We start from the raw sequence: 128,180 nt of genomic DNA on the forward strand, positions 1-128,180 counted from the left end.
CTCTCTTCGAGGCTCGGTCATACTTTATCAATTGGATCCAAGGTTGACGTTTTGGTGCACATCAAGGGTCAAGAAAGGTTGAGAACAAGACAAGCCGAAGTACTGACTGGTAGGCTGAAGTCTATTGATTCATTGGAGAATCAGAAGGGGGAAGCCATTCGTCTTTCAAGTTTAATGCAAACTGCTATTTCAATTTTAAAGCTGAGCAAAAGCCTTAAAATATTTTGAAGCATAAAAAACAGAACGAAATGCTTATGAGGCCTAACGGCTCACGGTTTATTCTAGGTTCAGCAACGTTTATTTTAAGCGGCTGCAGCAGCTTTGCAATTTCGCGCGCTAGTTTGAGGTTCACACGCACTCGTACAAAAGTGATGCGCGTTGGTCTCAAGCCTGCGCGCGCTTCTTCAATCCCTGTATCAGACAGCGGTAGGCAACCACCACGCCTAAAAGAGATTTTTAGACCCATGGGGGTACATTTCAAATTCAAAGCACCTCAAATCTTGTTCAAGGGGCTTTTGCCAAGTTTTGTCATGCTGTGCAGGTCATATGGTCCTAACGTGGCTGCACAGGGGTGTCGGTTTCAGTCTGGGCCTATATGAGTCATCATTTGCGTCTTTTGTCCATCTTTGCGACACGTTTCTAGTTCTTCAATCCATTGTCATGTCGGGATGCTTTTCCTAGTTTTACCAATTTGTACAGGTCAATGTACATTTATTGGACCTTATGCAAGTGTCAGTTTCACCTGTCTAAGGGACACTGTGAATTTTGGCACATTAATGCCCAAAATTTCATTGTTTTCCATATGTTTAGGAGTCCGTGACATATCCGGGGCTCTTCTTCCTTTCTCATTTGAGCTAGGCGAGTCTGTACATATGTGTATGTCGATTCAGTTCACTTGTCAATGCAAATTAGATATTAGCGGTTGGTTTCTGCATTCTTTTAGACATTCTCAAAAGAGAGTCAAATAAACTGAAAAATGCAATTTACATTGCTACTCTACCATTTGTAATCCGCAAGTAGTGGAATCTTGTGAGCAGCGGGGGCATGTCGGCTCAGGGCCAAGCAAAGCTTATCTATGGGGCTCATTCGCCCAAGCATCAAAGGAAAAGGGCACGTCGACCCAATGCCACTCCTAAATGTCAACTGGGGCAGGCCAGTCCGCTCAACGTCTATCTATCTAAGGACACATCTCAGAAGCAAAGGACAGTAAAGTAAAGAGGCTCAATGGTAGTCCTCAGTGGTAGAGCTCAGCCTCGTTCTCGTCGTTGTCGTCACTCTTGATCTCCTTGAGTACCTGGGGCTCCTATCCCATCCGCCTCTTCTGAGGAGGCTTTCGCTGATGGACTCTTTCTCTCTCACTCTCTCTTAATCTCTTAGACTACTCTCTCTGAACCTCTGAAAACTCTTTGGCGCGAGCCACCCTTTCTATGGGCCTTTCTTTCAACTGCACACCTCTAGCCGCTGGTTATCTTTTGCTCGCGTATCTCTGAGCTGTGGCTAAGGTGAAAATATCGCTTTGTGAAACTCTTGTTTATGTGGCCATCCTAGGCTATCATCCTCTAGAAGCCGCCCTAGTCTGCCATTGCATTTTCAATTTATGCATTCAATTTAGTACATATCATTGCATACTGTATATCAACTATTGAAAACAGGAAAAGCCAATCAAGTGCCAAAACATGCCCGTCCAATATCGAAAGCAGCAAGTAATCAGGATTTCGGGGGTTCATACCTGGGATCTAGTCACTACTGGAACTGGAGCCGGAGCAGCTGCTCTGGGAAAGTGCAATTGTAAGGGGGGTGCCACATGTTGTTCTCCCTATCCATTTCTCCATGACAAATGTCAAGCATACAGCCCACTCTGCTAGCACTTGGAGCACACTTTGGGAATCAGAATACAATTCAAAGCAGCAATGGCATGTGCAACTCAAATCCAAGTTCATCGATGGCACGTTCATCCTGAAGAATGATCCTCTGGTTCTGTCCAAATCAACGACGATCAGCCATGTCGTCCTTCTCAAATCAAATCAACGACGATCAGCCATGTCGTCCTTCAAATCAAGTCAAATCAACGACGATCAGCCATGTCGTCCTTCAAATCAAATCAAATCAACGACGATTAGCCATGTCGTCCTTCTCAAATCAAATCAACGACGATCAGCCATGTCGTCCTCCTCAAATCAAATCAACGACGATCAGCCATGTCGTCCCTTCTCAAATCAAATCAACGACGATCAGCCATGTCGTCCTTCTCAAATCAAATCAACGACGATCAGCCATGTCGTCCTTCTCAAATCAAATCAACGACGATCAGCCATGTCGTCCTCCTCAAATCAAATCAACGACGATCAGCCATGTCGTCCCTTCTCATATCAAATCAACGACGATCAGCCATGTCGTCCTACTCAAATCAAATTAACGACGATCAGCCATGTCGTCCTTCTCAATCAGATCAATGACGATCATAATGTTGTCCCACGGTCTATCCGTCTGCAACTAATTGTTCCCCACGAGAGTCCACCTCGGCTTGCCCCGAATGAATACCTCTCCTTCAATCTAGCTTCAAACATTTCTTCCAGCAGCCTTATTGCTCTGTCTCGGATGGTCTTTGATAAGGAGATTGGCTCTGATTCCCAACAGATGGAATTTAACCTACCTGACACGACCTACCCGTGTTTGTTGGAAATTATGTGTGCCAAGGATAGCTTGATCCCCTCAACGACGGTTCGCCCGTCCAATTTCAAATCAACGACGATCTATCCGTCCAATTTCAAATCAACGACGATCTATCCGTCCAATCTCAAATCAACGACGATCCACTCGTCCAAATTCAAATCAACGACGATCCACTCGTCCAAATTCAGATCAACGACGGTCCACCCGTCCAATTTCAAATCAACGACGATCTATCCGTCTAATTTCAAATCAACGATGGTTCAACGAGTCGTCCTTCAGTGATGACCCACCGTCTCAAATCAACGATGGTTCCCGAGTCATCCTCAACGATGACCCACTATCTCGAATCAACGATGGTTCAACGAGTCGTCCTTCAGTGATGACCCACCGTCTCAAATCAATGATGGTTCAACGAGTCGTCCTTCAACGACGACCCACCGTCTCAAATCAACGATGGTTCAACGAGTCGTCCTTCAGTGATGACCCACTGTCTCAAATCAACGATGGTTCAACGAGTCGTCCTTCAGCGATGACCCACCGTCTCCAATCAACGATGGTTCAACGAGTCATCCTTCAGTGACGACCTACCGTCTCAAATCAACGATGGTTCAACGAGTCGTCCTTCAGCGATGACCCACCGTCTCAAATCAACGATGGTTCAACGAGTCGTCCTTCAGCGATGACCCACCGTCTCAAATCAACGATGGTTCAACGAGTCGTCCTTCAGTGATGACCCACCGTCTCAAATCAACGATGGTTCAACGAGTCGTCCTTCAACGATGACCCACCGTCTCAAATCAACGATGGTTCAACGAGTCGTCCTTCAGTGATGACCCACCGTCTCAAATCAACGATGGTTCCCGAGTCATACTCAACGATGATCCATCATCCATGTTCAACGATGGTCCGTCCATTCTGAATGACTACCTCTACTTCAGTCCCGCTTAGAGCACATTTTCCAGCAGTCCTATTGCTCTGTCTCGGATGGTCCTTGATAAGGAGATTGGCTTTGATTCCCAACAGATGGAATTTAACCTCCCTAACGCGACCTACCCGTGATTGTTGGAGTTCTTTGTGTGCCGGATAAGGTTTGGTCCCCGACAACGTTCATCGTTCCGCGATTAAACCATTTCCCCAAGCAGAGTTAAATCAACGACGGTCTGCCCGTCCAACTCTCAACTCAACGACGGTTCGCCCGTCCACTTTCAAATCAAACGAGCGACGGTTTGCCCGTCCAACTTCAAATCAACGACGGTCCACCCGTCCAAATTCAAATCAACGACGATCCACTCGTCCAAATCCAAATCAACGACGGTCCATCTGTCCAAATTCAAATCAACGACGATCCACCCGTCCAAATTCAAATCAACGACGATCCACTCGTCCAAATTCAGATCAACGACGGTCCACCCGTCCAATTTCAAATCAACGACGATCTATCCGTCCCACAGTCTTTTTCCCCAACAGAGTTGATGCTGTTGCAAAAAAAGATTGTTCCCCAGGAGAGTCCACATTGTGTGATCTATCCGTCAAAGACAACAAAGCAGCGGTCTGTCCGCCCCAACTTCAAATCAAACAGGTCCTTTAAAGTTCACGTATTCTGAATAGCCTCGAAGAGGGTGTCTAGAAAACCTTTGACGTTACTTGTCTCCAGTCAATGGTGCTTCAAGTGCCGTCAAAGGGGGGCTTCTGTAGACACCCTATTCTGGACTGTCCAGATAACGTTATTTGTCGATCTTTTATTTCCCCGATGATGATTTTGGTCGAGAACAGTCTGAGGATAATGGTGTGTTTGAGCTTTGAGCGTCCCAAACCCCTTTTCAAACCCATTTCAAACCTTTCAAACCAGAGCCAAACAGCCCCAGCAAAACCCAACTGACACACGCCAGTGTATTGGACGCGTACGCCAGTTAGCTGCCACGTGTCAGTCATCGACCGTTGACCCAGTTATAATCGGCGCACGCAGGTTCATATGTGGCGCACGCCAGTCAATTCCAGTCAAATCAACTTTATTCAGCCACTTGGGCGGGACTTTTGTGCCACCCTGACGTCGGCCATAGTAGCCCTTGATGATTATATCGTCCAGGCCCGTTCCCTCTCTCTCCTACAACCCCCATCAAGGCAAGTCCCATGCATTTAATGCATGAGAGGCTCCCTTCCTCCTCCAACCAGCCAAACAAGGCCCTAGACCAAACTGATCTCAGTCACTCCCCCTCTATATATACTCCCCTCTCACACTCTTGCAAAGGGTTACCAAGTTCACAAAAGGGTTGGCCTCATTAAGAAGAAGAAGCTCTCTCCTTCCTCCTTTCTTGCTCTCCATCTCTTTGTCTTCCATTGAAAGAGAAAGAAAAACAGTCCACTTCCACACACCCTGCTGACATCCAGTCACCATCTAAGCTTCCATCTCCAAGCTTTAAAGTTCAATACCACCTTCAATCTTCAAACAAAAAGGTATACCACCTTTGTGTCCCTTTCTGTTCTTGGCCCCTGAGGGGAACCAGTGAGGCCCAGGCTAGTAAGTAATACTAGTCCTGGCCTCAAACTGGTAAAATTCGACGATCGTATCAGATTGAACATGGCGCACGCCAGTAACACTATGCCGTACGCCAACTTTGGCAGTACGAGCACAACTGGCGTGGGGATCATGGATCGTCATTCCTTTTGTTCTATCTTTATGTCGATCACCCTTGCATGCTAAATAACCAGTTTATTGCTTTCTGTATGTTTAGAACTGTTGAGATACAAAGGTTATTGCCTATTCTTTTTCTGTTTGGAAGGTCTCTGGGATCCTTCTGGTCATGTTCCAGAGCCCAGATGATGTAAAAGCCAAGCACTGGATTAGGGTCAAACGTGCGTACGGCAGTCAATGACTGGCGTACGGCAGTTAAAGCTAGGATCCAGTGGCTGGCCCTTGCATCTTAGTTTAGTCTTGGCCTCTTTTCTGTCCCCACTCTGTTTAGGGGGTTTCTTGTCTATGTTCATGGCTTCAAGCCATCCCAGCTGTCTGTAAATATATATATCCTGCTTATTTAACTGCATGGTTTGTCCTGGGTGTGCGCTGGTCCTTTTCCAGAGCCCAGAGGGTTGCAAACGAGGACTGTGAAACCAGATGAGTGGAGTACGCCGGTCTCCTTGTGGCGTGCACAAGTCATATCAACATGCAGTGGCTCGGCCAGTGCATGCTGGTAGAACTTGCTCACGCCCCTGCGGGGCAGCGTACTGCATTTTGTCCAGTTTGCTCAGTGCTTGTTCTCAATCTATATTGTAGCATTGCGATCAAGCCATTCATGAGCATTGTTGTCATAAATCACAACTTGTTACAGTGCTTTAATCCCCATTAACTGTTCCCCCGCCCTAACTGGCTAAAAAAATGATCAAATGAGAGAGAAATGCAAATGTTTTATAAAATGCCCGAGTAGAGACCGATCTCCGAATTGGGCGAGAGGGGTGCCATAAAACCCTTCCCCTCTCGTAACATGGCTCCCGAACCTCAGATATCGAAGGTGACGACGGACCGGTCCATGCCTTTTCAAAATCAAACAAACGTGGCAAACGTTTTTTCGAGTTCGGTTCCTTGGGTGCTCTCACCGCTAAAACCCGAGTGGCGACTCTGAATCGAAGCGTTTCGCCGCGCTCCTCCAAACAAAAAGGGCCGCACCCCATTTTCACAAGCAAAATTTCCGGGGGCGCGTGCCCACACATATTGAGACTTCCCTTCAAAGCCACGTCACCTTCCTTCAAAGCTATGTCACTTTTGGCATGATAGAAGACATCATGGTTGAATGGTGACTTAATGCCAAAACTAGCCGTTTGATTGTCCGCCGTAACTTTGACATCTCCCGTTGGAGATGCTCTAAGAAATCAAATAAAGTTCTTCAAAAAAAAAAGTATGCAAAAAATTCAGTAGAAAATAAATTTAAAAATAAAAAGTAACAAAATAAACAAGACAAGCCAAACTGGCCAATTAAATTTTGTTCTTGATTAAAGCAGAAATCCTATTGGTACCGACGGGTACCATAGGGAAAATGTACCGACGGCCGCCGGACGGCCGTCTCCGGCCACCGGACGGCCGATCCGAGCCGTCCAAAAATTTTAAAAAATAAAATCGAGTGGGCCTACGCGAGAATCAATGGCATCCGAGGTGTGTAGGGTACTTGATCCGAGCACCCATTTTTCGTGTATATTTGTATATACGTGTATATACACGAAAAAGGGGTGCTCGGATCAAGTACTCTACACACCTCGGATGCCATTGATTCCCGCGTGGGCCCACTCGGTTTTATTTTTTAAAATTTTTGGACGGCTCGGATCGGCCGTCCGGTGGCCGGAGACGGCCGTCCGGTGGCCGTCGGTACATTTTCCCTATGGTACCGTCGGTACCAATAGCACTACTCTGATTAAAGTGCAACTTTTTCTTATTTTACTCGTCTATTGAAGTTTTTTCCTTGGAATCGTATTAAATACATGCCCCCACAAATGTCGATTTCTGATTACAAGACTTGCTGAAAGCTTAATCTACTTATTAGCAATGTGTTTCTCATCTATCTGATTACAAGACTTGCTGAAATTTTTTCCTTCGCGTTTCGCGACCTCATCGTCGAGGGCAAATTGTTCATTCTGACTTCTTGTCAGCAACAATCAAGTGGTGGACAATGGAGAGAGACGCGTACGTAGGTGGACACTAGGCGGATAAACTAGTTCGCTTCTAAAACTCTCGAAATGGCTTGTTTGGTAAACTGAATGTTTACCCAGGCTTTCGTTTCGTTTCTGGGAGATCAAACGGAGCTTGATTAGTTTATGCTAGACAAGAAATAAAGAACACAACAAATACCTGACGAAACCAGATTGGATCCATGGCAAAGCGGAGCCTTCAGAGGTATAAAGGTTCGTTTTGGTTTTTGAGGAAGTGTTTTTTGGATAATGCATGAGTGGAGAGAGTTCGATAGAGAAATGATGGTAATAATTGAAAAAAATTTATTGGGACTGTACGCAGAGCGAAAAGTTTGGGTCTAGATTCCCAAAACGAACATTGCTGCTTGTGCAGTTGTGTTTGTGTGAAAGGCTGCATGCTGAAACAGCACAACTGCTGCACAAGCCGCCACACCTCCGAAGGAAAGGAGCCAAAGTATTGTTCAAGATGTAGCAAGTTGTTCCAATGGGAGGACCTTTTAATTGACGACGCAACGCATCGTCAGCAGGCAAGTGGTGGCCGACATCTTATCGATAGGCAAAGAGATGTATTGTTCAAGATGTAGCACGTTGTTCCAATGGGAGGACCTTTGAATTGAAGACGCAACACATCTTCAGCAAGCGATGGCCAACATCTTATCGATAGGCAAAGAGATCCAGTTTCACCGGGAAAGCGGAAAGTAGGAAGTGTGAAGGTGGGAGAGAAGAGAAGAGGAACATCCACGCCCACTTTATTGAGTGCTCGATAGCCAATTAATGACAATATCGCGCAGTGGCCGCCTTTGCTCAAGTTGGGTTGAACTACAAGCGTTCGCCTTCGAATTTGCTCCAGCAAAGTAACCATCGAGTGCAATGACTGCCGTTAAAACAAGAGCGAAAGTCATTACCCGCCAGTCCAACCCAATGTGTGGTTTTGGGTTGTTACAACACAAATAACCAAACTAACTCTCAGATTTCATTACCCTTGAGATTTCCAGAATTCCAAAAAACAAGGAGAACCGAACACACTAAATATGAGAATCCATAACAACCAAACGAAAAAAGAGATGCAATGAAAACTCCCGGAAGCGAGCTCAAGGAGGATGAAGGACTTCATCAACAGTCTGAATCCCAAGCTTCAGCAGCCAAAAAAGCCAAGGCATGAGCTCCGCTGAGATCTTTTCATGAACGTGGGGATAAGGCAGCACTGAAGATCCTCGCCTAAAAGAAACAAAAATAAAGCCAACTTCTGTTCAGTAACTGTCCTTCGCAATTCTCTCCTAGACAACTTGGACCTTGGCATACAACAAATGCCCCACAAAAGATCTCGTCCCTGAAACACGGATTATCTTCTATTTCATGGAGATACCTGTGCTCCATCTTCTACATTGTCTGCTTGGAGTCTTCGACCTAGAAGTTGTTCATTTTCCCCCCATGGTAATATGCGTGCATAGTTTCATACGACTAAATATATTCCATAAGAACGAATAGTTCATTTGTCTCAGCGAAACAGAGGAAATCGTATACCACAACAAGTACTACTTTCTCTCACAGCCTCTCAACTGCTTAGTCTTTGTAATGCGTACCTGAATATTATCCATAGATTTTTTGATCCGCAAACATTATTTACTTTTTTGAACGACAAAAGGAAATTTTATTAATCTTTAAAATTGTTACAGAGACTAAAGGGAACAAAGATTTTACGGCATCATATCCCTAAACTAAGAACAATCCTATGCCAATCTGAGACCCAATCCGAGATTGGCTAAGGACAATCCTGTGCCAATCCGAAGCCTAGACCTAATGGGTCAACCTTATTTATAAAGATAATGACATGCTACTATGTAAACAACTATGACATCTCCCTCACTCCCTCTCAACTATCTTTCACTATGTGCGCAAAAACCCTAATTATACTCTCTTTCTCAACATGGAATTAAAAATGACAAAAAAGAAAAAGAAAAAGAGAATTAGTTTTGAAGATGCGGATTAAACAGGTACTCCGAAAATGTTTATGTTCCCTAACAATTCGTGAAAGAAGATGTTAATTAAAAGCAACTCGTTGGGCCTCCGTCTCACAATTTTGGACCAAACAGATGAAAAACAGCAAAAAAGATCATAAGAAGAATTAGGCAACCATAACTGATCAGAAAGTACACAATGCATCTTTTAGACCTCAATCTTCATCTTGATGTACGAAGTTCATTTCTGCCTGAGGTGATGCACGACGAAGTCTTGTCAATTCTTTCACAATCCGCAATTCGTCAGCAACACTCTCTGAGTTCAGCTCGATAAGCATTGTGTCCAGCATCGGTGACTTGGCTAACAAAAGCTTAATGAACTCTAATTCAGGCTTTGTGCCAGAGATATTTTTCATATCCACTCTACGAAGTTGATTCACAGAGACATCTGAACAGCCATGCACTTCCGAAAAATCTAGAACAGTAGGACTAGCAGAAGTCGCACCGGTAAATGCCTGGAATAAGGAAAATAGAATAACAAACAGTCTTAGCCTACATATTCATAGTTTAAATAATAAATATAGAAAAGAATAAACTCTGCCACTTCTTACATGAATAGTAACTTCTTCTAAGTTCGGGGAGCTTCTGATTAAGCAAATAAGAACAGAGATGTCATCTCGTTCTCCGAAACAAATTTCATATAACTCGATATTTTTAAGGTTGTTCAAAGTAGTAGGAAGCGTTGTTGGTACACCATATGCAGCTATGCCCTAGAAGCAAAAGAAAAAACCAAAAAAATCAAAGAACATTGATAAAGAGACGAATAAGCATGGCTTGCTAAGCTAATCTTACCTTAACATAGCAAAAGTCCAATCCCAGAGACTCAATTACAGGTACACTCTCAAGAAGCATGACAGAGCTAGATATTTCTTCTTCGCTACGGAATGGATCCTCTCTCACTCCTTTCGAATATATTTCGACGTTTGCAAGACGAGAAGTATTTGTGAAACAAATAGATCTGAAATGGCCGTCACAGCGTACTTTTTTAAGATTAGGACCATTAACTTCGAGGGAATCTAAACTGGTGGAACTATAAAGTGCCAGCTCTTCAAGCAATGGGCAGCTGGAAATCAGACTTGAAAGTACGTCCTCAGCAATGACAACTTCTTTAAGAACAAGGGAAAGGAGCCTGGTAAATCCTTCAAATCCAGAAGGAGGTTTAAGCATACAAGAACGGAGATTCAAATGCTTCAGTTGCGAACATAAATATAGCGATGATGGCAACTTATAAAGTTCCCCCTTCCAAAAGCAAAGGGTGAAGTCCTGGATATCATTGTTTGAAACAAATAGTATCAACTGATCGATCTGAGGACAGCTTTCCAGTTCAGATAAAGAGAGTCTGAACTTGGTCAGTGGTCCATGGTGAAGTAACAGAACTTGATAAATAATCATCAACAGTTCAGCATGCGTTCTTCCATCCAAAACCCCGTAGAATGTCGTATCAAATACCAGTTGAGGAAGTTTCATCCACACATATCTCCATTTCCTTGATAAAAGACTTGTCCTCACTAAATCTTGTATAGGCAAACACATTAAGATTTTTTCTAGTATATTGCCTGGAACATGACTAATAATGTCTGAATTTGAGTCACATGTATTCCTTTTTTTTGGGGCCATCCTTGAACTACTTGTTTTCTTCATGTTGCTAACCACTCCGCACCAGCAAAAGTAAACGAATCAAAGAATAAAGCTACCCGGAGCGTTGTCTAACTTTCTCCATATATGTCCTGGCACAAAATAAAAAGCACAATAAGGAGTAGCCTTATCACATGTCTCCTGCTGTAACATCCTACTAACCCATAGTTGCAGCAGAAGGAAATAACAGCAAAGATCAAGAGAAACTATTTCCCTAACTCTAATAAACCTCCTGAAAAAAATTCTGATCAAAATCCCTCCGGAAATTTCAGTTCAAATAGCTATCTTTGTACTCTGGCATCACAATGTATGCAACACAAGCAGACACCTTTTAGACAGGAATCAACTATTCGGCCACCATAAGCACACATTTTGTGTCTTTGTTGGGACCCAGACATTTTCAACCAAAAAGAGTGAGAGGGTGAACAAAATTGGGCTCCCGTTCTAGGTTCAAAAGCTCGAGGTTCACAGAGGAAGTGTCAAGACAAAATCTTGCTTTGCTTTGAGAAAAAAACCTTCGTTTTTCTTCATCTCTCATATTTTCTCACCATTTCTCACATCCAGTAGTCATCCAAACAAAGGATAGGATTCTCCATTCTTTACTTTTCCCACCATTTGATGATGTCAGATTGATTAAATGTACTATAAATGTCTTATCATAGATAGAGGTTTTAAATCATACATCACAACCATTCGGAATAATAACATCTCCCATTACTCGTGCAAATAACAACTTCTTCCAAGTTTGGGGAGCTTCTAATAAAGCAAAGAACAGTGGAGACCTCATCTGGTTCCCCAGAACAGACATCATGCAACTGGAAATATATAAGGCTGTCCAAAGTAATCGGAAGCCTCTCCCAGATCGCAGCATCTTGTACCGTAAAACACACCATGATTTTTACTAGGATATTGCATGAAAGATTACTGATTATGTCTGAAGTTGAGCCACTCATTGTCCTTTTTTCCTGGGTACATTCTAAGCCAGCTGTTTCCATGTTACAAACTATTTCCACAAATCAAGAGGTAAGCTCCCCAAGCATATTTGTCGTTGTTAAATTGCTTGGCACAAAATAGAATAACAATAAGGAAAAAGCCCATTAACATCTCTCTTATTATAGCAAATGTACGTTTCACAAGCTGTACGAAGGAAATCACATAGTCAATATCGATCATTTGTTTATAACAAAATTACTCGAATTTAATCCCGTCCACAACTGAAAAGATCTTTGACATAATGCTGGTACATTAAATATGCACATGCATGATTAGTATGCATCTGTTCATTTATCGGCTGAGTCTTCTTGAGCCTACATCTGCTCGAACTAAGTTCAGAAGATAAACTCAGAATAAGTAGACTTTAGATGGTTTGGGTTGGAGTGAGTAAGGAGTCCAGCTTTTAAGATTGATAAACAAGATGGATCAGAGTAACGTACATGCAAATGTTACATAGAATAATACAATTATACGGTATTTAACTGAAGGATCTGACGAAAGAATGGCTCTACCTTAAGCCTGTCTTGGATGATGGATTTGTGGATAGACTTACTGAGCAAAAGGGGAAATATTAAGAATAAAACCCTCCTCAAAACCATGTCCCCATACGAAGCTAATACTACACCTTTTATTAACTAATCCAATGATGAGACAATTTCCAAGAATAAAACCCTCCTCAAATCCATGTCCCCATACGAAGCTACTACTACACGTATTAACTAATCCAATGATGAGACTATTTCCAACTCTAATTTGTGAAAAAGATGAATAAACCTTCCAGCACTCCAACAGGTGTCTGAAATCTAAGCATAAGTCTTGGTAAAAATCTTAGTCGACATTCTTGTTCATTTAGAAGATACAAAGCAAACTTTCAAAATTTTGAGTAAAGGTTTGACTTTTCTTGATTTAAGTAAAACTCAGTTTGATATAAGCTTGAAAGAAGTTGGAGTGAGTTTTGAGGGTTTTTATTTAAATCTTGAGTTTGACCGGGAAAAAGAAAAGGAAAAGAGAATAACATCCGGAGATACTCTGACTCAAATTATCCATTGCTACTCGCGGTTTGAAGAAGAAATGATATTGTGTGTATGTGCGCAACTACGGTTTAATTTTGTACATGCAAACGAAAAATGATTGATAACTTGAAGTGTTGAGAATTTTTATCTCAGGCATGTAGAAATTTTAAGAAATTTTTTTCGCTCTAAAGACTTCTTGCAGGGGCTAATCCCATAGAATTTTTCCTAATTAACCTAAACATTAGTATAATGCACAAGCGTATTTGGAGTTGTGCTAGGCCCGGGTAGCCCTTGGGACCGCCCCTGTTCCAAACCTAAACTGCATAGGAAAAACAGTCGCATCTCGGTGGCCCATCTCCGAAATCAACGGTCAATCTCCTTACCGGTCAGAGCCTATGAAACTGAACCATTAGAAACAGTGCTCTGTACAACTTAAACCCAGACAGTTTTAGAGTCCACCAAACCCGAGATTCAGTTTCTCTCTTCTCTCACGTCGTTTGGGAGAATTAGGGATTTGACTATTCACAGTTTACGTTATCAAATGCACGTCACAGGACACTAATAAGTATAATAAGTAATAACCAAAACCAAATAGCAGAATGAAATAATCCATAGAATAAATAATTTACTTCAAGACTCACATTACATGGGTGCCGTCTCTTGAAATTTAGCTCCTCTGCAGCTACTACTTCCCAGCTCTGTTTAAAATATTCTTCTGTAACTCATGAAGCGTTCAGCCATTAAAAAGGTCCCCTATTTGGACACAGGAGTTGTGGTTTTGATGGATTTAACAGACGTTGTTTTAAGCCCAAGGCCTTTTTTTTTTTTTTTAAATGTGAGAAGTTGCATTCAATTGTGAGGCGAAAACCCACACATTGAAGAGGAACCCGATGGGGGCAAAGCCCAAAGCTTGTTTTAGAACAACGAAAATTTAAGAACTGAAAAAAGAACGCCCTTTTGTTGAATTTTGGAAAGAAAAATAATGGGAAATAATTTCACGCACCCATTTTATCGATGAACACAAATTTTTTTGTCTTTTATTCATGTGAAATTATTAAATTACCTTCACTTCTTGAGCCACCTTTTCTATTTGAAGGGCAAATTGATAATTTCATGTGAATAAAAACACAAGAAATAGAGTGCCAATAGACAAAATAGGAGTATTAAAATCATTTTCCAAAATAATTAGGAAGAGAAGTTTGGTGGAAAATGTACTAACAGTATCTTATTTTGTGATTTTTTCTTCTCTTTTTTCAGAAATCAAACAAACAGAAGAGAACTCTGTTTAATTTTTCCTTCTTTTCTTTTCTCTTCTCTTCTCCCCCCTTTTTTTTTTTTTTTCTCTTTCTTTCTCAATTTTTATCGGGCTCGGTGTCATTTGTTAATCCTTCTTGAAATCCGTATTTTTTTGTAAGCTTTACCCCTTCTAGTCCGTTTACACAACCTGGGAAACTTAGCCTAATTAGTAGAAGGGAAATTGAGAAAAGAGAGAGCTGAAATAATTTTGAACTCTTTCCAAACCTCACAATAATAAAAGCTCCTAGAAGCAAATAAATTAAATAATAACATACTCCGCTAATATCTTGTGGGGAAATAACTCAGGAGTACAACCGAGGACTTGATTGCAAAAGTCACTGAATTGGAACGCCACTGGTAAAATGATCGCAACCAAGGAGACGACGGAAATGCCAAAAGTTGGATAATCGAAAAAAAAAAAAAAAAAACAGATTGGTATAAATGAAGAAAAAAAAAAAGAGCTGAGAAATACCTATGCAAATGTAACTTAGATAAATTGCAAAAGAAGCATCCAAAAACCGCCGAGTTCCAACAACGAGAGAAACAAACATTCAGCTAAAATTAAAAATCCATAAAAGCCAACCGAAACAAAACAACTCAAGAGGAGGCAAGCTGTTGGACTTTGTACGGACTGTTTAATCGGATCTTGTTCACTTTGATCGCTGCATGAGGTGACGAGCGTTGAAACCCCGTCAACTTTTTCACAATTCTCAACTCTTCAGCAATCTGCATCGGCTTCAGCTTGATATCCATGGTCTCCAGCACTGGAGATTTGGCTAACAGAAGCTTAATAAACTCCATTTCGGCCTCTATGCCAGACACTTCTTCCATCCACACACCCCAAAGCTTATGCAAGGAAACATCCGACCAGCATTGCAAGTCAAAAAGTTCAACAACAGGATCAATAGAGGCAGTTGCACTGTGGAATGCCTGGAGTTTGGAAAGATGAAAAGTGTACGCTGTCTTAGCCTATAGATTTCATCAAAATCATAATAGAATACCAAACATACGATAAAACATCTGCCATTACTCACGTGAATCTCAATTTCTTCCAAGTTTGGGGAGCAAATAGACCTGAAAGGGCCTTCACACCGAAAGTATTTAAGATTAGAAGCCACTATTTCAAGGTAACCGAAACTGGTGGAGCTACGAAGTGTCAACGACTCAAGTAGCGGGCAATTGGAGATCAAACTTGAAAATACTTCACTAGTGATGGAAACTTCGTAAAGCGCAAGTAAAAGGAGCCTGGTAAATCCTTTAAACCCAGGAGGTTGTTTAAACACGCAAGAATTGAGATTCAAACGCACGAGTCGTTGGCATGAAAATAGTGTAGATGTCAATCTGTAGGGTTCAGTACCCGTCTGAATGTGAAGGGTGAATTCCCGGATTCCATTGTTTGACAGGAACAGTATCAACTGGTCGATTTCGGGACAACTTGTCAGATTTGATAAAGAGAGGGTAAACTTCAGTATGGGTCCATGATGGAGTAGCAGAACTTTATAAATGGTCATCATAAGTCTGTCTGATCTTGTCCTCACAAAAGATTCTTTACAGAGCTTCTCCATGAACACAAGTTCGGGAAGTGTAGTCCAGATATACCTCCATTTCCTCGACAAAACACTCGTCCTCCCCGCATCCTGTATCGTCAAACGCATTAAGATTTCTTCTAGGACATTGCGCGGAAGATTACTGATTATGTCCAAAGTCGAGCTACTCATTGTCCTTCTTTTCTAGGGAAGTCGTAAGGCACCCGTTTCCATCATCTCACTAAACGATTCTCACAAATCAAAATGTAAGTTCCCAAAGTATATTTGCCGTTCGTACGTACATTGCCTGGCAGTTGGTACAGAAAACAAAGGCAATAAGGAACAGTCATTGTCATCTCCTATGATAATCTGTTATGCAAGTTTGCAGATGTAGGAAGAAGCATTGAAAACCGTAGCATAACGCTGTTTGATATCATGAATACATTGAAAACCGTAGCATAACGCTACTTGATATCATGAATACAAACACGCAAGGTAAATTGGTAAAATAATAACTTCCATAAATTAGGAATCATTCCAAAGTTATACAACTACGTACTCTTGTTGAATAAAAACTCTTAAAATCTCTCGACAATTGTGCCACTCCGAGGTAAGCATCATCGTCGCGCTAGCCGGATAAAATCTAGCCGCTCATGGAGTCAAAAACGTATAATCATGCGAGAATAAAACTCTATTGAAAAATGATTTATAAGCTTACAAAGGATAGAAGATTTTTTTTCCAAAGCCTTTTCCTTTTCTGTCCGTTTTCTTCTGCTTTTCCGCCGTGGCAACTTTTTCGCTTTAGCCGTGATCCCCTCTATTCTCTGATCTTCCGAGATGGTCATCTCCGTTGGTGGTATGTGATGCTTTATAAGAGTAGTAATTACCTCTCCTATTAAAATCCTTTATCCCAGCCCACTAAACTTTCCAAATATACCCTAGTTTTATTTACTTCGTGCTGTGCCGATCCAATTAATAATTGTGTTGTGCCGTGTCATGCTATTTCAGCATATCCTCGGCCTAGCTTGGACCACGGCCCAACACAATTTGTGTCGTGTCGTGCCCTGCTAATTCCCGTGTCCGAGCACATTCGGGCGAAGCTAAAAAATACTTCTACAAAAATTGCTATCAATTGTTAGAATGAAAAAAAAAATGCTAAATATTAACCCATTTAATTCAAAAAATGCAAAATATTTTATTGATAGTTAAAATTTGTAATACAATGACTGAAATTATAAATAAGAAATGCATCCTTATAGTTTAAATACATTCCAACTTGGTTGACACTTACTCAACTATCAATCGTTTGCATTTAAAAATAATAATAATCACATTTTGGTTGTGCCCCTAATACACTTGCTTGTGTTGTGCCACACATGTTGTGGGCTCCAAAATGAGGGCCCAAGCTGGCCCATCTTAATGTTCGTGTTGTGTTGTGGGCTCCAAAATGAGAGCTCAGCCCAGCCCACTTTAGTGTGCTGACTCAGCCCATTCAACACCTCTAGCTGGGTCAAAGACCAGTGCATTTAGCCCTCCAATCATACACGTGCACAAGGGAACGTTCCATGTCAAAGTAGTACTTTAATAGAAGCCAAACTCCTTTAATTTATAGTATTAGGGAATTGATATTCACACTTTTTTTTTTCTTTTTTGTCTTTTAACAAAAAAATAAATATACTTTCAACACAAAAAAAATAAAAAGAGAGTGTGAATAACAAAAAAAGGGAATGTGAATATCAATTCCCTTAAATTACAGCGGAACGTCTTACTCTTTCGTGATATCTGTTAACGTTTCATTTTTTCTTGAAAAGTACTACCATACTGCATACTATTCCCTCCGTCCTACTTTGTTGTGCCCTTATTCCTTTTTGGGATGTCCCAAAATAATGTGTTTGTTTCAAAACTTTCCAATTTTGGATGTCCATATTACCATTTTACCACTCATTTCTCCCTCCCAAATTCAAATTTTGAACTTGATTTGAAAGAAAAGTGGAGGAGTAAATTAATGACATGACAAGAAAGTTGACAAAATTATAAGTTACAAAGGGTAAAATGGTAAAATTGACACAAAGTCAATGTAATTATAATCTTTCTTTAAATTATGTGAAAGTCAAAATAGACGCAACAAATTGTAACGGAGGGAGTATAATAAAGGCAAAAGCACATCGCTATGCGAAAATTGCACATTTTTTAGTTTCCATCGTCCATTAAGAATTTACTGTGCAGGAAATGATGTGTTTCTTCTTCCTCGATCTGCTCATATCATCGTCCATTAAGAATTTCTTTTTTTTTTTTTTTTTTGGTCAAACGGAAATACATTAAGAATTTCCTTCGTCCATTCTCAAAGGATACTTCTTCAAGTTCCGGTGGGGATGAAACCCAGTGCCCCATCTGCTTAGCCACTCCAACCGTCCCATTTTTAGCTCTCCCCTGTCAGCACAGGCACACACAGTGGCGATTTTTGATTTTGAGACCATGGGGTCATTTATAAGTATATATTCTCTTATCAAATTATATATAAATAAACAAATTCAATAGTAATAACAACAAACAATCTACAGTAATTTTGATAAAGAACACATCAAAAGCTAAACAAGTATTTTAACTAAAACAATAAAAGATATCAAAAGGTATGTTCTAAATTAAACTTCGAATAATCTTATTTTTAGTTTCACCCAAAACAAAATAAACTCAAGAACTTCTACAGTTGAATTCAATGGGTTCCACATTTTGAAATGTTGCCTGATAGTTTCTTTGACAATAACATCAGGTACTTCTTTTACGCTTGCATTTTAGTCTATGTGGTGTTTTAACTTTTACTAAAGGTTATAAAGATGAGTAATTTTCAGTGGTCTCAGGCCTAACACTCATCAACACCACACATTTTCGCGGGATCCATACCCTTACCGGTGAATTCCATGGAAATGTGTGGTATTTAGGGGTGTTGGACCACCAAATAATGTTTCTCCATGGAGGGGGTGGGTTTCATGTGAAAAAATAATCTAGTGTGGTCATTAAATTGTGGGTGGTGCTTTAAGTTTTAACTTTGACGAGGAAAGGGTTGGTTTCAAGTGGAAAAATAATCTAGTATGGTGTCATGTTCATATTGTAATGGGGTCATTTATTAGTTTGGAAAAAAAATCAGTATAGTAATAGTAACCCGACCCCACTGCTCGCTATGTGGCGTCTCCACTGGGTACACACCATTATTTCCTTCTCTCCCTTGACCATGAAAAATTATTCAAATGCCCATGGGGCACGTCACGTGGTGCCCCAATCTCTCATCAACCATACCATTTTTTTTGATTTTAGTTATTTTGTTAGGAAGTCTTGCAATTTTAGAAATAAGTATTCTAGCATTATTAGTTCCGTAATCTAGTTTATTTAGTTTTCTTTTAGTAATATTTGCTTCGTGAAGAAGAATAGACAGTTTCTAATTGTATAGTTTCCTTTTTATTTATTTCCTAATTCGTAGGATTTCTTCTATTATAAATTGGATCATAAGCCTTAGACTAATTTAGTTGAGTTCGAATAAGAAGAAAACAGAGAGCTTTCTGCACATGGATATAACTGCGGGATTGTTTTGGTGGTGTTCTTGCTTTTTATAAACGACGGAGCCAGGAATTTTGGTTAATGGGGTCAAAAATTAGATTTATATGCAATGTATTTTTGGTTAGTGGGGTCAAAATAGTTAATTATATCTATTCCTAGGAAAATTTGGGATCAAATTAGTAAAATGGGGTAAAAATTATACCTATCCTAAGAGAAATTTGGCAGCCAGTGGAGTCGACTGCCCTTCCTTGTATCCATGTGTCTCCGCCTCCGTGAGTGTCGACTTGGTGTGGACAACAGTTGGTGGCATGGCAGATTTCTTTTTGTTTCTCTTCGTTTTGGTTCTTGTTGCTTGCCTACTTTATATGGTACGTAGTTGTCCTGGGGTCATGTCTTGGTTGATTTCTAGTGCTTGTTAGTATTTAGTTTGGCTGTCTTTTTTTTTTTTTTTTCCAGTTGTCTCCTTGCTAACTGTATTGGGTCCGCCTTTTTTTTCTAAGGTGGCATATGATTGTCCGAGGTTGGGATGTCAACTTAGTTTGGGTTGCCAACTGAGTTGGAATCCTAGTTCTCCTGTTGTGATTCTATCTGATTTGGGTTTGCTTAATGACGTAACCTTTGTTTAAAGGATTAACAAATTTCTTTTTTGCCGAGAAAAAAAATTTAAATACCGTTTATGGGGTGGAAGTGTGTTGTGCTTGATGAAACTGTATTACGAAAATAGTGCTACAAATTAATTATGAAAAGAAAATAATAACATTGTTATTAGGGGATTTTAACGTAGCTTACAGAAACTTTGGATAAGTTTTAAAAGAGTTAAAAAAAAGTTACTTTTTCAGAACAATTAAAATATAGGAGTAATATTTATCGAAGGAAGATTTTAATTTTTTGCTGGCGACATAAACAACTTATGCATTTTTATGTGCTTTAGACCAATAATGGTAAACTGAGGCTGGCTCATATGGTCATCTTGTACGCTAAAGTGGTTAATCCATTCTAAAAGCTAGATTGATTATCTCTTCCATTGAATGGAAAGTTATTTGTCTCGTCGTTTGTTCAGTTAGTGTGCTTTCAGTTTGGCTTAGTATGATTATGTGCTTATATTCTATTCGACGTAATTCTTCGCCGCAATTCGGATACATATATTCTTTCACCACTTGTATTGCATTTCGTAACTCTAGATTCGGCCAGGTGGGATTCAGTACGTTGGAAATGGTCTTCGGACAATCAATTCTCGGTAAAATTAGTGGGAGTTTGATGGGTTCTCAAGAAGTCCGGTATTGGAAAATCTCTGGAAAAACTTTTGTCCCCTAAAGGTGGAAATTTTCGCTTGGATGGCTATCCAATCCAAGGTGGACACTAGAGCTGAGCTATTGGGCAGAAATCTAATTCCAGAGGGACAAACTGTTCTCTGCCCGTTTTGCTCGTTGCACTTGGAAACATCTCAGCACCTATTCCTTCATTGCCAATATTCTTGGGAGGTTTGGTCGCGTATTATGGATTGGTGGCATGTGAGATGGGTATGCCCTGTCTCTTTGGAAGACCTTTTTATTTGGTGGGGTGACAACAGTGGAAATGGAAGAAACATGTGTGGGAAGCTTCGTTCTTCGCAACCTTGTGGTCTTTGTGGCTAGTAAGAAATGCTTACGTGGTCAACAATGCAACTACAAGTGGGGAAATAGGTGATTTGATTAAAACTAGAGTCGCAATGTGGGTAAAGGCTAAATTCAACATAAAGGTATATTCGGTGGAGGACTTTAGGATTTTTCTGGATGGAGTCAGGTTGTTAAAACTATAATTTGTTTGGGTGGTGAGTTGGTTGCCATCCAACTTTTTGTTGGAGGGTTTTGTTTTAGTTGTTCTTTTTTCTTGTTCGAACTAGTAAGTGTGTAATCTTACTGTGTTTGAGCCAGCTCGATGTATCCTTTCGAGTGATATAAAAGTTTCGTTTGTTGAGGAAAAAAAAAAGAATAATAATGGCCTTTCACTTTTTTGCATGGAATTAGTTTCAATGTAAGTACGATTTTTGAGAAAAAGTTGTTATGATGATTGTATCAAACAAATACTCATGAATTAATTAACTTCAGTAATTATTTTTTGAATATTTGCGAAATTTATAATTCAATTAGTTTTGAAAAGAGATAACTTAAGGATTTTTTGGTGATGAAAACTTTGCATGTGCCAAGTGGCAAAAATTGAATTAATCTATTTATTGACATAATTCAATTAATTTATTCTGAATTTATTTCAAAATAGTTCTATTGTCTAACCAATCTTATTCGCGGTAGATGTCTCCCCTGGGGGATAATAGATCCGAGAGGCGGATTTAAAACCCCAATTATTATTATTATTATTTTATTTTTTACTTGGCAAACGAACTAGAATTTTATAAATCTCGAAAGGCGTACATTGAGGAAGGTATAGGGATGAGCAAACTTACTCAATCCAAAAGAAAACAAAAAAGCACAAAAAGAAACTCAAACATCCAGCCGGAGGTTGGATGTGCATCTCCATAGAACTAAAGCTTCAGCTTACGAATACCCCCTAGAAAGCATTTAAAGTCCTCCACTGAGTACACCTTCATTTCAAATTTGGCTTTCATCCACATAGAGACCCTCGTCTTAATCTGGTCCCCTACCTCGCTAGCTAACCGAGACACACTATTGAAGACAAGGTCGTTCCTTGCAAGCCACTGAGACCATAACGTAGCAAAGAAAGTCACCTCCCAAATATGCCTTTCCAAGCTCCTAAACCTGTTGTCAAACCACCACTTTGCTAGGTCCACCAAAGAAGGTGGACAAACCCAGAGCATTTGCCACCACACCATAATAAGAGATCAAGTGTTCCACGAAAACTTACAGTGCAAGAATAGGTGTTCCGGGGTTTCCTCGAAGGAAACATAGAATGGACATTTGGACAACGGGCCCTCTTGTAGCATATTTTTGCTCACGAGTAAAGACCTAGTAGCCACTCTCCCTTGTATAGCCATCCAAGAAAAAATTTCCGCCTTAGGTGGACTAAGGTTCTTCCATAAAGACCCCAAAACCTCATTTTTAACTTGGATCAGCTGCTCCCAATGATCATAGACAGACTTCACCGAGAAAGACTTGTCTGTAGACCAAATCCATTGTAGTGCATCCTTTTTAGAAGAGTCAAAAGCTACACTTTGTAACCTTTGTTGTAACTCCACCTTTTGAAGTTCTTCCCATTCATATAACCGTCTTCCGAAACTTAAATTCCAACAACCATCACCAGCCCCTTCCTTAACCACACTGATCACTTGATCCTTCTGGGTAGAGATTCGGAATAACCTAGGGTAAACTTCCTTGAGAGCCACCTCCCCCAACCAAATATGATCCCAAAACAACGTTTCTTGGCCGGACCCCACTTGAACTTTGAACCCCACTTGAATTATAGCACTGACACCCGAAGACGCATTCCCTATGGAGTAAATATCCCTCCATATAGTCGTGACCTGACCAGAATTGGGAAGATGAGGAAGCCAGCATCTCTGATCGAGGTTGTACTTTCCTCTAATGACCTTGACCCAAAGAGAACCCTTGTCATTACTAAACCTCCACCACCATTTAGCAAGAAGAGTTAGGTTTTGAATCATCAGATTTTTTACCCCCAAACCTCCAAACTCTTTTTTCCTAGCAACCACACCCCAATTCACCAGATGAAGCTTCTTTTTGTCAACAGAATCCCCCCAAAAGAATTGTTTTTGCAATTTCTCAATGGATTGAGCAACAGCTGCTGGCATTTTAAAAAGGGACATAAAGTAAATAGGCAGATGACCGAAGTTGGAGTTTAGAAGAGTAAGCCTAACTCCTGTTGAGTTGAATCTACTTCTCCAAATGCTCAGCTTTTTTCCCATTCTGTGCAAGACTGGATCCCATGTCTTGACTCTTTTCGGATTTGCACCCAAGGGTAGCCCCAAGTATTTAATTGGCAAGACCTCAACTTTACACCCCATCACCCGAGCCAGATTAGAAACATCTTGATGAGAAATCTTAACATCACATAGTGAGCTCCAATTATTTCACTCCCTCTTGATCACGATTTGATATGTGCGAGGCTTTATAGTTATCAAGAAGATTTTTTCGAAAACAAAATCGTAGTAAAAATAATTTGCGAGTTGTTTACTTTGAAAACCAATAAAAATATCTTATATACTGGCCGGCCAACCCTTTCTACAATTTGATTCCTATACAATTTGAAACTACTAGTTAAGTAGTTATAAAATCCTATTGACTATCTATGCTGGAGCATATAACGCTAGTAGTATTGTATGGAGTTGAATTAGTCTGTAAATTTATATTGACAGAATTGAACTAATTAATTAATTGAAATATTCTAAGTTTACTTTAAAATGATTTTACTAATCAATCTAGGGGTGAGCAAAATAACCATGAAACCGTGAATCCAGTCCAAATCAATCCAAACCGAATAGTTTGGTTTGGTTTTTTAATGATGTGGTTAGGTCTCGGTTTAAAAAAAATAGAAACCGTGTTAAATGGTTTGGTTTATGGATTTACGTTAATGGTTTTGGTTCCAAACCGATCCGAACCGTGTGATATATATACATATATATATATATATATATATATAATTTGTTTAGATGTACTTAATAAACTTAAATTCTTTATTCTAATACTCTATTTCACCACCATATTCTTTTCTTTCACTTCCAATATTAATTTCCTAAACTTCCTATTCCTACAATTTCATTACACTAAATATACATGGTTTGGGCTTAGTAAAGTAATTTCCTACTCTTTTTCCTCGGTAACTTATTTTCTAATGTATTCTATTCTTATTTAGTTGGTTGATGTTAGTGAGTTTTGATGATTTTAATATATTAATTTCAATATAACTTTTAGTTTAAGTTATCTATGCAATTTTAAGTACTTAAAATAGTTTATAGTAATGATATCTCAATTTTAAGCTAACCATGGTTTCAAACCGAAGCCAAACCGCCTTTGAATGGTTTGGATTGGTTTGGTTTTATGAATTTTATGGGTTGGTTTGGTTCTCTAAATTCATAATCTGTAAGTAGTGGTTTGGTTATTGGATTACTATAAAACCAGACCAATCCGATCCATGCTCACCCCTAAATCAATCCATGGAAGAATTATTTCAATCGCACCTGATTAGCGATTACGATTGCCATGACATGTAGGGGAACTATGTAGTAGTATTTGTTTTAATAAAAAATTTCAGACTTTGAATTAATTAGAGATCATAACCAACTTGAGCTAGCTTAAGTGGCCAGAATTTTTACATTTCATCAGGAGGTTAGGAGTTCGAGTCTCTCCACCTGTATAAGGGTTTTCTTTCCTTGGAGGAATTTTCCTTTATTTCTTTGTTTCTACTCTATAATGGGCTTAATTCTTGTATTGGTTGAGTATGTTGTCGGGCTTGGTTATCTCGTGGACTCTCACAATTGATGTAGTGTCCCGAGTTTGTACTATGTACTTCATATCTGATGTAAAAAGATCTCTTCTATTGATTGAAAAAAAAAAAACAGTGATTATAAATTTTGGATGTGAATCACAAGCGAAAAAGTATTTCGTAGACATCTATAAACAAATTTACAATTTAGTAGTATTGGATTGCAATTAGAAATTACATTGGACCTGAATATTTGACCAACTTGTCATTACAAGGGAGAAGACATGTATATAATTGAAAACTAGCATCTTGTCCATTCAATGCACGGGGATGAAAACAAAACATCAATATGAGAAAAAAAAATTCCCTATATTAGTGGGTCGATATGTATGGCTCTTGGAATTTATTCCCTATTCTCGTAAGAAAAAGTTCACAACAGTAAAAAAAAAAAAAGGGAAAGAAAGAAGATAAGTTTGAGGCAAATAAACCTACTTTGTTTTTCAAGCAAATTAAAGTATACATTTTACATTTCGTAAACAGTGTGGAATAATGAACAAAAAGATGAAAAATGAGAAAATTCCATGTAGGAGAGTGAGGTTTTTTTTTTTTTCAAAAGTTAGAAGATTGGGTTTTGGCTGCATTTTCATTTCTTGGCATTTTAGGTCATTAAGGTTTTTGAGCTTATACGTTGGGAATTGGAGGCCTTGGGGTGTGGGCTTGTCCCTTTTAAGTGTTTTATGGACTTTGGCCATTGGATGTATGAACTTTTGCTCTTTTGATATATATCCTTTGTCGGGATTTAATAAATTTTTTGCCGATCAAACAAATTAAAAAAGTTGTGGTTCGATTTAGAATCGTAATTTAATTACCCCTTTTTCTAATTTGAAAAAACGAGCGTGGCAAGAGGAAGGATCGATCTAACCTTTCTTCCAGGAAGCAGCCTAAAGTACTGGTAGGAGGTGGAGTTCTACGTACGTGCACCCACCGTTTCGATTTAGGTTCATGATTTTTTATAATTTGAGAAAACGCGTGCGTAGCTAGCTCATTGACCGCAAACCCCAGCATTCGTGTAGTTTGGGTCGTTCGACCGTATGAGAATTTTATGCCGATGGTTCCTCCATCCTTCTCATTTCCAATTAATTTCTCTCTCTTCATCTGCTCTCTCTCTCTCTCTCTCAATTGCTCAAGACCAACCAGAGTAAGACGACTCTTGCGCTACTACGTACGCCACGAGGTAAGACACGCTCTTTCTACCTTTTTTTTGGGTTCAACAATTTTTTCACCTTTTTGTCACTGTAACTGAAGTTTTGTGAGAATTTGGAGAGCTTAATTTATATGATGCATGATTTCTTAATGAACAAAAACGGTTCAGTTTGCAGGATCGGTTATATAAGAGAAGAACATGGCTTCCTCTGTAAATTCTGAATTCGATGGTGGATACGACATTTTCTTAAGCTTTAGGGGGTTAGACACCCGCAAAACATTCACCCATCACCTTTACCTGAGTTTGAAGGAAGAGGGGTTTCGAATTTTCAGAGACGACGACGAGATCGAGCCCGGAGAGAATATCAAATCTGTGTTGCAGAAAGCGATTAGGAATTCAAGGATGTCAGTGATCATAGTGTCAAAAAATTACCACAATTCGACAGCGTGTCTGTTGAACTTCAAACGATTCTCGAACATCAGAAGACGTCGGACCATATCATTTTGCCTGTGTTCTACGACGTGGATCCGTCAGAAATTAAGGAGCAAGCAGAGAAACTCAATTTTGAAAAAAAGAGGATTGAGGAAGTGAAGGTATGGAGTGCGGCGCTCAAGGAGCTTGCGAGAATGAAAGGGAAGGTTTCCCTAAACGAATTTAACGGGTAAGTTGTAGTTTTTTTTTTTTTTTTTACGGAGTAATAGGCAACAAAATTTTTATTAAGAAACTTGAAAAAGGATGTATCAAGTTCATAGAGTAAGAGGGGAATCCAACAAAAAATTGAATGAAATACACATCTTAAAACAACAGTCTTGCTATTGACAGTCCACTGGACTAACGAGATAAAGTACACTAAAAAAACATAAAAACACGTAATTTCGTATACATACTTATTGATACACATTCACGTACCTATTATTATCGTTTAAGAATTTTCCTTGAAACAGAGCCTAAAACACCTTAAAAATGGCTAAGCGCAAAAAGGCCAAGCCCAGCTCAAGATCCAAAACCAAACCCTAAGCTGAGAAAATCTAAACATCACCACCACCACCACAGAAAGCATCCGCCATCAACGCCACCACAGGCAGCCAAAGAAAGCATACGGCGTTGCGAACCACCATTTGAAACGCAGCCACCCATCCCACCAACCAGGGGCGGACTCAGAAATTTATGGCACTGGGGTTAAATTTTACACTTCCTCCGTCCCACTTTGTTGTGCATGTTTCATTTTTGGCATCTCACAAAAATTGTCTATATTTCACAATCTATATTAATATTTTTTTATGATTTAAAATTTTTTGTTTAAAAGAATTAATTGAAATTTATCAAATAAGATCCATATTAAATATATAAAATATTATACATTAAAAGATATAGACAATTTTTTAAGATGTCCAAAAAAAGGAACATGCACAACAAAGTGAGACGGAGGAAGTAATAATTTGTTGCTGTTTCTTCTTCTTTTTTTTTTTTTGTTCTGTTAAAGTTATGGGGTGTTGTTTTGCGTTCATAAAAAAATAAAAAATACACAGAGGGAACAAGGGGGGTGGGGTAGGTTTGTACTTGAAAGTGGACAAGAGAGTCAAATTATTCAAAAACTTTTACAGAGAAAGAGAGACTGATTGGGTGATGTGGGGATTTAGTGAAGGCAAGAATTGAATTATTGTTGTAGTATTTGGGACAAATTTACTAAAATATCCCAAATATGTATAGCCAACGTGGGTAGTTTGGAAGGCTGGGGTCACATGACCCCCTTGCCATCACGTGCATCTGCCCCTGCCACCAACTGAGCAGCAGACCCAACCCCACGACCACCCAATCTGCAGAGCTCAGAAACACAGCCATACCGGACGCCTACCACGACGTCTCTGACTTGCCGTTTGGCCCGAACCGATTATACCCAAGGGCAATAACCGGCGGGAAACTTCGCACGCCTCCACCTGCCGCGGCTTCGCCTAGCCGTTAGGACAACCGAAAACAAACAAGAGAGTAATCGGCGGCAAAACGGCGGCAGAGAAGAGAACTACGCTGGCGAAGAAGAACGGCAACAGATTCGCCGGTGAGAAGGTATATCCAGGGTAGGGAGAGGGGAGATAAAAAAGGAGGGAGAGGATCGTGCTTTTGAGGATAGAAAAAGATAGGTTGGTGTTCCAATTTTAAAAAAGTATTTTTTTTTCTTCTAACAAAGTAATTTCAAATTTAAATATAATGAAAATGAAAAATATTTTTTTAATTTTCTTTTCACCGTTTAAAAGATCTTAATGAGATTTATCAAACAAGATCCACATTGGTAGAAAAATTATTTGCGTAAACACATGATTTTTTAACTTGAAAATTTTAAAAAAGCCCATGAACTTTTAAGAACTTTATAAAAAAACACTTGAATTTTAACTAATTACAAAAAGACACTTGAATTTACCATTCCGTTAACAAAAAAGCTCCCGCCGTCCAATTCCGTTAATTTATAAGGGATGAAGCTAACGGAAGGCGTTAACCTTCCTTCTTCCTTGTTTTACTTTTTACTTCAAAAAATTACTTTTAACTTTTTTTAAATAATAAATAAATATACAATAAAATTCTTTTCTTCCTTACTATTTATCAAAAATTATTTTAACTCTATTTTTTACTATTTAAAAAAATAACCTTTTTTTACTTTCAAATTCCCCCCGCACCCGCTTTTGTCTTAGAAATTCGGCTCCACACCACCAATCAACCCCACAATTAGCCCCCCAAAGCATTAGCCTCATTCAGAATTTTAAAATTACTTTTTTTTAAGATGATTTTTACACTCTCTTTTTTGATAAGTACTACACTATCTTTTTGTCTTTTAGCAAAAAAAAAATCATAAACTTTCCATAGTAAAAGACAAAACAAAAAAGAGTGTGGCTATCAAAAAGGAGAGAGTGAAAATCACTCCCCTTTTTTTAACCTTCATTTTATTTTTTACTTTTAAAAAGTAAAAAAAAAGGGGATCGCCTTCCGTTAACTCCATCTGTTACAAATTGACGGAATTGGATGGCAGGGGCTTTTTTGTTAATGGAATGGTAAGTTTAGGTGTCGTTTTTTCATTAGCTAAAGTCTAGGTGTTTTTTTGTAAAATTTCTGAAAGTTTAGGAGCTTTTTTGAAATTTTCCCTTATCCTAAAAAGAAACTTAAGATCAAAATTATTCCTTATTTTTTCTGGCATTGATGTGTTCCAAAAATGTGTTAAAGTACCACCAATCAACGAGTTCTAAAGAATGAACGATCCGACCATCAAAATGGATTCATAAATACCCCAAAAAAATCCTCAACAACATCGTCAAGTTCAAGATCCTCTTTCTCTTTTCCAAAAAAAAAAACCTGAATTTACACAGATCCTCTCTTTGAAATTTTCCTTGGATAGAAGGACTTCATCTGGTAGGGGAGGGCATCGTTAAGGTAGAATTTTGGGAAATTTAATGATAAGTTCACTATAGATATTTCATAAACCCACAATGAGAAACTTTTTAATGTACCAGGGATACCAACACCCTTCGTATCCCCTCCGGTCTGTTTTTAATTTTCTGGCCATTTTTCGATCACACTTGGATGATCGACTTCATTCATTTTGTAGAGTTCGACGAGAACCATAATCATACCAAGAATCATGTTCATCATACTTTAATAGATACATGATCGGCACACGTGAAAATTGCAAAAAAAAAAAAATTGGGTTCCGATTCGGTGTGGTTTTGGATCTAGTTTTGATTTTCTTTAATTTTCATGTGTGCCAATCATGTATCTACAAAAATTCGATGAACACGATTTTTGTTAATTAAAGGTTCTTGCCAAACTCTACAAAATGAACGGAGTCGATCATCCAAGTGTGATCAAAAAATGGCCGAAAAATTAAAAATAAACCGGAGGGGATACAAAGGGTGTTGGTATACCCGGTATACAAAAAAGTTTCTCGTCCACCTAATAGTTTTGTAAAGCCATAAGTCCACACAACCTAAACCCTAGGGTACCTTATGAAAGGGCCCAAAATCCTAAACCTTATAAAAGTGCTTAAACCACTAAAATCCTATAATAGAAAAGTGCACCATAAAATCCTATAAAAGTGTCTAAACCCTAGGATACCCTACGCAGGGTACATAATCTATCATACCCTATAATAGGAAAGTACGACCAAAATCTTATGAAAATGTCTAAACCCTAGAGTATCTTATCCACTCTAGGGTACTCTAAAATGAACTTAAGACTTTACAAAATTAATAAGTAGACTTGTGGGCTTATGAAGTTCACATAATGAACCCAAAACTATATTTTTTATAGAATTATGATCAGTTTATATTGAAGGGTAAATCATACTAATACTCCAGAGGATTTGAAAAATAGGCCTACCTCCCTTGTGATTTGAGAAAACTAGCAATTGCCCGGGCATAAAGGTATGCACTGTCAACAATATTAAAGAAAAAATCAAATTACACATAAAAGTATAAACTTTTAGTGCATTATTTTCAACTCAAAGGCTTCGCTTGAACCCTCTCAAAGCATGATAAGGCGAAGGGTGGCTGAGAGCATCCACAATGTAATAATCAAAATCAAAAAATTAATACAGTTAGCAATATGTGCTTCAAAAAGTACTCACATTGTAATAATCAAAGTTAGCAACCCTTAATCAATAATCAAATTTGAACATTTGAATAATTAAAAGTAACAATATGGGACTTCACATTACTAACTTTAGCAACCCTTTAAATGAATAATTAAAAGTTGACGTGGCAAGTTTTGATTATTCACTTTTGATTATTACATTGCGAATGCTCCGAGAGAGAGAGAGAGAGTAATTAAAAGTAACAATGTGGGACTTCACATTACTAACTTTAGTAACCCTTTAAATGAATAATTAAAAGTTGACGTGGCAAGTTTTGATTATTCACTTTTGATTATTACATTGCGAATGCTCCGAGAGAGAGAGAGAGAGAGAGAGAGAGAGAGAGAGAGAGAGAGAGAGAGAGAGAGAGAGAGCTTAGTTATTTAGTTGATTGCTAAGATTAAACATAATCTAGGGATGGAACATTTGATAGATAGTTTTGATTTTTAATGAAATTTCTTATGGGGACAATTTGAGCCTTACAATATTGAATATTCAAAATAGACTCCAAACTGCCATACTCCTAGTTGCTTAATCCCGAGATTACCACAAAACCTTCATAAACCAATTAAGCTCTATATAACTCTAAAAATAGAATTGATGTGACATATAGAAGAGAGATTTTGTAATTTACATTTTTTCTTTCTAATTTTTTGTATTTTAATTATATATGAAATTTTTTGCGGGAACCCATCATTCTTTCTAGAAATTTGCTCTCCAAAATGGAGGTGTAGTCTCCATTTCTTGAGATCCAAAAGCAAATTTAGAGACCAAATCTTTATTATATATATATATATATATATATATATATATATATATATATATATATATATATATATATATATATGATGGGTACCTCCAATATTCTCTCATGATGTACAACAAAGTATAAAATTTCATCTTAATATGTCACATTCATTAATTCTCCATTTTTTACTTATAGAGCTTGGTTGGAGTTGCTCTTGGCCCACCACTAAAATCACCCTTCATATTTCTATGCTCAAATATATCAAACTGAAGTCTCATTTTACTTTTCATTCTTTTTTAATTAAAAATTGAAATAGGTTTGCTTCGTTCGCTCCGATGTAAGAGATAACGCCCCAAGCATAGGGCCTAATACGTCAGTTGAAGCATGATAATCCGAAAATCCGGGATCGTATCCAAGGGAATAATTAATACGGCTTTGCTGGATTTGTAGATGCAAGTAAGGGCTTTCGGCTTTTAGACAGCCAACTTGGTTTTACGAGCGTAGTGGAAATTAAAAGGGGTTAAATTGAAAAGCTAATAAACTAAGATAAAAGACAGGTTAGGTTTAGGAATTACTAACACTTATGGCTCAAGTTAAAACTGCATTTCTTACCCAAATACGCAATTCAGGATACACAATTAAGGTTTCCGAATCGAAAAATAAAATGGTTCGTTCACCAAGTTAGCTCTAGAATTTATTTAGCAAATGCCTCGTGCATCAGAGCACCAAATATCATGTGTGGTAGGTAGGCGATGCTCCTACCTACACATGATCAAGGAGATTAACACCTTAGCGATTTGACAAATAAACCCGAACCCCACATCAATGATCGAAACCAAAGGTTTAAACTTTATGGTAAAAAAACGCAATTCTACTTGAGCCATGAGGTGCTAATCACCCCATGACCTAACCTTGGTAAACTACTCGCACATATCTAGAGAGATAAGAGCAAGTAAAAATCTACTTAACATAATGAAATAACAAAACTTGAAATAAACTAGAGATTAAGATAGATCGGGAGTAAAACGACAACTTTAATTAAGGCGACAATATCAAAAACTAACAACCAAAGGCAGAAATTAAAATATTCAAAGCTGAAAATGAAAAACACTCAAGAACAATGAAAAGAGATTCAAAATCTATTCTTGATCTAAAAGTTGTACTACTTAATCTATTCTTCTTCTTTTTTTACAAAAATGATGTCACAAGTTTTATACTCCGGGGATCCACGCACAGAATATACCGCGAGATGCTCTGAAGATTCGCCCCTAAGGCCCTCGGCATCGATGGCAATGGGCTTAGTCTGCTTCACTAACGGCCTTGGCATCGATGGACCATTTCACCTTACATCGATGCCGAGCAGCTTAGGACTGCTTCTTCTATTAACTTCGGCATCGATGGATCTTCAAACTTCCCATCGATGCCAAGCCCAATAGCTCCAGTGCTTGGTCTGCTTTATCCTTGCCTTGCCCGTTGCTTTGCCTTGCCTTGCCAATCCTAGCCGTCGAGTCACCTCCGCCTTGTGACTTGCCTTAGGCCTTAAAGCTCCTTTATTTGGAGGTTTCTCTGCAAAGCAAAACCAGCCCACTCTCTAAGCAAACAACATTAAAAACGACTAATTAACAATTAGATTGAACTAGAACTAGACACTAGCACGCCGTACATTACATTTCCGGGTGCTTATCAAGGTTTTATTTATTCCATTGGTTTTTATCTTGAATACAAATATAGAAAAAGCTGACTTTAGACTGAATAATGAAAATTTGTTGTGGTTAATTAAGGATTGAGGTTTATGACAACCACCTTCAAATATATGTTCCTGTTCTAAGAATTTGATGTTCCACAATCATTCTCTCTAGTGTTTTTTTAATTGCTCAAATTTTATTTTAATGTCAGTTCTTTTATTTGATAAGAAGTGAAAAAGTTAAAAAAAGAAAAAGGACCAAATATGAAAAATTGCATTAAAGATAACAAAACAAAAGAAGAGAAAAAACAATGGAGATGAATTGTACAAAAAACAATTTGGACCAAGTTCAAGAAACAAAACACACACGACTTGAATCTTTTATTTAGAAATTTAGACTTTCGGCCAACTTGTTACCTTTCTAGTTAGTTTCTTTATAGAGTGCTTGTTATTATTCTGGAGAAAAGTTTCGCAAATGTTACTATCGAATTAGATTCTCTTGTGGCTGTTGAGCTCATCAATGAAGGCAATCCAGGTAATCACACTAAAAGTATCATCGATCATAATTGAAGCTCATAGGTTGTTAAACCGCACGGGCACTGCTTGACCGATTCCTAGACCTAAAATAATGGGTTGCCCCAAGCGTAGGGCGGAGATCGACGCAGCATAATATCCGGTAAGTCCGGAGTCGAATCCACAAAGACGGTGATGTGTGCTGACTAAAAACTCGGGTTGTTATAATTTAAACTGGGCTCTTAGGTAGCCACCCCTTGACGATTGATTGAGATTAACTAAAACCTAGAAATTGATTGAACTTTTCAGATAATTAAAAGAAGGTATGGTCATAGGGTTCGTAGCACTCGTAACCAGTCCAGATCAACCTGCTCCAATTGGTGTTCTTAAAACGTTTGATTTTAGTAAGAAAAAGATACCCCGAAAGATGCGAACCCTTATGGTCGCCGTTTACCCATGCGCAGCAGAGAATGAGTTTTGGACCCCCATTCCCCCGTTTACATAGGCTCCGACAATGCCCGGGTTCGTCTAACGAATGTTCTTTAATAACCTAAAATTGCTTTTGCATTTTTATTCCAAAACAGAAGCAGAACGTATCCGACCTAGCCACGGTGTGCTAATCATCCCGCGACCCTACCTTTACAACTACTCACTCAACATCAAATAAAAAACGAAAGAAACCCTAGATTAAAACATGCTTCCGAATATGAAATAAACAGAATAAATAGATTATATAAGTTCCAACAAACAACTTTAATAAATGACGAAAATTAATACGAGTTATCGAAGTGCGAGTATTTAAACAAACGAAGAAAACTTCAAAAGAAAAATTCTGGAAAGAAAAACGAACATCTAAAGGCTGCCAAAATAAAATCCTAACCAAAGAAAATGGCACTCGGCAGTCCCGTTCTTCATTGTTTTCCGCCGCCTTGTTCTTTGATTTCGGCAGCCCCCAAATCTTCTCGTTTCATATGTGGGCATGTGTGTATATATATATTAAGCCAAAAACCCTTCTCTCCTTTTTTAATTCTAATTCCCAGTCAGGGCCACACTTCTACTGACCGACCTAATTCCCAATTGATCCAAAAGCCATTATTATCCTATGTAGTCATGCCCATGGACTACTTAAGTTCATAGCAAAATTCTTGACTCTGTATTGACCTTCAAACGGACAACCTTCAATCACCATATAATATTTTAATTTCGCACTTCTTGCACTAAATCCTCTAAATACCTACAATACACAAATTAAGCATTAAACTTTAAATAATAATATAAATGAGACGTAACAAAGATAAATTAGGAGGCGCTAATGTGAACATTTACGCGCCTATCAGGCACCAAGTTATCCCACACTTACCGCAATGCCAATCAATGTGTTGACCATCTTCTCGCTTGGGAGCCGAACAAAACAACGAGCTGATTATTGCAGTGACTATCCCCATCTCCCTACGGAAGTTCTTGATTAAAGATAGCCTTCTTCTTAGGCAGACTTTAGATTAGTGCTCTTTGAACTTATCTCAGGCTATTCTATCCTTTATCTTTGTTACAGCTCTGTTGTGGACCTTGCTTTTTTAGTTAATTGAATTTCCGACGTACCAAAAAAAAAAAAACTTTTCTAGTTAGTTTCAATATATGAGACTAACAAAAAAAAGTGACAAAATTTGAACCAAGTTTTAAAAATGCACTACACAAATTTTTGGGTCGTTTTATAGAAGTTTAAGTGTTCAACAACTTGCGTTGTAAGTTTATTCTTAATTTGGTTCACCTAGAGCAACCGAAAAAGGAAAGAAAATATACTCGTACATGAAAAGGATGCATCACAGACACAAAACGAGATAAATTTCTTGATGGAAAATGATTTTGGCACTCCAAATTTTTATAATGGTACTCCAAAATTTATTTTTAAGTGTACCTTGTTATGTATAATTTTTACACTAAAAGACAAAAATTGGAGTGCCAAAATCATTTACCCTGATGTTTCAACCGTAGAAACTTGTTTTATTTTGATTTTTAATTTCACTAGATGAGAGGGTCAAAAAAGCAAAAAATAGGACCAAATTTAAAGGAAAGCACTAAAGATTAAAATAAAAAAGCCAAATAAGGAAAAGAAAAGAAGAAAAACGTGGTAATTAGTAGTCACGTGTTAGGAGATTTGGATGGAAATTAGATTTCTCCTTTCTAATCTTGTTCCATGCTTCGTTTTCCATTTTGAATTGAACTTAATTTTAGGTATGAAGCCCTGTTGATTAAGGACATTGTTGAATTCGCTGACAGGAAGGTTGGCGACAATCAAGTAAGTACATGATTCTTGAAACTAAGCGCGTTTATTCATGGCGTAAAGATAGGTCAATGTCAATCGAAGTTTTCATTTTGCGCACGGTATAATGTGGAATGGGCGAAAGAGGGATGAACATGATCGATAATATGTTGTGTACCACTTAAATATGATGCTACGTACCTATTTTCTCCCAAATACTATTAGGACAAGTTGCCAAAGGACCCAATGGATTAGTTTCGTTGGTGAAGAAGACTTAGGTTGTTTTAAGAAAAGAACTACGCAAAGTAACAACAATATTGGAGATGCACGTAGGAGTTAGGATATACGTAATACTCCCTCCGCCCCGATTTGTTTGTCCAGTTTTTGACTTATAGATGTCCCAAATTGACTGTCCCATTTCAAAATCAATGGATTAGATTATATAAATTTCCTTAATAAGTTGAAAATCCGAGATTGAATAAACAAATCGGGACAGAGGGAGTATGTCTAAATCAACAAAAACTTCCTCTCTTGTACGTCATCGGTGACGGTGATGTGAATCAAACGTAGCACCCTTTTGCATTAGCTAGCCAACAATTAAGATTGGTTTTCTCAAGGAAGTAAAAATTATCTTTACTACTACTAGGTTCAGGAGTACATATATGTAGCGCTGTGGTTTTATTTTTTAATGCTAATTAACGCTTGAATATTCTGGGACTTGAGAAGGGAAACAATCAAATGTAAGGAAAATATATATATATATTTACATGCTAATTAATGCTTGCTAGTTCTTTGTTTGCAGGATCTTTTAACACAGATGCAACGTCTCATTACAAGCCATGAGTATTTATCGGCACAAGCAGAAGACATACGAGCAAAAGCTCACAGTAAAATGCTCCAGATATGGAAAAGACCAAAGAAAGAAGTTGTAGTTTGGTTCAGAGATTTGAAATCGTTGAAGCGTGATGTGCAAAGACTTGAGCAAGAAGTTTATTTTGTAGAAAGCAGAGTCCGCTCGCCTGTACAGCTACGAAAGATTATTGCCGAAAAGATTCAAGAGGTGGCAGAACTCCGAGACAAGGGCAGAGCTTTCAAGGATAATTTGCTGGTTGATGCATTTTCAATTGGTAGACTGTTGATGCCACCAACGAAAGATATTTTTGAATCCGCAGAGGCAAGGGACCCAGAAAGAATTCGGGAATACTTGATAAATACATTGTTAGAATTGGGGGATGGTGATGTGTGGGTGGCACGCACAGAAAGAATTCGGGAATACTTGTTGGATACATTGTCAGAATTGGGGGATGATGATGTGTGGGCAGCACACACACAAAGAATTCGGGAATACTTGACTGATACATTGTCAGAAGTGAGGGATGGTGATGTGTGGGTGGCACGCACAAAAAGAATTTGGGAATACTTGATAGATACATTATTAGAACCGGGGGATGGTGATGTGTGGGTGGCACACACAGAAAGAATTCGGGAATACTTGACGGATACATTGTTAGAAGTGGGGAATGGTGATGTCACAGAAAGATTTCGGGAATACTTGATGGATACATTGTCAAAACTGAGGGATGATGCTGCGACAGAAAGAATTTGGGAATCCTTGACAGATAAATTGTCAAAACTAAGGGATGGTGCTGTGATAGAATTACGAGAATACTCAAAATTGGGGGATGGTGCTATGTGGGTGGCGCATACAGAAAGAATTCGGGAAAACTTGACAAATACATTGTCAGAACTGAGGGATGGTGATGTGTGGGTGGCGCGCACAGAAAGAATTCGAGAAAACTTGACGGATACATTGTCAGAATTGAGGGATGATGCTGTAACAGAATTACGGGAATACTCAAAACTGGGGGATGGTGTTGTGCAAGGCACCTTTCAAGCCGTCCGTTCGGCTATCCAACCACTACTAGAGTAATAGATAAACACCACAATTTTGATAGAACTGTAATTGTAATTTCTTGTTTTAATCACATTTGGTTTTGAAGTGTGATGAAATATGCTCGCTTGTTTAACTACGTTTTGGTAAAAGCATGATTGAATAAGTTCGTTGTTCGTTTCAATCACATTTTGTGTTGAAACGTGATAAAATATACTCACTTATTTAACTACATTTTCGTAAAAGTGTGATAGAATAATTTTGCTATTCATTTCAATCACGTTTTGCTTTAAATGTAGTAATATACTTTTCGAAAAGCATGGTAGAATAGCTTTTCTATACTAACCACATTTTTTTTAAAGCGTGATAAAATCACTACAAAGAATTAGGTAATAAATATGCGAAAATAAATTAGGTTATATTTGGGCTTTTGGCTTTTTCTGGTCTTGGGCTTCGTCTCATTTGCTCTGTACTATTTTAACTTGGCTTTGTGACCTCATAGGTGTTGGACTTTCTCCCTTGGAGTTTTCTTCTTGGTTGACATCTTGTCAATCAAGGGTTTAAGTCTTAGATATGCTTTTTGTCGCCTTTTTCCTTGTCTTTGTAATCTATCTCAAAGATTAATTAAACTTTTTCGCCATTCCAAAAAAGAGAGTAGTCAATAATAGGTTTGAATTGGTTCCCAAAACCTTTTGCGACCAAATTGCCTAATCTCAAACTTAGTCGCAATAGGCCGATCGCCTTAGGTATATATTGGACGACCAAGGAAGATTGTGGTCACCAAAAAGGTCAACTCCTTTGTGACGAATAGTATTGTTAGTCGCAGATATGGTGAAATAGCGACCCCATTCTCATCTCATCGAACATATTTTGGTCACCTTGTATCATACTTGGTCGCCAAAAGTTAGTATTTTCAATTAAGTCTACCTTCTTCTAGTGACTAGATTGCTGGTTGCAAAAGGTTGTGTCTTTTTACCACATTGTTTTTTGGCCGCAGAATCACTTTTACTAATTACTATTTTTACATAGCAAAAAGATTTGCAACTCTCAAAGAGCAAAATCGAACAACATTCATCCATAAAATATGAAACTTTAAATAGTAGCTCTCAAAAACCATCAAAACTACAACATCTTTAGTTACTTGTACCAAGTTTATTCAAAACAACAAACATAACGAATGTAACAAGAATTCCAACATAAACAGAGGAAGTAAAATGGAAAACATGAAGAGTACTCCAACCACCTCGAACCAGCAGAAGCAAATCTCACCTGCAAAAAGAAAAGAGAAACAAATTTTTGAACTAATCACAAGATGGCCTAGAATCGAAGGGAAAGGTACATAATACAAGATGGTCGAAGAAGCATGGAAACGTCTACCGGCCTCTTAACATAATTGTATCTGACACGTGTCGGTCACAGATGCATAACACTCTCTGAACACGTGTTCGTGTCATGTCCTAATTACCCATATCTGTGTTCATGCTTCTTATGTAGTAACATAGCAGTAATAAGGTCATCCACAGTGGCATAATCAAAAGCAAATTCTTTTTAAAGTTAACAATATTGGGATAAAAAATGACTCACAATGGTATAATCAAACTTAACAATATTCTTAGAAATAATCTAATTTTGGGCTTTGGATAACCAAAACTAGCAACCTTTTTCAATAATCAAAATTTGTGGATCTCACACCACTTAAGTTAACTGGTTCTAAAATTTATGTACACACGTGTTTCAAATGATATTTTCTTCTTATTTTCTTTGCCTTTTCTATATCTCATTTTCTTTAGCCACAAACTCTTTCTTTTTCTTTCCCTCCAAAAGTGAAACTCATATCTTTCAATCATTTACAATTCAACTCATTGTCACCGGATTAAGGTATTTCACTTTTTTTTCAGTTTTTATTTTATTATTTTTCGTTCCTCTCCTTGTGGTTGAGTACATAAAGAACCTTGCATTCTTTTACAAATTCAAGAACACATCTGTTTTTTTTTTTTTTTTGAGTACATGATTTTTTTTCCAAATTCATAATATAAGAGAAGAAAGTCACCAATTTTTTCTCCAAAATTAAGGGAGAAAATCGATATATTTTTGCCAAAAAAAAACCGTAATGGAGGGAAGTGATCAATGGTGGAAAACATTTGTCGCCGCATTAAGGTATTTCACTTCTTCTTTTTTTCCGTTTTTATTTTATTCTTTTTTCGTTCCTCTCCCTATGGTTGAGTACATAAAAAACCTTACATTTTTTTACAAATTCAAGAACACATTTGTTTTTTTTTTTTTTTTGAGTACATGATTTTTTTTTCCAAATTCATCATATTAGGGAAGGAAGTCACCAATTTTTTTCCCAAAATTAAAGGAAAAAATCGATATATTTTTGCCAAAAAAAAAAGTGTAATGGAGGGAAGTAAGGGTGATACCGGTCCGGTTTCGACTGGTTTAGGTGTATTTTTCGGTCGAAACCGGTTATCCGGTTTGAGATTTTTAGAAACCGGAACCGGTTGAGATAAACTGGTCCGGTTTCGACTGGCTCAACCGGTTTCGGTCCGGTTTATCCGATTTAACCGGTTTTCATTCATGGGCCATATTTTTAGCTCAACACATCAAAAAATTCACAATTCAACCCATAAAATATCAACCAAAAATTTATAATTCAACCCTTTTTTTTGGGCCCAACAAAAAAGGATCAATTTTGAGCCAAATACATTAAAAAAAACCCATAAAAACATAATTAAGCCCATAAAAATAGTTTTTATATAATAAATATATTTATTAGACCAATATACACCACAAAATATCAACCAAAAATCCATAATTCAACCCCTCCCCTATGTTTATATATATATATATGTATATATTATACATATATATAACCGGTCCGGTTTCAACCGGTTTTTAAAACACATAAACCGGATCGAAATTATTTTTCCGGTTTATAAAATCGGAACCGGATCGAAATTATTCAACCGGTTTAAAAAATTCGGTCCGGTCCAGTTTTTCCGGTTTCGATTGATTTTTCGGTTTCGAGTAACAGCCCTAGAGGGAAGTGATCAATGGTGGAAAACACAAGGGGAGAGAGAGTGAAATTGTAGTGTATCCCTTATTTTAGTTATGGACTAGAAGTGACCATTGTGGACCTCAACATTGTTAAGCTTAGCAATCTCTTAAATGGATAATCAAAAGCTGATGTGTCAACTTTTGATTATCCATTTTTGATTATGCCACTGTGGATGGCCTAACAGGCATCAGCTTTTGGAAATGGTTATGGGAACCCCAAGCTTGGTAATTGATTGTACTTAGCACTTAAAACATTATTTCCACTTAAAAAATGAGAGGGCAAGTTTAAACTTATAAATGGCTCAAATAGCAACTCCATTTGCAAACTTTCTCAGTGGAGTTAGACCACCAAGCAGAGGAGGAACAAATTAAGGAAAACAAGTTGAAACAAAATCCATGCCTAAATAGAAATGAACAGGGTAAATTAGATAATTAAAACACAGGTTCAGCCCCTGCCAACAAATTTGACTATGAATTAGAATTTTTTCATTTTTAACCTTGAACTTATACGATGATATTAATCCAAACCCTCCGTCTAACTCCACTAGCAATGGTAAAAAAACTTACAGTTTTTTAAACTTAGCTACATACAGTTTTTTAAACTTAGCTACATTTTTCTTCCTCTTTTACTCTTCATTTTGACAACCAACACCACCTCCTTCTACCTTCTCATCACCAAAACCCAAACTGCTTTTGCAAAATTTGACACCAACAGTCCACCCTCACTCTAGTCGCAACCAGCCATCTCTTACTTATTGAAGTACGACTCTTATAAGCAAAAACGACTTTTCAATAAGAGTAAGGCATGTTACAGTAAAATTCAAGTTTCATATAAACATTGCTCTTGTTGCAAACCCAAACCTCCCAATGGACTTACTTACATCAATCATTACAATAGTTTCATTTCATAATGCACTATTAAAAAGCGCCAAAGACAATGGCTTTGTACGCTACATGGATAAAAATGCTAGAAAGATGCTAAGCAGCTTTCTATATGACAATTTTCACACTTAAACCAGTAAGAATCCAGGCACTAAGGGAATATGATAGGCAATTGCGGTATTCAGTCAACGATTACTTACATCATAAGCAATGCGTGAGAACGTTGATGCCTTTTGGACGTCCGTCATTAACAATGCTAAAGTTGGAACTGCAAAAAAGAAGAAGAAGAAGACCTTACTGACCATCATACATATCCAAATTATAACTCTAAACAAGAGATGAGGTATATTGAAATACGCATTCAGAGCTAAATGGTAACAAGTAGTGGGTGGGTTATGTGGGTACATTGGCAAATGGGAAACGATCCCAATACACTACAATCAACAAAATTACATTGGCAAATGGTAAATGAGCCTTGTTGCGAACAGACTCTTTTAGAGTGCGAAAAACCTATAAATGCATTTTAAAAAGGATGGATGAATAAACGTGAAAAAAATACAACACCAAAATTGTAAGTACATATTAGTCAATGGTAACTATGAATCACCTTTCAATTGGATACATCCAGCGATACCAAAATGACTGCTAAAAAACTTTATATGAATAAAAATTAAAGATTCAATTTGCGAACGAAATGGATTTAAGGAAATGTTCAGAAATAGGAACCCACCTGGATTGAGAAATTGAAATGTTAAAAATTCCTTACAGGAGGCATTAGGCCCGCTACTAAGGATACCAACAGCTTGTCATAACTTTTTCATTTGAAACTCCCACACATTGCAAGGGAAACCACTAGTGTGGAACATATTTGATAGGAGAGCTGGAGTGTTGGGACCTCAGTGATAAAAAAAGGGTAAGAGGTCCATGTCAAATTTTCAAGTGAGGCACGCTCCGCCCAATTCTAGGACTATATATAAACCTTGGGCCTAGGCATGTACATATGTGAAAGGGCCTAGGCATGTACACATGAGCCGAAGAGAAGCCTACAACTGACAACCATATTACCTATATTAGAGGCCGGGGCACACGCGATCAGTGTGCAAGTTGGATTTTAAATGTTTTGTCAAAATTCGATCAAGCAAACAATAACTGGAGAGCAAAATCCGACTAGTATTAACCTATTGTGATAGATAAACAACAATTAAACTCTCAAAAATTCAATCGAATTGCTTACATATTGTAATAACAATTGATATGTATATACATATTTATACATTACAATGCTAACGCCGTCGCCACCACCGTTCTTTTCACAATCTAATGCCTAAGTACTCTTCTATCAATTTTCCTAAATCAATCGTGTTAGTTCTCACGGAGAGCATCCATTTACACAGTTCAAAAATCACACTTAAAAGTTAGGCTTTAGGGTTGCATTGACATGTTTTTTATTTTGCCGTGCGACTAATATATTAGTCAGCATGTGCCAGACACTAAAAGGAAATCGTCCCCTAAATGGTAAATTTGATTGAGATAGTTAATCAAAACAACGTAAAAATATGAACAAAGAGAAAACCGTAAATGCACCGATATAGCATTTCCTCAACCCAATTCTGACAATACCTTTATGGAGGAAGCTATGGTACACAGGGTATACCGTATGTCTAAATTATGACAATTTGTGATTTTAATTATGCCGATTTTTGGTTTTTTAATGCATATTTATGATTCTAGTTACGACTTGTACATTAAAATTTACCTGTTGAACAGGTTATTAGTAGGTTATCCATAATTAAAAAATATTGTTATTATGTAACCATAATTATTCGTACCGAAATCCATAATACTTGTACCCTAACTAAATATATGCGTACAATATCAAAAATTAAATGATGTTACCCACAAATGTTGTAACAACACCATAAATTGGCATTATCTTACCACAATGAATCGTACCAAATTTTTTTTGACTCGTATGATATTCCGTAACAAAATCAAAATATGTCGTACCAGAATCAATAATTGTTATACTCAAGCCAAAAATATTTGTAAAATGCCACAAATTTTATAAAATAACCACAATTATTATGACAACACTTAAAATTATCATTTTCTTAACACAATGTGTCGTATCAAAAGAAAACATATTTAAATATCACAAATTATATAACAAACCATAATTATTATGACAATATCATAAATTGACGTTTTCTTATCACAATGTGTCGTACCAAAGGAAATTAATTAAAATATTCTGTAATAACACATGTCTAAAATACCGCAAATTCAGTAATATAACCAAATTTGTTATGACAACACCATAAATTGACGTTTTCATACCCAAATCGTGTCGTATAAAAAATTCAATCAGAATGTTCAATTAACGATAGTTATAATCAACAAAATATCATAACACAAATTCAGTAATATAACTAAATTTGTTATGGCAACACCATAAATTGGCATTTTCATACCAATAACGTGTCGTATAAAAAAAATTCAATCAGAATGTTCAGTAAACGATAGTTATAATTGGCAAAATACAATACCACTAATTATTTTCAATTCCCGCCACATTATTTTTTTAAAATTTTAAAATTTTAAAATTTCCTCCATATTATCTTAATTTTCGATTCCTTTCATACTATTTTTTCAAATTCTTATTTGTCCCTATACAATACCTCAATAATTTAAACTAAAAATGAAGTTTTTGCACAAAATTTTCATCCAAGAAATTCACCAAAAAGTAAGTACTATACCCAAATTTTTGAATACAACTATAATTTCCTCTCAAAATATTGTCTAAATCAAATTCTTTCTCTACAAAATTTAATTCAAAAAATCAAAATTCCTTCGTGGAAAAATGAGAGGTCACTAAAAAAATAATTATCCTACTGTCTCAAATGCATACACTTTCGACACTAAAATGAAGTACAAAAAAATAAGTGTGAATATCAAAAAATAGAGTGTGAAAATTACTCCCCTTTTTGTAATTGGTGAAATTAATTATATTAATACCCAACCTTATTAATATTCATGGTGGTGCATTTAACAATTGGCACTATATATTTGACACATGGATCGGTGTCAAATCTTCACCTTATGCATACCAATCAAAATTTAATGGTGGTTCTCGGAACTAGGTCGTGGAAGTAAAATCTAAATAATTTTGTAAATTTATTGTCATTGTATTTTCTTTCAAAAAAAATATTATAGTCGACATATTGATTTACACCAATAACATAGGCTATAATATGATCTACAAGTGTAGGCCCAGCACTAGGACGGAGGCATTTGAGGTCTCTGTCTTCTCAAATTTTTAGCCTGAAAATAAAGCCCCTATATACAAGAAAATATTATATAATTAATAGCCTTTAGAATTACAAATTCTCAATTGTGTACCATAGTGATAAAGTGTTGGAGCTTGGACATTTATCTAAAAGATCTGGGGTTCAAGTCTTACACCCTTCGTTCCTATTATTTTTTAGGATAAATTACATAGTTAGTCCTTAAAGTTTCATACTTCAACAAATCTCGTCGTTCAATTTCAATACAACATTAAAACATAATAATGCACCATCTGAGCCCCACATAAGGTATTTTTTTATTTTATTTTTTATTTTATCAAAATTGTCTATCTTTTACATAATATTAATTAGGTCATTTGTACTAAGAATAAAGTTGACGGCTTATAGCTAGACACTTAATTGGATGGAAAATATCATTCTATTATTCAATTTGCCTGCCGATGATGGAGCTTTCTAAACCTGATTGAGACAAAAATTTACGTAGGTGACTTAATCAACAAACATAAAAAATTCAACGGATTTGATTGTCATTATTGTATCACAGTCGCATGGCTACATTACATTCAACTACAACAGAGTACTAGGTTTCATACCAAATACTATAAATTGACTGTACAGTCTAAATGTCGTTAGTGAGTGTATTTTTAAAATGATCGATCAGAACTGTTAGGATGTTAACTTATACAATATTTTATTTGTGATATTTTAGACATGTATCTTGCTTGGGTATAATAATTATTGATTGTGCTACGATATATTTTGGTCTTGTATCTAGTATCTTTTGATCGATTTCTTTTCGTACGACACATTATGGTAAGAAAGTGTCAATTTTTTGTGTTGTCATAACAATTGTGGTTATGTTATATAATTTGTAGTATTTTACACATGAGGGAGAGGGAGAGAAAGTCAAGGAGGAGAGAACAACCTGTTACCTGCTAAGCCCTTTTTTATTTTATAAATTGATTTAATAAATGGGTGGTCCGGATTATTTACTTTGAAATCCAAGGGTTTAAAATCATGATGCGTACGGTACACCCCCTAATAAGGGGTGTGTACCATAGGACTACCCTACATTTATACCTCCAACACATCGATGCATTCTTATAGTAAACATGCATGTAGTGACCCATAATTTATTGTTTTAAAAAGAAAAGAAAAGAAAACTAGTGTCATTCTTGGAGGCAGACATGTGGCAATAAGGAAGCTAGGTGTACATGTAGGGTATGTGGCAAGTGTACCATAACGGGTCTTGTGATTAAATAAAAGAAATGGGATCGAGTCGGCAGCTTGTATTTTTATACATTCATGAATTTAATTTTACTTATACTTAGAGAGCACTAGTCACAATGGAATTTAAGAGAATCAAACCCCTTCTTCTTTAAGGTCAGGCCATTTGGCCGTGGAGTTCTTCTTGAGTTATTGAAGGCTTTTTATACACTTCAGACCTTGATGTCTCGGATCAGAGAGAGTATAATTTTTAGGATGGTTCTCATATCAGCAAGGTGATATTCAGGCATAACATAAGGTACCGGGTAGTGTGCAATACATTGTAAGCTAAATCTCTTTGCAAAGAGTATTATTTGATTCTCTCATATTTGTACTCATTTGATGTCTAAGTTTGTTGATTCAGTTATTGTCACTTCTTGTTTCGTGACACAAAAAGTATTTGGCTGAAAGCCATAGAACAGATTGATACATGTTTAAGCCCACCAGGTCATATAGTTATGAAAGATGTTTGATGACTGCCGCACGGTGCGTCCAGAATGTTTATGGGGCCCATGTGCCCAATACAGAGTTTGACCTGGGTGGTACTTGGTATGTTATTGAAATAAGCCGGGTATGAGGCTATAAATGAAAAGCATTCAGAATGATCCTACTTGATTTGTTATCCTCGTTTATTGAGCATATTCTTATTGCTAGCCATGTTATTGTCCTCGTATTGCATATACTACCCGGGCGTTTTATATTTTTCAGGTGTAGAGCAAGTAAGTGAGGACCCGAGTTGGAGTATTGAAAGACTCAATTTTAGAGATTGCTTAGAAAATCTGTAACATTTTGGAGGTTTTTTGGCCCACCATGTATATTTGTTCTTGAGGACTTGTAATTACTGGACATGTATTATTTTTGAGGCAGTGTAAAAATTTGGGTCGTCACAATGCACCACAAAAAATAATAAACTCAATTGAAGCAATTTTAAAAAGGTTAGGCTAATTCACCCGTGGTATGGTTTTAGTGTGTCCGGCCCTCCGAAAACCTCAATCGGCTCACTCCATTCACTCGTGGTACGGTTTTTATTTTGCCGTGCGACTAATAATATATTAGTCAGCGTGTGCCAGACACTAAAAGGAAATAGTCCCCAAATGTTAAATTTGATTGAGATAGTTAATCAAAACAGGGTAAAATATGAACAAAGAGAAAACCGTAAATGCACCGATATAGCATTTCCTCAACCCAATTCTGACAATACGTTTATACCTCCGACACATCGATGCATTCTTATAGTAAACATGCACCACAAAAACTAATAAACTCAACTGAAGCAATTTTAGAAAGGTTAAGCTAATTCACCCGTGGTACGGTTTTAGTGTGTCCGGCCCTCCAAAAACCTCGATCGGCTCACTCAAGAGGTGCATTATAAAACTTTAAAACCTCCAAACGCATTAAATGTCCTTTGACCACGTGGTTGCCGATATCCGATGATCTTCAATTTGGGTGACACTGATGGAATTGATAAGATATGAAATTCTAACCGTTTAGATCGCCTATTTTCATAATAGACTCAACAATTACTTTTACAATTTGTACGTTCAACTTACTTAATAGTAAACTAAGTCTTCTGCTGCAGTTGAATGTGTAGTAGCATCGATACCGTTTATTTCCATATAATCATTCACTTGAAATTTTGGGTTCAATCGAGTTTAGAAAGCCCCTTCAACGAGATGCAAATTCATTAACAAATTCTAAATTTTCTATCCGATCAAGTGTCTAACGACACACAATTAACTTTATTCTTGATACGAAGATAATTTAGTCAATATACGTAAAAAAATTAGATGGTTCCGATTGCAAAAAATGCCTAATGTGGTTGCCGATATCCGACCGATAAAGTTTGATCCATTATTATATCTGTTGTTTTGTTGATTATGCTATGCTTACAAACTGTGAAGTTGGTTAGTCATGAGATAACTGTATGTGATACAAGTGGTGTAACGCCCCGAATTTTGGAAACGTTAAATAAACAATTTTATTGAATATATAAATAGAGTCTGGCTCATTATTACATCATAACTCTCACAAGAGTACTTTTATTCAAACATAGAAGGGAAATTAGGGTTCCTATCTACTGCTCCGCCTGCTCCTCCATCCTAGGCAGCTCCTCGGCTCCAAAAGCTTCCAAGGTGTAGAGTTCACCCTGTTCATCTATAAGATCTGACACATTATACCAGCGTCGCCACCAATATAATATGTCAGGATCACCAAAGATAACACCGTGAGCTACAAAAGCTTAATAGAATAATCCATACCCACTAACCTTTAACTTACAAACAATAGATCATAAAATTAACGATTTCCACATAGTACATACAAATTTGACAAAGCAGCTAACAATGACACATCCACATTCACTTATCCAAACTAACGTTGGTGTTCTTGATTTTCTGAGTTTCTCCTATGCGACATTTCGTAGACCGTGTCACTGGTTTCATCTTTCACTTACCAAATCAACATTTCCAAAATCGTTTTTAACACACCCAACCTCGGTTCCGCCTCGCCGGTCTCCCGAGTATCCTCACAATGGTTTCATCGTGCCGGGTTCACATTGGCACACAAAAATTGCATTAGCTTCTCTTCGCGGATAACCAAGCCATATTACCAATGAGGCTACCACGTCCGGCCCCATTGGCAATCTTCACAATGGGCTACCAAGTCCAGCCACATTGTGAGTTTTCATTCACACAACGGGCTACCAAGTCCGGTCACATTGCGGGTTTTCTTACACACAATGGGCTACCACGTCTGGCCACATTGCGGTTTCAAAACATACCTTGCCATTAACACACCTTAGGTGTCATGTTTCTACTTTCTCAATATCTGTGTCTCGTTCTCATGCAAAGACTCCGTGGCAGAACTTTTCACATAAGTAAACATAAATCATTCATTATAATCTTTGAAACTAAACTAGCAAAATCATTCAACTCTATATTACTTTATCATGCTTAAATCACCACTTAAAGCATAACGCCACATGTACGGACGCCTTTGGAGTGAAAATCGCTTATGCTTTACCACACAACAAGACAAGTAATTCTAACAATTATGTATACATGCTCATAATCATCCTAAGATCAAAATACAAATATTTCTAATCAAGTTCATGTTTCCAAAATCAGTTCTCTCTTCCTTCTTGGGAGGTTCAAAACAACATATGTTTTTTTTCTGGAAAATAAAGTCGGTATATTCAACATACTCCCATTCCTTTTTAAAATTTTAATAAACACCTTTCAAGTTCTCATGCATTTCAATCACTCAAACGATATACACACTTTTATATATACTTAGAGAAAGCGGTTAGAAGTATTCTACATATACTTAGAGATAATGAGGATGGAAAAATCTACCATTCTTCTTGGCGGTAGGGCGGCTATGGAAGTAAGTCGGCTATCGGATGAAGTAACTTCTTACGGTAAGCTTTGGTAGCTTCAAAAAAGAAAATGTTTCTCTCTAGATCTTGACTAAGACTACTAACTTTTGGAATCGAAAGGGTGGTCGAGTGGTGGTTTAGTGGCGACCTAGGATGAGTTTCTTGAAGAACTCAAGAAGAAACTCAAGAACAACTAAAAAATAAGACGAACAAAGTAAGAACACAAGAATTCTAGAGAGAGAAGTTGAAGGATGAGAATGTTAGTTGAATGGCAAGGATGGGGTGCTATTTATAGCAAAAGTTTGGGCTCTCCCTCCTCCCTCATGGCCGGCCATCTCTCTCTCTCTCTCTACCTTTCATTGTGTTGTCCAATCATGCTTGAAAGCATGATAAGTCTATTCTCTCATAGGTCAATCCAAGTCTTTAGGCATAAGGCTATAAACTAAGTAGGATCTTAGGCTTTTTAGGTGAATCTAGGTGATTATAGCCTAGGTCTTACAAGTCTAGGGTAGGGTTTGATTAGACTAAGGCATAGCCTTCCATGTTTAGTCATTCATAGGTCTAGGTTGTAATCAAATCTTAGGGTAATCAAGGGCTAGTTTGGAAGCAATCTAAGATGACTAAGGTTAGGATCATATGCTTGAAATTGACTAAAAATGGATTGTCAAAGTAATAAATAGGCTTAAGGCTAAAATGGTAACTTGGAGTGCACAACACACAAGCACACACCACACTCTCTCTCCTCTTCCTCTTTCTCTCTCTCGGCCTCTCTCTCCCTCTCTCCTCTCTCTCTCTCTCTCTTAGGTGTACATACATACATACATATATATATATATATATGTATGTATATGTGCATGTGTGTGTTTAGGTCTAGGTAGCCTTATAAATCTAGGAGAAAGAGTAATGATTATGGGCTTTCAAGTGACAACTCAATGAAAAGAAAATGGTTAAGACTAGGTTTACTTCTTTTGGAAGCAAAATAATGGTTTCCTATGGTCCAAAGATTCTTATATGACTTGTCTTGTTAAATCTAGGCTTTCATTGGCAAGACTAACTTCTATTATCCAATGGATAAAATTTTTCATAGTAGTTATTGTCCAATGGATAAAGAGGAAATGATGATAGGTATGGTTTTGATGTGACTAGTCATGAAGTATAATGATTACAATTCTAGGTCTAAAAGGTTCAAGTAGGGTTGGAAAGATTCATAAGGTTTGCCTAAGGTTAGGGGAAAGTAACTAAGTGAAATGGTAGTTAGGTTTCTCTAACTAATTGATTGGAAACTAATCCTACTTGTCAAGTAGGATTTTTAGCCAAGAAATTTAATTTAAAGATTTTATTTAACTTGCTAGAAAAATATACAAGTGCTTCTATAAGCATACTTGCCTTTAGAAAAGGACTAAATCGTCCGATGCGAAAAGATATAATTTTATAAGTCTCAAATCTAATTATGACGGATTATTAGAAATTAAAAAGAAATTTTAAAAGAAATTCAAGTAATTAAAATAAAATTCAAATATTTAACGAAATTTTTATTTACCAAAAATCAGGGTTGTTACAAGTGGCGTAGCCAGAAATATACATTAGGTGGGGGCATTATAAAAACAAAATCTCCAATGATAGCCAACTCCCAACGACCTCTCACCGACCCATGACTTGATGGTCGTTGGTGATGCGACAATGATTTTCGTGTTGGTTGTTACATCATGTTACAAAGGAGTGTTTTCAAGTTTTGGAGTACTATTTTGTTAACCCATATATGCACCTAAACACTAGGTGAACATGTGTGTATTACTCGTTGTCTATACTGGATGAAAATTACTCACTCTTCAATAAATTCACCAAATCTTTACTTTGATATGATTGCAGACATTGATTTTATGGAGCTTATTTGTGTAACAATTCAAACAAGTCATTCGTATTTTAACAAGTATTTAATCTAATAACATGTACCTTGCTTTAAATATTTGGTAAACTCAAACTACCAATTTCAAAAAAAAAGGTGCAGTGGGGGTGTGTGCCCCAGTGGGAATAGAGTGGCTCCGCCACTGTATGATAGAATGGACTTAAGATCATGGGATGGTTTCAAGTAGTGATCACATAGTCGTTGATAAGTAAAGGATAAATGGAAAAGTGTTGAGGTGTTGGGTGCCGATTTAGGACCCAGAGTATGGTAAATTAATCAGAGTGTGGAGGACAATAAAGGACTCTTGATACATGATATAGGATACGGTAAAAGATCTTGAATACAATACAATACCCAGTGTGTGCTTGGAGGATGGTAAAGGACTCCGGGTATAGGATTTGGGAAACGGTAAGGATCCCGAATACGGTGCAGTACCTAGTGTGCTTGAAGAACAGTAAAGAACTCTAGGTAAGTGTGTGCGAAACAGTAAAGGATCTCAATCTCTAAATATGGTACAGTATGCAATGTGTGAGTTAGGGGTATGGTAAAGTACCCAGTTTGCAAAGTTGTGAGATGGTAAAGGGCCAGTGTTAAGATGGTGTGATCCCTAATACATGAGATGTCATGGTGAACTGTTCCTTTATTATGGTTGTAGGTGAATCCGTACTGAGTACATTATTTATAAGCATATTCCCTTTAGGACCCCGGTGTTGGACAAATAAAGAAAGAGTTATTCTGTTATTCCATGGGATAGTCAAAATTAATGGATGTGAGAGGAAAAGAGTTTTGTGGAGAAAATCCTTAGAATTCACTTAAGTTAACGGATAATAAGAAAAAAATGATGTGTTATCTTTCAAAATCTATTCTTTTTTTTTATTTTATGATAATCGAGGAACAACTCTACAGTCGAGCCACAATTGGATCTGATTGCGCAACCCAAACCTTAGGAGAAACTAGCGCGGCCACATCAATCACGTTTCCCCAATTACTATTAGGATACTCACCCGGTGAGGAATCAAACCTCTAACCAAAGGGAGTACTCCTAAAGTCAGTCATTCGCCCTTATCATTAGGACAATCCCTGGGTATCAACTACTATATTGTTCAACTGCCTATTTATAAAGTAAGGATTAATTAGAAGGGTAGGAATTTGCCTACTGAATGTCATTCGCTCATGCCAAGTGCTGAAGACAGAGGAGAGAAGTCTTACTACCCCGAAGACGACGTCAATTCGGCTGAAGAATCTGTCGAACACTGGGTTCCCGTCAGTAGATGATCTGTTCCAATATTTTGAAGTTGAAATTGTAATTCTATTTGGAAATTAAAATTGTGTATTTAGAGTTCAGAGTTGATGTAATCAAACTAGACTTCCACTATTATTCAAGAAATTTGTCCTTCATGATTGGAAAACATTTTGGTTTTTGAAAAAGGTTTAAATAACGTGTCCGAAAATTGAGGCATTACAAATTTCTTAATTCCCATCCTAGGAACAAGTGTCGATTCCAATTTTATGTTGGTTCATATCAACAACTCGCAAATTGTGCCTGGGTTCTCTTCATTTAGGCAATAAAAGAACCGATTTAGTAGCTTCAAGCTACAAACGAGCTTCAAGAAGTCAAATATCGGCCACCATCAACATTGGCCTAAACTCAACCTTTGCACGCCTGCTAATGCTATGGTGTGTGTGCACTATTGTATGAGAGCAAATTCACCGCACTCACGTCTGTGCGGGATCCACTTGAACTACCCACAAACGTAGAATAGCGGACTAACATTTAGGAACAGAAAGAATAGTTTGTTTAGAAAGACAAAAGAGCATGCCCTTCCAATGCCTTGTGTCTCATGTATGTGGTGGTATAAACTAATTTATTTTACAAAGAAAAGGACTACAAACGGTTATCTAAAATGGGGCAAATATTTCACCTGTATGGTTCATGTGAATTATGTGCATGATCGATGCGCAAGTGAATTATGTGAATGATTCCACTATTTTGCGTCCTTCGAAGACCGGTTGAATATTATTAACAATTTATTAAACGAAAAACAAAACGTATGCTTTTTCAATTTGTAAATAAGCCTTATGGGAGATCAAGGAATGCATGGTTCAAGATTTTAAGAGATGGTGATTCAGGTGTGCTTTTTGGTTCCTATTGGTAATTGGGATTCTCAGCTTGAGGTTTTTCGCAAGCTTGCCTTGGTGATGCAGATGACGATTTTAAAAATTAAATTAAAGTATAATAAATAGTACGTTTAGTTTTGATTTTAGTTATTTTGTTAGGAAGTCTTGCAATTTTAGAAATAAGAATTCCAGCATATTTAGTTTTGTATAATCTAGTTTATTTAGTTTCCTTTTAGTAATATTTGCTTGGTGAAGAAGAATGGACAGTTTCTAATCGTATAGTTTCCTTTTTATTTATTTCCTAGTTTGTAGGATTTCTTCTATTATAAATTGGATTGTAAACCTTAAGAGTAATTTTGTCGAGTTTGAATAAGAAGAAAATTACAGAGAGCTTTCTGCATATGGGTAACTGCGAGATCTTTTTGGTGATTGTTGTGGTGTTGTTCTTGCTTTTTCTAAACGCTTCAGTGAGTAACTTGGCGCGGACAGCACTCACACTCACAGCAGTTGGTGGCATGGCAGATTTCGTTTTGTTTCTCTTTGTTTTGGTTCTTGTTGCTTGCCTTCTTTATAGTAAGTAGTTGTCTTGGGGTCATGTCTTGGTTGATTTCTAGTGCTTGTTATTTTGTTTGGCTGTCTATTACAGTTGGCTCCTTGCTAACTGTATTGGGTTCGTCTCTTTGGTTCTAAGGTGGCATATGATTGTCAAAGGTTGGGATGCCAATTGAATTGGGATCCCAGTTTTCCCGTTGTGATTCTGTCTGATTTGGGTTTCCTTGGTTGGTGTAACGTTTGTTTTAATGATGAACAAATTTCTTTTTTGCCGAGTACAAAATTTAAATACAATTTATGTGCATGGTGGAAGTGTGTCATGTTGGTGCAACTGTATTACGAAAATACTGCTAGTAATTTCAATAGCTACTAACCTACTAACACCCTGCTAACCCTCGCTAATGTATACAATATTGGCAAAAAAAATATTCTTGATTGCAAGTTGCAAGTGCTCATAAAATAAAATAATTATGAAAAGAAAACAATACATTGTTATTAAGGATTCCGGTTATGTGTCCCTCAATGTGGCTCTTCTTACCTACTATGAATTTTTATGACTCGTCTCTTTCTAGTTACCACGTAATGTGAAAATCTATTCTTAGAAAATATGAAATTTCTTGGTACCCTTTCTAAGATCTTATCATCATGTTTCGAATCATTTAGTTAGTATGTAGAGTTCATTGAACACTACACTTATAAGAAAAATCAAGTTAATCGGACATTAAAAATACGACATGATCAAGATAGGTTTATTTACAGTTCATTTTTAGAACTATATACTGACAATCTAATGACATACGATCAATTAAAAAAAAAGGATAAATTTTACAAACTAAACTGTCTGAGTAATTAAGATTAGAAAAAATTAAATAGTCATTCTGTTTGGGGAACTTATTTATGTCCTCATCTTAGTGGGTTTAAATAATTATGTTCTCATCCAAAAATTGGTTGAATAACTTATTATGCCATTATTAATTAATTCTTGCTCATTCTCTCTCCAAAATTCATAACTCTCATTTGTTACCAACTATTTATTATGCTCAATGTATTATTTTACCTACTAAATTTTTGAATATGATCAATTTCGAAATAATCCATATTTTTTACGGATTATTTCTGCAAAATTACCATTAAACATATTTTTCGAAACATGGTGGATAATCAAATTGATCATATTTTTTATGGGTTATTTTTATTTTATAAAATTACCATGGAAAATATTTTTGAAAAATGGTGAATATATCAAAATCGATCATATTTTTTATGAAGTACTGTTGCAAAAAATAAATGTATCCAATAAAACATTTCAAATACAATAATTGTACACACAATAAATTTGGAACAAACACGACAAATACAATAAAAACATGATAAAATGGGATTCAAGTTGGGAATAACTTAATTTTCTCAAAATACAATACAAACACGAGTATTCAATTCACTGCTGAAGACAACAATACCTCGCACACGCAGTGATCGAAGTTCTATACCACCTTACCCTTTTGCCGTCCTCGATGACGGTGTCATTGGCATCCAAGCTAGTGCTCGGTGAAGCTGGCGGTGGGCAAACACAATGACGTGCCCGAGCCTCTAAAGAAAAAGGACCACGTTGCATGAGGATGCATAGCCAAGGTCAGCCTATTGGATCCTGATTATCGATTTTCATTTCCGGCAAGATGGGGTTTCAGAGTGAGGGAGAGGGGTGAAATCGGATAATCGAGGATTCGAGAGAGGTGGGATAACAGAGGAGACAGAAGGGAGAGCCAGCAGACAGGCTATATCGGTTCATTTATCTATGCACAAACATCCATGATCACATTATTATTGAAACTCAAATTGCATAAATTTTAATAATCCCAGTCTTATCAAATTCATTGAAACCATGGAACAAGGATAATTGAGCATCCTTGGCAGGCTTCCAGAAACAAAGGCAGCATGCAGTCTTGGCAATAGAACAGTTGAAATGTGAAACCAAAATGCTGTCAAAAAAAATGCAGAAGCAAAGATGAGATAGATCTTTCCTGCTAAATTCCATATGCCTCTTCTATTTACTACTACTACCAAAGAAAAAAAGAAAGAATCTCACATCTCCATAAAGCGTCGATTTGCTCAAAAGGGAAGAAATGCCAAACGCCGCTACTCTTGCAATTTCTAGCAAAAAGAAACGGAAACAAAAGTAAAAGTCTCATCAAAACTAATTGCATCGTTTATAGTAGTTGGCTAGTTACTTTAACTTGAGACTAGTTGACCAAATCCAACGAATTTCATATGACACCTACGTATCCTAGTTAGTTGTTATATGGACATATTGAGATGACCAAAATGCGTTTCATCCATGACCTAACCTTTAGTTTCGCACATTTCGATGTTTGTATGTGATTTTCGCCTTGGGAGACAAACGCTGAAATTGTGACAGCTCTTTCAAGATCCTCAATCCTCCATCGGTAACCTTAGCCGGATGTGGCTTCACGACCATGATCTCCAATATTGGGGAATAGGCTAACAGAAGCTTCATGATGTGTAATTCAGATGTGGTGCCAGATACAAAACGCATCTCCACCTCTCGAAGTTGTTTCAGATAGAAATCCGAGCTGACCATAGTCGCTTCACAAATTTTCAGAACAGCTACTTCATCATCTTTGCTGGATGGAATCGCCTATAGAAGTCAATGCAGTAAGAGTTTTTAGATTCAAAAATCGATTCTAAGCATGAGAAACAGGATTATCTGTGATACTCACCTGAATTGTTAATCTCTGTAATTTTGGGGAGTTGGTTATCATCAACCAAATAAACTGGAAAACAATTGCTGTCCCAAGGAGAACATCAGACAACTCTAGAACATTAAGAGGCCTTAACATAAGAAGCCTCTTTCCTATAAACTTCCAGCCTGCAGCAAAGAACTTCAAGAAATGCAGAAGTGAGATCAAAGGAACTATTGCCTGCGTAACGAACGAAACAAAAGGTGATAGTCATCTTACCACCACATAAAGACCGCCCATATGCAGATTCTCAAGAACAGGTAGGCCATCCAAAAGACCGGTCCATTCAAGTCGTCTATCTTTTACTCCCCATAAGTTTTTCAAACATTTTGAGTGCAGTGAAAAATCTGAAAGATGAGGTGCATTTTTTACACTGAGAGATTTGAAAAACCCTGTTAAGCTTAGGACTTTGAGATTAGGAGCATCAATTCCAATATAGTCAAAACAAGCAGAACTTTCAAATTTCAACTGTTCTAGGAGTGGACAACTGGAAACCAAAGTTTGAAAGGTGCCTGCAGTGATGATGACGTCACAAAGCTCCAAGCAAACAACCCTTTGAAATCCCTTGAAAGTTGTTGGGGGTCCAAATACACAATATTTGAGATTTAACTGTGTCAGTTGTTGACAAGAAAACAGAGATCGAGGCAATTTATGGGGTCCGCCCTTCCAAATTTGAAGGGTCAGTTCCTGGATCCCACCACTCGACAGAAAAGTTATCAGTGAGTCAATTTCAGAACAACTTTCGAGCTTACTTATAGAGAGAATGAACTTGAATATTGCTCCGCGGTGAAATAATAGAACATGGTATATAGAAGCCAAAAATCTGTCTTTAGTTGGGAGATGGACTGGTGGAAATCCTTGGCGAAAGAGAATTGGATAAGGCTCTACTAGTGACTTATCATCAAATACAAGTTCAGGAATAGTTCTCCAGGTATACCTCCATTTCTTTGACAAAACACTTGTCCTCACAGCGTCTCGTATGGGCATAAGTACCAAGATTTTTTCGAGTATATTATCAGGAAGATCGCTGACAACATCCGAGGTTGAACTACACATTCTCTTCATTTCTGATGATCGCTCTTTAGAATGCATCGGGGAACAGAATCAAATCATAGCACCAAGCCTCCTATTCATAACACTTCCTGACACCAAATGAAAGAATGATAATCAGTGCCCAGTTACTGCTATCGAATATTAAGAAATTTTAATAGCAAGTACAAGCAAAATTAAGAGAAAGCATAGTCAGCATACTTTCGTCTGCTATTCCTTTTGAGTATTATTCAAGCATTCTTCAGTACTTTCCTAGATCTACTGTCAAAATACAGTTTACAGCATGGGAAATATTTGACTAGGTGCTTACCCAAAAAAAATAAAAAAAAGATTTTGACTAGGCCTCTCAAACCTGAACTGTTATTATCTCATAAGGAGGGAATGACTCCCCTTAGTTGAGGAATCAAACATATACAGCCCTTGCTCGAAACTTTTCAGAATCAAACTTGAGTAAAACCCCTTTCAAATCTCTATGCTCCCCTTCACTCAAACTCATATTGCTCGTTGTTACTCAAATTGAGGGAGCCAATCTTTACCCAAATTGTCCAAGACATCTTCGTTCATTTCATGTTTACGTCAATAAGATCTGCGCATTGCAGACCTAGAATACAAGAACAAATGCTGACATAGTGACACAGGATACTGATAGTCCACTTAAAAAGTTATGGAAGTATACTTTATCGGAGAAAACCAAGCATGAAGAAGTGGTTAAAAAGCTTTGTTAGGAGAAACAAAATGAGCAGAAGTTGCTTGAAGAGCTTTCCAACTGTAAATATTTGTCCCGCCCAAGTTATTTTCCCCTTAGTTGCAAGAACCTTCAACTATGCCCGCGTTTCTTCGACGGAAACGCGTTTCCACGTTTCCATCGAAGGAAACTCCAAGAAACCCGTCCCAATGACGACGGGAACTCATTCCTTACCTATACGGGAACTTACACCCAAAAAACGGTTGAGAGACTTACGATTCAAGTTGCAATTGGTACCTTTAAAGTTGTTTTGATCTTGTTAGTGAGCACATCTGATATTAACCGCCCTTAACTTTTACGCCTACTTAATATGCACAAGAGCTCTATTGTGTAATCATGTGCTACAATAAAAATGTTGAAATATAACTAGAAACTTATAATTTTAATAGTAATATTTTATGTGGTAGAATAATATTTTTATATTGACATTTAACAATATAAAATTCCAAAATATATTTATAATTTTAATAATTTTTCCTAACCGCTCCCAATGGCGCTCCCACACTTCTGTGATCATCCGTTCCCCCGCTCCCGCTCCCGTCCCATCCCCGCTCCCGCTCCCGTCCCCCCTCCCGCTTCGTGTAACTAAGATTTTCCCACACAAACATGTGAGTCAGGATTGCAAAAATTCCATATGCAGGTTCTTTATCATTAACCAACCAAAAAACAAAAATATAACGAAAGTTGTCGAATTACTTCGCTATTTTTGTTGGGGGGGGGGGGGGGGGGGGGGGGTTCTCCAAAAATGTGTCCCAATGAAAATTGAATGACATCATGTCTTGGGCAATTGGTCAGAATAGGGGAAAAATGTGCTATACAGCTACTCTTCTCAAACTAGTTCTATTGCAGTTGGGCATCATGCGTTGAGGGAAAAGAGTAGTAGAATTTTTCACAATGAATGACATCATGTCTTGGGCAATTGGTCAGAATAGGGGAAAAATGTGCTATACAGCTACTCTTCTCAAACTAGTTCTATTGCAGTTGGGCATCATGCGTTGAGGGAAAAGAGTAGTAGAATTTTTCACAAGGAAAGGTTCAGGTGAATTCTTGAGGTTATACCCTTGGTCCGTGTCTTTTTGCTTCGTTTTTTGCCAAATCAACTTAAAAGGTGATATAATACAAAGAAAATCAAGGGACTTCCTCCCAAATCAAACAACACCATCAACCCTTATGCTATGCACAAACAAAAAAATCAGACAACCAAAATTATAAACTATCCCCTGTCTTGTCAACTGCTATCCATGACTAGGATTCTAGGATAGACACTCCATTGAATTGAGATCTTCAAGTCAGTGAAGAAAGAGACTTGAAAGGATGGAAAGTGTTAAAACATCTAACTCAAAACTAATTGGTAATGTGGAGAGGCCGCTTAGGCTATATACTAGTTTTGGAGGTGATTACTAACCGATGTGGGACAAGCTCTAACGGAAAGAATCAACCAAATATTCTGGGGAAAAAAGCTCGAAAAACTACAAGGATATCTCTGTTTCCAAAAGTACATCATCACTCAAAGATAGGAGCATGCTTACAATTTAAATAGAAATAGATAGATGTTCACAGAATCACAAATTAAGGCAAATAACTACAGCAAGTACAATCCAGAACTAACAAAAACTCAATTGCAATCTCAAAATCACAGGTGATATAGGCCTCTGTTTGATCACCATACAAATCCAAGAAATAAACACACACATTTCAAACACTCCATTACATCAAGTCTCATAATCATCAATTTTGTAATTTTTTTATCTCTTTCCCGCAAGAAAAACAATGAGAAGAGTTATTCAACACTAGTCTTCCTTTTTTCTTTTCTTTCCTTTTTTTCTTATAAGGTTCTTTCGAGTTTCGAAAAACTAGAATAGGATCCACTTGTTGTGATGATGAATGTAAGATTTTAATCAGTTTAGATATTAGAGTCTTTTTGTTCAAAAAAGATATTAGAGTCTTGAAAAAGTGAAACCAAAAGGTGGAAAAAAAAAAAAAAAGGAAGAAAAGAAACCTGGAAAGAGATCGAAACTCGAGTACCATATGCACTTTGTATTTTGAACCATAAAAATTTGTAACACCGCAAAAATTCGTATTTGAACACCAAAGAAATTTGTATGTTAGACCACAAAAGTTCGTAAATAATACCACAAAAATTTGTAAAGAACACTACAAAAGCTCATAACTTTAAGTCGTTCATTTTAGCTTGCGCTGTCTTATTTTTCCACAAGAATTCGCACAAGTTCATATGAATTCGTCCTCAAAATCTCGTTATACAACCACAAAAATTCACATAAATAAACTACCACAAATGGGGCCACAAAAATTCGTAAAAGGAGCAACAATAATTCTTTTCCAAGATGGATGGACTATTCCTTAAATGTAGGGGGAAAATAGCAGAAGTTGGAATATGAAATAAAGAAAACAAATTTCGGAGATGGGTTTGCAGGAATGGGATTAGATATATAATGAGGAGAGAGGATTTCTTACATAATAGTAATAACAATTGGGTGAGACGACGACGGGTTTTGGCGGACGGAGTCGAAAACTGAAGAACCAGTTCTGCTGTTGAGCTGCAGCCGAAGCGAAGCAGAGGACAAGTGCTGTGGTGTTGTAATAAAGCTATCTGCTTCGGATGAGAGGGAGGGATAAGTGTTGAAGTTGGCATCAATTGTGTCACTCTATATATAACCAAAGGGATTTCCCTGATTATGGAAAATCAGGTTTCTCTCTCTCTCTCTCTCTCTCTCTCTCTCGTCCGAGAATAGGAATGGATTATTATCGAGGTGAAATTTCACCGAGAACCCATCATCTATGTCTGTTTTTCACAGAGATTCCCTAACGTTTAAAACTGTCAAAAAAACCTATGTCTATATCCGTTAACCAATCAACACCCTTCTGTCAAAAAACCATTTAGTATCAATGGAATTTTTTACGATTTGGACTGAAAATACCCTTGGTTTCCAATACATACACATACATACATACTCCTCTACCCCACCCCCTCACACACACACACACACACACACACACACACACTCTCTCTCTCTCTCTCTCTCTAGGTCCTAAACAAACGATCCAAGCCATTCATTATTATGTGTAGTAAAATATTCCCCTAAAAAACAAGCTTAATCTGATACCAATAAGTGTTATCGAGCATCTTTAGGTATTAGATTTAGCTAATTTTTTCGCGGGATCCCTTGAATAAATGTTTTTCTTTTTACATATAATGAACGATTCGAATCATTTTTGCGGGATCTGGAGTGGGCCCCACACCGTAGATCTGTGCATGATTGATGTGCAATTAGTCGGGTTTTTCTTTTAAATGTAGAGATTACCTCCTTGTGATTATGCAGTTGGTTGGGTTCTTCTTGAAAATGCAGATTACATCCTTGTATTTTAAGCCTTTTGCACATCACTCCTCTAACACTAAGAAATGACCAATTCATTTACTCGTAGTTTTCGGACTAAAGTGCAATGCTAACACCGTTAATGACAGATGTTAAAATGATATGCCATATGTCCTTTTTATATACCTTCCTAATTTGACAATGATTAATATTGTTTTCCTCTTTTTTCTAATCTCATGTCAAACTCCATAAAAATTTTAGTCATACAATTATTTTAATCTCTGTTATTATTCTTTTGCGATTTATTTTTTACAATTTCATCCATAAAATTCTTTCTTTATCCCTGAAATCAAAACTTGTTTGAATCAGGGTATCATGTTCAGCTTTGTAATAATTTATTTTCTAAACGCAACTGTGCCTAGTATGAGTAATAAATGTTGTCATGAGAAATGACTTGGCTCAATAGAATTTAGGGAATAGGGAATTGATGTTACTTAACACAATAAATAAGGACTCGACCAACGATACTACTTAATTAGCCAAATTCTTGCAGCTCAATAGGAGATCAAGGTTTCCAACTATTTCTTCTTGTGTAATAAAGATTTTGTCTGTTTATTTGGAGTTATGTTTATTATAGTTGGACTTATATATGGTGCTTACGAAAAACGTTGTTGGATTTTCTTATTGTTAGAAATATCCAGATTGATGTAATTGTCATGACCTTACTGCTAATGATCAAAAGTAAAAATAGAGAAATGATAAATACGCAGAATTAAGTATTTATTCCCACTTTACGAGACAGATCTCTGCTTCGGATGAAGGGGAGGGATAAGTGTTGAAGTTGGCATCAATTGTGTCACTCTATATATGACCACAAAGGGATTTCCCTGATTAGGGAAAATCAGGTTTCTCTCTCTCTCACCCAGGGAAAATCAAGTCTCTCTCTCTCTCTCTCTCTCTCTCTCTCTCTCTCTCTCTCTCTCTCTCTCTCTCTCTCTCTCTCTCTCAGGGAAAATCAGGTCTCTCTCTCTCGTCCGAGAATAGGAAGGGGTTATTATCGAGGTGAAATTTCACCGAGAACCTATCATCTATGTCTGTTTTTTACAAAGATCTCTTAACGTTTAAAACCGTCCAAAAAAAACCTGTCTATAACCGTTAAACAATCAACACCTTTCTATTAAAAAACCGTTTAGTATCAACGGAATTTTTTATGATTTTGACTGAAAATACCCTTGGTTTCCAATACATACACGTACATACATACTCCTCTACCCCTCCCACACACACTCTCTCTCTCTTTGGGTCCCAAACAAACGATCCAAGTCATTCATTATTACGTGTGGTAAAACATTTTTTAAAGTATCCCCTAAAAAATAAGCTTAATCTGATACCAATAAGTGTTATCGAACATTTATAGGTATTAGATTGAGCTAATTTTTCGCGGGATCCCTCGAATAAATGTTTTTTTTTTTACATATAATGAACGGCTCGAATCATTTTTGCAGGATCTGGAGTGGGCCCCACACCGTAGATATGTGCACGATTGATGTGCGATTAGTCGAGTTCTTCTTTTAAATGTAGGGGCGCTGCTATTCGCAGCCCTTTATTTTCTCCCATAGCCCACTACATTTCGGTAAATGGTTGTTGAAAATCATAAATAACATTTTGGTAAATTGCTGTTGAAAACAAGATTATATTTCGGTAACTACATGTCGAAAATATGTTCAACTTTCGGTAAACAACTGCCGAACATACATTTTCGGTAAATAGCTGTTGAAAAAAATATTATATTTCGGTAATTGGATGCTGAAAATATATCTCAATTTCGGAGGTGATAGCTCGCGGGGTGGAGAATATGCCGGAATGATTCTACGAATCCGTGGAGGTGAAGCGGACCTATGCAACCGATTTGAGAAAGGGCTACGATAGACATTTAGCATATGCCCTGCACAAGTTAATTAAGCAGACTAGAGGGGCTATGCCGCCGCCTCGTTCACAAACAGTCTCGTGGGGTTATGCCACCTCCACGGCTATATAATAAAAATAATAAGAATGCAAATGATGCTCAATTTAGCTTCATTAAACCTCAAGTCGAATGGGTGGCTCAGTTAGAGGTATCCGCCAAGTTGAGTTCAATTTACTCAAAATGAAAAATAAACGGAGTACTTACAATGGTTTGTCGATCCTCCAAATAAGCTATATAAAGAATGTCCCCGGCAACGGCGCCAAAAATGCTTACTGCCACAACCTTGCCTTCAATTATAAGATTGGAAAACTCCAAGCGTAGGGCTAGATCGTCAGTAGCATAATAACCGGTAAGACCGGGATCGTACCACATGAAATTCAAATATAACTTAATCAGATTGTAGGTTTAATAAGGTGGTTTGTGGTGTTTCAGATGGCCAACTTGGTCTTGCTTTAAAAGGTGGAAAGGCTAAAGTAACAGATTAGATAAGAGCTTAATAAACTAAAAGTGGCAAGTCTAGCGATCGTCTAACCCTTGACTTAATCCGTTACCGGTTCTCGATTATAACTCAGGCAAGAGTCACGACCTCGTGCTCACGCCCGGAGAATTTAGCTTTAATGACTACGTTTAACGAAAGATGTGATTAAACGGAGACGAACCAACTTGTTTTTAATATTCGTCGAACACATAGGAGGCCACGAGCCCTCGGTAAGCTTTTTGCCAAGACCGCTTGGCCAAACATCTTACAAAGGAGTTAACACCCCTTGTTTAGACCAAAAATGCAAATTAAGCTCTATTCCGAAAATCATGATTTTAAGCTCGAGGACTTGAGAACCAAGTAACCACCTAAGTACTCGGGAAAGATTACCCCGAGACTTGGCCTATCGACTACTCACACATAGCTAAAGCATAAAAGAAAGCATAAAAATGAGACATGATTTTTAATCGATAAAAACGAAAACAAACTTGCTATTATAACGGATCGAAGTCGTACGAACAACTTTAATTAACGAGAAATTAACACACGAGAACAAACTTACTTAAGTTCTAAGGAAAATACACTTGAAAAAGCTTAAAGAGCTTTAATGGAGGAAACACTAAAGTTAATAATGGGTTAGCTCCCAAAAGAGAAAGAAGAAACCCCTATTTATACACAAGAGGGCTTCTCTCTCTGCAAAAAGCCAGAAAATATCTCAAAAAGCTACCTATTAAAAGAAAGTTTCCATAAGTGGAAAGTCTGAAAAAGTAAGAAAAATATCTGTTGGCGACAAAAGTTATCGATACCTAAAGGACAGGTATCGATAACATCACTCTGATGATCCCTCGTAAAAAATAGTTATCGATACCAAGAGCAATTGTTATCGCTCCCCTTGCTTCTGGACAAATTTTGGACCAAGATAGTGTAAAGGTATTGATTACTTATTCAATGTAATCGATAACATCAGGTTCCTTTATACTTGTGGACCAAAATGAGGCAAAGGTTATCGATAACATCCACTTTGTTATCGATAACAATCTGCAGAAATTGCAGACTTCAAGTTTCATTTCAGAAACTCTGCCATGGCACCTCCCCATCTCTTCCGGGAACATTGCCAATTAACTCGAGGGACTTGGTAGTGCTGCATATAGAGGCCTCGGGTACTAGGGTACCCTCAAGGGTCATTCCCGCTGGGTTTGGCTTTCAAAACCGCTTTATTTGCACGTTTTTACCTACAAAACTCAACAAATTACCTTACGTGCAATAAGTGACTTAAACGAATAATTAGACATAGAAAGATCACAATTCGAAGGATTTGAGCACCAAGATTGTGCTATCTTGTGTGCTTATCAATGGTCGCTGGAAAATAACCAGAGATCGTCACCAAGAAATATACTGGAGGTTGTTGTTGGCATATTGCCAGCGATAGTTGCTGGACGACCTCTGCAGGTATTGGCAAACATGGTCACGAAATATCGTGATGCAAGAGATGAATTTGAATGAGGGGTATAAGCGAACTGTTCACAGGGTGGTGGACTGGAAGTGTTTCCAAAATACAAGGTGGATTTGTGATATTACGAAATTGCAATAGTGGACCCTGGATAAATATCCCTTATAAAAATTAGTCTCAAATTCACTATAGATATTTGAACCAAGCCTAGTCCACTAACATTTTTAGCAAGTCTACAGCCCATTATTTTTTTTAGCAAGTCTACAGTCCATTATTTTATAGTTTTTGAAGTGTGAGGTCTATTCCTTATCTGTAATGGGAAAAAAGTACCCTTACATAAAATTATCTTCTCACATTATCGTCAGAAAATTGGCTAAAAAAGATACCGGCATCAAAGGTCCGCCGAAAAAGTAGGTGGCACCACCATTGTCGGGGTTGGTCGCCGAAATCAAAACAACCGAATGCATCAATTTCTTTATTCCTGTAATGATTGGAAATTTTATTCCTGTCTTATATTTATGTCTAGTGAAATTTTTTTCTTGAAATCGTGTTTAATAAATGCACCACTAATTTTTTAGTTGGCCACTTGCTCCGTCGCTATATGATGACTACCCAGTAACTCAGAAAGTTGAAGGGTTTTTTTTTTTTTTTTTCCTTTAATATTGTTGGGGTACACCCTAGTGTGATGGGTGTGAGTGTAGGGGATCTCTTCCCCCTTGGTCTAAAAGTGCAGTGTGTGCAGTGTGGTGTGTGTGTGCTGAGACAGAGAGGGTGAGGGAGAGTTGAGCGGTGAGAGCTCCTCCTTCGGGAGGAGCAGTGCTCCTCGGAGACGCCGGAGAGCACCTGAGTGAGGGAGTGAGAGAGAGGAGTGGGGAAGCTAGCTTGTGGCTATGTGGGGGTGGATTTCTTCGTGAACCTTCCTGTATAGCTGTCTTCGTGTGTGGAGCTGTGAGAGCTAACGCCGGTCTTGATGTACCTGCAGAACCGGAGGGGGATGTTTCTTCGGGAAGAAGCTCCGACGAACTTGTCAGTAAGTGGAGAGGAGAAGAAGTTTAGTGAGAAAATATGCTAGTAGAGGGAAGAGAGTGCAGTTGTTCAAGAGTTCAGAGCCCCATTTCTTAGTGGTGTTACTCTTCTATTTATAGGCGAAAGGGGTAGAGTGTTGAGCAAGTTGGCTCTACTTTCCACATGTCGCGTAATGCTCGGATGGCGTCCTGCAGCAAGGTCATTTAATGAACACTACTTCCTAAGTCTTACAGAGCCACATGGGTCGATGTCAGAAAGGTCACATCGTTCAGAGATGTCACTTCGAATATCAGAAAGGACAGCTTGCTTATCACAAGATATTTCTGGAAGGTTCCATAATTGCCTGTACTCGGTCGAGCTCATTTCTGACATACGAAGAATCCCCGAGCATATGGTGTTCTTTCCGAAGAATAACACATCCGAACAAAGGGACATCCCGAGCGCTTTGGGAAGGGTTACCGAGCGAACTCAAGTATATGTACGTTCGGATAGGGCACATGACGTTCGGGAAGAACCACGGGGACCCGTCTATCCTTCGGATGACTGATGACGCAACGGGCTGGAGCTCATCCCCATTTACAGATGAACTGAGACAGCTGGGCGATGGGATAGCGTGAACCTTTATCCCTTTTGCTGAACCTTATGAACCTTCGGATATTTCGGCCCCCTACAATAGCCCCTCAACTCTTGCTTTTCTTGCTCGGATGAAAAGGAGGAGTTGAATAGAAGTTGGCCGAACAAAAAGTAGATCCGAAGAACGAATGACTGGAGGAACTGTTGAAGTTGAACGGACGAAAATGTTTGGAACTTGTGGATGTGTGTTTGCAGCTTTCATTAAATGCTTCTGTAACTGCCGATTTCAAACAATGCCAGGTGTCACGACTTCATTGGGTGGTGGTACGGCACGTTTTATACCTGCCACGTGTCATTCATCGAGCGTTACATCAATCTCCTGCCCAAATCCAACGGTCAGGGTTTGAGATCGCTTGGAATTCTGAGCTCAGTATAAAAGGATGGTGGTAGGAGAGAGAAAATCACTTTCACCCCCATTCTCGATCGCCTTCCTTGTTCAAGCGCCACTTCAGACCAAAAATCGCCAGAAATCTGCAAATTTGAAGGTTTTGATCACAGATTTCTCTTGATTTTTAGGTATTTTTTCAAGTTCTTTTATATGTTGACGCATTTTGATTATTTTCGAGTGCTTTTACCCCCTCTAAGTTGGTTTTTTCCTTTTTGTTTGGGCTGAAACTGTCGCCTGATTCCCCAGATGTTCATGTGTTCTTCCGAACACATGTTCATCTTCAAATCGTGTTCTTCCGAAGACGATGGTACCTTTAAGTAGGAGCTTCTCCCAAAGGAATATTCATTTAAGAAGCTTAGTGATTTGTATTAAGCTTCTTAATCAATGTATTTCCATTGGAGAAGCTTAGGGCACCCGACCCTGTCCCTGAACGGTAGGAATCCCTTCTTCGGAGGTTCTTCCGAAGGGCGCTCGTTCGGGAAATAACCGAGCAAACCTTAGGTCTCTCAAAACAACATAGAACACCGAACATAGGCACTTAGACTCCTGGCCATGCAAATCGCTAACGGTCTCATCCCCTGCACTGATTTGTTTCTAGGTATGGAATCTTCGAAGTCAACCTCTTCGGGCCAATCTTATCGGTCGGTGGATACCGGAGCTTCGGATTTTGGTAGATCTGATCCAGAATTAGCCGAAGCTATAAGAGATTTCGCCCGGAACTACCGAACGGGGTCAAGTGGCAGGGTCCCCGAAGGAATAGAGGGAATCGACTACCCCGCCAGGGTGACTCCTCTCCGAACAATGGGGCTAGACCCCAACATTATAGATATAGATAAGTCATCGTCCGAAAGAGAGCTTCCTCATGACGAAGCAGAAAAGGGAGAGGACGCCGAGGGGGCTGACGAGGCCGAGTCGGAAAAAGAAACTCCAATCGCTTCGTCAAGCCGAACGAACAAGGGAGTGGGCGTCGTAGGGGAATCTTCGTCGCAACCTCCGAAGGCAAAGAGGAAAATTGTTCCACTGGACCCCGACGTAATTCCCGACCGAATGAGAAGGGACCCTTGCCCTTACTTGGAGTGCTTCCAAGACAAGAAGAACCTGGACCTCTTCCGAGCCGTATACGATGTCCCTAACGATGTGATTATCACACTGGTTCAAGGCCACCGAATAAGATACAGTGACGAACTCGTCACCGTTCCCTTGATGGCAATCACGGAAAGGGGCCTTCGGTTCCCGATGCACAGAGTTTTGAGAGAGATCCTTCACCGTTTCAATCTAACTCCGTGCCAGTTGAGCGTCAACTCCTACTGCATTATTCACTCGGTAATCATCCTTGCTGAGGTAAAGATGTTCCGACTCGAAGCCTACCATTTTTTCGAAAATTACATGATGTCGAGAAACGTTCGATATTCTCGGTATTACCTCTGCTCCCGGAGGAAGATGCAAAAGATCATTCCCGAGGGCATGTATGACTCGGAGAAATGGGCCTCCGACTACGTTGAGGTTCGGGGAAATTTCCAATTCCCCGAACCAGAATATGGCCAATTTGAAATCGCCACACGAAGGGGAACTCCGAGTAAGAACAGTTGTCCGTTATTTCAAATGTTATTCCTTCTGTTGCTCCTATTATACTTATCAAAAATTTAATTAACGACCTTGTGTGCTTTTCTTCGGCAGATACCACCAAGCTCAACAAGGTACTGTTAAAGGCGGCGAGTGGTTGTGGTCTTGCCGATTCCCTACTCACCATCCCAGCCGAGGAATAGGACGCCCTAACAATCCTAAAGTACAAAGCTACCTACGGAGGTTGGATCCGAAGAAAGGTGACCGAAGAGCCTGAGTAGTCTTTTGACGTTGGATCCGAGGATATTCCAGAAGAGCTTCGGCCGAGCGTCAACAAACCTCTCTGAGGGACGATCCGATTACCTACCGAGAAAGAACCCTTCGGCGAACAAGAAGACATGCCTCTAAGGAACATCAAGGAAGTTCTCCAGAAAAAGCTGGAGGAAAAAGAGAAGGAGAAGGCCCAGCTTCTGAAGGCTGTGGCCCCGGGGGCTTGGGGCTCGGCTCCAAGCAAGAAAACCCCACCCGCCCCTCCCTCCAAAAAATGACCACTGAGCGACCCTCCTTCTCCGAAGAAACCTCTTGCCAGCAAAAAGACAAAGGCGGCCCCGAAGGGGAAAAGCCAGGAGGTTGAGCTTCCGAAGGGAGCACAAACAGAGGGAGAGAGGGAGCTGGCTTCGGATCTGGACACCCCATGGGTGCCGAACTTCGTTACCCCTAGCAAAAAATAAGTACTAAAATCTGACAGCCTCAGGGAGGATCCCTCCCTGGCCTTTACCCTCCATTCGGGGCTGGCTTTGCCGAGGGACATACGGAGTCCCCCGTCTCTGAAAGCAGCCCTGAGCGAGTACTATTATCATGCTGGAAGAGTAAGTGAATTTGCACTTATAATGATTATCTGTTGATTCGTTCTATGTCGTCGGAATAACTTTCATTCTGTTTTGTTTGTAGGCCACCCAGTCCATAATGAGTGCCCAACTTTATCTCTCCGAACATGACAAGAAGTCAAAGCTGCTGAAGCAATTGGTAGAGTATAACAAGGGCGTTGCCGAGGAGTACAAGAAGGGCCTGGAGCAATCCGAGCTCGTGCGACAAGACCTGGAAGTTCAGGTTACAAATCTGAATGACCTAATCAAGGGGCTGCAAGAGTCGGCCGAGCAAACGAGGGCTGAAGGAAAAGATGAGGGGCTAGCTGAGGGGAGAGCCCTTGGGCGAGAAGAAATGAAAAAGAAAATGGAAAAGGAGATGCAGGGGCAGTATGAGAAGGGGTATGCCCAGGCTAAGGAGGATGTGGCCGATCAAATTATTGAAGTACAGGCCGAGATTAAAGAGGGCCAACACAAAGAAAGCTTAATGCTCGGCTATAACAGGGGTTTTGACGATGCAGGCATTGAGCCTGATGATGAGAGGAGGAATCTTGTAGAAGTACCTCCCCTCGCCCCTGCCGAAGCTGAAGCAGAAGACGCAACAACTGGTGCTGCCGATTCTACCAAAGTACCAGCCCCTGCAGATGCTCCAGCAAATTGAACTGGCTTTCTGTTTTTTTTTTTTTTTGCAATATTGTTGGCTCTGAACAACTAGAACCTTGCCAAACCATTCGATGTAACTAAAACAGGTTGAAGGCCCTTGGTGAATGATTAACAATCTTCGTTTTTCGTTTGACCAAACTTGCAAATTGTCTTTTTGTTCGGAATGGATTTATTGTGTTCATTGTGTTTCCAAGTAAAATTTTGCCAAGTCTTTCTGTTCGGATAGAGTTTATTGTGTAGCCTAATATAAGCCCCCTGGCTTAGTGGATGGTCATAGTGTAGAATTGAGAATCCAGTAAGGCAAACAAGTGGGTACACAATAGGAGTATCAGTCACCAGCGTCGAAAGTAAATGGTTCTTCCGAGGGAAAAGTCTTGAACGGTGAGAAATTGTTCCGAACAAACAGTACAGTAAATTACAAGAATGTTCACTGAACAAATCATCAATGGCTTCGAGATTTTCACCCGAACAAACAAATCATCATGGGCTTCGAGATTTTGACCCGAACAAACAAATCATCATGGGTTTCAAGATTTTCACCCGAACAAACAAATCATCATGGGCTTCGAAATTTTCACCCGAACAAAGGAAGGGCTAGATGAGATACCCAGTTACATGAATAAATAGAAAAACAACTGAACAATTAAAACAAACTTGCATTAAATACATGACGTTTACAAGCGTATTTGCCGAACAAAAATGTAAATACAAGAGAAGAAAAGTAAAAAGGGGGGAAGGATGCCAATACTATCCATGGAATTTCCTAAGTTTTTTAGCATTCCACGGATTGGCAATTGGCGTCCCATCCATTTCAGCAAGCTTGTAGACACCATGCCCAATCTTCTCCACCACTCGGTAAGGTCCTTCATAGGGATCCTTCAGTTTGGTTAGCTTTGACGCTTCGGTAACCATCCGAAGGACTAAGTCCCGGACGTTAAATGGACCAGCGCGAACATTGCGGTTGTAGCCCCTTGCAACTTCTTGCTGATACGCGGCGTGCCGAAGGTTAGCATTGTCACGTAGTTCTTCGGCAAGGTCTAACTTGGTACCCACAAGCGCATTGTTGTCCACTGGGTTAAAATTTTCCGTTCGAGCTGTGGGAATTAAAGTAGATAAGGGGAGGACAACTTCCATACCGTAGGCCATAGCAAATGGAGTACGGCCGGTAGACCGCCAAGGTGTTGTACGATAGGCCTATAAGAAGTGTGGAAGCTCTTCCACCCACTTACCGAGTTTCCGATCCAGACGGCGCTTCAGCCCCCGAGTGATGGTCTTGTTAGATGCTTTGGCTTGTCCATTACCTTGAGGATAGGCCACCGAGGAATTATGGATCGTGATGTGGCGCTTTGTATAAAAAGCTTTGAGGGCGGATGCGGCAGACTGGGAGCCATTGTCAGAAAGGATGGCGTACGGTACGCCGAACCTTGAGATGATGTGCTTCCAAATAAAGCGTTCCACGTCGCCTGCGATGGTCTTGATCATGGGGGAAGCTTCAACCCACTTGGTGAACAAATCTGTGGCCGTGAGCATATACTCAAATCCTCCAGGCGCCTTCGGCATCTTGCCTACTATGTCAAAAGCCCAAACCGCGAACGACCACGGATTAGTGATCATTTTAAGGGGGAAGGCAGGCTGGTGGATGAGAGATGCTTGCTTTTGGCACCGAACACAGAGCTTCACGTATTCTTCGGACTGCTTGACCATCTTCGGCCACCAATAGCCTTGCGTCAGAGCACGCTGTGCAAGGGACCGTCCTCCTGAATGCGCCCCACAGCTTCCAGAATGGAGTTCCTCCAGAACGGTTGGCACAAGGTCGTCGTGGACGACGCGCAGATCGGGGCCAGTGAAAGTTCATCGGTAAAGATTGTCGTTCGGATCCAGGAAAAAATTGGCCGCTTGGCAACGGAGTTTGTACGCTTCGCGCTTGTTCGGTGGCAACACCTGGTTCTTCAAGTAATCAATCACTGGATCCAATTGACTCTGTCCGAGGGAGATGGCCATGACCTGTTCACATGGTTGTTCGAAGCTCGGTTTGGCGACCTCGTCAAAGGTAATAGTGCGACTGCCCGAGGTCTTGTAAACCGAAGCAAGACCTGCCAGGGCGTCAGCATGTGCGTTATGTTCCCAAGCGATCCATTCCACTTCTACTCGGCCAAATCTTCCGAACAGAGCCAATACGTGGCTGACGTAAGCATTCATACGCTGATCTTTGGCTTGATAATCATCGTTTAAATGACCCACAATGAGTTGAGAATCACAAAAGATATGAACCGAATCTGCATCCAGCCGAAAAGCAAGTTGGAGGCCTGCAATCAAAGCTTCATACTCCGCCTCGTTGTTCGTCGCCGTGTACCCAATCGAGACCACGCTTTCATGCACAGTCCCGCTCGGTGACACAAGGACGATGCCCGCACCAGCCCCGTGAACATTAGAAGCTCCATCGACGGTCAGTCGCTAGGCGTCGCCGGAGAAGAGCTTCCATTGCCGCTTGGGTTTCTTTCGTCCAAGGGAGTACCGAGCACGGAGTGGCTCCGCAGGACGGCTGGACGGTCCCTCCAAAACCTCTTCTTCCTGAATCCGAGCTTCTTCAGCGGCTGTGGCCAAGGCATTGGCCTTGTCTTGCAAGCCAGGAGTGAGTTCGGCAAAGAAGTCGGCCAAGGCCTGACCTTTGATAGCTGTCCGAGGCTCAAACTGGATGTCGAAGTTAGCCAAGTCTTGAGAGAATTTCAGGATCTGGCTCGATGTGTCCGTCTTCCGAAGGACAGCTTTGAGAGGAAACTCAATGAGGACCACAATCCTATGGGATTGAAAGTATGGCAAGAGGCTCGTTTTAGCTGAAACGAGAGCCAATGCCAATTTCTCCATAGGCAGATACCTCGTCTGAGAGTCCATCATCGTTTTGCTGGAATAGAAGAATGGTTGATGCTCCATCCCCTCTTTCCGAACAAGAATCGCGTTTGTTGCATGATCAGAAACAGCAAGGTAAAGATACAGATCTTCATCGGGTAGGGGTTTGACGAGCAAAGGAGAGTGGGACAGGTAACTTTAAAGATTGCAAAGCCTGCTCGCACTCTTCGGTCCATACGAATCTGCGTCGGCTAGTGGTGATTGCTCAGAAAAACGGACGGCAGAGATCACTCGAACGTCGGATAAAACGGCTCAGGGCAGCAACCATTCCCGTAAGTCGCTGTACCTCTTTAATAGTAGTTGGAGCTCGGAGATTTTGCACGGCCAGGATTTGCGCTGGATCAGCTTCGATCCCTCGGCGACTTACCATGTAACCAAGAAATTTTCCCGAACTTACGCCAAACGCACACTTTTCGGCATTGAGACGAAGCTTCCGTTGTTTCAAAATAGCAAAGACCTCTCCCAAGTCCCGAAGGTGGTCCCGAGCGAACCTGCTTCTGCAAACCAGATCATCGATATAAGCTTCTACTTTTTTGCCGAGCATTCCAGGAAACATCTTTGTGATGGAGCGTTGGAAGGTCGCACCAGCATTCTTCAGGCCGAACGGCACGACCTTGTAGCAGTAAGTGCCCCGAGGAGAAATAAAGGTCGTCTTCTCCTGATCTTCCGGATCCAAAGCTATTTGGTGATAGCCTCGATATGCATCCATAAAGCTCAGGCGTTCGCATCCTGCCGTTGCGTCCACCATTTGCTCAATCCGAGGGAGGGGGAATCTATCCATAGGGCAGGCGTCGTTGAGGTCCGTATAATCCACACAAACCCGCAGCTTCCCGTTTTTCTTCGGCACAACCACCGGATTGGCAAGCCAGGTGGGGTATAGGACTTCCCGAATGACGCCAGCCTCCAACAGTTGATCCACTTCTGTCATTACAGCTTCGATATGTGTGGCGGACGAGCGTCGGACTTTCTGCACCACCGGCCGCCTACTTGGATCGACATTCAATGAATGCATGGCGAACGAAGGATCCACACCCGGCATGTCTTGTGGAGTCCAAGCAAAAACTTCGATGTTCCGCATGAGGAAGTCATACATCTCCTCGCGTTTCCATGCTCAGAGAGCTCCCAATTAAAAAATATCTTCCTTCGCCCCCAGGGATTGAGAAGCGTATGAACTCCTCGGTAGATCTTCGTTCGGCCGGCACTCCCACATCTTCGATTATAGGAACGGGAATGGCTTTCACGCATTGCACCTCCATACAGCTCTGTTTGTTTGTGACAGTGCTGATGTAGCATTTCTTTGATTGGATTTGATCCCCTCGGAGGCTCTCCTGACGTCCATACCATCCAATAAACTTTACCACCTGGTGAAATGTTGAAGCGACTGCTTTCATTTCGTGCAACCAGGTTCGGTCGAGTATGACGTTGTACGTACTAGGAGAAGCGACCACCACAAATTCAATTTCGAGAACTCGTGATCCCGCCCGTACAGGGAGAGTGATCAAGCTGAGCGGCCAAACCGGGGCTCCAGTGAAACTAACAAGGGGAGTGGACGCTGTCCGAAGTTGAACGGGAGACAATCCGAGACTCTGAAATGTTGAATAAAACATCACGTCCGCGCGAGCTTCCTTGGTCTATCAACACCCGTTGTACGGTTGATTTTTCAATAGCAACAGTAATGACGAGGGCGTCCGTATGAGGGCATTGAACACCTTTCAAGTCGTCGGATGAAAAGGTAATAGTACTGTCGAGGCTCGGATCCTCCCATTTTCGTTTTCCCGGAGCGCCAACGTTGCAAACGGATAAAGAGGCGACGGCTCTATCAATTTCTAAACGAAGCTCGGTAGCCCTTCCTTCGGAAACCAACTCTTGTATAACGCTTACAAGGTTGCCGATAATAAGGGGAGGTGGTGGAAGTGGATTTCGCCGAACGTCAATCCACTGATTTAGATGCCCCGCTACTGCTAGCTCTTCAAGATACCGTTTGAAAGGTGGGCATTGCGTGGTGTAGTGGCTGCGCTCCTTATGATATGTGCACATCCCTAGTCCGTGCCCGACGGTGCCTAAGAGTATAGTCGGCCAAACAAAGAATGGCAATTTGCCGATGATGTTGAGGAGTTTGTAGATTGGTTCGGTGAATGCCGTGTGCTCGGCCACGTACTCGTCTGGCCGTGGCTCCCTTTTCGTTTGCTGCCACGACTGTGGTTGAGGGTGCTGCGGGGGTCGTCCCTTGTTGATCGGCTTGTTGATCGTTTGGCCTGAACTGCCCTGGCCTCCTTGCCCCTGGCGAACGTTTGATACTTGCTTCTTCGGTCCAGTTATCTTGGCAGGTTCGGGAGCCTTTGGAGGATTTTGCTCGGCCATAGCTTCTTCATGAACGCAATCTTTCTCGATTATGGTCATGAGCTCTCCCATCGTCTTAGGTGGATTACGTGAGAGGTCACGGAACATTGCCGAGGTTGGATCCAAGCCGTTCATAAAAGATTCTGCCGCAACTCCTTGATCACAGTCGGGAATAAGATTATAGACTTCCCAGTAGAGCTCGGTATAAAGCCGAAGAGTCTCTTCGGCCGCTCTCCGTATGTTCACCAGCATAGACAATGTCTTCGGTTGAATGTTGCTGGTGACGAAGCGTTTACTGAATTCCAACTCCAGCTCGTTGAAGCAAGAAATTGATTTGGGCTTCAACTGGTTGTACCACAACATAATTGGCTCGCTGAGAGTGAGTGGGAAGATCTTGCACATAAGGGTGTCAGAAAAGTTATGGAGGCTCATAGTTTGTCTAAAGAGACAAACGAACGCGACTGCATCTTCTTTTGCCTCATAACGCTTCAGCTTCGGCATGACAAACCTGTCCGGTGGCCGCTCCTGTTGAATAGCGTCCACGAAGGGGGAAGCCTTTGCCTTCCCGAGCTTCGAATTATCTTCTTGAACTAGGGTTTGCGGAACAATAGGGAGGGGAGCGTCAACGGGCGGCTCTAGAGTCTTTCTTCGTTCTCGTCGATGGTGCCGGTGATGCTTTTTTTTTCGTTCGGTTGCTGAGTAGCTGGAACCGAAGGCGCACGTGCCTCTCCTCTTGAGCCCGCCAAGTGTGCATGCCGAGGCTGAAAACCTGGGTCGATGGGTTGGTACACGGTCGGCAAACCCGTGAACTGATCGTACAAGACAATCGTATTATTGTGTTCCGAACGGTTTCCTTTGCTGTCCGTTCTGTGGCGACTGCCAGAGTTAACCGAACGCCGCCCGTCGTGGCGTTCGGATTCGTGTCGTGATCGTACCAAATATTCCCGGTTGCTGCTGGTACGTGTGCGCCGAGGTGGATCGTTTAAATCCACGGGCCTCTTCCCACTTCTTGGACTCATTTGTCGTTTGGAACGGAATTGCGCTCGGGCTGACGCGCCCCCTTTATTGGTGCCGGCAGTGGAGCCTATAGCCGAGGATCATGAATTCTCGGTACGAATAACGCTTGTCAGCCGAGGTCTTGGAACTCCTTGGTCAAGACGTTCAAAGACAGTTCGTCGCTCGGACACGGCGGGTTCGGCCGTTTGGGCTGGACGAGACGGTCTGCTTCGTTTGCGGAGTTTGTTCGGTCGACTGGGCTCGGCTGGATGCCCGAGCACAGGAGTTGTGGTCATCCCGCCGTCCCGCTCCTCCAGCCGTTGTTGTAGCATGGCAATAACCGCCGCCTGACGCTTCTATTCGGCCAAGGCTATATCCAACTCGGTGGGTGGAAAAGAAAGTTGGCGGGCCACGTGGGGAACCGTCCTAGCCGTTTGACGGGGCTCGAGGTTGATAGACCCGTAGCCCTCGAACCTAAGGGTAAAGTTCTCTGGACCCGGAGGTGAAAAGTGTTGAGCCATTTGTTCCGTTTAAACGCGAGGAACAAACAGAATTTGAGATGATCGTATCAGGCCCTCAACTGGTTAAGAACATGAAGAACACAAAGAACACCCCAGAAGTTGTTTTTCCCCAGCGGAGTCGCCAATTGTGGGGGTGGATTTCTTCGTGAACGTTCCTGTATAGCTGTCTTCGTGTGTGGAGCTGTGAGAGCTAACGCCGGTCTTGATGTACCTGCAGAACCGGAGGGGGATATTCCTCCGGAAAGAAGCTCCGACGAACTTGTCAGTAAGTGGAGAGGAGAAGAAGTTTAGTGAGAAAATATGCTAGTAGAGGGAAGGGAGTGCAGTTGTTCAAGAGTTCAGAGCCCCCTTTCTTAGTGGTGTTACTCTTCTATTTATAGGCGAAAGGCGTAGAGTGCTGAGCAAGTTGGCTCTACTTTCCACATGTCGTGTAATGCTCGGATGGCGTCCTGCAGCAAGGTCATTTAATGAACACTACTTCCCAAGTCTTACAGAGCCACATGGGTCGATGTCAGAAAGGTCATATCGTTCAGAGATGTCACTTCGAATATTAGAAAGGACAGCTTACTTATCACAAGATATTTCTCGAAGGTTCCATAATTGCCTGTACTCGGTGGAGCTCATTTCTGACATACGAAGAATCCCCGAGCATATGGTGTTCTTTCCGAAGAACAACACATCCGAACAAAGGGACATCCCGAGCACTTGGGAAGGGTTACTGAGCGAACTCAAGTATATGTACGTTCGGATAGGGCACATGACGTTCGGGAAGAACCACGGGGACCCGTCTATCCTTCGGATGACTGATGACGCAACGGACCGGAGCTCATCCCCATTTACAGATGAACTGAGACAGCTGGGCGATGGGATAGCGTGAACCTTTATCCCCTTTGTTGAACCTTGTGAACCTTCGGATATTTCGGCCCCCTACAGGCTATCCCGGCAAGGTTTTTCATACTTGTGTATATGTGATTTATATACATAGTGGAGTTTTCCTCGGATCTCTCGTTTGTGCTTGGTTTATTTTGCGTGCTTGTGCTTAGAGGTGCGGAATCGGGGTCAGAGTCTAGACCCAACAGTGGTGTCAGAGCCCGAATTGCTGGTTCGGGGTCACCGGAGAATCGGAAGAAAGCACGGAGCATGTCCTAAGCTGGGTTCTCGGTTGAGCCATCTGAAAACTCAATCGGACTAGTAAGGGTTGTGCACCCCACTGAGACGAGTCTATAGGAGGTGACGGGGTCGAGTTTCGTCATCGGATGAAGGCTCGGGAGCCATTCGATCGCAGCAGGCGGAGGCGGCGACGAGTAGAGAGGCTGTTTTGAAAAGCCTGAGGTCGTAGATGATTGAAGATGAGTTTTGAGCACTGGGTTGAGTTCATCTCGAGGAGACGATCACAGATTGGGGTAGCACGTCGCCGAAAGAGCTCAGAGGCGGCGATAATGACTGGTCAAAGACGGGGAGTACGGTTTTGAAAAGCTCAAGGCGGTGGTTGCTCGGATTGAAGTTTGGAGCACAGGGTCGGATGGGGCTTGAAGAGACAATCACAAAGGTGGTCGGAAAGTCGCCAGAGGTTGCCGGAGGAGTGCGCACGCGCCGGTCAAAGGTGGCACGTGCCGGGCGCGTCAGATCTAGTCGCACGATTGTGTTACACGTGCTGGTCAATTTTTCCCTTTTTCCCTTGTACCGGTGCTGCGTGGAAAAAGAGGAGAAAAAGGAAAAAGGAAAAAAAAAAGGGAGGGAGGCAACACGTGGAGCTTGGTCAAGAAAAGCTGTCCAAGGAAATGATTCAGTGTAGCAGGAGCCACAGGAGCACGCCACGTCAGCAGTGCCACATCAGCAAGGTTAATGCCAACAGGTCAGATTTGGTTTTTTGCGATTTCGAGGCCGTTTGGACTCCATTTTTCGCATATGAGTAGTTAATTTTGACTATCTCAACGTTCCGGACGCAACTACGCGCTCCATTTTCAGTTTGGAGGCTCCTAAGCTGGTGCGAATGCTTAGTGGAGCAAAAAAACGCGTGTTTGGAGGCAGTTTGGGTTGCGAAGAGGCTTGGCTTGTAGGCAATTATACATTACATTCGAGCGGATTTGCTCGTATGGTAATGACACGGGCGCTTACGGCTTGTTGTAGCAAGGATAGTCGGTGATGATCTGTTACAGAGCTGGTAGACAATGATACATTATATTCGGGCTGGTCTGCTCATCTAATAACTGACACAAGCGCTTACTGGAGTAATAGATCGATTCCGATAGAGATCCTAGATGTTGGGGAAAGCCTGGAATGGAACGGGAATGGACGAGTGGTAGGGAGAAGACCCGAAGCGATCTAACGGGAGTGCAAGGAGTTGACAAAAAATGACTGAAAAGGACAATTGACGGAGCAGACTTGCAGGGATTGGAGGTTGATCGGGGCAAACATGCGCAGAGCTAGTGAGCAAGGATACACTCAGGTTGGTAGTGACACAGGCGTTCACTAGAGCGATGGTTTGCGGAGATGATTGATAGGGATCGGAGGCAGTCTGGTTCAATCGGGATCGAAGACCTATTATCGGGAGTTGCAGTTGTGATTTGGACTGCATGAGGATGATGATGGGCAACCGATACAGGCTTGTGGAGTTTACAGACAGATGGAGCTGATGTTTGGTACAGAACAAGCAGTATGGGTTTATCGACAATGAACAGGTTGAGCAGCAGTTGCGACTCCTCGTACTTCGTGCCTATCCCGTGTGCGTGGATACGAATCAGGAAGTGTGCGGGATACCGGCCACGTGATGATTGCTATTGCTTGCGGGGGTGTTCATTGGAGCTCCGGACAGGGGGATTAAGATGGAGACACGACGACGTATCGCAGGATTCTTTTCCTTCTGGGATTTGGTGACTGGATACTCTCCAAGATATCCGGCCGCATGAGGAGGAGAGATGGAGTCACGGATTGTGTCCGGTGATTGGGCACGGTGCGTTCGGGGTTCAATCACGGAAGATCTGGTCTTGCATGGAGACACTCATTCGAGTAGTGTATCCCGGTTTGGGGTACGAATGAGTTCGAGTTTGGCAGTGACACATGCGCTTGACTAGAGGGGCAAAATGGGATTGGCGGACGCGGATTACAGCATCCAGGGGTTGATGCGAGCGCTCAGGCAGCAGAGGAGCGCGTATAGAAATTGACTTTGCTGCGGACGTCTTGGGATTGAGATATGAAGCATCCGGGTTTGGATGCGGAGCACTCGGTTGAGGGGGTGTTGTGTATCAGCGGTGTTGCCGATATGAGCCACGGATATCTAGACAAGTTTTAGCCTCCTCGCAGGTGATGTGTGAGATTATCTGGCGAGTGGAGCCTCTAGTGTGAGCAGGGGATAACTGTGGTGCTAGAGTGGCAGATTGCAGTCGGACAGCACTGTGGATCCAGCGATTACCCCACTCAGGTGTAGGGAGTGATTGTTGGAGTACACCCTAGTGTGATGGGTGTGAGTGTAGGGGATCTCTCCCCCCTTGCTGTAAAAGTGCACTGTGTGCATTGGGGTGTATGTGTGCTAAGACAGAGAGGGTGAGGGAGAGTTGAGCGGTGAGGGCTCCTCCTTCGGGAGGAGCGGTGCTCCTCGGAGACGCCTGAAGAGACTATCGAAGAGCACCGGAGTGAGGGAGTGAGAGAGAGGAGTGGGGAAGCTGGCTTGTGGCTATCCCGGTGAGGTTTGTCATACTTGTATATATGTGATTTATATACATAGTGGAGTTTTCCTTGGATCTCTCGTTTGTACTTGGTTTATTTTGCGTGCTTGTGCTTAGAGGTGCAGAATCGGGGTTGGGGTCTCGACCCAACAAATATTGTATACATCAACGGAGATTAGCGGTGTTACTATGTTAGTCCATAGGAGGTATTAGAAACTATCCATAACCCTGAATCACTCATAAAGTTGAAGTTACTTGCTAGCAATGTGTTCCTCATCTACATTTTTACTACCCATCGGTTCAACCCGACCTGTGGTTTTAAGTTGTTACATTCCCATAATTACAAACTAAATATCTGAAGTTAAACAATGGACTAAATTTTCCTTTTGCTTAAAATTTAGGCAGAGGAAAGAGAGATTCATTGAAAGAGAAACGTGATATATATATATATATATATATATATATATATATATATATATATATAGAGAGAGAGAGAGAGAGAGAGAGAGAGAGTCCGGATCTCCTAAGGGATCCCGCACGGTCTTACCGTGCGGGGGACTCCCCTTTTCCGATCGAATTGTGACGATCCGAGCCACTCAAAGTGATCAGAACGTGATTTTAAGGGCACCCTCTAGAAATCATCAAAAAAAAATGATCAAGAAGGGGTTGATCCGAACAGTTTTTTATCGAACGGTTCAGTAAAAAACTATTCGGATCAAGCCCTTCCCGATCATTTTTTTTGCTTATTTCTCGCGGGTACTCTTAAAATCACGTTCTGAACACATTGAGCGGCTCGGATGGTTGCAATTCGATCGGGAAAGGGGAGTCCCGCGCGGTAAGGCCGTGCGGGATCCCTCATTGGAAATAAAGTGTGTGTGTGTGTGTGTATATATTTACATGAGAAATATAGTTCCATAAGCATCTAGATTTCCAGAGTTCTAAAAAACAAAGGAAGAACCAATCATACTAAAAACGAGAATCCACGCAAAACTCCGGGATGCAAGCTCAAGGAGCTAGCATGAAGGACTTGAGTCTGATTTATATAGCTTCCGTAGCAAAACACACCAAGGCATGAGCGCCGCTGATGTCTTTTTCACGAACTTGGGAATGAGGCAGCACCAAGATCCTCGCTTGAGAAACGAAAACAAACCTGGCCAACAAGTTGTGCCTCAAAAAATGTCCCTTTTCCCTTACAATTCCTCACACGAGGCGTTGATTAAAAGCAACAAGTTTTGCCTCAAAAAATATGCACACATATGTTCCCGTCCCACGATTTTGGACCAAGCAGATGAAAAACAACCAAAAATAAAATAAAATAAAGATACTAAGGAACCATGCCTCGTCAAAAAGGACATCATGCATCTACTAGACTTGAATCTTCATCTCTTTATCCGAAGTTCATTTCTGCTTGAGGTGATGCACGTCGAAGTCTTGTCAATTCTTTCACAATCCGCAATTCATCAGCAACACTCTGTGATTTCAGCTTGATAAGCATTGTGTCCAGCATCGGTGACTTGGCTAACAGAAACGTGATAAACTCCAATTCAAGCTTTGTGCCGGAGACATTTTCCATATCCACTACGCGAAGTTGATTCAGAGAGACATCCGAACAGCCATGCACTTCCGAAAAATCTAGATCTATAGGAATAGCAGAAGTCGCACCGGGAAATGCTTGAAATTCAGACAAAAGAATAACAAACTGTCTTAGCCTTCGTATTTGCATTTACATATTAAACACAGAAAAGAATTAAATCTGTCACCACTTACTTCAATAGTAATTTTTGCCAAGTTCGGAGAGCTTCTGATTAAGCAAATAAGAACAGAGACCTCATCTCGCTCCCCAAAACAAATTTCATTCAACATGATATGTTTGAGGTTGTTCAAAGTTGTTGGAAGCCTTGCTGGTACACTAGATGCAGCTATGCCTTAGAAGCAAAAGAAAAAACCATAAGAACCGAAGAACATTGATAAATAAACAAAATAACATGCGTTGCTGAGCTAATCTTACCTTAACATAGCAATAGTCCAATTCCAGAGACTCAATTACAGGTACGTTCTCAAGAAGCATGACAGAGTTAGATGTTTCTTCTTTGCTACAGAATCGCTGCTTTCTATTTTCATTCAAATATATTTCTACGTTTGCAAGACGAGAAGTATTTGTGAAGCAAATAGATCTGAAATGGCCCTCACAGTTTACTTTTTTAAGATTTGGACCAACAACTTCAAGGGAATGTAAACTGGTGGAGCTATGAAGTCTCAGGTCTTCAAGTAGTGGGCAATTGGAGATCAGACTTGAAAGTACGTCATCAGCAATGACAACGTCATAGAGATCAAGGGAAATGAGCCTGGTAAATCCTTCAAATTCAGGAAGAGGTTTAAGAATACAAGAACGGAGTTTCAAATGCCTCAGTTGCAAACACGAATATAGAGATGATGGCAACTTATAAAGTTCCCCCCGCATTTTGTGAAGGGTGAAGTCTTGGATATCATTGCTTGAAACAAAAAGTATCAACAGATCAATCTCAGAACAGCTTTTTAGTCGAGATAAAGAGAGTGTGAACTTCATTATTGGTCCACGGTGATGTAACATGACTTGATAAATAATCATCATGAGTTTAGTATGTGTTGCTTTGGACAAATCTCTGTAGAACATCCGATCAAATACCAGTTGAGGAAGTTTCACCCACGCATATCTCCATTTCCTTGACAAAATACTTGTCCTCACTGCATCTTGTAGAGGCAAACACATCAAGATTTTATCAAGTATATTGCCCGGAACATGACTAATTATGTCTGAAGTTGAGTCACACATTTTCGTTTCGGTCTGGGTAATGCTTCAACTACCCATTTTCTTCATGGAGTTGACAACTCTGATAACCAGCAAAAGCAACCGAATCAAATAATTAAGCCACCCTGCACGTTTTCCCCATACATGACCCTGGCACAAAATAAAAGAACAATTAGGAGTAGCTGTATATCACATCCCCTGCTATAACATCCTATTACCAAAAATTGCAGTAGAGAAAGAAAGCATAGAAAACATTAAGACAAGATTCCCCTAATTCATAATCTGGAATACCCCATCTGGCTTTTCTGCTTTTTAGCTCAGCAGTCTGGTACGTTCTATGCTACATGGAAGCAACTATTTCGCTAACCCTGATAAACCTCCTAAATAAAATACTGATTAGTATCCCACCGGAAATTTCAGTTCGAAAAGCTGCCCTTTTACTCTGGCATCACAATCTATGCAACATAAGTACACACCTTCTAGACAGTAATCAGCAACTTGCTACCACACACACACCTTTTAGGTATACCTGGGACTACTTTTTCGTGCAACCCACAAATTTTCAATCAATGAGAGTGAGGGTATTGTTCGCCCTCTCTCAGTGAGGGAGAACAAAATCGGACTCCCCTAGGCTGTTAGCGCAGAGTCTGTGGACCACTGGGCTCAAAAGCTCGAGGTTGACAGAGAAAGAGCAAAGACAAAAATTCCAGGAGGATTGTCCCAGTTTGAGAAAGATCCTAATCTCTAAAAGGGAAGAAACCGGCTTGCCTTTGGCATTTGTAAGACTTAATTGGGTGTAATTTGGTAACAAAAGATCTTTAGCTGTAGTGGTGAAAGGTGTTGAGATGAAAATAGACCGAATAGTGTTTGGCCCAAAAAACTAATGTGTGGCAGTCATTTTCCCTTTTGTGTTTTTTTTTTTGTTTTTGCTGGCAAAAGAGAACAGAGAGTGAGCGCTGGTGTATGTGCGCTACGGTGAAAAAGGGGAGAAACCGTGAGTGCTGTGTGTGTTTGTGTTTCGGTGGTCAAGACACAAAATTGGGGCAGCCATATATCTCCTTTGTTGAAGCAATTTGTACCAGCACATTCGTGAGATTTTGGGGCAGATTTGATCTCGGTTTCGGGCTCCAACTTCGGCTGTTTTGGAGGGTTTGAAAGCACTAGTTTGGTGAGATCTTTCCACTATTTTGTTGTATTTCGTCTGATACATTTAGGGGTGCGTGAGATCCTAGAATATCTTTGGAAACCCACTTGTAAACCTTTGGTGAAAGTGGAAATTGCTTTATCTCTTCCGTGGATGTATCCGAGTTTAGTATTATGTGTTCTCTTTTTGTGCGTTGTTTATTGCGCGTGTTTAATCCCATCAAAAGGTAAGGGAATTCTGTAGTTATCTTACTTACAAGCCACTTGTTAGATTGATTGTGAGAAAGGGAGAGAAAAGAGAGCATCGTGGTTTCTCACCAACTGAGAACGAAAAAAACAAAGAACAAATAATACAAAGTACGGAAACAAAACAACTAGTGTACAAATAAAAAGAACATTATTAATCTTTGACTACAAAACGATCATATGTGGAAATTGGGAGCATGCAGTGCAGTACTACACAATTACTAGATTACTCGAGATCTGAATTTACGTACGCGTGGAAACTGGTGGAGAACACGTATGTACTGAGCAGCAACAAGAAAAATACTAGCAGTTGTACGTTAACGAGGTGTGGTTTCGACTTTCGAGACTTGACTTGAGCTGTGAAATCTGGAAGATGAGGGCAGAAGAGACGCCCCTTTTTCCCTCTGAAATCACTCTCTCTCACTCACTCACATACTAGAGGGGTGTTTGGCTGCTTGCTTTTTGCCTTTTCTACTCCTCATTTCCACATTTTTGGTGTTCATCCTTCCCAACTAAGTTTCTCTGTGGAAAAGAATCATAGGCTTCCAATAATTTTCCACTTTACTTCACATGAACATCCACTTTAGTAAAGTTGGCTTTGCTTTCTTATTAATTGGACCAAAAAAAGTTATTTATTTATTTAATCTTCAAAAGGGTTAAAAGGGGTGACCTGCATAGCAATCCCCCATTTGGGGTAATCATAGGAGCTCCTAACCCGCTGTGAAATGTTTGGTTCGAACCATAACTACTATCCGTGCATGGAGATAGACCGTCACCACAACACCACCTCGATACAAGATAGAATAAACACCACTCTCATTATTGACAAGACTTTGACCTGAGCCTTCTCTTGGGGTGTAAGGTACCTTGCCATTTAGGCTACCACCACCGGTGGTATTGGACAAAAAATGGTTGGCTTTGCTTTTCCTTTCCTTTGACAGTGTAGCACTACAACAAAATCGGTCAAAGACGATGAATAAAATTCTTCGCCAAAACTTTTGATGACGAAAAATTTTGTTGCCCAATTTCCTTAGCTTATGTTTCACATGGAAGGGTTGCCTCCAATCCGCAATGAATTTTTTCGTCTGGCAACAATTTTTTTTTTGTCGCCAAAAACGATCAAATTAGGAAAAAAATTAGTTCCACTTTGTTGTTGCCCAAACTCAAACTTGAGGCCTCACGTTTCCAAATTATACCCCTCCCACCACTACACCACTTATCACTTTATTAATAATTTGCAAAATTTAATATATACTGTATTACTATTATTTACTATAATTTTAAAAGTAATCTATGTATAATATATATATCAATATGTATTATTTATTTAAAATACATCGATTTTTTTTATTTCTATGTATTATTTATTTAAAATATATCGATTTTTTTAAAAGGTAATGAGGGTTGCATTTGCCGTTGAAAATTTTGTCGCCAATTTGGAAAGGAAATCAAAAATTCGTCGCTAGAAGGTACTATTTGGCTCGGAAATTTAAAATTCGTTGTCAATTTGGCGAGGAAATCCAAAATTCCTCATCAAATGTCACCATTTGGTGATGAATTTTGGATTTCAAATCGCAAAATGGTACTGTTTGCCCACGAATGTTGGATTTCCTCGCCAAATTGTTCCTTCTTTGAGACAAAATCTCATTTCCTCACCAAATTGGTCCAATTTGGCAATGAAATACTATTTCCTCGCCAAAAGGTACCATTTTGCGACAAAGTTTGGATTTTGTCGCATAAAGGCATTGACAAGGAAAGAGAAAGAAGAGAGAAACAATTCGAACAGTGGAAAACAGTGACAGGAACCTATTGGGAAAAATATAAAGGAAATGAAAACTATTTTCTCTTGTTTGGTTTCAGACTTGAGAGGAAACATAGAGGAAAATAACAAAGTCAAGAATTAAGCACAATGAATTTTCTTTTACGATTTTCTAGTAAAAGTTTTTTTATTTTATTTCCACACATATGCACTATTAATGTAAATTATGGCATGCAAACCTGATATAATAAGTCTTCACTCTGATAAACACCCGACAAAAAAAAAAAAACCAAAAATTAATATCAATATGAAAATGCTGATTAAAAAAAAAAGGCCATATGAAAATGTACTACTTTAAACAAGAGGGAGAGAGAAGTTTTTTTTTTTTCTTTTTCCAAAATGGTAAAAATTTTATTCCGAAATCAACACAACCGGATACATCAATTTCTTTTTTCCCCGTTAAAATTTTATTCCTGTCTTATGTTTTGTGTAGTGAATTTTTTTCTTGAAATCGTGTTTAAGAAATGCACCACTAACTTTTTAGTCGGCCACTTGCTCAATCGCTAGCTATTTCTGATTATGAATCACCGAGTAACTCAAAAAGTTCTTTTTTCTTAATCACCAAGAAAGTTGAAAGTAATTTTTTTTTTCAATATTGTATACATCAACGGAGTAAGTATGTAAGTCTATATAGAAGGTATCAGAAGCTAAGTACTCTGAATCACCCAAAAAGTTGAAGTTACTTACTAGCAATGCGTTCCTCATCTACATTTTATTACCCACCGGTCCAAACCCGGTGTGTAGTTTTGAGTTGTTACATTCACATAATTACAAACTAAATATCCGAAGTTAAACAAGGGACTAAATTTCCTTTCGCTTAAAATTTAGGCAGAGGAAAGAGAGATTCATTGAAAAAGAAACGTGAAATATATATATTTACATGAGAAATATAGTTCCATAAGCATCTAGATTTCTAGAGTTCTAAAAGACAAAGGAAGAACCAAACATACTAAAAACGAGAATCCACAAACCAAATTAAAAAAAAACAAAAAAACAAAAAGAAACCGAAAACTCCGCGATGCAAGCTCAAGGGGCATGGACTTCAGTCTGATCTATATAGCTTCCGTAGCAAAACACACCAAGGCATGAGCGTCGCAGATATCTTTTTTACGAACGTGGGAGATGAGGCGGCACCAAGATCCTCGCTCGAGAAACGAAAACAAACCCAGCAAGTTGTGCCTCAAAAAATGTCCCTGTTCCCTTGCAATTCCTCACAAGGCGTAAGTTAAAAAATATGCACACATATGTTTCCTTCTCACAATTTTGGACCAAGCAGAATGAAAAACAAGAAAAAAAAAAAATCATAAAGATACTAAGGAACCATACCTCGTCAAAAAGGACATAATGTATCTACTAGACTTCAATCTTCATCTCTTGATACCAAGTTCATTTCTGCTTGGGGTGATGCACGTCGAAGTCTTGTCAATACTTTCACAATCCGCAATTTAGCAACAAGACTAAGTGATGAGTTCAGCTCTATAAGCATTGTCTCTAGTATCGGTGACTTGGCTAGCAGAAGCTTGATAAATTCCAATTCAGCCTCTGTGCCAGAGACATTTTTCATATCCACTTCGCGAAGTTTATGTTAGGAATGCCTTGTATTCTTTAGTCCCACATTGGTTAATTATGTTGTTCCCGTTTTTGTAGCCTATTATAAATAAGGCTTTTGGGGTACTTCTAGAAATTATCTTTTGGGCTTTCATATTGTGGCCTTTCTAGAGTTACGGATTATAGCCGGCTCTTTGTATCTCTTCTTCACGTTGGTTAGTGAATCCTCTCTCTCCTCGCCCGTGGACGTACCCATCTTGGGGAACCACGTATATCTTGTGTCTTTGTGATTTCTTGTTTAGTTTTCAATTTCTCGTTCTTAGCTTGCATTCATAGCGTTCGTTACAACAAACTGGTATCAGAGCCTTAGGTTGCAAAAACTAGGGTTTCGTTTCCGATTGTGGCTATGGCAGCTAAATTTGAGATTGCGAAGTTTGATGGGCAGAGCAGCAGTTTCAGTCTTTGGAGAGTAAAGATGAAGGCTCTGCTAACCCAACAAGGATTGCACAAGGTTTTGTTAGGCAAGACTAGTTCTGGAATCAAAGAGGAAGATTGGGATGATACGGATGCCAAAGCTCTGAGTTCTATTCAGTTGAGTCTGGCAGATGACGTTCTTCGCGAGGTGGAAGAAGAAACTTCAGCAGCAGGAATTTGGCTGAAGTTGGAAGGCATATATATGACGAAGTCGCTCACCAACAGGTTATATCTCAAACAACGTCTTTATACGTTTCGTATGCGAGAAGGTATACCTGTTAAAGATCATTTAGACGAGTTCAACCGTATTATTATGGATCTGAAAAATATTGATAGTAAAATTGAGGATGAGGACCAAGCCCTAATTTTGCTATGTTCTTTACCACTTTCGTATGAGCACTTTGTTACAACCCTATTGTATGGCAAAGACACGATATCCATGGAGGATGTTAAGGCCAGCCTATATTCGAAAGAATTGAGGAAAAAAATGTCAGGTGAGGGTGATGCACATGCGGAGGGTTTGTTTGTTAGGGGAAGAACAACAGAAAGGGTGGAGTCGAGTAATAGGGGAAGATCCAGATCATCAGGTAAGAAGAAGGGAAAGTGCAATTATTGCAAGAAACCCGGGCACTGGAAAAGTGACTGTTTAAAACTCAAGGAGAAGGAAAAAGAAGACCAGAAAAGGGGTAAAGTAATTGCTGGAATTGCTGAAAGTTCAGATGAGTCAGATAATGTGTTATCAGTTACAGAGGGCGATTCTCGCTCTAATACCGAGTGGGTTCTAGATTCTGGATGTTCATACCATATGTGTCCGCATAGAGAGTGGTTTTCTACTTATGAGGCGGTCAATGGTGGTACAGTTTTGATGGGCAACAACATGGCCTGTAAGACTGTTGGTTCAGGAACGATTCAGCTTAGGATGCATGACGATATTGTTAGGACTTTATCTGAGGTTCGACATGTTCCGGATTTGAAGAAAAATCTTATATCCCTGGGTGCTCTTGATTCTCATGGTTGCAAATTCCTCGGTGAAGGTGGAGTTTTGAAAGTCTCAAGGGGTGCATTAGTACTGATGAAGGGTCAAAAGCGTGGTAACCTTTATACACTCCAGGGCAGTACAGTTTTAGGTGCTGCAGCAACGGTTGCTTCATCCAAGGTTTCAGATTCAGACTTGACTCGTTTGTGGCATATGCGCCTTGGGCATATGAGCGAGAGGGGGATGACAGTTTTGAGCAAACAGGGTTTGCTATGTGGCCAGAAAATTGAGAAACTGGATTTCTGTGAGCATTGTGTCTACGGCAAGCAGTGCAGGGTAAAATTCAGTACAGCTGTTCATCGCACCAAAGGCACGGTGGATTATTTTCACTCGGATCTTTGGGGTCCCGCAGAGGTAACTTCTAAAGGTGGTTTTCGATATTTTATGAGTATTATAGATGATTTCTCTCGTAAGGTTTGGGTGTATATGTTGAAACATAAGAGTGACGCTTTTAATACATTCAAACAGTTTAAAACTTTGATTGAGAATCAGACTGGTAAGAAAATAAAACGTTTCAGAACTGATAATGGTATGGAGTTTTGTCTTGGCGAGTTTGATAGATTTTGCAGTGATGAGGGCATTGTGAGGCATCACACAGTGAGAAAAACCCCTCAGCAAAATGGTGTGGCTGAACGAATGAACAGGACTCTTTTGGAGAAGGCACGTTGTATGTTGTCCAATTCCGGATTGGGCAAAGAATTTTGGGCTGAAGCCGTTTCCACAACATGCTATTTGGTGAACAGGTCTCCGTCGACTGCTATTGAGTGTAAGACTCCGTTTGAGGTATGGTCAGGTCATCCGGCTGATTATTCTGTGTTGCGTGTTTTTGGGTGTCCAGCTTACGCTCATGTGAATGAAGGTAAACTGGAGCCACGGGCCAAGAAGTGTATTTTCTTGGGTTATGCAGCAGGTGTCAAAGGGTACAGGTTATGGTGCTCTGATGATTTGAAGTTTTTGATCAGTAGGGATGTGACTTTTGATGAAAATTATCTGATTAAGGAGTCTAAGCAGGTTGATGATACAGTTCAGGAACATAGTGTTCCAAAGCAGGTGGAGTTTTTGGGTGAAGCTTCCGACTCAGGGAAGAAGCACATTGAGAAGCCAATTGAAGAGGAGTTCAAGAGTTCAGACACAGAGGTTGATGCATTAGTTGAGCAACCACGCACTATTGCTAAAGATAGGCCAAGGAGGGAGATTCGGCCTCCTGAAAGGTATTCGGCTTATTCTGAGATGGTGGCCTATGCTTTATCAGTTGCTGAAACAGTTGAGTATGAGGAGCCTTCAAGCTATACGGAAGCTATTTTGAGCGCTGAGTCTGCACAGTGGTTTGTTGCTATGAATGAGGAGATTGAGTCTCTTCAGAAGAATCAGACATGGGAGTTAGTAGAACCGCTGAAAGGGAAGAGGATTGTTGGATGCAAGTGGATCTTCAAGCGCAAACCAGGTATTCCAGGGGTAGAAGACGCTCGGTTTAAAGCTCGGCTAGTGGCGAAAGGATACAGCCAGAAGGAGGGTGTTGACTACAATGAGGTATTTTCACCAGTTGTAAAACATAGTTCCATTCGCACTTTACTTGCTATTGTTGCATGTTATGATCTTGAGTTAGAGCAACTTGATGTCAAAACTGCGTTTTTGCACGGCGAGCTTGAGGAACAGATTTATATGCGTCAGCCTGAGGGATTTGTTGTTTCTGGTAAGGAGGATCACGTTTGTTTACTTCGTAAATCTTTGTATGGCCTCAAGCAATCCCCTAGGCAGTGGTATAAGCGGTTTGATACCTTTATGATAAGCCAGTCATATTCAAGAAGTGAGTATGACAGTTGTGTGTATTTTCGAAAACTTCCAGATGGTTCATTTGTTTATCTACTGTTGTATGTTGATGATATGCTTATTGCTGCCAAGAGTGTGTCAGAAATCAACAGGTTGAAACAACAGTTAGGTGGTGAATTTGAGATGAAAGATTTGGGTGCGGCAAAACGTATTTTGGGTATGGAGATTTGCAGAGATCGAGTAGCTGGCAAATTATTTTTGAATCAGAAGTCTTATGTTCTTAAAGTACTTGAGCGCTTTGCCATGCAGAACTCGAAGCCAGTCAGTACCCCTTTGGCAGCACACTTTCGACTTTCAGCTGAGTTGTCACCACAGTCGGAGGATGAGGAGAAGTATATGTCTCAGGTTCCATATTCGTGCGCAGTTGGGAGCCTTATGTACGCCATGGTATGTACTCGTCCTGATATTTCACATGCAGTTAGTGTCGTTAGTCATTATATGGGGCGTCCAGGAAAGGCACATTGGGAGGCTGTGAAATGGATACTACGGTATTTGTGCGGAACTGCAGGTGTTGGTCTATTGTTTGGGATTGTCAATTCTGGTGATCATGCTGTTGGTTATGTTGATTCGGATTTTGCCGGTGACCACGATAAGAGGAGGTCTCTGACAGGTTATGTTTTTACTCTGTCCGGAAGTGCCATTAGTTGGAAAGCTACTTTACAGGCTACAGTTGCGCTGTCTACAACAGAAGCGGAGTATATGGCCATTGCTGAAGCTGTGAAGGAGGCATTGTGGATGAGAGGTTTGCTTTGTGAGCTTGGTCTTGCACAGGGTGTGAGTTCAGTATTTTGTGATTCGCAGAGTGCTATACATTTGACTAAAAATCTGATGTATCATGAGAGGACTAAGCATATCGATGTCAGGTATCACTTCGTTCGGGATATCATCTCACAGAAGCAAGTTGAGGTGAAGAAAGTGGGTACGGCAGATAACCCAGCAGATATGTTGACTAAACCGGTTCCGGTTGCCAAGTTCAAGCATTGCTTGGGCTTGCTTGGTATTTGCAGTTGATCGCCCCTCGGGGGCATTTGGCGAGTGAGAGGTTAGAAGGGGATAGCTATATTTGGTGATTTGGTTCAGTGGAATTCAAGTCAAGGTGGAGAATTGTTAGGAATGCCTTGTATTCTTTAGTCCCACATTGGTTAATTATGTTGTTCCCGTTTTTGTAGCCTATTATAAATAAGGCTTTTGGGGTACTTCTAGAAATTATCTTTTGGGCTTTCATATTGTGGCCTTTCTAGAGTTACGGATTATAGCCGGCTCTTTGTATCTCTTCTTCACGTTGGTTAGTAAATCCTCTCTCTCCTCGCCCGTGGACGTACCCATCTTGGGGAACCACGTATATCTTGTGTCTTTGTGATTTCTTGTTTAGTTTTCAATTTCTCGTTCTTAGCTTGCATTCATAGCGTTCGTTACAACAGTTTATTCAAAGAGACATCCAAACAGCCATGCACTTCCGTAAAATCTAGATCAACAGGAATATCAGAAGTCCCACCGGGAAATGCCTGAATTCGGAAAAAAAAAAAGAATAACAAACTGTCTTAGCCTGCGTATTCGGCATTTACATAATGAACACAGAAAAGAATTAAATCTGTTACCACTTACTTCAATAGTAATTTCTTCCAAGTTCGGAGAGCTTCTGATTAAGCACATAAGAATAGAGAGCTCATCTCGTTTCCCAAAACAAATATCATACAACGTGATATCTTTAAGGTTGTTCAAAGTTGTTGGAAGCCTTGTTGGTAAACCAGATGCAGCTAAGCCCTAGAAGCAAAAGAAAAAACCAAAAAAAATCAAAGAACATTGATAAATAATGAAGCATGGCTTGCTAATTAAGCTGATATTCTTACCTTAACATAGCAAAAGTCCAATCCCAGAGACTCAATTACAGGTACACTATCAAGAAGCATGACAGAGCAAGATATTTCTTCTTCGCTACAGAATAGCTCCGCTCTCACTCCTTTCAAATACATAAAGACGTTTGCAAGACGAGAAGTATTTGTGAAACAAATAGATCTGAAATGGCCGTCACAGTGTACAAATTTAAGATTTGGACCAACAACTTCAAGGGAATGTAAACTGGTGGAGGTATGAAGTCTCAAGTCTTCAAGTAGTGGGCAATTGGAGATCAGACTTGAAAGTACGTCATCAGTAATGACAACGTCACAAAGATCAAGGGAAATGAGCCTGGTAAATCCTTCAAATCCAGGAGGAGGTTTAATCATACAAGAACTGAGATTCAAATGCCTCAGTTGCAAACACGAATATAGCGATGATGACAACTTGTAAAGTTCCCCCTTTGAAATGTGAAGGGTGAAGTCTTGGATATCATTGCTTGAAACAAAAAGTATCAACAGATCAATCTCAGAACAGCTTTCCAGTCGAGATAAAGAGAGTGTGAACTTCATTATTGGTCCACGATGATGTAACATGACTTGATAAATAATCATCATGAGTTTAGTATGTGTTGCTTTGGACAAATCTCTATAGAACGTCTGATTGAATACCAGTTGAGGAAGTTTCACCCACGCATATCTCCATTTCCTTGACAAAATACTTGTCCTCACTGCATCTTGTAGAGGCAAACACATCAAGATTTTATCTAGTATATTGCCCGGAACATGACTAATTATGTCTAAAGTTGAGTCACACATTTTCGTTTCGGTCTGGGTAATGCTTCAACTACCCGTTTTCTTCATAGAGTTGACAACTCTGATAACCAGCAAAAGCAACCGAATCAAATAATTAAGCCACCCTGCACGTTGTCCCCATACATGACCCTGGCACAAAATAAAAGAACAATTAGGAGTAGCTGTATATCACATCCCCTGCTATAACATCCTATTACCAACAATTGCAGTAGAGAGAAAGCTTAGAAAACATTAAGACAAGATTCCCCTAATTCATAATCTGGAATACCCATCAGGATTTTCTGCTTTTTAGCTCAGCAGTCTGGTACGTTCTATGCTACATGGAAGCAACTATTTCGCTAACCCTGATAAACCTCCTAAATAAAATACTGACTAGCATCCCACCGGAAATTTCAGTTCGAAAAGCTACCCTTTTACTCTGGCATGACAATCTATGCAACACAAGTACGCACCTTCTAGACAGTAATCAGCAACTTGCTACCACACACACCTTTTAGGTATAGCTGGGACTACTTTTTTGTGCGACCCACAAATTTTCAATCAATGAGAGTGAGGGTATTGTTCGCCCTCACTCAGTGAGGGAGAACAAAATCAGACTCCCCTAGGTTGTAAGTGCAGAGTCTGTGGACCACTAGGTTCAAAAGCTCGTGGTTGACAGAGAAAGAGCAAAGACAAAAATTCCAGGAATATTGTCCCAGTTTGAGAAAGATCCTAATCTCTAAAAGGGAAGAAACCGGTTTGCCTTTGGCATTCGTAAGACTTAATTGGGTGTAATTTGGTAACAAAAGATCTTTAGCTGTAGTGGTGAAAGGTGTTGAGTTTTTGCCCATGAAAATAGACCCAATAGTGTTTGGCCCAAAAGACTAATGTGTGGCCGTCATTTTCACTTTTGTTTTTTTGCTGGCAAAAGAGAACAGAGAGTGAGCGTTGGTGTGTGCGCGCTACGGTGAAAAAGGGGAGAAACCGTGAGTGCTGTGTGTGTTTGTGTTTCGGTGGTGAAGACACAAAATTGAGGCAGCCATATTTCTCCTTTGTTGAAGCAATTTGTGCCAGCACATTCGTGAGATTTTGGGGCAGATTTGATCTCGGTTTCGGGCTCCAACTTCGGCTGTTTTGGAGGGTTTGAAAGCACTAGTTTGGTGAGATCTTTCCACTATTTTGTTGTATTTCGTCTTATACGTTTAGGGGTGCGTGAGATCCTAGAATCTTTTTGGAAACCCACTTGTAAATTTTTGGTAAAAAAAAAAAAAGATAATGGAAATTGCTTTCTCTCTTCCGTAGATGTATCCGAGATTAGAGAACCACATACGTAATAATATTGTGCGTTGTTTATTGTGCGTGTTTAATCCCATCAAAAGGTAAGGGAATTCTGTTGTTATCTAATTACTAAGCCACTTATTAGATTGATTGTGAGAAAGGGAGAGAAAAGAGAGTATCGTGGTTTCTCACCAACAGAGAAACGAAAAAAAAACGAAGGACAAATCATACAGAGTACTGAAACAAAACAACTAGTGTACAAATAAAAAGAACATAATATTATTAAACTTTGACTACAAAACGATCATGTGGAGATTGGGAGCATGCAGTGCAGTGCAGCAGTACACAATTAGATTACTCGAGATCTGAATTACGTACCTGTGGAAACTGGTGGAGAACACGTATGTACTGAGCAGCAACAAGAAAAAACTAGCAGTTGTACGTTAACGAGGTGTGGTTTCGTTCGAGACTTGACTTGAGCTGTGAAATCTGGTCTGGAAGATGAGAGTAGAAGAGACGCCCCTTTTTCCCTCTGAAATCACTCTCACTCACTCACATAATAGAGGGTGTTTGGCTGCTTGCTTTTTGCCTTTTCTACTCCTCATTTTCACATTTTTGGTGCTTGGCTGACTCTCTCTGTTAGGAATATGTGTGAAATTGAATCCCACGTGGAAAAATAATTGGAGCGTAATATACAATTAGACCACTAACTTCAAGGGAATGTAAACTGTGGAGTCGCAGGTCGATGCATCGCACAAACTCTAACACTCTCCCCAAATGAGTTCTCTTAACTCCATGTTTCTAGAGGGAGAGAAACTTATTCACGGCTCTATGCAATTTCAGCCGTTCGTTTCAGCAATTAATGGTTGAGATATATTTTTAAACTATTATTAGTAATAGTTTATTTTTAATTCGGACCTTCCAAAATATTTTTGGACGCACGAAATGGAGCTCTTAGGCTTCGATAAAAAGTTTTTCTGGAGGAGAACTCAAAAAGTGGTATGGAGCTCCTTTTCTCATTACCATTTTCAACCTCAATTTCAGGTGGTGTGGTACTATGGTTAGAGCCCATAATACCCTTCACTTTCTCAGATAATAATAAAGGGGGGATAAAATACCCCATTTTACAAGTTTGTTTATCTCTCTATATAAAAAAAATCAATAAAGCCAAGCGGTATTCAAATATTAAGTACTGAAAATGTACATACAGGCGTGCAGGACTTTCTTTGGATCTCATACGAATAATCCAAACCATTCGTTAATTTTAAAATAATTTTTTTAATATTCTTGCAAAAAATCAGATCAATTGAATATGTGTTTAAGTGGTTGATCCAATCTCCAAATTTCCATTCAGAATTCAAGATATTGAATTCAATTGTAAAAATCCACGAGACAACTAAACCCAACAACTCAACTACACCATTATCACATACATGCGGGTCCCTAGCATTTATTGTGAATTTTCCACACATACATGTAAGAGAGGTGTGGTTGATATGTGACGCATTGATGTGTCCTTAGCATTTCACATGAACATCCTTCCCAGCTAAGTTTCTCTGTGGAAAAGAATCATAGGCTTCCAATAATTTTCCACTTTACTTCACATGAACATCCACTTTAGTAAAGTTGGCTTGGCTTTCTTATTAATTGGACCAAAAAACGTTATTTATTTATTTATTTATTTAATCTTCAAAAGGGTTAGAGAGGGCGACCAGTATAGCAACCTCCTTTGGCGTAACCATAGGGGCTCCTAAACCGCTGCGAAATGTCTGGTTTGAGTCAGAACTACTATCCGTGCATGGAGACAGACCGTTACCACAACACCACCTAAATACAAGATAGAATAAAGTAATAAACACCACTCTCATCATTGACAAGACTCGGACCCGAGCCTTCTCTTGGGGTGTAAGGTACCCTGCCATTTAGGCTACCACCATCGGTGGTATTGGACAAAAAAAGGTTGGCTTTGCTTTTCCTTTCCTTTGACAGTGTAGCGCTACAACAAAATCGGTCAACGACAATGAATAAAATTCCATCGCTAAAGTTTTTGAGGACGAAAAATTTTCGTTGCCCAATTTCTTTGTATTATGTTTCACATGGAAGGGGTGCCTCCAATCGGCGATGAATTTTTTCATCTGGCCACGATTTTTTTTTTTTTTTTGTCTCATAAAACGATCAAATTAGAAAAAAAAAATTAGTTCTACTTTGTTGTTGCCCGAACTCAAACTTAAGACCTCAGATTTCTAAATTACCACTCCCACAACTACACCATTTATCACTTTATTAATAATATTGCAAAATTTAATATATATTACTATTTTTTAATAATTTTAAAATAATCTATGTATAATATATATCAATATGTATTATTTATTTAAAATACATCGATTTATTTATTTATATATATATTATTTATTTAAAATATTGGGGAACTTAATTAGCCATCCTTTTTACCCTACTTATTTAGGTGCCCATCCTAATGTGTTTAAATACTTATCTTTCCATCCTCAAATTCAATTAAATCCTAAACTACCCTTTCTTTCTCCTAATTTTTCAAATCTTTTTTTTATTTATTTATATCTTTTCTAATTATCTCAATTCTCTCTCCTCTTTCAAACATTTCTCTCACCTAATCTTTTGAATTTTTTCTCTCCCCTAATCTTCTCTCTCATATTTTCATTCCCCTAAAATCTAAAAAGAAAAAATGAATGTGTAAATCGGAAAACATGGCAAAACATGATCAATTCATAAAATATGGCAAAACCTGATCGAGATAGATGAACAAAACATGATCAATTAAAAAATATGACAAAATCGAAAAATATGACAAGTTTCGAGAAGTGTAGGTTTCGATCGAGATAGATGAACAAAATATGATCAAATAAAAAACATACAAAAATCAGAAAACATGACAAGTTTTGAAAAGTGTAGGTTTCAATCAGGATAGGAGAACAAAATATGATCAAATAAAAAACATGACAAAAATCAGAAAACATGACAATTTGTGAGAAGGGTAGGTTTCAATCTAAATACAGTGAAAAGATATGGAAAACCAGACTAAAATTGAATTATACGAGTATGATTGATAAAGATAAAAATGGAGAGGGTTTCATGAATCATTATCAATTGTAACTCAGAAAATACAACTCCAACTCAGTTTTTCTTTTTCTTTTTCATTCCCTTACACCCCATATTTTACATCCGAAAAACCAAAAGGCCCTGACTTCATCAATCTATGGGTCCAAAAATCAACAGATTCAAGATGATAAACATACTATTCCCGTGAATTTTCAACCATTGTTTGCCTTTCCATTCTTGTGAAATCTTCCTCTCTGTCCACCATCCGTTTTATCCCCGGCGACGACAGCCCGTGACTGTAGCCAGTGATCGGAGCTATGAACGGCAACAAAGGGGCTGGAATTTCCTGGATTTGACTATGGAGAACTCTAAGCGGCTTTGGAGATCCGGCTGAACGACGGAGAACTGACGACAATAGAAGAAGATTGGCGACTATGGATGAACGACGGCAGGGAGGGAAATGAGGGTGGGGAGGAAACGGTGGTAGGTCATATTCTCGAATACAGAGAGATAGGAGAGAGGGTATGGGTTTCTGAGTGTGATTAATTAGGTTAGGGGATTCTATTTGATCCAGAGGGGGGAGAGGAGTTGGATTGGGTCTGGGTGGTGCTGGTGGTTGTTATGGCTCTGGTGGTGACATTGGTTGGGTGGGGGAGGGGATTAGCATAATCCCTGTAATTGTGGGATTGAAAATCTTACGTATATCCGATATATAGATGTGCGTATGTATGCGTGTGTGTGTATATATATGTATATGGGTAATTTAATTACATTTTGTAGGAAATGAATACAAGGGTATTGTTGGGTTTTTTTAAATTTGAGGATGAGAACATAATGATTCAAACACACTAGGATGATGACCTAAATAAGTCTACCAAACGGGATGCCTATTTAATTTCTTCTAAAATATATCGAATTTTTTGAAATTTAAAAGGTAATTAGGGTTGCATTTGCCATCGAAAATTTGGGCGCCAATTTGGCGAGGAAACCAAAAATTCGTCGCTAGAAGGTACTATTTGGTGCGGAAATTTAAAATTCGTTGTCAATTTGGCGAGAAATCCAAATTCCTCATCAAATGTCACCATTTGGTGATGAATTTTGGATTTCAAATCGCAAAATGGTACCGTTTGCCCAAAATTTTTGGATTTCCTCGCCAAATTGTTCTTTTTTTGCGACAAAATCTCATTTCCTCACCAAATTGGTTCAATTTGGCAACGAAATACTATTTCTTCTCCAAAAGGTACCATTTCGCGACGAAGTTTGGATTTCGTCGTGTAAAGGCATTGACAAGGAAAGAGAAAGAAGAGAGAAGCAATTCGAACAGTCGAAAACAGTGACAAGAACCTATTGGGAAAAATATAAAGGAAATGAAAACTATTTTCTCTTGTTTGGTTTCAGACTTGAGAGGAAACATAGTGGAAAATAGCGAAGTCAAGAATTAAGCACAATGAATTTTCTTCTACGATTTTCTAGTAAGAGTTATTTATTTATTTATTTCCACACATATGCACTATTAATGTAAATTATGGCATGCAAACCTGATATAATAAATCCTCACTCTGATAAACACCCGACAAAAAAAAAACCAAAAATTAATATCAATATGAAAATGCTGACAAAAAAGAAGGCCATATGATAATGTATTACTTTAAACAAGAGGGAGAGAGAAGTTTTTTTTTTTTTTTTTCCTCTTGCCAAAATGGTAAATTTTTTATTCCGAAATCAACACAACCGGATACATCAATTTCTTTTTTCCCCGTTAAAATTTTATTCCTGTCTTAGAGCATCCACAGTGGAATAAGCAAAATCAAAAGATTGCTAATTTTAGCAATATTTGCTCAAAAAAGAGCTCACATTGGAATAACCTAACTTAGCAATATTTTAGCAACTCATCAAATTTGGCCTTTGAACAATCAAAACTAGCAACCTTTGTTAATAACCAAATTTAGTAATCGATCCCCACATTTTCTCAATCAAGTACACCCATTATTTATACAAAAATCTTCTCTCTCTCTCTCTCTCTCTCTCTCTCTCTCTCTCTCTCTCAACAATGTTTTCAAAAAATAATTTTAAAAAACAATTTCTTTCAAAAACTTTTTCTAAAAAAAAAAACTGTATTTTTATGAACTCTATTTAATAAAAACTGTTTCTTCAATTTTTTGTAAAACTATATTTTTTTTAAAAATTGTATTTACACAAAACTTTTTTTTTTACACAATTTTTTTTCATGAACTATTTTTTTATTCAACTGTTTTTAATTTAAACTGTTTTTTTTCTTCCAAAAACTGTTTAATAAACTTTTTTTTTCCAAGAACAATTTTTTTTATTTATAAAAACTGTTTTTAACATAAGCTATTTTTTCAAAAATAAGTTTTTCAAAAGATATACGTGAAATGAAGGAAAAAAGTTTGGAAAAAACTCAGGAAAGGAAGCAATGGTCCCTTTGGTTTTAATTAACCAATGTAGGACTTGACATTGCTAACTATAGCAATCTCTAAATGGATAATCAAAATCTGATGTGACATATTTTGATTATTCACTTTTGCTTATTCCACTGAAGATGCTCTTATGTTTTTGTGTAGTGAAATTTTTTCTTGAAATCGTGTTTAATAAATGCACCACTAATTTTTTTAGTCGGCCACTTGCTCAATCGCTATTTCTGATGATGACTCACCCAGTCACTCAAAAGTTCCTTTTTTTTTTAATCACCCAGAAAGTTGAAGGTAATTTTTTTTTTTTAATATTGTACTATAAATCAAATGAGTAAGTATGTTAGTCCATATAGAAGGTATCAGAAGCTATACATAACTACCCTAAATCACCCAAAAAGTTAAAGTTACTTACTAGCAATGCGTTCCTCATCTACATTTTATTACCCACCGGTTCAAACTCGGTGTGTAGTTTTGAGTTGTTACATTCACATAATTACAAACTAAATATCCGAAGTTAAACAAGGGACTAAATTTCCTTTCGCTTAAAATTTAGGTAGAGGAAAGAGAGATTCATTGAAAAAGAAACGTGAAATATATATTTACATGAGAAATATAGTTCCATAAGCATCTAGATTTTCAGAGTTCTAAAAAACAAAGGAAGAACCAAACATACTAAAAACGAGAATCCACAAACCAAATTAAAAAAAAACAAAAAACAAAAAGAAACCAAAAACTCCGCGATGCAAGCTCAAGGGGCATGGACTTCAGTCTGATCTATATAGCTTCCGTAGCGAAACACACCAAGGCATGAGCGCCGCAGATATCTTTTTTATGAACGTGGGAGATGAGGCGGCACCAAAATTCTCACTTGAGAAACGAAAACAAACCCAGCATGTTGCGCCTCAAAAAATGTCCCTGTTCCCTTGTGATTCCTCACAAGGCGTTAGTTAAAAAATATTCACACATTTGTTTCCTTCTCACAATTTTGGACCAAGCAGAATGAAAAACAGCAACAACAAAAAAAAAAAAAAAAACATCATAAAGATACTAAGGAACCATTCCTCGTCAAAAAGGACATAATGCATCTACTAGACTTCAATCTTCATCTCTTGATACCAAGTTCATTTCTGCTTGGGGTGATGCACGTCGAAGTCTTGTCAATACTTTCACAATCCGCAATTTAGCAACAAGACTAAGTGATGAGTTCAGCTCTATAAGCATCGTCTCTAGTATCGGTGACTTGGCTAGCAGAAGCTTGATAAATTCCAATTCAGCCTTTGTGCCAGAGACATTTTTCATATCCACTTCGCGAAGTTTATTCAAAGAGACATCCAAACAGCCATGCACTTCCATAAAATCTAGATCAATAGGAATATCAGAAGTCCCACTGGGAAATGCCTGAATTCAGAAAAAGGAAAAAAAGAAGAAGAAAAGAATAACAAACTGTCTTAGCCTGCGTATTCGGCATTTACATAATGAACACAGAAAAGAATTAAATCTGTTACCACTTACTTCAACAGTAATTTCTTCCAAGTTCGGAGAGCTTCTGATTAAGCACATAAGAATGGAGACCTCATCTCGTTTCCCAAAACAAATATCATACAACGTGATATCTTTAAGGTTGTTCAAAGTTGTTGGAAGCCTTGTTGGTAAACCAGATGCAGCTAAGCCCTAGAAGCAAAAGAAAAAACCAAAAAAAATCAAAGAATATTGATAAATAATGAAGCATGGCTTGCTAATTAAGCTGATATTCTTACCTTAACCTAGCAAAAGTCCAATCCCAGAGACTCAATTACAGGTACACTATCAAGAAGCATGACAGAGATAGATATATCTTCTTCGCTACAGCGTAGCTCCGCTCTCTCTCCTATCAAGTATATACAGACGTCTTCAAGCCGAGAAGTATTTGTGAAACAAATAGATCTGAAATGGCCATCACAGCGCACAAATATAAGATTTGGACCAACAACTTCGAGGGAATGTGAACCGGTGGAGCTATGCAGTGTCAGGTCTTCAAGTAGTGGGCAATTGGAGATCAAACTTGAAAGTACGTCATCAGCAATGACAACGTCACAAAGATCAAGGGAAATGAGCCTGGTAAATCCTTCAAATCCAGGAGGAGGTTTAATCATACAAGAACTGAGATTCAAATGCCTAAGTTGCAAACATGAATATAGCGATGATGGCAACTTATAAAGTTCCCTCTGCCAAATGTGAAGGGCGAAGTCCTGGATATCATTGCTTGAAACAAAACGTATTAACTGGTCGATCTCAGAACAATTTTCCAGTCCAGATAAGGTAAGAGTGAACTTGATTATTGGTCCACGGTGAAATAACAGAACTTGATAAATAATCATCAAAAGTTTAGCATGCTTTGTTCCGTACACATGTCTGTAGAACTTGTCATCAAATACCAGTTGAGGAAGTTTTGACCACACATATCTCCATTTCCTTGACAAAAGACTTGTCCTCGCTGCATCTTGTAGAGGCAAACACATTAAGATATTTTCTAGTATATTGCCGGGAACATGACTAATTATGTCTGAATTTGAGTCGCATATATTCATTTTTGTCCTGGTAATACTTGAACTAGTACTCCGCACCAGCAAAAGTAAACGTATCAAAGATTTAAGCTACCCGGAGCGTTGCCTCCTAACATGTCCTGGCACAGAATAAAAGAACAACGATTCACGTCTCCAGCTGTAACATCCTTTTGCAGCAGAAAGAACTAACAGAAAACATCAAAAGAAACTATTTCAATAACCCTAATAAACCCCTTACATAACATTCTGATCAATATCCTAGCAGAAATTTCAGTTCAAATAGCTGTCCTTGTACTTTGGCGTCACGACATATTACATACGCAACACAAGCACATGTAAACCTTAGACAGTAATCAACTAGAAGCTTGTGGTTCACAGGGGAAGAGTCGAGGCAAAATCGTAAGGAAATTCTAGTGACTATTCCGGGAGGATTGTCTCAGTCTGAGGAAAAAAAGGGTGAAGAATAAGAGGCTATGGAAATAAGAAAGACCATAATCTCTAAAGCTCCGTTTACTTGTCAAGAAATTGGAGCAGGAAAATTGTTCTTGAAAGGAAAAAGAAAAGTATTTTCCTACATGTGTTCATTTCATAAAAGGAATTTGCGGGACGATACATAATCAATAGTTTAGATGAGGACCTAACCGGATCAACCTAGTCCGATCTACAACTATGTTTTAGTTATACTTTTATCACGTATCAAGTAATTTCGAAGAAACAAATCCAACATGTTATAAATTTTCGTTTATATTAGGATTCAAAATTTACTTATTAATCAAACTAAAAACACGACAAAAACAAATGAAATTCTAGTGGGGTAATGGCCCCCAGCCCCTCTCACATACATGTGAGGTCCGCACATTTATTATGGGATTCCCACACAAATTGATGTGTGGTTGAGGTTTAACAAATTGATGTGTCTCTAACATTATTAAGTGTATTACCTCCACTATTGCTGACACAATATCCTCGTATAAATTTCTTTCATTGACACAACTCTTAACAGTTATCTAAAGACGTGCCCAAGCCAACTGGATTTTAACCGAATTGTACTTTCACGTGGAAGATGAGGCTTCGAGTCTCACTAGGAGTGTGAGTGCTTAGTGTAGTTGTTGATATCCTTAAAGCTTGCTCCACCCGTATGCCGTTTAGCGGTACTTCTTTTCCATCCCTTTAAAAGTAGGTTAGCCATATATCGATTGGGAAAAAAAAAAGTGTCCAAAAAATCACGACTGTCTTAGTGGATCCACTCCGTCCACCCATCCACCCAGTAACTATAAAAAGAGCCGTGCTATCGACACAGACTTTTATTGCACAGATCGTGCATAGATCGCAATGTGGGACCTACTACGGGTCTCAAAAAAATTAAAAATCTGAGTTGTTCATTAAATTTGATATATTTTTTTCAGTACCTTTGAAAAAAATTAGCTCAATTCGATAACTCGATCCAATCTTCAAACTTTTTGAAAGGAACACTTATAGTTATTGACTTCAGCTGATTTTTTGCAAAGGCACTCAGGGGAAAAAAAATTAATAAACAACTCGGAATGCTTTATGAAACCCGTAGTGGGCCCCACATTGCGATCTAAACAAAAAAAAAAAAGTCAATGTGGACAAACTTTTCGCTATAAAAACACCAAGTCCAAAGAAAGCACATCTTTTGTTTGCCAATGGGCTTTAACCCAGTTGGCATCTTCTAGTCTTCCCCTTGTGGAAGGTAAAAGTTCGAGCTTGTCATTTGGAGTACTGACTCGACATGAAGTTAGCGTGTTAGGGTCAACTATATTTGATACAAAACACGAATATGACACGACACAATAGTACGAAAAGCTAAATAGTTTGGATTAGGGTTGAGAGAATTCTGACACGAATACGAGATGGCAAATAAAGTTTATACCTTTTAATAAATGAGGTGTCCGAACCAACTTAGCGCAACTCAATTAATTTTGAGGACCAATCCCACAATCCACACAAGTGTTTCTGACACGAATGACTGATTATGATTCTTAAGGTAATACTCATAAACAAGAAGAGTAGCAAGAAGAATAGGCCCGTTCCAGATTCTCAAATAAGTACTTAATAAATAAGGACCTATTTTCAAACTTAAAATAATAGACTTACGAAAATAGCTTTTAAATTTTTTTTCAAGGTTGGATAGATCTCATCAAAATCTATCAAACAATATTCATATTGCAATTTTTTTTTTATTAAGCCTATTATTTTTAAGCTTGAAAATTACAAATAAACATTTACTTATTTTTTAAGGGGAAAAAGCGGAACACAGAAACACATGCATGACGCATCTATTCTACCATCGATTGAATCTGGAAAACTAAAGGGATTAATGGTTAATTACCTGGTTGTGGGAAGTAGTACTGGAAACCAGAGAGATGAAATTGAAGACTCTTCAGTACAAGAGAGAATTCCCTCTTGCCGCTAGGGTTCTATTTTTCAACAAAATAATTCCAATTTGAGATAGTAAGAAAAGTGAATTACTATCAATAACTTAGCTTTCATTGATACGTATAAAACATAAGCCTAACATGTCTTTTTATATATATATATATGCTAGGACTTGATGAATAAGAAACCTAAACGAACTAGGAAACATGCATAATAAAGGAAGAAATTAGTATATATGCGACTTTCAACTTATCGATCATTGGCTTCTGTCAATTTAGTTGGTGGTTGAGATTTTTTCACAATTGTTACTAGCTTCAAACATTACCCCTTGCCTAATAAAAAACATTACCCCTTGCCACAATTAATTAACTCTACTTATTGGCAAGTTACACTGGAGTAAAACTTTTTAAAATGGATGGAACTGAAAAAAATTAATTAAAACTCGAAGAACTAAAATGACACAAAACACACACTTCAGTTCAGTATATTTTAGGGAAATTTATAGAAATGATCCTCCTAGTTTCATCCAAGTCTCATTTTTGTCCTCCAAGTATCAATTACTCCCTCCGTCCCCTTATTATAGTCCAGTATTCCATTTTGGGCTGTCCCTTAATAAGTGTCCATTTGGTAAAGTTAGTGGGTAAAAGTTGATATATTGTCTATTTTGTCCCTAAAAGTAGATTCTATTTTGAAAAATTAGTGAGTAAAAAGTGTAATGATGATGGGTAAGTAGGGAAAGTGGAGGAAAAAGTTGATGTGAAAGGTATAATGATGATGTTTTTTTAATAAGTTGGAGTTACGAAGTAGGACATTTAAAAAGGGACGGAGGGAGTACAACTCTTTTGACCTTTAAGTTTGATTTTCGTACCAAATCGGTCCAATTGATAACTTTTGTCAGCCAAACTAGACGGAAAAAATTAGATTGATGACAATTTGGATGTTGCAGTTCGTACCAAATTGGTCCAATTGATAATATCTGCCCTCAATCTGAATTTTTTCGTCCAGTTTGGCTGACAGACGTTGTCAATTTGACCAACTTGGTACGAAAACCAGACTTGATGGTCAAAAGAATTGTAATTGATACTTGGAGGACGAAAATAAAACTCGGGTAAAATTAGGAGGACTATTTCCATAAATTTCCCTATATTTAATCTTCAACCTGATCTTTAAAGGAAAATGCTAATCCCAACACAGTTGACAGTGATTTAGATTCCAAAAGTCCATAAAAATTTATGCTGATATTAGTGAAAGTGAATCCAAGGTAGCGGGTTTGTTTCGGAAAATTACTTACAGAAGATTTGAGAGTAAGTCATTTTCCTCCGACTAATGAAAAATATTTTACATGTAAAATGTTTTCGTTCATTTTTTACACAACCAAATACCGAAAAACAAGTCAAACATACGCCCAAGCAAACGGAGCCAAAGTGCATGTGTAAATCTTTTTGAAACTTTCGACACTATTTGTCACACAATCAACGCCTAATGAGTGATGGTTAGCATAACCATTTTGAATATCTGTCATAGTTTCATTGGTCCCCTTGGAAAACAAGGGAGACTGAATAGATAGGATGGTCTACACAAGAGCCATAGTTTCAAAAGGTCCCAAGAGTTTCCAAAACAAGAGGGAACCAAACACCCAGCCATGTACAAAGAAACCAAAACAAAACTAACCCACAAAGAAAAAACACGAAAACACAAAAGATCATCCAGCAAAACGAGTTTTCGGCTTGTTCGACAAAAGCTTGTCAAAAATCTGCTTTTAGTTGAAAGCTAGCTGGTCAGGTGGAAAACTTTGGCGAAACAAAAATCTGCTTTAGTTGAGAGCTAGCTGGTCAGGTGGAAAACTTTGGCAAAAGAGAATCAGATAAGGATATTCCACTAGTGACTTTTTTTTTTCTTGGTCAAACAAAAATTCATAAAACGCTAAGAAGAAAGGTTCCGCATCATGCGAGAGCACATAGTGTCATACATAGTAGCATACAAGCCAGACGAAAAGGAATCAAAGGCTAGACTTAACATGAAAGCCTCTCTAGTGTAGGATCTGCCTTAGTTGAAGGCTATCTCTAATAACATACTCCCAGGGAGATAGGCATCTGGGTTTCAACTACTAACTCTTCATCTGGTTCTGCCCCAATTTGAGCAAAGTGGTCTGCACATTGGTTTGCTGATCAGTAGATACGGTCAATCGAAGTGTTGGTGTGGTTCATGAGGTAGTGAGTTTCATTGATGACCACACTGAGTGGGTGATTCCCTGGGTTGCCCTCCTTGATCAGATTCACCGCATTAAGAGAGTCGGATTCAATTCTCACACTGACTTGCTTTTTCTCCAAGATTATCTCCAAACCCTTGTAAATGCTCCATACTTTTTCCAAGGTGGAGTCACAGGTAAGTTTACCGTAGAACCCCAAAATCCAGTCCCCGTTGCTGTCTTTGAATATGCCTCCAAAGCCACCATTTTCATTGGCTTCATACCAGCGTCCATCCGTATTGAGTTTCGTGATACCTGCAATTGGTTTGGTCCATGCATTAATACGAGAGATGTAACTATCACCTAGAAGGGGAGATTTGAAAGCCTCCACAATCTCGCAAGCATATGAAATACTGTAATTAACTTGGCACTAACAGAAGGCGGTATATCAATATTGTCAAAACTTTTTTTTGTTTCTGTCCTTCCAAATCTGCCACAACGTGGTGATAAAAACAGTGTGCCAAAAGACTAATCATCATCAAATACAAGTTCCGGAATATTTCTCCAGTTATCCCTCCATTTCTTTGACAAAACACTTGTCCTCACTGCATCTCTTGTGGGCACAAGTACCAAGATATTTTCGAGTATATTCCTTTCTCATACACTTAGGTATCTATTTTAAACATTCCCACAAGGACCACAACTAAACAAACAAATCTCCATCTCATGATACGTTCATTTCTGCTCGAGGCGATGCACGCCGAAGTCTTGTCAATTCTTGCACAATCCGGAATCTAGAAACAAGACTACGTGAGTAGTCAACCTCGATAAGCATTGTCTCCAGCATCGGTGACTTGGCTAACAAAAGCTTGATAAACTCCAATTCGGTCACTGTGCCAGAGATATGTTTCATATCCACTCTGCGAAGTTGATTCGGAGAGACATCCGAAAAGCCATGCACTCCCGACAAATCTAGCTCTTTAGGAATAGGATAAGTCTCATCGGGAAATGCCTGAAATTCAGAAAAAAAGGATAATAAATTGTCTTAGTCCGCGTATTTGGCATTTACATAATAAACATAGAAAAGATTAAATCTGTCACTAGACTCTCACTACTTACCCGAATACTAACTTCTTCCAAGTTCGGGGAGCTTCGAATTAAGCAAATAAGAATGGAGACCTCATCTTGTTCCCCGAAACAGATATCATACAACCAGATTTTTTTGAGGTTGTTCAAAATAGTTGGTAAACCAGATGCAGCTATGCCCTAGAAGCAAAAAAAAAAACCAAAAAAGATCAAAGAACATTGATAAATAAACAAATAAGCATGTATGGCTTGCTAATTAAGCTAATCTTACCTTAACATAGCAAAAGTCCAATCCCAGAGACTCAATTACAGGTACACTCTCAAGAAGCACGACAGAGCTAGATATTTCTTCTTCGCTACAGAATAACTCCTTCCTCGCTGCTTCCAAATATATTCCGACGTTTGCAAGACAAGAAGTATTTGTGAAACAAATAGATCTGAAATGGCCGTCACAGCACACACATTTAAGATTTGGACCAACAACTTCGAGGGAATGTGAACTGGTGGAGCTATAAAGAAACAGCTTTTCAAGTAGTGGGCAATTGGAGATCAGATTTGAAAGTACGTCATCAGCAATGACAACGTCATCAAAATTGAGGGAAATGAGCCTGGGAAATCCTTCAAATCCAGGAGGAGGTTTAAGCATACAAGAATGGAGCCTCAAATGCCTCAGTTGCAAACATGACTATAGGGATGATGGCAACTTATATACCCCCTGCCACATGCCAAGGGTGAAGTCCTGGATATCATTGCTTGAAACCAAAAGTATCAACTGGTCAATCTCAGAACAACTTTCCAGTTCAGATAAAGATAGAGTGAACTTGATTATTGGTCCACGATAAAGTGACAGAACTTGATAAATAATCATCAAAAGTTTGGCATGCGTTGGTCTGTGCATTTCTTTGTAGAACATCTCATCAAGATCAACTACCAGTTGAGGAAGTTTTGACCACACGTATCTCCATTTCCTTGACAAAAGACTTGTCTTCACTGCATCTTGTATAGGCAAACACATTAAGATATTTTCTATTATATCGACTGGAACATGACTAATTATGTCTGAATTTGAGTCGCATGTATTCATTTTTGTCCGGTAATCCTTGAACTACTCTGCACCAGCAAAAGATAACGTATCAAAGAATTAAGCTCCCCGGAGCGTTGCCTCCATACATGTCCTGGCACAGAAACAAATTCAACAATAACATGTATGTTTCAAACGAATCAATAACAATTTTCATAATTAATTGCAATAAAATTAATTGAATTTTAATTACTTCAAAATACGTTTAAATTTTAGTTTATAATTAGGATTTGAGATTCATCTTTAAATTGGAGAATAGAAATACATAGGAAAGAAATGAATAGAATGGGCTTGGCCCGACATGCATTTAATGGTGAGGCAACAGTTGTGAAAATCCAATCCAAAAAAAACAACTCTGAATGTGTAGTATTTAGAAGTTAAATATTGATGGATCCACTAGTGACCTATCATCAAATACAAGTTCCGGAATTGTTCTCCAGTTATCCCTCCATTCCTTTGACAAAACACTCGTCCTCACTGCATCTCTTATGGGCATAAGTACCAAGATTTTTTCGAGTATAGTATCTGAAATTAAGATCCACGGTTGAACTACACATTCTCTTCATTTTTTATGATCACTATTTAGAATGCATTGGCAAACGGAATCAAAACATGGGAGCAAGCCTCCCTTGCAATAATTCACAACACTTCCTGACACAAAATGAGAATGATAATCAGTGCCCAGTTACTGCTATCAAATATTAAGAACTTTTAGTAGCTAGTACAAGCCAAATTAAAAGAAAGCATCTTCAGCAGGAAACATTTTTCTCAAAATCCTAAGTTCGTAACTGGACCTGTAAGCATAAGCTTACTGGCCACACTCCAACCCACCCGTTCCGAATTTTTTGTTGGAGTTCTTAGGGGCCAAGAAAGATGTACCATAAAGAATTTAAGGTTTTAGTATAATCTCCAATTATGAGTACTAATCTCCAATTATGAGGGTAGCAAACACCATGTGCGCAGTACACTCTATTTCTCACACTAACTAATTCCTTTCTTATGCACTTGGCTATCGATTTTAAACATTTCCACAAAGACCACAACTAAAGCAATCTCGATAGTTTTTTTTTCCCCCCTTCTATCTATGTTTCACAGAACAAATTTTTCTTCAAATTTGCATGTTTCATGAACACATGACTCAATAAAAAACCAAGTCGTCTTCATCAAGTATCCACAATCAAGAACAAGAAAAAAAAACACATCCTAGATTTCACGAGTTTTGCTACAAATACGTGGAATGATAATTAAAACACATCCAGCCCTTGCTCAAAACTTTTTCGCAAAATCACACTTGAGTAAGACCCCTCTCAAATCTCTACTCCCCTTCACTCGAACTCATACTGCTCGTTTTTTACTCAAGTCGAGGGAGACTCTTCATCGTTTGTTTTCCAACATCTCCCTGTTTCAACGGTGCTTTGGTAAAAGAAATTAATGTCGTGGCACATAGGAAAGAAGCCTAAACAACCCCGGGGTAAACGAATCTCCATTATCTACCATTAGCCCCCAGTAAGTCATTCATACAAAAACTTCGAATGACCGTGCAATCAGCGACTGAAAATATATGGGAAAAGAGAATGGTGGTTGAAAAGACATTTTCTCTTTCTGTGCAGTAAACTTCACTTTATAACCAACCAAGAATACAAAGATAAGATGTCCAGGTACTCTAGTGTGGAAGTATGTCGTGGCTAAGTCCAGGTACTCTAGTGTTCCTACGAAAATTCAATAATATCATGTCTTGGGCAATTGGTCACTGTAAAATGTGCTAGAGCCACTCTTCTCAAAATGCATATTGTGCGGAGGGAAAGGAATGGTAGAATTTTTCAAAGGAAAGGTTTGGATGCTGCTAGAGGCGTGGGAAAGGTTGGAGCGGGTGTTAAAGTTTGTATCTCCTCTTGGAGGAATAAGTCCCCTTCAGCTGTTAATAGGCATCCACCGGAGGGGGCTTATAACACCAGTCAATATTTGGGGAATTTAGAATTGGGTTTTTGAACTACAACACTGGTCAATCTTTGGGGGTGTTTGCGATAGCTGTGAGAATAGATTCTAGGTTAGCGCTAAAGATTTTGCTTTGGATTATAAGTTCTAGATTCTTGTAGAAGCTGATAATTTTTTTTTTTTGGAGCCACTCAGGATTTAAGTTGGGGACCATGGTGGCGGGTAGTGGCTTGGCTTTAGGTTGTTCTTCCATTACCACAGAAAAAAAAACTTGTTTACTACAACTGCTAAATTATGATAAAACTACAGTAAAAGCTGGTAGTATTTACGGCAAAAAAACTGAAATTAGCTTTCAGAATATAGAATCTAACATCTAATCCGAAAGCACCCAAATTCAGCTTCTGTATTGTGGCCCTGGAGGGATGATTTTCCCCTCTGGCGGTCTTCCCTAGCCCTTGAGAATGTTTAGGGCTTTCAGCCCTCTCTATTTCCCAGTAAAAAAATCAAATCTTGCAAAATACTACTCCGTAAGATAAAAGAAAATAGGGTTTGGAGGAATGGGAAGGAGGATTTCTTATCTTACCGGTTCTGTTGTTGAGCTGCAGCCGAAGCAGAGTCGTTCTTGACCATTACCCAAATCCCAATGTATGAAATCAAACTCTATTTTAGCCCTCGAGTGATACTACTGTATTTTAGTGTTGGAGTTTGGACGAATCCAACAATATGTAAATAAAGGGCTCTCTCTATAAATGAATGTATCGGCTCCCATCAAAACCTGTCTTCATCCCCAACGCCCCCACCCCCCCGCTCTCACTCTTCACAAAACCCTAGCGGTCAATATCTGGACCTGGGAGCTCCGATCGTCTATTTCGGCAATGGACGGTTCGGATTTTCATCCGAACAATAAATAACTAAAATTTTTAAAAACTCGGATTAAATCCAAACAGTCCGCACCGAGATGAACGATCGGGCGGCAGGTTCACTACAGCCTCTCTCATTCCTCAATATCTTTTTTTTCCCTTTTCTCCCTATTGGATTTCACCTTTTCTCCCTATTGGATTTCACACTCTTGTACGTTGTTGGACGAATATTTGTCTGGAAATTCTAATTGCAAAAAAGATTTGCAGGAAATCACATAGGAAAAAAATCATTTTGACTCATTTCGAGTCGCATAAAAATCTAAAAAAAATTCATAAATCTTTTAAGGACCAAGCTATTTGCAACCACAAATTTTTTATACGTAACATGTTCTAAGTCTAATCCATAAATCTTATAACAATTTCCTAAATGCAACCTAACAAATATTCATGAATTTCCAAAAATACCCTCTCCTTCCCCCTTCTCTCTCTCAGTTCTCCTAATTCATAGATTCTAGGGATGATGGTCGAGTTATAGGTATTTTTCTGGCTCTTCATGATGGGATCAACTCGCCCAGAATTGCAGAGGCTTTGGCCATTTGGGATGGGTTGAATTTGGGGATTGCTCTAAAATGTCATAAGGTGCTTATTGAATCGGACGCGGAGGCAATTGTGAGGAAATGCGATGATGATCAAGCCCCTCCCTTTGACATTGCAGTAGTTATTCAAGATTGCTTAGTCTTGAAGAACTCATTCAATTCATGTGATTTTGGTTTTGTTAAACGTGATTGTAACAAGGCTGCACATTGTTGTGCTCAAAAAACCTTTTCCAATGGCATGTCTGGTCTGTGGATGTCCATTTTATCCCATGGGATTTGCATCTCTCTGATGTTTAGGCTCTGCCTATCAGATGAATAAAATTATTCTCACCTTTTGTTAAAAAAAAAAAGAAGCAATGTGGTATTCAAAATGGTAAATGTGGTAACAGGCTTATAGTAGTAAGTTTTATTTCCCAATTTATCCGAAATTACAGGGAACCAATCTCAGCCGAAAATGTTGCATTATAGTAGTAACATGTATTTCCCAATTTATCGCTCGGTTTCCTATCATGTAATCTCAGCTATAGAAAAAATGTGTATCGATCTTAGGGTTCAAAATATAAGAGAAAATATAGGGGATTTGAATACCACCCTCCCATATTATATAGATTTGCATTCAAATTTGTCCATTGGAAGGCTGGGCGGAAAGCCAAAAAGAATTCACACTCGGGTTTTTTTTTTTGTGAATTCTTGAATTATTATTATTTTTGTGTGTGTGAATTCTTGAATTCTTGCGGGTGTGAATAGTGCAGATTAGGTAACTTGATTTTGATTTTGTTGGTGTGAATTGTTGTGAGTGTGAATTCTTGGGGGCTCACAAAGATGGTGAATTCACCCAGAATTCAGACCAAGAATGCACACCCAGAGTTCACACCAAGATTTTACCCAAAATTCACTTCAAGAATTCACACCAAGGCTTCACCCAGAATTCATGCTAAGAATTCACACTAAGACTTCACCCAGAATTCACACCAAGGCTTCACCCAAAATTCATGCTAAGAATTCACCCAGAATTCACATCAAGAATTCACATTCAAAAAATTCAAACCTCCAAGAATTCTGTAAAAAGGCAAAATAAAAATTATTCAAAAGGGCAAACTAGTAAAAGCATCTTTAAACAGGGTCTAGCTGGAATAGCACTTACAAAAGAAGGTCTCCATAGAATCCAAACAAAAAAAATAGAACCGGTCAGGAATTTCCCGAATATTTTTCCATAAGTTTGAGGAGATAAGCATCAAAGCAAACATCAAAACTATCATAAAACTTCCGTGCTCTGAATGTGGGTTTCATAGATCTTCAGCTCTTAGATTTCTAGCATTCTAGGTGGTTATTCTTCAAAATTGTAAACTGGATCCTGGAATCAAATACAACATATATTTCCAAATATATGAAGTTTCATTTTATTAGTAGTATTTTAGATTTATAGTACTGTAGTTTAATTTCTTAGTTTTTCTGACATAATATCTAGCTGCGATGCTCTCTTTTTTCCAAAACCCGAAGATCAATATTTATACTCGCCTATAATTTGTTGTTTTTTAAAAACTTTGTATCCTTGAATCCCACAGGATTCCGCGTTCTCTGTCTGGGGCACATGAGTAAATGCTAAATAGATGCGGGAAGTCCCCATCCTAAAGGGACATACAAGAGGGAGAGAGAAGTTAAATGTTTTTTTTTTCCCCCTTTTGCCAAATGGTAAAATTTTCATTTCGAAATCAACATAACCGGACACATCAATTTTTTTGTTCCTGTTAATGAGTGCAAATTTTATTCTTGTCTTATATTTTGTCTAGTGAATTTTTTCTTGAAATTGAGTTTAATGAACCACTACAGTTTTTACCAGGCCACTTGCTCGGTCGCCATTTCTGATGAACAAGGGACTAAAAATTACTCTTTACTTAAAATTTGGGCAGAGGAAAGAGAGATTCATTGAAAAAGAAAGGTGAAATATTTACATGAGAAATATATATAGTTCCATAAGGATGCATCTAGATTTCCAGAGTACCAAAAAACAAGGAAGAACCAAACATACTAAAAACGAGAATCCACAAACCAAATTTCAAAAAAAAAAAAAAAAGATAAGAAAGGGAAAAAGAAACGAAAAACTGAGGGATGCAAGCTCAAGGAGCATGAAGGACTTGAGTCTGATCTATATAGCTTCAGTAGCAAAGCACACCGAGGCAAGAGCGCCTCGGATATTTTTTTTTTACAAACGTGGGAGATGAGCCGGCACCAAAATCCTCGCTTGAGAAACGAAAACAACTACTAGACTTCAATCTTGATCATCTCTTGATACGATGTTCATTTCTGCTTGGGGTGATGCACATCGAAGTCTTGTCAATTCTTTCACAATTCGCAATTCATCAGCATCAACATGTGATGAGTTCAGCTCGATAAGCATTGCCTAGCCTCCAGCATAGGTGACTTGGCTAACAGAAGCTTGATAAACTCCAATTCAGGCTTTGTGCCAGACACATTTTCCATATCCACTTCGCGAAGTTGATTCAGAGAGACATCGAACAGCCATGCACTTCTGAAAAATCTAGATCTATAGGAATAGCAGAAGTCGCACCAGGAAATGCCTGAAGTTCAGAAAAAAGATTAACAAATTGTCTTAGCATGCATATTCGGCATTTACATAATAAAAACACAGAAAATAATTAAATCTGTGACCACTTACTTCAATAGTAATTTTTTCCAAGTTCGGAGAGCTTCTGATTAAGCAAATAAGAACAGAGACCTCATCTCGCTCCCCAAAGCAAATTTCATTCAACGTGATATGTTTGAGGTTGTTCAAAGTTGTTGGAAGCCTTGTTGGTACACTAGATGCAGCTATGCCCTAGAAGCAAAAGACAAAAAACCAAAAGAACCAAAGATCATTTTTTTTTTTTTGACAAGAAAGAACCAAAGAACATTGATAAATAAGCATAACAGAGTTAGGTGTTTCTTCTTTGCCACAGAATAGCTCCTTTCTATATTCGTTCAAATATATTTCGACGTTTGCAAGACGAGAAGTATTTGTGAAGCAAATAGATCTGAAATGGCCCTCACAGAGTACTTTTCTAAGATTTGGACCAGCAACTTCAAGGGAATGTAAACTGTTGGAGCTCTGAAGTCTTAGGTCTTCAAGTAGTGGGCAATTGGAGATCAGACTTGAAAGTATGTCATCAGCAATGGCAACGTCACAAAGATCAAGGGAAATGAGCCTGGCAAATCCTTCAAATCCAGGAGGGGGTTTAAGGATACAAGAATGGAGTTTCAAATGCCTCAGTTGCAAACATGAATATAGCGATGATGGCAACTTATATACCCCCTGCCAAATGTGAAGGGCGAAGTCCTGGATATCATTGTTTGAAACAAATCGTATCAACTGATCGATCTGAGAACAGCTTTCCAGTTCAGATAAAGAGTGTGAACTTGGTTAGTGGTCCACGGTGAAGTAACATAACCTGATAAATAACCATCAACAGTTCAGCATTCGTTGTACCGTACACATGTCTGTAGAACTTGTCATCAAATACCAGTTGAGGAAGTTTTGACCACACATATCTCCATTTCCTTGACAAAAGACTTGTCCTCACTGCATCTTGTATAGGCAAACACATTATGATATTTTCTCGTATATTGCCTGGAACAAGACTAATTATGTCTGAATTTGAGTCGCATGTATTCATTTTTGTCCGGTAATCCTTGAACTACTACTCCGCACCAGCAAAAGATAACGTATCAGAGAATTAAGCTACCCGGAGCGTTGCCTCCGTACATGCCCTGGCACAGAATAAAACAATAAGTAGTAGCCGCATATCATATGATTCAAGTGTCTCCTGCTGTAACATCCTATTACAGGAGAAAGAACTAACAGATCGATAACATCAAAATAAACTATTTCAATAACCCTAATAAACCTCCTACATATAATTCTGATCAATATCCCACCGGAAATTTCAGTTCAAAATATAGCTCTCCTTGCACTTTGGAGTTGCATCGAATTATGTATGCAACACAAGCACACACCTTAGACAGTAATAAACTATTCGGTTGTCATAGATTGTTACCATTTGCTACGACCCAAACATTTTCAACAAAAAAGATTGAGGGTGAACAAATTGGACTCCCATTCTAGGTTCAGAAGCTTGTGGTGTAAATATTTATTCTTGACGGTGTTAGCTAATTAACAAATCCTAATAAATTAGGATCTAGAACTATCATGATTATCAAAATATAAACATTAAACAAAAGTTAAATAATTAAGAATGGCATACCAGGATCCAGTAATGCGAAACTTGAGCGATTCAGTAATTAATTGAAGCAACCATAAGTTTACAAGAGCATTAAGCTCTAGGTGGAAGACGGGTTTCTCTCATTTGCCTTTCTTTATAGTTGCTGAACCCTAGACGCTTTTATAGGCGGAGAGATACCAATTTTCTTAGTGAACATTGATACTTATTTTTATCAAAGTAAAGTCTATTTAGAAAATAACTTTTCTATTTGACAAATGGAATTAAATTTTAGGCATAAAGATATATATGGAAAATCATATTATAGCCATAATTAATTCATATGTGCCATATATAAAACATGTGGACCATAAAGACTAAATATACATGTGGTTCACAGGGGAAGAAAGGCAAAATCTCGATTTGGCTTTGACATTGAGCCTATACGTAGATGGGAAAATACAAACAAAAAGGAAAGAAATTATTCTGATCATAAGGAAATTCTAGTGACTATTCCCGGAGGATTGACTCAGTTTGAGGATAAAAGGGTGAAGAATAAGAGGCTATATATGGAAATGTGAAAGACCATAATCTCTAAAGCTCCATTTACTTGTCAAGAAATTGGAGCAGGAAATTAAATTGTTCTTGAAAGGAGAAAGAAAAATATTTTCCTACATGTGTTCATTTCATAAAAGAAATTTGTGGGAAAGCAGAAAATCAACAGTTTAATTGTATAAAAAACTAGAACAAAAACAAGATATATAAATTCTCGCAACAAAACGAAGCTGAACTTGGTACTCAAAATTTCGCGAACAAATTCTCGTAACACACGGACAGAGTCTGGTAACCAAAAATTTGTAGAGGATCAGATGGGTAACCATGAAGAGAGATCATGAAAAAAGTTTAGGGTTAAAACACAAAGGGGTCTGTACCTTTGCTTTTATTTTTTGTTTAACTCTTAAAGATTTGAGAATTCAGGAATTGGAGTTTGAATGACTTTAACACATTTGCTTACAGTATAGATAGTCCCTCCGAAAAAAGTTTCACGATTTAGTTAACCTCTGCACCATTAAGTGAATGGATAAAAAAAAATTAAAAAAAAAAATCAAAGCACTCCTAACGTACAGTGCCATAGCCAGGAATTGATGTAAACGAGGGCACCAATCACATGCATTACATTATTTTGTGGAGCAATTTTTTCTCTCTTTTTCAAAAAAATTTCAAATGCAATTTGATAATTTTAATTTGAAGTATTTTCTCCATGATTATTTAGATTGTTTAACTATCCCACGTACTTTAGTTACAACATGTATGTTTCACACAAATCTAGAACAATTTTCATAATTAATCACAATCAAATTAATTGAATTTTCATTACTTCAAGATAGTTTTAAATTTTAGTTCATAATTAGGATTCGAGATTTATCTTTAAATTGGAGAAGAGAAATTCATAGAAAATAAATGAATAGAAAGGGGTTGGCTCGACATGTATTTAATGGTGAGGCAACCATTATGAAAATCCGATCCAAAAATAAGTAATTCTGATGGTTAATCAAACTAAAAATAAGACAAAAACAAATGAATATTCCAGTGGGGTCATGGTGCTTACTCGACGAGATATTATTCAGTGCCCTTGGGACACCACGTGATAGTGCCCCAAGCATCTCTTCACCACACATTATTGTGGGATCTTCACACTTAGTTTCGGACCCCACAAAAATGTGTGGCGATGACATATGCAAAGGGACATAGAGACAACGGCGGACAGCTGACCTCACTGGCTATCAAATTTTCATAAAGATAGGTATAATTTTTACCCCATTTTTACTAATTTGATCCCGCTTTAAAATTTTATTTTTGCCCCAGCCCATATAAGGATTTTGTACTTAGGGAAAAAAGGAGTCAAAATAGAATCTCCACCCACAAAATTCTCAAATGTAGTGCTAGTTTGTTTGTTTCTCAAAATAAATCAAAGGTTTTGTTTGTGACCAATGAATGCATTATAGTTTGGTTGTGTATATAGAGAAAGATATTTTTGAAACCATTACAAACGAGGCTATCATTCATCATTTCTAAAGTATAAAAAGTCATCGAGGTCAATTGTAAATTGAAGCTACATTTTTTTATTAATATATATCTACTTTTTCATCTCGTAGCAACCCAAAATATTCGGGGGAAAAAAAAAAAAAACCACACCTCTCAAATCTCAATCAACAACTTCCAAATTAGAATGCAACATTTGCCAGGAACATACAATGGATTACAGACGCATAATCATTATCTTTTAAAGGGGTTATTTTATTCTACCTCTTAAAAAGATAAATCTAAATACTTAATAACATGGTGATATATTTATACAAAACTTTTAACCCGAGCACATGCAATGGAACCGTTCTACGAAATAATTTTGATTAACTTATTAATTCTAATTGTTTCTTTCAATTAGCAATCAAATGAGTGAACTATACAGTACACATAGTTCAAATTTTCAACTCCCACTTATCGAAAATTTTAGCTCTGCCACTTGACAGTGCCCTAAGGGCATTGCATATTATCTGCGCCACTTCTGACACAATATCTACGTATAAATTTCTTTCACGAACACAACTCTTAACAAATCTAAAGAGGTGCCCAAGCCAACGGGCAATTATTGCACAGATCGTGCATAGATCGTAATGTGGGGCATACTACAGATCCCTACAAAACAATCTCAGTTGTTCGTTAAATTTAATACTCCCTCTATCCTACTTTGTTCTGTCTGTTTCCTTTTTTGGACGTCTTAAACAATTGTTTATATCTCTTCATTTATAATATTTTATATATTCAATATGAATCTTGTTTGATAGATCTCAATTAATTCTTTCAAACAAAGTTTTTGAAATCATAAAAAATATTATAAATTGTGAGATATAAACAATTTTTTGTGAGGTGCCAAAAACGAAACAGACACAACAAAGTGGGACGGACAGAGTATATTTTTTCCAGTGCCCTTGCGAAAAATTAACTCAATCCAATAACTATAAGTGCTCTATCCATTCTTCCAACTTTTTAGAATGAAAGTGTGAGTGAAAAGTTTGAAGATTTGATCGAGCACTACAGTTATCGGATTTAGTTGATTTTTTGCTAAGGAACTCGAAAAAAAAAAAATTTAATGAACAGATGGAACGTTTTTTTGGGACCCGTAAAAAAAAAGCCAATGTGGACGAACTTTTCGCTATAAAAACACCAAGTCCGAAGAAAGCACAAGTTTTATATACTAAGGTGTTTTTTCTTCGTCAATAGACTCTAGTTCAGTTGTCATCTCTTTGTGGAAGGCAAAGTTCGAGCCTTGGCGTTTGGGGTACTATCCCTACATGAAGTTGGCATGTTAGGATTGGCTATTTTTGAGTCTCTGACACAAAACACGAATATGACATGACACGATAACACAAAAAGAGTCAAATTTAGAATTAAGAGCAGTTTGAGAAACAAGTTCCATAAGTTACCGCTTTCGACCAAAAGAAGACAATTGAGTAATTTATACTCATCGCATTAGATAAATTGCTCGTGGCATTAGGGGCTTCCTTAAAAAAATGGACTGGCTAAATGTAAACCCAAAAGGTGAGTGATAAAGGTAACCAAAAATATAATTGTGAGTCCCAAGACATAAGATTAGGGATGAGGAGGCGTTAGGTATGCTCTAAACAAAGCATTGTTCGTGGACTGAGTACTAAAACATCCAATGAAACTGCACCCTTCCTTTTCCTTTCCCTTTTTCAACACCAAATCCAGCAGTATTTATCAACCATACATCATGGGTATAATAATTTATAAGAAATCCAAGAAACAGCATTTTGTTTGTTTTAACATCACATGCGAGCACAACAATCAAACACGCACGTAGCTTGTACTGAAGTGGCAGTTTATTAGGTTCGATAACAAGCCTCATTGAGCGGTTTGACATTAAGACAAACAATATAAGAAAACAAGTCTATCTTGAAATAAAATCTCAGACCCATATGGAACAATAAAACTCGTTCCAGTTTTTAACAAAGAAAAGAAAAGAAAAAAATAGCACACTTTTGAACAATCTCTGACGAATTGTTCTAACCAACCAAGCCATACTAACTCTAGCTAAGAATCACAAAGTTGCACCCAATCAATCATTGCTCTCTTTGTGTCAAGTGGATTGAAATAAAGCAAGTTGATGCTAAAATGATGATAGATAACTGCACCCTCAAAATCAAACGGCCTTTAGGACCAGCACAGTTCGAATACATAATCACATTGCTTTCCGAATTCAAATTTCATTCATGCATTCTAACAAACAATTGGCGAGCATTGTCCATTAGATCAAAATTTTAAACTACATTGATGAGATATTAACAAACAGTTGTGAGTTTTGGGTTTTGTGTCTCCCATTGTGGTTGGGTGGGAGTTTTTTTTTTTTTTTTTTGTGTGGGAAACTGGTAGTATCTTGCTCTGTACGTCTTAGATGGCATCTTGCCAATCTTGGGTTGTTATTTAACTTATTTCCTTTTTGGGACATGGCGCCATATGATCGTTGCTGTGCGGGGTTGCAATCTTTTTTGATTTTCTCTTCGCCCGTTGTGATGTCTCATGCTTAAGATCCTTTTAATCTTTGTAATTTGTTTCCAAAGATCAATAAAATCATTTTTGTTAGTTTGAAAAAAAAAAATAGACGCGTCTCTCGCACATTTCGTTGAACATATAAAATGCAAGTAGAAAAGGGATGCATATAGATGTTCACAAAGACACATGTAATCACGGATTTTATGATTTTGCAGGTACATCCTCAACAACAGTTTCAATCTACAAATCGATGGAACTTTTGTGAAGGCTGTGTTTGGAAACCGGTGCAGCGCTTGCAATATTAGTTACAGACGATTAAACCAAAATTAAACATAGACACAGTGTGAAAGAATAGAAAGGAATTGGACAAACCAAATCCAAAAATCCAACAAACTTGATTACTTACTGCATTTCCGTAGTCAGGTTGGTGGATTGCAGAGGCTTTTGAAAACACTTTGTTACTCCGTTCGACTGCCGAGAAAAAGATTCATTCAAAGGAAAAGAAAAATTAAAATCCTCAGATGAATAACCCTCTGTGAGTGAGAGAGAGAGAGAGAGAGTGCGCGCGCGCGTCGAAGGAGAGGGGATTTTTATACAACGGTGTTTTGGGAGCCAAATATTACTCCTAAGTTCTTTCAAAACAATCCTGTCCGCACTTTTACTCAATCTCAATCTCAATCTCAGCCGTTAAAAGTCTATGGACGTAAATCAACATAAACCTAGGGTTTTATGGGGAAAAAGAAAGAGAGAGAATGGAAAGTTTAAAAGGATTTCCATCCATTGTAAACTCTCCATTCATTCTTCTCCCATTTTTCTTAATAATCATTTCACTTTCTTTTCTTCGGCTTTCCACAAGTTCCAAACACAGCATTAGTTTACGTCAAAAAGAGTCTTTCCTTAATTATTACATAGACATGAGTAGTTCTCTCCGTCTCTCTACCAAGTATAAAAATCCCAGCTCATTGCAGTCCTCCCATTTGAGCCTATGATTTTGTGTTTTCAATTACGCAATCTATATTATATTTGCCATTAGTGTCTTCTTTTTCCTTAATTTTTTGGCTCGCTGCAAGTATTGTCTTTGTTTTGTAGCTTTAAACATAAATACAGTATATGATTCTTTCGTAAAAGAAAATTGCTACATATTTATTTAGAAACAGATGAAAAGCTTCTACTCTAGTCAAAAGCAAGTATAACACTGCTACTACTGCAAGCTAATTACACAAACAACTGGCCCCGTTCTGCTAGGGAAATAAGTACTTATTTTTTGAATTGAATGTGATGTATTGTGAAAGAATGACGTCTCTCGTAAAGTAGGAAATAAGTACTTTAAAAATAAGAACCTTAGCGGAACAAGGGCAATCGGCCAAATGGTCGGCACTCAGATTGGATTCAAGAAACCGATTACATACAAGCATCCGTACAAGCACACAAGAAACCGGTTTCAAAGCAGTATCCATCAGATTTCTGACCTGCATAGCGGGCACATTTCCATTTCCCATGTTACTTAGCAAAAAGATGAGCTAGGGTTGTTGGCTACAGCCTACAGGGAAATGGAATGTTCTTGAATTTCCTCACTATAGTTGCTGATATACTTCTACAGCTCTCTTGAACGGAAGAGTCAAAACTGCAAAACTCTACTAAAGGTGATTACCAACTCTTTGCTTTAGGTGGGATAAAATCTGATAAACTTGAGTATCCAAGTATAATCAGGACCCTGCGGCATGTACACAACTTCTACTTTCGGAGATGCTTTAGGACATCGTGTCAACTCGTCTAACATCGCAACTCCTACATCAGAAATATCTGGATTGTGAAATATTTCCATCTTCTCGAGTACGGTTGAATGTGCCAAAAGAATCTTTGCAAAGTGCATTTCAGATTCTGCACCTGAAAAGTCCCGGATCTTCACTTTTCGAAGCTGGTTCAATGAAATTTTGAAAAATCTTGTGCTTGCAAATACTCTACAACAGGATCTCGATTGGGAACATCATCATAAATCTGAAAGAAAGACGGAACCATTGCATCACCAGAGTATTCCATAGATAACTTTAAGCTTTAGTAAGGGAAAAGGAATTCTGTAGTAACTCACACTGATTTCAACTCTCTCTAAATTTGGGAAGCTTCTAAGCAAGCAAAGAGCGCGTGAGACGTGATCAAGAATATCATAACAGACATCAAATAAAGCAAGAAATTTGAGACGGTTCAAGGTGCTTGGAATTCTCTCGGGAATGTGACCTGCAGCAAATGACTTGAAGCAAATACGGGAAAGAGAGTAAAAAGCATGGTCTACCAAGCAAAGCCGATTTTTAGTGAAGCTTTCCTACCTCCAAAAAGGAGCTATCCAAGTGCATGTCGTCAATATCAGCAGGTAAACACTGGAAAAACTTCACCCATTCAGTATCTGTTTCTTCCTTAGGCCGCTTAACATTTGCATCCAAGGAAAGCAAGGTAATTGAAATTACTGAAAGAAGTGGGGTATGTTTGAAAGAAATAGAGTTGAAAAAACACCACAAAAGGCGAATTCCTTGAGATTAGGGGCATTGAATTCGAGGCAGTTGAATTGATTGCAGTGCGCCAACGTCAAGCGTTCTAGCAAGGGGCAATGAGAGACGAATCATCCGACCATTTCAGGAGTAATATTTACATTCCAGAGATTAAGATTGACAAGCCTGGTAAATCCCTTGAATGCAGGAGGTGGTTTGAATACACACCCACAGAGAGTCAAATGTTTCAGTCGCAGGAAAGAAAATAGGTCACAACGCAACTCATGGCGCGGGCCCAAATCAAGACAAAGGGTGAACTCCTGGATATTTTTCTTCGACAGCATAGGAATCCAATTATTGATATCAAGACAACTTCCAAATGGGGGATTACAAAGCTTGAATTCAACTAATGGTCCTTGATGAAGCAATAGAACTTGGTAAATAATTACCTTGATTTTTTCAGTATCCCCCGAGCTTACAAAGAACTGGTTTTGAAATACCAGTTGCGGGAGTGTTACCCATTTGTACCTCCATCTTCTTGACAAGACACTTGTCCTCCCTGCATCCCGCAATGGCAAGTACTTGAGAATAGTTTCCATGATATTGCTTGGAAGATTACTGATTATATCTGGAGTAGATCTCCAATTCCTCATCATTGTGCAGCTTTTATGAAGTTTAAAGAAAATAACGATTAGCTCCAAATGCCGGTTTCCATTGCAACTTTGTACATCGGTAAAAAAAGTAAAGATACCTGAAACAAGAATAGGGCATTGTTTTCTACATTAATATCCTGTAAAGACAGGAGGGGTAAAGTTCTAATTCATCACCTTTACTTTATAAAGTTGGATTGATTCAGCCAATAAGACTAGACAAGCATGACCCATATGAACATTTTCCTAGGGTTACTTACTTGCTTACCTTTCACTCAATCAAACAATGGTCTAATCCTTCACCAATCAATCAGGAAAAAACAAATGACAAATCCAATTCTTCAACAAAATATATTCTTGCTTGTTAACTTTTAGACAATATATGCTGGTCAAGTAACTTGGCACAATCAGCAGCACTGCTAGTAAATCATCCACGCACCCGACTTACGACTTAAGTTTCCAATTTCCAAGTAATCTTGAAACTATCATTTGTGGAGAACATCAAGGGCAAAAGCTACTTTCCATAGTCAATAAGAAAACTGTCATACTCAAATGAATGAACTGAAAATTGCTTTGATCCTCAATAATAGTGAGAAGAAAAAAGTACTCACTCAAGTGAAGGGATTGAAATCGTTTTCATCAGTTCGTGTTCGCCCCAACTTTTTCTGATAGAAAGAAAGATGGAAATGGGGAAGTTAAGCCACAATACTACTACAATTAGAGTATTTGCATCCCAAAGGGTGGCACTGTTTGAACCTCTTAGATTAATGAGTATGTATACTCAAAATTTTCCACAACAAACTGACTTGATTTCTCCCGTTACCTTAATTGTTGTTAATATTCCTTGTAAGTTTTGCTTTCAAGTTATAAAACTTGGGCAAACCGCAGATCAACACGAAACTAAATACATGTCAGGATAATGCACCAGTGAACTAATTAAAATGCAAGGGAAATGTGGAGGCCCAATATCATCCTTGCTCTGAACATTGTTCTTGTTCTGGCCAGTAACAAAAGAAAATCTCGAACCATGCAGCAAAGCTGAGACATACATACTAGGCATATGAAGAAATCTTAATCATAAAATGAGCAGTATCTTCTAATTTGCCGCATTCTCGTTGGGAATTATTGACCAGAATTCCATCCAAGCAAGCGCAAGCACACCACGTAAATAAATCCGCACACAAAAATGATAAACACCAACTTTAAGTGGTTCGGGAGAGAGATGGTTGAATACATAAAACCAACACCCATACCCGAGCCCTCACTCACCTTGGTGTTCCCCAATATTTAATAATTTATTCTTCCACAACATCTCTATTTTTTCCCTCACATCTTCTCTGATCTCTGTCTAGGCTCTACAAATCCCTACTTATCGAAAACCCAATGAATCGTAGTCTCCATGCAATTCTAAATCCTCACATATATTAGACTTCTGGTGGGTTCCGTACTCCATAACCTTAATCTAGATTTATCCATCTAAATACATGTATGGGTCAAGTGCTATCAACTCTTCTCAGGCCAATCTACACTGGTCTTTGTCCCTGCTTTAATCGGACTCCACTAGTTAACAGTGGGATTGGTGCCCGTATGCTGGTCCGGACGCAGTGAGTAGGTCAACCAAAAACATATAAACAAATGTATATAATAAAACCCAAACACACAACATTGAACCCCATCCATTCTTGCTTATCAACCTCATGTAAATTCGCCTGATACGAATTACCGAAGGTTAGCAGACAAATTTCCTGATTAAAAGGTAAAAACTGAT

At 38.8% G+C, this 128,180-nt stretch overlaps 9 protein-coding genes across 31 annotated transcripts; 1 reads left to right on the forward strand and 8 right to left on the reverse strand.

Moving 5' to 3' along the window:
* Positions 1–9,314: 9,314 nt before the first annotated feature.
* LOC131310480 (F-box/FBD/LRR-repeat protein At1g13570-like) lies at positions 9,315–88,997 on the reverse strand. Of its 10 annotated transcripts, none has more exons than XM_058337515.1 (5): positions 88,825–88,997; positions 88,578–88,691; positions 83,511–84,440; positions 9,917–10,075; positions 9,315–9,820 (listed from the first exon to the last, which is right to left on the reverse strand). In XM_058337515.1, the coding sequence occupies exons 3-5, from the start codon at positions 84,312–84,314 to the stop codon at positions 9,521–9,523; spliced, it is 1,263 nt and encodes a 420-aa protein (XP_058193498.1). In that variant the 5' UTR covers positions 84,315–84,440; positions 88,578–88,691; positions 88,825–88,997; the 3' UTR covers positions 9,315–9,520. The 10 variants fall into 10 exon arrangements, with proteins under 10 accessions (XP_058193498.1, XP_058193503.1, XP_058193502.1 ...); XM_058337520.1 differs by lacking the exons at positions 88,578–88,691; positions 88,825–88,997 and adding an exon at positions 85,996–86,168 and having other exon boundaries at positions 83,511–84,226; positions 84,313–84,415; XM_058337519.1 differs by lacking the exons at positions 88,578–88,691; positions 88,825–88,997 and adding an exon at positions 85,931–86,168 and having other exon boundaries at positions 83,511–84,226; positions 84,313–84,440.
* Positions 26,171–37,918, forward strand: LOC131310481 (uncharacterized). The gene is made up of 3 exons (XM_058337521.1): positions 26,171–26,639; positions 35,771–35,834; positions 36,601–37,918. Exons 1-3 carry the CDS (start codon positions 26,605–26,607, stop codon positions 37,726–37,728), a joined length of 1,227 nt encoding a protein of 408 aa, XP_058193504.1. The 5' UTR covers positions 26,171–26,604; the 3' UTR covers positions 37,729–37,918.
* On the reverse strand, positions 38,796–42,313 carry LOC131310484 (uncharacterized). The gene is made up of 2 exons (XM_058337526.1): positions 41,829–42,313; positions 38,796–38,958 (listed from the first exon to the last, which is right to left on the reverse strand). The coding sequence occupies exons 1-2, from the start codon at positions 42,033–42,035 to the stop codon at positions 38,842–38,844; spliced, it is 324 nt and encodes a 107-aa protein (XP_058193509.1). The 5' UTR covers positions 42,036–42,313; the 3' UTR covers positions 38,796–38,841.
* Positions 55,393–61,440, reverse strand: LOC131310478 (F-box/FBD/LRR-repeat protein At1g13570-like). 9 transcript variants are annotated; one of them, XR_009195220.1, is made up of 6 exons: positions 61,181–61,430; positions 57,130–58,052; positions 56,890–57,051; positions 56,497–56,807; positions 56,238–56,302; positions 55,393–56,130 (listed from the first exon to the last, which is right to left on the reverse strand). XR_009195220.1 is itself a non-coding variant. In XM_058337508.1 (5 exons), the coding sequence occupies exons 2-4, from the start codon at positions 58,000–58,002 to the stop codon at positions 56,499–56,501; spliced, it is 1,344 nt and encodes a 447-aa protein (XP_058193491.1). In that variant the 5' UTR covers positions 58,003–58,052; positions 61,181–61,430; the 3' UTR covers positions 55,446–56,302; positions 56,497–56,498. The 9 variants fall into 9 exon arrangements, 7 of the variants coding, with proteins under 7 accessions (XP_058193488.1, XP_058193489.1, XP_058193486.1 ...); XR_009195219.1 differs by lacking the exon at positions 61,181–61,430 and having other exon boundaries at positions 57,130–58,754; XM_058337508.1 differs by having other exon boundaries at positions 55,446–56,302.
* Positions 88,998–93,329: 4,332 nt separating the features above from the next.
* On the reverse strand, positions 93,330–96,938 carry LOC131310482 (F-box/FBD/LRR-repeat protein At1g13570-like). Of its 4 annotated transcripts, XM_058337525.1 has the most exons (5): positions 96,673–96,937; positions 95,039–95,166; positions 94,237–94,952; positions 93,992–94,150; positions 93,335–93,891 (listed from the first exon to the last, which is right to left on the reverse strand). In XM_058337525.1, the coding sequence occupies exons 3-5, from the start codon at positions 94,837–94,839 to the stop codon at positions 93,799–93,801; spliced, it is 855 nt and encodes a 284-aa protein (XP_058193508.1). In that variant the 5' UTR covers positions 94,840–94,952; positions 95,039–95,166; positions 96,673–96,937; the 3' UTR covers positions 93,335–93,798. The 4 variants fall into 4 exon arrangements, with proteins under 4 accessions (XP_058193506.1, XP_058193507.1, XP_058193505.1 ...); XM_058337523.1 differs by having other exon boundaries at positions 93,330–93,891; positions 94,237–95,166; positions 96,669–96,938; XM_058337524.1 differs by lacking the exon at positions 96,673–96,937 and adding an exon at positions 95,306–96,254 and having other exon boundaries at positions 93,330–93,891; positions 94,237–95,166.
* Positions 96,939–102,843: 5,905 nt separating this feature from the next.
* On the reverse strand, positions 102,844–113,849 carry LOC131310486 (F-box/FBD/LRR-repeat protein At1g13570-like). Of its 3 annotated transcripts, none has more exons than XM_058337530.1 (4): positions 113,621–113,843; positions 110,293–111,196; positions 103,317–103,475; positions 102,844–103,202 (listed from the first exon to the last, which is right to left on the reverse strand). In XM_058337530.1, exons 2-4 carry the CDS (start codon positions 110,665–110,667, stop codon positions 102,900–102,902), a joined length of 837 nt encoding a protein of 278 aa, XP_058193513.1. In that variant the 5' UTR covers positions 110,668–111,196; positions 113,621–113,843; the 3' UTR covers positions 102,844–102,899. The 3 variants fall into 3 exon arrangements, with proteins under 3 accessions (XP_058193513.1, XP_058193515.1, XP_058193514.1); XM_058337531.1 differs by lacking the exons at positions 102,844–103,202; positions 103,317–103,475 and adding exons at positions 109,390–109,947; positions 110,055–110,201 and having other exon boundaries at positions 113,621–113,849; XM_058337532.1 differs by lacking the exons at positions 102,844–103,202; positions 110,293–111,196 and adding an exon at positions 103,562–104,466 and having other exon boundaries at positions 103,354–103,475; positions 113,621–113,786.
* Positions 113,850–116,762: 2,913 nt separating this feature from the next.
* On the reverse strand, positions 116,763–124,778 carry LOC131309385 (F-box/FBD/LRR-repeat protein At1g13570-like). Its single transcript, XM_058336034.1, has 8 exons — positions 124,620–124,778; positions 123,686–123,750; positions 118,335–118,410; positions 117,952–118,185; positions 117,423–117,869; positions 117,171–117,329; positions 117,022–117,072; positions 116,763–116,894 (listed from the first exon to the last, which is right to left on the reverse strand). Exons 1-8 carry the CDS (start codon positions 124,776–124,778, stop codon positions 116,763–116,765), a joined length of 1,323 nt encoding a protein of 440 aa, XP_058192017.1.
* A 164-nt stretch (positions 124,779–124,942) lies between these two features.
* LOC131309387 (uncharacterized) lies at positions 124,943–125,630 on the reverse strand. Its single transcript, XM_058336035.1, has 4 exons — positions 125,604–125,630; positions 125,369–125,527; positions 125,245–125,277; positions 124,943–125,197 (listed from the first exon to the last, which is right to left on the reverse strand). Exons 1-4 carry the CDS (start codon positions 125,628–125,630, stop codon positions 124,943–124,945), a joined length of 474 nt encoding a protein of 157 aa, XP_058192018.1.
* On the reverse strand, positions 125,565–126,423 carry LOC131310487 (F-box/FBD/LRR-repeat protein At1g13570-like). Its single transcript, XM_058337533.1, has one exon. The coding sequence runs from the start codon at positions 126,416–126,418 to the stop codon at positions 125,894–125,896; it is 525 nt and encodes a 174-aa protein (XP_058193516.1). The 5' UTR covers positions 126,419–126,423; the 3' UTR covers positions 125,565–125,893.
* Between the last annotated feature and the right edge of the window lie 1,757 nt (positions 126,424–128,180).

This window comes from Rhododendron vialii, chromosome 12a (genome assembly GCF_030253575.1).
Source record: "Rhododendron vialii isolate Sample 1 chromosome 12a, ASM3025357v1".
Lineage (NCBI taxonomy): Eukaryota > Viridiplantae > Streptophyta > Magnoliopsida > Ericales > Ericaceae > Rhododendron > Rhododendron vialii.

Coding starts and splice junctions, on each gene's coding strand:
- LOC131310480 (XM_058337510.1), bottom strand. CDS start 11,006: ATGAAGAAAACAAGTAGTTCAAGGATGGCCCCAAAAAAAAGGAATACA. Junction 10,076..10,157: donor TGGACTTTTGCTATGTTAAG/GTAAGATTAGCT, acceptor TTTTGCTTCTAG/GGCATAGCTGCATATGGTGT. Junction 9,821..9,916: donor TAGAAGAAGTTACTATTCAT/GTAAGAAGTGGC, acceptor TCCTTATTCCAG/GCATTTACCGGTGCGACTTC.
- LOC131310481 (XM_058337521.1), top strand. CDS start 26,605: ATGAAAGGGAAGGTTTCCCTAAACGAATTTAACGG. Junction 26,640..35,770: donor TCCCTAAACGAATTTAACGG/GTAAGTTGTAGT, acceptor ACTTAATTTTAG/GTATGAAGCCCTGTTGATTA. Junction 35,835..36,600: donor GGAAGGTTGGCGACAATCAA/GTAAGTACATGA, acceptor CTTTGTTTGCAG/GATCTTTTAACACAGATGCA.
- LOC131310484 (XM_058337526.1), bottom strand. CDS start 42,035: ATGTACCCACATAACCCACCCACTACTTGTTACCATTTAGCTCTGAAT. Junction 38,959..41,828: donor TCTCACGCATTGCTTATGAT/GTAAGTAATCGT, acceptor TTCTTTTTGCAG/GTGAGATTTGCTTCTGCTGG.
- LOC131310478 (XM_058337505.1), bottom strand. CDS start 58,002: ATGCATTCTAAAGAGCGATCATCAGAAATGAAGAGAATGTGTAGTTCA. Junction 57,052..57,129: donor TGGGCGGTCTTTATGTGGTG/GTAAGATGACTA, acceptor CATTTCTTGAAG/TTCTTTGCTGCAGGCTGGAA. Junction 56,808..56,889: donor TACAGAGATTAACAATTCAG/GTGAGTATCACA, acceptor TGACTTCTATAG/GCGATTCCATCCAGCAAAGA.
- LOC131310482 (XM_058337523.1), bottom strand. CDS start 95,040: ATGTGTGACTCAACTTTAGACATAATTAGTCATGTTCCGGGCAATATA. Junction 94,151..94,236: donor TGGACTTTTGCTATGTTAAG/GTAAGAATATCA, acceptor TTTTGCTTCTAG/GGCTTAGCTGCATCTGGTTT. Junction 93,892..93,991: donor TGGAAGAAATTACTATTGAA/GTAAGTGGTAAC, acceptor TTCCGAATTCAG/GCATTTCCCGGTGGGACTTC.
- LOC131310486 (XM_058337530.1), bottom strand. CDS start 110,667: ATGCTTAAACCTCCTCCTGGATTTGAAGGATTTCCCAGGCTCATTTCC. Junction 103,476..110,292: donor TGGACTTTTGCTATGTTAAG/GTAAGATTAGCT, acceptor TTTTGCTTCTAG/GGCTTAGCTGCATCTGGTTT. Junction 103,203..103,316: donor TGGAAGAAATTACTGTTGAA/GTAAGTGGTAAC, acceptor TTCTGAATTCAG/GCATTTCCCAGTGGGACTTC.
- LOC131309385 (XM_058336034.1), bottom strand. CDS start 124,778: ATGGGAAATGGAAATGTGCCCGCTATGCAGGTCAGAAATCTGATGGAT. Junction 118,411..123,685: donor AACCTGACTACGGAAATGCA/GTAAGTAATCAA, acceptor GATATTGATCAG/AATTATATGTAGGAGGTTTA. Junction 118,186..118,334: donor ATCTGTTAGTTCTTTCTCCT/GTAATAGGATGT, acceptor GCGGAGTAGTAG/TTCAAGGATTACCGGACAAA.
- LOC131309387 (XM_058336035.1), bottom strand. CDS start 125,630: ATGCACTTGGATAGCTCCTTTTTGGAG. Junction 125,528..125,603: donor TGGATAGCTCCTTTTTGGAG/GTAGGAAAGCTT, acceptor ATTTGCTTCAAG/TCATTTGCTGCAGGTCACAT. Junction 125,278..125,368: donor TAGAGAGAGTTGAAATCAGT/GTGAGTTACTAC, acceptor TCTTTCTTTCAG/ATTTATGATGATGTTCCCAA.
- LOC131310487 (XM_058337533.1), bottom strand. CDS start 126,418: ATGATGAGGAATTGGAGATCTACTCCAGATATAATCAGTAATCTTCCA.